Raw genomic sequence first — 139,769 nt, 5'->3', positions numbered from 1 at the left:
TCACGGAGACCTGCATGTGGAGAGCATAATGTTGACTCAAAGCTTCTTCATTTGTTTCTGAATCCAAACAGTCTTTGGGGGAGGAGGGTTTCAGACAGCAGAGCTGGAGACAAAGCGAATCCTCTGGGAGTAAACGAGGTCTACGAAATATAGGATCATGTTGACGTTGGTGAACACTGCCACCACCAGCTTACTGTCCCAGGGACAGTCTCCCCGTGGGCAGTCCTCGGGACGAGTAGTGGTGCCGTACTTTTTGTCGAAGCTGAAGATGGGCCAGATCAGTGCAGTGCTGAGGTAGAGGATCACAGCGAAGAAGGTGTAGACGACCACAAAGCGATCAAAGGGGAACCGCAGGGCAGAGGTCCGACCAGAAACGGTCAGTATGACCACGACGACAGTGACAGAGAAGCACAGGCTGTACACCACCACGCAGTACTGGGTGGCAATGTGGAGGGTGTACTCGCTGTCGTTGGCCAGGGCTCCGAAAATAATGCAGGCCACAAAGGCCTGGACCACCTTGAGTAGCCCGGACACGGTGGCCATGTAACCCACCACAGCCCCCGGCTTGGCTCGAGTTAGGACCACCTCAGCACCGTAGGGGAAGCAGCAGAGACTGGAGCAGACGGTGACGGCAATGCGGTAGATTTGGGCCTCGCAGTCCTCATCGGGGCACTCCATTTGGAGGAAGTAAACAGGGTAGACCACAGAGGCCGTGATGTACATGAGCGTTGCCAGCATGGCAAACGCCACGGTGAAGTTATCCCAGGAGATGGGCATGCACGAGTGGAGCCGCGTGATGTCCATGGCGAACACGACCAGTGTGACAGCAAAGCAGAAGCACCACACAAACATGCAGAAGGTTCCGTAGGTGGCGCTGTAGTCCGCGCCGTGGGACACAAGGGACATTATGGTGCAGCCGAATAGCAGCTGGCACATTCGGGCTGCACCTAGAGGTGACAGCACAGCTTCCTTGTTGAGGTAGTGTCCTCCATTAGAATCCATGGTGTGTGTGTTGTCTCGCAGAGGCAGCTGTTTTTTTCCTTGACGTCCTGTTCTCTGTCCTGGTGTCCTTGTGGCTGACTCTTTTTTCTTTCTTTTTTTTCGTCACAGACCTCACCCTTTCCTTGGGTGCCTTTTTATAGATGGTCCTTAATTATAAATGTCTGTAGTTCTTCCCCGAGTTTGCTTTGTAATTACAGTAGTGTGCGTAAGATCAAGTCACAGTTGTACACTCTTATGTAGAAGTTAGAACAGTAGCTTGCTTTAGTAAAGGATATTTAATTAGAGCTTGAAATAAGATATATTGTGTATTTTTTTTGTTTGTTTCTAAAGTAACATCTACTCGGCTGCACAAGTCTATAAACTATGAACACAGAGTATAATTTCTGTAAATCACATTGGTACACACACACTGGTATCAGTCCTTCTTATAGTGTTTTAAAAATGTTTTAGAGAGGAAGTATTTGATCCTGGTCTTACTCAAAGCTGTCGTGTTCGTCCTCATAAATCTTGGTTTCCCTTGCTTGCTCTCTTCAATCATCAAGTTGTCCAGTGTATCAAAAGTTCAAAGTGGAGTAAGGTCCTCTAAAAGTCATATCCAGTGATTAATCTTCCAACAATAGCCCCCAGTGCCGAACAGGTGGACTAGTTTGTTGTCCTGTCAGTCAAGTTCCATTACTCAGTGATTCGGTCCTAGTAATCTCTTCACCGTAGGCCCTGAACTGCTCATCAGAATCACTCAAACTGTTGGCTGTGTCTCTTGCTCTTTGTCTTGCTGTCTCTGTCTCCTTTTGCCTCTTGGATTGAGTCTCCCACTCTTTCTTGCTCTCACAAACACACACCCTCTCCCTCCTGTGTGTGTCAGTGTGCACTCGGTGGACTGCAAAGGGGTGGTTGTTTAAATGAAAGTTTGAGCCGAGCCCAGGATACAGGCCTCGCCAGCTCTATAAATAGGGGGTCTATATTCAACAGAGGGGTGGGAGGCTACATGTGGCAGGCAGTGTGGGAGTCGTATTTCTAGGGAGCACCCAGAGAGGCTGAGTCAGAGCACCCTCGGTAAGAAACTGGCATTTATACCGCTGTAATGACAGGGAGGGAGGCTTAGACTCCCATTAGAGGCAGCAATTACATACAGGTCCAGAGGGATGATTATGATTATGTGATTGCAGATTTGAGCGATGCATTTAGGCGAGAAGTGGAAATAAATTAGTAGTTACTTAAAATACTTTAACCTGTGGTATTAGTATGCTGTGATGTTTTTTGTTACAGTGTGTAAGGTGAACATATTCATTTGACAGCATGTGAAGTCTGGTATATTTCAGCCAAATCCTACTTTCTCTGTGTCCTATATTACCTGTTTTTTTGTGGCCTGCCCGAACTACAAAATCCATTAACAAGCCCCCAATGGGCAGTGCGTACAGTATGTCCCCTCCTATGCTTTGAGAAAATGATGCTAATTATGCTTCTTATGCTGAGAAATTCATTCTTAACTCACTCCAAAGCACATTATAGTTCAAGATCGCTTTGTAGAAATGATACATGGAGGATATTATGGTCGTATGGAGAGGTCTAGAGCTGATTGATTTCATGAAATATATGAATTATACAGCTAATTATCTCTCGTTCACTATGGAACAGCGTGTCATAGTTGCTTCCTAAACTTTTGCAAGGGAAACAGACTATTGAGACTACAATCTATCGCAAACCCTTAAGCAGAAACACACTTCCAATAGCTGAGAGTAATCACCAAAAACAGCTGCAATATTCCTATTGGCCAGTTCCTGAGACTGCAAATAAGCTGTTTTGTACTTTTTGATATATCTGTGTTCTTTTTTCTGATGTGATTATAGTCCAGTAAGTGTAGCTGCAAACAGTCAGCGGGCTCTAGACCTCTTGTTTCTCTTGGAAGTTATATTTTAGCACTGTGTTTGGCACATCAAAGTGGCCCAAACTAGGAATGTGACACACTTGATGTGTAAAGCTGGCTGTAGCTCAGCAGGTAGAGCGGGGCGAGCATTAATCGCAGGGTTAGCGGCTCCCCCTCCACATGTCGAGCTGTCCTTGAGCAAGAAACCGAACCCAACTGCTCCCGATGGTTAGCCCAGTGCCTTGCATTGACTTGTGTATGTGTAATGTTAGAAGATGTATTGTAGACTGGTTATACAAAGTGTGATGTTATCAGTTCATCAGGTAATTTCCTATTAGTTTTGGGTCATTTGTCAATCAAAATAAAAAACGCCAACATTTTCTCACTTTCACTTCACCTGCTCGGAAATATTTCCCTGTTTTTGGAGATCGACCACAGTTCTTGAGATTTACGGAAAGCTGCAAAAATATAAGGTGCTGAAAAAAAAAACTTCAACCCGACAGATTGTACACTAAGCCTCATATCTATTATCAGATATGTCAAAATGGTGACAGACTGTGTCGGGAGCCTGAGGGAGCTGTTGACCTTACCACCTGCTGAAGGTTTTTGTGCGGCGAGTGTAAAATGGGAATGAGAATTGTACAAATACTACTACTACTACTCCTCTTAATAATAACAACAAGACTGCACAGCAATATTTACCTTGTAGTATATGTAATGTGTCTTTTCTTTTAGGTCTGATACAAAGACATGCAATCAACACGAAGAGAAAAAACAATGTATTTACAATTTACAAAGAATCACTTCTCTGTGAAAATAGCACTTATAAATATGATTTACATAACAAAATAAATATGTAAATTACCAATGCAGCTTGAGTTTTTTGTTTTTCTGTTAAAAAATATGTTACAGAATAAAATTACAAGTAGTAATACGTTTCCTTCTCTGGTGTGATGCGAAATAGAGGTCCTTTAAAAACATCATTACGTACAACACTGTCATTATATTAAAAAGTGATCTCTATTATGAAATATAAGAAGGGAGTTACAATAGTGAACACTTGAAAGAACCTATACAAATACTCAAAAAAAATATACAATACACGTAATTTGTCTCCCTTTAAATGTTCGTTGCATCGATCTGAGGATTGCTGCGATACTGACCTATAGCATGAATGTCTGGGGTTTGAACAGTCCTCTTGAGATGATGCGGCCTGTGAGTAAGAGGTATAGACTAGATGTAATGGCACTGTGGTGTATGTATCGCTACTGATAGACCTTTAAAGTGTTTCTCGGGTCCACTTCAGCTTCAGCAGACGACTAACCCGACCATTCAGGCGTCTTCACAGCGGTCCAAACTGAAACTACGCCACTCAGATGTCAACACTATCATGTATGAGTTACCTTAATCTTTTCTCTTAACCCACATAATCACAACAATAATATATATTTTTGGAGCATTGTCTGTCTTTTGTTATTTTTTTGGCTACTTTCTTCAGCAAGGAATAACATTTGATATTTGTCTGCTTGCTGCTTTCATTTCAGAAGCCTATTGTTTTCTGCAATATTCATGAAAATGTCATTATTACTTGGTGCTTTTGGCAATAGTGTCTTTGTTACACTCGGGCCAATAAAACACAATGAATTGAAAAAAAAAACATCCATGTCAATCCAACTTGTTCTTATAACATGAGCGGATTAGAGGAGTATTTGTGTCTCGCTACCGTTCTTTCAATTATTTTAAAAGTAAATACAAGCTTTCCTTTCTGATCCAGTGCCTTTCTCATCTTATCCTATCTGTTATCTGTTACTGCCTCGATGAAGGCTTTTGTGGTTTCAGTCTCAGGTTTCAGTTATTATTTTAAATTAGACCCTTATATACTCTATACTGACAACTGAACAAAGACAGCATCCTTACGTCATTGTGTTTTCTTTCTTTTTTTAAAACAATGACTAAATATAATCTATGGAAGGATGAAAATAATATTCAAATGAATAAAACAACGAGCATCCTTAAAACTGGATTACATCTGTGATAATTATTTTCTTTTACAAAGCAAAAGATAATTTAAATGGAGAGTAGCAGAGAGTTGTGCCTTGTCGTGGTGGCGTGTTGCCCCCGTACTTGTCACCAGTTGTCAGGAAAAAGGGATTGTCGGACAAATAAAAGCCACTGTGTTTGGCTGAGGCTCGAAAACTAAAGTAAACAAGAGGTCAGAGGGGAGTTGACTATAGGTAGAACGGGTTGTGAAGGTGGAGTTGGAGGTATCAGCCATGGGAGACTGGCCAGAGAGACCAGCCAGCCCTGCATTGGGCTTAGCTTGGAGATGCTGCTTGTATGTGTGTCCCTTTAGCTGCCGCTGCTGAGCATGCCCAGTAGCTTGCTGGGGTCCATGCCCTGCTGCTGGGCCATCTTCTGCACGTCGAAGCCCATGTGCATGAGGAACTGAATGACGTTCATCTCTTGTCCGGTGAACTGGTCTCGGATGGTGGGGCAGGTGGGGTTGCAGTGTGGCCACGGGCAGCTGTCGATCAGATGTACGGGGCAGCCTTTGGGTGGGGCCTTGTTGTTCCTGTTGTCGTTGAGGCTGCGGTCCCAGCAGTGCAGGGCCCGGGGCAAGGAGGTGCCTTTAACCTGCACGTCAATCCAGTAACTAGAACACAACACAAGAGGGCGCTGTCAGCTCACAAGTAGAGAGTCTCGGACACAAAGTTTCGTGTCCGCTGGTGATGATGCACTGGGATGACGGGGGCTTGTAAATTAAATCATACTCACTTTCTGGTGATAACTTCATGTGATAGACATGCTGGAGCAAACATAGCCCTGCGAATAGAAAGCAACAACACATAAACCAATGGGAATCCGTGCAATAATCCTATTTAAATTCTCCTCCTGAAAGAGACGAAGCCTTACGGGACATCTTTGAGCGTGTTCCTCAGCTCAATGCCCAAGTTTTGGATGTAGCGCCACTGGCTTTCCTGCACAGGCTGGCCTGTCAGCTGGATGTTGTCCACTGTCAACTGGGCCTCATCAAACAGCCACTGGACAACAAACACAGGGCCTGCACAGGCAGAATGGACAAAGATGAATGTAAGATTATTGTGCATATATACATACAGGATAGTATATGTCTACTCTGTGCCAAACAGGTACAGAATGAGACCCCAAACTCACTTTTTATTGATGGGAAGACTCTATATCCAAAGAAACAGTTCCACTCCTCTCCTTCATGGGTTTGCCTGCACCTCTCTGGTACCACTCCTCCCCAGTACCTGATGGGACAGGTGAAAAGATAGGATACACGGTGTCAAGGTTAGCCACCCGATGATCTCGTCACCGTACTCAAATAAGTCCATCTCACAAATCCTTTTGTCTCTTTATGATAATATTCGCTGGCTCCCGTACTTGATGCCTCTCTTGATGGTCTCCGTGGGGGCACAGCTGACAGCGTCCACGCAGTCCGTGCAGTGGTACTGCTTGTTGTCCAGGAACCAGCCAGAATCAGACAGGCCTCGCACCTGTATCCCGGTGTGTCCCAGGCCCTCCAGCAGCTCTGCCACATGGTCCACGTTCAGAAGGACCCCAGTACCACCCGCACTGCACGCATTAAATATGACATATTCTTAACAAACACCTGTACAGGAATTGAGTGAAATGTCTACGATTTTTTATTTGAAATCACAAGCAAAATGTTCACACGTGAACACACCTGCTCCCTGCTAGGAGGAGAACTTTTGCGTTGTCCAGACCTTTGTTCAGCAGGTCCTTCACAACCTCCTGAATAATCAGTGAGCCCATGAAGGCATAACCACCTACACGCAACACAGAGAGAGTAGAACTTTAGAATAACTTGGTTTTTTTTAAAAGAGGGTTACACGTTAGGTTTGTTTTGATGAGTCAGTGATGTCTTACTCTGCTCTGTTTTGGCTGTAGCGCCGCTCCACACGTCGCTGGAGCAGTACGGGATGAACCTGCACCACCAACATACAGTTAAAGTTCCCAGCTGTGATTCAAAATTGAGCTTCAATAAACACACAAACATTAGCCAACTTACACCATGTTGGCGTTCCACCAGTGAGGGTTTTCCTCAGGCAGCGGAGACAGGATCCCTGTGCCTGCAGAGACGGATCAACATGTATCATTAGCCATCCTGGCACTCCCAGACACATCCTCTTCCTCCTCATCATCATTACCACGTGGATTACAGTTATTAAACTGCAATGAGAGAGGGAAGCGTCTCTGTTCCTACAGCAGCGGGCGCCAGGTAGCCCTACACCGCAGCTACATTATGACGGGGATTTGCTTCTTCAGGTCACAGGTGGAGCAACAGGGGTGCTTATGGGAGCGTATAGTGAAGTACACAAAATAGCTGAAGCTGACCTGTTTTAGTTTGGGGCCACTTGGATGAGCTCATCAGTCTCCTCATCGTCTCGTATCGGCTGTCACAGTTCTCCTTGTTGAAGCAGTACCAGCCGCCTGGACATAGATACACACAACAACAACAACACACAGGGAGTGTATCACACACATTGTCTAGAATTATTCATCAAAGAGAAACATAATGACATGAGTTATATTAATACTGACCCTCTAAGAATATCAACCAGCGTCTGCTGCCCCGGGATTCTTTCAGGTAGTACCTATGGGAGACCAAAGAATATCAAATCAACACATCATAGCAGACGTGTCGATAATGCTTTAATATATGCGAATGTGATACTAAATACCCTTAAGGCTTATTTTACACCGCCTGAATAACAATGTATCTAAACAACAAATAGATAAAAACCACATTCCACAATTGTGAAACATGAGATAAACACTGAAAAAGAATATCTGCGCTGTTTCTACCATCAGTGACGGTATCCAAGTATGAAATATAAACACATAGGACACCATCACTGTAAGCCAAACAAAGATATCTTGTTATGCTGTTGTTGATTCCTATCTCTGCAAGGTGACCGACAACAGCAACAAATGCCATTTCGCCAATATATATCCAAGGAGTACACAGGAGAGAACAACGAGGTTATGTGTACGGTTTAGCACTCAGGAAATTGATCAAACAGGAGATACACTCTCCATTATCCTGTTTGTAGTTTACAGACGGTGTTCCTCATGTTTAATGTAATCCATCGTAGACATCATCGCTCTGATCAGCATTCATCAACACACACGTCATGGATAAAATCAAGGCTCCGGCCCGCAGTGATGATAAAGAGATATGGTAAAATGAAACAGCTCAATCGACGTGTTTAGATGTCAACACACGCAGACTGTCTTTTTCATTTTGGGATCCATATATGTCCAAGATAATGCCCATCTGCTGCACCCAAATGTTTTTGTGCCAGGTTAAAATCGTAACAAGAAGTTAATGCACGCTATAGAATATATATGTATAGAAGACGTGTGCTGTATGTTGTCAGTCCAGAAGAGGGCATGCGCATTCTGCAGGACCTTCTCAAGTCAGACGCTTCATCATCCTCTTTTCAACAGGATTTTTATATGTGCGACTGTGATGCTGAAAGATTTTTTTATTTTTATTTTTTCATATATTATTCAATCAGTATCCACCCGACTTTACCAATGACTAAACCGGAGGGATTGCCAAAAAAAACTTCAGTGACTTAAAAGAAAACAGACTTGGCTGAAGCTCTGAGCTGTTTCCTCAGACTCTGAATCACACTTTGGCTGCCGTTAATGCCGTGTGCTATTATTGCGAGGCACAGTCAATGATGTAGGCTGAAGACAGTTGCACTCTACTCACTACTTCCAAACAACAAAGTGAAGGCGGGCTTGGCAAAGCTGAACAAGCCAAGAGGGTGCATCATCACTCTCACTCTAACAAGTGTGACTCCAGAAAGTGAATCACACACTGTCCCGTGAATGATTTTACTTGTTGCATCCTTGTTTATCTGTTACTGTAACAATACCTCTGTGAAAAAAAACCCCACTGTTGGTAGATGACGGATTAGCATCTCAACTGACAACAGCCACGGTGGTGAATGAAACGGCCATCTGCCAGTAACTGTCCCTTGCGTCTCTAAAGAGCTGAGAGCTTTACCGCACCAACAGACAGCTCTCTCCACCAGGCACTTCGGGGTTTTACAGGAATTAGACAGGATAGTAAATCCATAAAGAGACGTATAAAAAACAAAGTCTGCCCTTCACTGAACTGGTCCCAGATAAGGTATTATGCACAGATACGTCATCAAAGCCTCCTGATATGGAACAGACATCCTTGACAGTAAAGCATTTATATAATACTCTCAAATAATAATGACTGCACAACATTGTTGTGGTTGTGCTTTTCAATAGTTTTGCTATATTAAGCCTATTAGGGGCATACCATTTTAAATACTGTTCTTTCATTGTGGTACAGTTTGTGCAGAATGATATGTTAACAGTTTGAGACATGAGAGATCCACCGTCTTTGGACCGTGCATGTAAAAAATAACAACTTTTACAACTAACTCTTACTTGATTCATCTCCACCTCCCTTAATTATCAGTATTATTTGTACAGGAATCAGTTTAACTTACAGTATTCAACTTGACTTGAAGAGTCCATATGACTGAGGATTGTTTGTGTACTATACAATATAAGAGGCAGTGGATCTGTCTGATGTTAATGTGCTTTTAGTGCCATGGCTTATCGCTTTAAATCATTCAGCCTTTCTTGCTGCCAAATGGGTTTTTGCTTTACAACAATGTCAACAGTGGATATCATGGCAAACAAATGAAGTGATCTATTGTTTACCTCATTGACCATAGACTAAAATATATATATTTTTACCAGACACTACCAGGAGCCATTAAGAGCAAATAGTACACGTTTTAAAGTAGCCAAGTAAATAACACATACTGTTAAACGGCTGTAAAATCATAATCCAGCAGTGTGCGTATACACTCTGCAATCAAAGAGAGATAGAGAGATGGACTGGGGTCTGAAAACTTAAATCTAAACTTTCTGCAGAGCAAACCCTGCATTCTAATTTGAAGCAAAGGAAATGAAGCATAGGCCATGTGGCTATCCTGCAAATTTCACGCTTAGCTGACGCAAAGCAGCTGTTTATCTCATCCCGTTATTCTGTCCTGGGGGCATAGCTCTCTTTTGAAAATCCCTCCCATTTATTTTGGTTATTTATCATTTATAGAGGAAAAACATTTTTGAAAAAACCAGTCCCAATAAGAGGAATCTCCGCTCAGACGACCATTGTTGTCCTCAGGCCAGATGCGCGTTACTTTGGGTAGCAGGATGACCAGCAGCGAGGGCTGAGCCCTGCTGAAGCTAAACAACAATTGCTCCTATAGCTCCAGGTCGCACTGCTGCACAGCTGACCCTGGCGCTCGACTCATACGATAGATCACGCTGTACACGTGTATTCTAAATTGGTACATACCCCGCAGGACTTCCATCGTTGCAGGTGACCGATGTGTTCCCCAAAAGGTTCAGCTTCATGTCGTAGTCGAGCTTCTGCGCCGAGCACGGGTAGAGGGACTGCGCGAGGTTCTTCACCTGTGTCATGAAGTTATCCATGTTCTCCTCCACGGCGGTGAAATCCAGAGGGAAGCTCTCCGTGGTGTCACCCCGATCCGCCCGGTATGTGGGAGGAGGTGGTGGTGTGCGTCGTGGTTGTGGGTTGCGGCCACCCCGAAACCTCCGTGCGCAAAGAGCTCCGGACTGCATCAGCACCAGCACCAGCACTGATGAAAGCATTCTGATCGCTGTCATCTTATCCCGGAGATGTGAGATGTTCTGTCTTCAAAAAGCAACGTCTCGTCAGGGGAAACACAAACTGTTACCGATGCAGCTGAGAAAGAAACGACAATTACGCACTGTTTTAAAAGACGTCACAACTCGTGGCACCCGCTCCTAGAAACGCTTCAATTGAATGTCAACTAAATTTAAAAAGTCCTTTTAAATTAATTACAGTCCGCTGAGTTGTCTGGATATATTATAATCTTTCAAAGAGTGCGACTACAACCGTTTGCCCATCTACCAAGCTCAACTCAAGCGCTGCTGGACCAAGCACACAAGCTTGAACGACAACACTGGTGCCATGCTCTTGTATTTTATTCAAACTTTCCCCCCATGAGTGTCCGTCCAGCCAATCGCAGGAGCGGGGCAGGACTCAGGGCATAATCAAGCGTGGAAGACTACCCCCCTTTTTAGAATGTATATAGGGAAAAAATGTCCATGCGTTGGTTCTTTTGATCCGCGATGTTTCATTTGATGTGGTGGCTTTTATTGGCCTTGAAATGCTTGAAATTTCCCATTCCACCACACATTTATGAAGTGAGAATACGCATTTTGTTACACACTTGCTTGAAAATCAAGTGCGGGGGGGGGGAAACAAAACACGATCAAAACTTGGGAAGAGTTCCAACAATATTTGGTCAGGAAAATCAGTCAGACTTAGCCTTGTTAAATAAGCGAAAATGATTATTGTTATTATTAGTTCACGTATTTTAAGGCTTTACTTTAAGGCAAATAAAAACACAACATTGTTTAGAGAGTATCATCCACCACCCCACAAAAAAAAAAAAAAAACTCCACACAGCCTACCTCTTTTTAGGAATCACTTCCAGTTCTGACTAGTTGAGCTGCTCATGTTTTCTTAAGGTTTAGAAAAGGACTTGGACACTTGTTTTTATTTTAATCCAGACGGGGCCTCCAAAGATCAAAGCACCCATCACTCTTTCTCCCCCCCTGGCCTCGCTTCCTCACTCCCACTTCAGTCTCTTCCAAACTTTCCTGGTCTACTGTATATTTTAAGTCGAGCATGAGCATTGTGATGGGAAGCCAGCTTTTTAACACAGGAATGCCTCGTTACGGTTGAGGTATGGCTTCCCTCCAACAATCTCTCATTTTAAGGACACATTTATGTTACAGTGCAGCTCGCAGTGATTACACAAGAATAACGTTGATTATTCATCGAGGGGACACTTCATGGCGACTTTTGTCTTTGATTGAGCTCATTATTCCCATGTGAAGCAGAGATTGTACTTCAGTTTAGCTTCAAAGGGACTGCAGTCTACCTGTACACACGTAGTTTATTGATGATTTCTTATTTGATGCAGTATATCAGCTTTGGCTGTGAGATCGGAGAGAATTCATGGGCCTCATGTTGGGGCACTGAGAGCTGAGTTTCTTCAGATATCAGATGTTGTTTTTGTGAGAACCAATGAATGACACCTTCATTATAATAGAAATGATCAGTCTGAGCTGAGCTTGACACCTTCGTCTTCGGGGACTGAAAATGTTACGACAGAAACTCAGCCAGAAAGAACACATTTGGGCACGTTAGAAACTGCTTACGTGCGTCGTGAGCCCAACAACATGTTAAAAGTGCTTCACAGCCTCTCAGAAAAAGAACCTCTATCCCTGTGGTTAATCAGTGTGCCTAAAGGGTGTCGAAGTCCTCTGAGCCAGGTAAGATGGATATGAAGTCACCAGCCGGACTGATGGTATTCATCGGGAACTTCAAACAGATGCTTGTATAGATTAAAACATGTGGCAGGGCCCAGGAGGAGAGGCTCTGTCACAGATTGAGTCTAGTCACTTTGACCCATACCTCCCTGTTTTATCACACGTCATCGCGAAAAATGTAACCCTTAAATCACTCGCAGATGGACGCTGGCCTCTGACACACACGCTACCATGAAGAGATGCCCCGGCGGTGTGTGTGTCGAAAAGTCCTCTGACCCGAGCGTGAGCCGCGGACACTCGTGCTTTGAGTGATCTAAATGTGTAGATTCTGTGTTAAATTTACCGAACAGTGTGAGGCTGGAGACAGACACACTGGTTAGCTTTGCTACTGTTGGTGCACAGTGGTTCTCTACCCTGCACCTTGTTTGAACTCCAAGTGCTAAGCCTTTCATGGCTTTCACTGGTAATTCTCTCTCTCTCTCCCATTTGCTTTGCCTCCCATCGTCTGCGTGTGGCTTAGACACAAATTTAACCATGCAAGTCCGAATGGATTAATCCTAGAATTAGGTCATTTGAAAATGACCCAGCTGTTCTGATGGCAGTCCTTCAGAAGTGCCCCCGTAGAGCCCCCTCCCCGACTCTAGGCCTCCTGTGAAAGTCAAAGCCTGTCTTTCATCTCCGATCAGTTGCATGTGCCCTCACAGATCCACAGGTTTTACTGCTTAAGTCTGGGCTGGCAGCATTGATCATGTGACCGTTGCCTGCCTGGTGTTTGAACACATCATAGCTCCGTGAGCGCTCTCTCCGTCTGCGCAGCCTGCCAGTTCTGCTCACACATCCCCACCGTCCGTCTCCTCGTGCCTGTTAGTTTTGATTTGCACATGCTGTTGTCGAGGGTCCATCCGAGATCATCAAATCCTAGTTGAAACTGTTAGGTCAGGTTACATCAAAGAGATCAGGAGGGATCAGCCTCTTGAAAGGGACAGACTCTGGCTCACATCATCAGAAACAGGTGGAGGTCCTCATTGGAAGAACAAAGGAGAGATCACCATCCATAAAACCTTTATGTTTCATGGAGGAGTTTCTTTAAATTCCCTTAAATTGCCACCCTCTCCCATACAGAGCGCTAGCACGAGTCAGCACCAGCATAAAACACATGATATTGGGTTAGGGATTGTGCAACTCAACCGCAGCACTGAATCCCACTGAATCCTCACAACAGCAAAGCCTGAGACTTAGTGGTATTATGCCACAAAGTGTTTAAGTGTGGAAATCTGCTAAAAGCCGGGACGATAAGGGAACTGGAACTGTATGGAATACTACTCAGGTGTTACAAATTAGTTGAAAAGTTGTTGAAACCTTCAGAGGTTTTGTGTAAATTGTAGTAATTTCTTCATTTCTCTGCTGTTTTTTTTTAAAAGACTTTAACATTTTGTTTGTTGCTTATCATAGCGAATACAGTCACTATGCTGCACTTAGAAACGGAAAAAAACAATATATATACAGTATATATTCTAGATATTATTCATGCATTATTTTGATGACGGCTTTATTTACAAGTCGATGTGACTGTAATGTTAGAGAGCTTTGACGTTTTAGGCTATCCCTCCGAAAACACTTCAGCTTCTGTGCTGTGTCACCTTGAGGCAAACCTCCCGTAAGCAGGTCCCCTTAATATCGTGTTGCAACTATTGTTTAAAACCCCCAAACAAACATGTACAGAGGTTTTTGGGTGTTAACACACTGTAGATTCCCTTTCATGTGCCCCCCCCCACCACATGTTCCTGATATTATCCAGAGAATCGGTAAACAACCTTGATCCTGACTCAAGTCAAGAGGTGCCATCTAAGATGTGGATGTAAATGGGGAGTAAGAGAGAGTAAGAGAAGCAGGAGACATCTGTCGAGCAGGCTCTCATTTTGTAAGAGGAGGCCGTCTATTGGTTACAGATGATGCCCTATTTGATAAAAATGAAGTCTTTCAAGATAGGACAGCTTGCATTAAAGGTCTCTCCGGCACCAAGGGGTAATCAAATAGTTCAGGTCAGCTGTTTGTTGTTGATCCTTCATCTGAATGACGGTCACAAAATCGCTGCGGTCGCCTGTAAACAGTTCTGTCACGTCATCCATGCTAAACACGATGGATGGGTTGTTTGTGTGTGTGTGTGTGTGTGTTAGCACGGACGCACATGCATGCTTGTAGGAATGTGTTGTCGAAGAGGAAGATGAGTGAGGTGGAACTGGCTGTTTGGATGTACCGGTGCGTGAGCGTGCGGCCTTCCTCCAGGAGGAGTTTTCCATTCATGCCTCGAGCCTGAATCACCCCTCGCAATGCCCTGCTGTGCCAGGTAGCGACAGAGGAGGGAGCCGAGACCACTTACCATTCGAAGCCTGCTATTATTATCATCAGAGAGGCGGCAGCCCTTCCCCTGCGCTTATTCTCATCTCCACCGAGACACAAGGAGAATCAGGCCCTTTTGTCCCGGAAATGTTTATTTACGCCAGAGATTTGCCAAAGGACATGGAAAAGCCCTTATTATAGGTCATGACAGTAGAGCCACAACACGCGATTCGTTTTCTGTCCTTTAACCTGGTCTCTACGGGGAAATTCTTTTGAAGTCCACACCCTGCTGTAAAACATGGTCATTATTCAATTATGTGAGAGCTGTATTTGAAACTGTTTTGAGACTGTAGACCTTAAAGAATTGCTGTAGAAAGGAGTTAATTAAGGGTTAGCATAATTCTTTTTGTTTAAAGATTTTTATTTCATGGAGAACACAAAGAAGAAAGAGTTGTTGACATGCAACGTATGGTCGGTCATAACTCTTGGTGCCGGTTCTTCAGACAGAGATTAAGATCTAGTCCCAGACTAACGGCAAAAGTCACTGGAAATGTCCACTGAGAAGCACGCAGTCTTGGACTAGACCTAATCCCTGTCCGGGAACTCTGCCCACAATGTTGTATGTACACGGTACGCGCTTCCATCCACCGAGCCACTGGGACACTATTAGCGCATTGGTATGCGCCTCATTATTTTTGACACTCTCTTAACACCAAGCAGCCGTTTTCTTTTATCCTCCCAGCAAGAAGATGAGGCTACTGTAATCAAAGAAGACAATGATCAGTGCCAGCCTCTTGGCCTGGCCTGGTACCTGCTTTGATGTCATATTTTGGTGTACAGCGGGGCTGTGGCCCATGCCAAAGAGCACCCATAGTCGCCAACTGTCTGACAGGCTGCCTTTCATCAGAATGACATCACTCTGCTACTTGATTAATTTCCACAGGCTCTTCCAGGCCTGGGAATTTTCTCCCAGGAATCTGAAATCATCGTCCCACGCCTTTACACCCTTGGTCTCAAAATAAAAGAAACACACATCTGAGACACACAGACGTTTGTGTGGCACACACACAGTATTCAAATTCAGAACTAACAGTACTCGATCTGTTAGCGCTGTGAGGTATTTGCCTGAAGATTTACTTCGGCCTTGTTTTGCAAGAGTTTTTTTCCTTCTTTTTTTTAACTAATGAATCCAGATGGAGCTCAATAAATATGAATAGGCAACATGAAGAGACAAAATGAAATATGGAAAATAAATATACATAATATATTATAACTGTACACACTGCAATCTTTCAACTCAACATTTCCCTTCTCTTGATTTTTCTCTCCATGGGGAAGGGAGAAGTGATAAATTACAAGGTAGAATCTGAAGTGTTTGTTTTTGGAGGAAACCGCCATGCGAGGTTGGATATTTATATCCAACTTCTCTGGCTGGCAGCGTTGCCTCTCGGCCCAGCGTCGGCTTCACAGGACCGCTTTCTGTCTTCACCTGTAGGTCAAGAGCAGACTAGCGCTCCTCCCCACATCATACAGACTCTCCTGTAGATGCCCCGAGGATCAAGAGGTGCCTGCGGGGCCCCTGACCGTCCGCTGACTGGAAACTAGAGTTGAGGATTTAAAAAAAAAAAAAAAAAAAAAAAAAAAGCGTTTCAAAGGATTAGAGAGAGTGTTTGTTTATTCTCAGCAGAAAGGATGTAGAGAATGACGGTACATAACTCATGTGGCTGCGCTGCTCTTTGATGTATTCTGATGCATACAGCACATATCCTCTTACAAACACCATTAGCTATAATCATCATTGTGTGATCTAATTAGAAACACTGACTGAGACGCATTGAAGTCAATTTAACAGAGGTAGAATACAACTTATGCACCGACTACGCCTCTGAAATCTGGGTTTCTTCCCATCTCATCTTTGCTCATGAGGTCACCTGTGGTTGGCCAGTGGAAATATTTATTCAAAACACGGTAACGTATCTGTTTGGGAATATTCGGCACCCGTTTCCCTTTCTCCTGCGGCAGGAAGAAGGTGGTCATTTGTGGGAAGAAGAAAGTGTTGCTCAGGCTTTACTCACAAAGGGAAGAGCCGTCACCAGGACTCATCATCTTGTTTTTGTGATGACTAATGAGCAGATTGCTACCAGCACCTTTCGCTATGTCTCTCTGGTTTTGATCTGTTTATAGTTAACATCCCTGCAATCACGGGAATCTGGGTACCTTTTGCACACCGCCTGAAAAAAAGAGCCGGATAAGGCAATAAATGTGAACTGCATATAGTTTATTAGTCATTCTATGAGTAATTCCACACATTTCTCTTCACTGTAGGTCTGTAAACTGAGAAAAGGATGGATGTAAATTAAGAGAAGGTCGAACTAAATACTCGGTGCTACTACCATCAAGTAATATTCCTAAAGTGCGGTCTACAAAAGCAATTAAGCCGAGAGAATAAAATGAAATTCCATTAAAGCGAATGACCTCACATCTGGATGACAGGTGTAGGCCTGATCCACATGTGTCAGAACTTTCTCCTTAATTTACTTATTTAAGAGTCCACAAAAGCAAGAGTGAAGCGGTTTGTGTGCTTCTGGATTTGACACGGGACGGCGTTTCAAACCAAAAGGCATGGTCATCCCTCTAAAATGAAAGCACGGCGGGCAGGTAGAGGAGAGGACAACTGTAACGTGTCTGAAGCGTAACCTGTTCTCCGGCCTTCGCTTCGCTTTGAAACCAGATGAAGATCGGCTGCGGCCCTGAAGTCATTACACCTTCAAAGGTAATTAACACATGGCTTTTGTTTGGGCCCGATGAGCCCTAGATTATGTAGGTACAGATGGTCAGGGGGGGCGGACGACAGATACCAAGAGCAAGGTGTGCTTGGATGTGCTTTCATGTCAGCAGGAAGTGCTTGACCCCTGGCCCCCTCCTGACCTCGAACCTAGGCTGTCAACGCCACTTCCTTGAGTGCCCTGTAAAGATTAACATGTGGACGGAGACAGGGGGCCTTCGGACCCCTGCGCGATGAGCAAGAGGACCCAGCTGGCATCTCTGCCCTGCAACACCTTTTGCCAGTTATGCTAATACAAGGTTATATAAGATCAAAGGCTTGTATTTGAATCTATTTTTACTGATGTCTTTCTGGGTGATACGCGGGAGCTGGAGATCTGAAAGGTGGGGCAGGTTTGTTCCTGCTCTGCTTTAATGTTTAGAGCCTCTGTTACAGTTTGCGCTAAAAAGCTGTCACCTGGTGTATTTCTCGAGGTGGTAAATAGCAGCACTTAAAGATATCTTGCCTTGACCATGGAGCCACTTTACCCCCGAACCACTCTGACCTCTCTTCCAGCAGGCTTACAGATACTACAGGGAAGTAGCATCAAGGCTTTTTGAGTTATCAATCTGATACCACCATAGTGATCAATATTGTTGCCCCATAGTGAGCAGGTTCTGGGTGGTGAATTTCAATAGAGACAGACTAGCTGTTTTAAATTACTTTGATTCATTTATCTTCATATTTACCGAACAGTCAAGGTTCATTTGTCTCATCTCACTCAACAGAAAATATGTCCCAAAATGCAAAACTGTTCCTTTCATTTCCCTTTTTCCTTTATTTCCCTTCACTCAAGGTGATGGAATACAAAGTCTACGCTATAAAGCAGGATACTGGGCTCTTGCCAAGAGTTGAGTTATGGCAGACAAATGGATACTTTGATGCAGAAAGGACATTGTAGTAGCGCGTGTGTCAACAAACATGCATTAGAAGGCGGGCCTGATTCAGGTTCAGACAGCAGCAGTAAACTCTACTCCACGTGCTGTCAGTCAGGAGCGTCGGAAAGCTCCAGATCTGCATGATCTGTGCCCCTGCAAGCATCAAACGCACATGCAGAGGCACACATACACAGAGTGAGCCCTACAGTTTAATATGAATTATGTCGAGCAGCCACTTGGATCTGTGGGTCAGCGGTCTGTCTCGGGAGAGTGTTTGATGATTGCGTTTTATTGTTCCAGAAGGTCAAGATCTTCAAAGCTCTCCTTCTGTTCTCCACAGGGCACCCGGGCAGCAGCTGTCGGAATACACTCGGCTTTGTGTTTTTATACGAGAGAAGAGGTAGGTCAAGCCCACTCTCACAGAAATGTTTTCACTGGGGGGCAGGCACTCAGTGGACGCCATAATATTGTTGTTCTGCCCTTTTGTGCTGGAGAGCGGGGAGCGTGTGAATCCTGTCGGATGGGACATCACCTCTTCCCAGGTCTAACGCTGATCAAATAGCCTTTTTGGCAGGATTCAGCGGTATCCCTATATGTGTGTGAATGACTGTGTATGTGTGTGAATTGTTACAGACAAAACAGACCACCACTTGGGCTTTAGATCAAATGTCTTCCCCCTTAGTGCCCCTATAATGCAATGCATAAGAGCTTGTACACTAAGGCAACACCAAAGTCTCGTACAACCAATGCCATGTTGACAGGTTTACACGGCGGATGATCAGACCTGACAAAATACATATGGATTTTTCTTGCCAAGTTTATTATTTAGGCTACGTTATTAAATTTGCTATTAGCAATACCACAGATACCTTCACACATTGATAATTGTGGGTATGTTTAGCACTTTTAGCGGACAATTAAGGGATCTCAACAGAATGACCCTGATAAAAAAAGAAAAGGCTTGAGCATCTGTAAATGGAGATAAGGTGTAGTAGAACTACAAACGGCCCATGTTGCACCATTTTGGTCACTTGGAGCCCTTTGAAAAGACGCGATACCACATATGTTACTCTTGACATCTGGCGTCTGTAAGTTGAGGAAAAGATATTGGGTTAGAGCTTTCATATAGCTCCAATGCAGCGTTGAGGAAGAGCTAAGACTGACTGAGTGCCAGTGGTTTAGATCTGTCACCGAGTCTAAACTCAAAGCCGACAAGGATGCAGTGGTGAGACCAGGATGCTGTGGCCTGGTGTTGAATAGTTCACACACTGCTTCTCTGACCTCCTGTACCCTCCAGCTGACCATCCTGAAACGCTGACTTTTCTTACGCCCGCTGTGATGCTGCTCCACCCGTGCGCCCTTCCCTCTTGACAGGATGTCAGTGAAATACTCCCCCCCCCCTCCTCCTCCACCTGTTTTCACACCCAGCAAGCTGCAGAGGCTCCTTTTCATGCCGCTGCTACGCATTTGAAGTGTCCAGTTGCCGAGCACGTATACACTCATATGACGGTCTGTGGTTTTGCTTTAGAGACGTGTAGAAAAAGATTTGTATAGCTTTGCATCACATCCAATTTGTTTCCACTTAACCTGCTGTAATTCACGCAGATTTGCCGAAGTGCAACTCAAATTTAGGTGATGAAAGTCGCCGCCTACCTACTGTACTCCACAGTACATCAGTAGTTTGTGACAACTGGTGTGAATAATTCCTACTGTACAATAGCAGAGCTGTTTTATGTTCCCCCTGAGAGCCACTAACATTGAAGACTTCTGCAATCCTCGATTCCCAACACTCCTCTCAGGCATTTTATTTTATACAATGCCTAGAAATAACAAAACGCAGATCACATGCAAATGTGACAGGGTGTTTGAGTCAATTTATTGATTTATCTTCTTTTGCAGGATCAACACAAAACAGTGGAGTACACGCTGCGGCAAAGCAGCTTGCTCGACGTCCGTAATTCCGTCTGGTCTCTGGTGAAGCAGTGAACTTGCTGAAGAGCGGGACACAGTAGCAGGGAAGGGGTTAGTGCTCAAACAAAATGCTGTCACTTTGATCATTTCCTACTGGTCTTTGAACTCGGGACTCTTGAAAGGGCCGATAATGATGTTTAATTGATTATGTAGAATGAACAGGCATGGTTTGCTCTCATATCATCCCCCCCCCCCACCACACCCCTTTTGTGTGCTCTCACCAAAAGAAGATCGCTCGCATGCCATATTGCCCCCTCTCTTTCTTCTTCTAAAACAAATAAAGACGTCAAACATCAAAGCAGTTTTTGGTTAATAAAAGAAGACCTCAAACATTTTCCATTATGTTCGACATGGTTTTGGGTTTCAGCAACCAGAGGAATAACAAAAGAACAGAATAAAATGACTTTTTTTGTTGTTGTTGCTGTGTGTCTGTGTTACAGAGGTTTAAGCAGACCAAACTTGAGCCGGTTCTTTGATCTCGTTGGCTCTAATTATTCAAAGGTAGTTCTCTCTTCTGAGACACAAGTCCCCCCCCCCCACCCCGCCCATCTCTACAACACACTCCGCCGCTCTTACTGTCCCTTTCCACCCTCCTGATTATGATATCCAGAGAGTTGCCGGCTAAAACAACAGTCTGTCAGAGTATCGCTTTCCTTTGAAGTCGATGTCAGTCCGTTGTGTTTCAGTCTTGGGCCAGAGCGCCGACCCTTGACCTGCAGTGATTACTTCCGTGGCGCAGCCAAGCAGAGATAACTGTAAATGCAGGCCTTTGATATCCGCCTGAGAGCGGGAGGTTGAGCCTGAAGGGAAACACAATGATGGTCCGGCATTTTTTGCATGTGCGTGCACACACGCTCACACACACACAGATAGACAGACGAGGCACCACATGGCAGAGGTCAAGGAAACATGGGCATGACTTCCTGATCAAAGCCGCGACGCAATGATACTTGAAGATTTGTGGAGGGCTGCTAATGAAATCTCCATCCTAAATCTTCTGGTGGCAAACTTTTGCTGTGATCCAAGAAGACATATTAGCAACCAAACTGATATTAATGTGACCACAAACAGTTAAAGGAACAGTTCAACAGTTTAGGAAATACACCCAGTGGCTTTCTGAGAGGAGAGAGTTAGATGAATATGTTGATACCACTCTCATATCTGTCCAATAAAATAAAAAGGACGAGAAACAAGCTGGCTCTGTCGTAACAAAAGATTGACTAGCTTGTAATTTACCGTTCACTGTCACTGTCCCTGGATAAAGAGATGGTTTTTGCATTTGCTTTTTTTTTAATCAACTTCTTCTTTAAATCTCACACCAATAGCAGCATCTGTTTGCATCTGGATACATTAGTATCTGCTTTCACTCACTCAAAGGTTTTTGCCCCAATGAAGGCTGTAAAACAGTTCATGTCCAATAATGTCTGAATGATGAGAGACAGAGAAACAAAAAGGGCTGTTGAGAATACAACCTTTCTAGCAGGAGCCTTTCCAGTCTATGGTCGAGGTCTCTGAGAAAACGTGTGGGATGAATCAAGGAAGAGTAGAAATGGAGATTGTTAACACTTCATTCAACACATGCATCAGTGATGGGACAGCACAAAGGGTCTGTTCCGTTTTTATCTTTGAAATAAGTATTTAGTCAACGTGACAGTCCATTTTCATCCGTGGCCAGATGGCAGACTTAAAAATCACATCCAACAGAAATGTACAGATAATATCCATTCTGCATGAAAATGTAAACAATTGTAAATATTGAAGCTGCATTTGGCTCACAAGCCGAAACCCCGCTGTCATAGCTGATTAACTCTATGAGAACGGTGATACAAAGATATCATAATCATGTTTTGTTTAAATCAGCCTGAGCGAGTGGGTTGAAGTCTTCAGAGAACACCATCGAGGGCCCAACACTCTGACGTAGGCATATATAGTCATTACTGGAATGACTGTTGACATGTTCTGCTAAACAAGACCAGAGTCGACCGCGCTCTCACGTGAGGGACAAATGAAGATGAGCAGATGAGAGTTCCTGATGGGGACTCACTCTCTCTCTCTTCATCCTCCGCTGTAATTATGGCCTTTCTTTTTTCACTCTGTACTTCCAGTCGGCTGTGGTATATTCTTGTTGTGTTTTTTTTTGTGTGTTTTTTTTTTTTTTTTGCAAAGAAAGAGCCAAACGACTAGTGTGCTGCTGGGCTGAATGTCATGTTCATGAGCTCAGAATAGAAAACACAAAGCCTTGTAATTTGCAGAATGCTTTTGTCATCTTTACCTCTAATTTCTCCTTCGGCACAGGGTTGACCGCCACATGTGAAGAGCGGGAATCAAAGGAAGCTGTGGAATGCGTCAGGGTAAAAATGAACACAAGAATGAATGACGGTTGCTCAGACTGCTGGTCTTACTATATGTGTCACTGCTCTTCGTTTCACACCCAAAAGATTTTCAGTTCACATCATTTCGTAAGGAATAGGTTGATTTGCGGCGAGCGGTACAAGATATAGAAGATGTAGAACGCAAAGATGTTTGCGTTTCCTCTGGTTTGGGCATTGTTGATCATACCAGGAGACAAGTTAAATCACCCGGTGCATAGCTTTTGTCTGCATGCGCAGTAGTCGGCACTCCATGGCACAAATGTATTTTAAACCTTTGAAGCCAAAGTCCTGATGATATGGTGTCAAGTAAATGTAGATCTGGTTAAACCATGCTGGTTATCAGCCCTCCACATCATAACACAGACATAATAGTGTGTTAATAAGCACTTCTGCACGTTCCAATCAACAGCCCACGGTAGGTTCCTGAAGCTGAATTTGAAATGAAATAGAAAATATGGGATGTGTCCCTCGGCTTAATATGCTGTTTCAAACAGCTGCCTCAGGAGGGAGCTGCAACCGCTCAGGATTCTGCTCGAATTTCAGTCACAGCTATCGAACTGCAGGCTCTGTCACCTGTCACACCTCCTCGACCCGCTCCTTGTTTTTCCCGTACCATCCTTTTTTTCCCTTGTGAGCACTCCTGACAACAGCTTTAGTTGTAAATTAAGAGACGGAGTAAAATGCCAGCAGTCTGCCAGCATCTCCTTGTCTCTCTTTTGTCCTGTCAGAGCCCTTCCTGTCATCTGCTGTGTCCTTTCATGACAGTATAGAGTCAGACTTTGACAACCTGGTAACAGGATAAAAGACATCAAAAGGCTAGCCCTTCATTCATAGAAATCATATAAAGTATAATGTAAATAATAGGACCGCACCCATGGTAACACCTCCCATGTAAACACCCTCAGCGCCAACCCTCCACTGATATGAACTTTGTTTAGGGCTAGAGTGAGACAGGGAACCACTCGAGGAGACATAACTTTGAAAATCCCTTTCATGTCGTGGAAAAGCGATGAACTTCAGTTGTAGTTTATTGCCGGTGTGATTTTTAAAAGCATCCCCTCGGCTCTTTGAAGTGAGAACAGGTCTGTTTTTCCTCTGCAGTGGTGTCACTAAGTCACTGCTCATCTGTTTCTTGTCTCTGATTGGATCCTTTTTCAATATCTATATCTATATACATATATATATTTGGTGCATCAACATGAAGGAGTGAAATTTAAGTTTTTACCCTTTGATTTTTGTTCAGAAAATACAAATTTGTGAGCTAAAGTGCTGCTGGTAGGCAGATTTTTTGTCATATTTGGATGAAGCCAGGCTAACCTTTCCCCCATTTACAGTCTTTATGCTAAGCTAAGCTAACCAGCTGCTGTTTACCTATTAATAATCACACAGACATGAGAGTGGTATCAATCGTATCATCTAACTTTAAGCAAGGAAGTAAATAAGTGTACTTCCCAAAATGTTGAATTAATCCTTTTAATATGACTGTTTACACAGTTCTGTTAAAATGCCCCCTCTTCAAAGTTAGCTGACCAGACCATAATCGTAATATCTTTCCTCACTTTTTACAGATTTTGTCATGCATGCCTTCATGCTGCTGAAGCCAGTGCTTCATTATACTTTTACGGCCTATTCCGGTCAAACTCGCGCTGCGGTCACACACATCGAATTGTTCTCGACAGCTGTCTGTGCCTTTTTATAATAGCTACTTGAAACAGAGGAAGGTTGTTGTTTTTTCTTCCTTTTGAGCATTATTTTTACTGATTCATGTGTCTTTTTATGATGTTATTTTAGCTCAGAGCGGGTTTCGAAATAGTCTCAAAGTGCTATTCCCAAGCATTTATGTACCTAACATATAAACAATTTTTATTGCTTGAATGTAATTTTGTGGGCAGAAGTAAGAAGGAAAGACGAAAAAGACACGCATTTTCTGATTTCCTTCCAATAAATGTTTGGAATGGTAATAACCCCTGGGACCGACAGCATGTTACTGTCTCATGTGGCTTAGAGGATCGGGGTTGCTCTCTCTCTCTCTCTCTCTGTGGTATGCGTGTCCAAGGGCTTGTTACTCCTTGAGATCTTGGTTTGTTTAATGAAGTGGTAATCTGTCTACACAGAGGATCACCCTTAATTCTTAAGTTCACTATGTCAAGTGGCTCTGATTATGAACTTCTTAGTGTCTCTAATAAAAATGGCTGTTACCCCCCAATGCTGGAGAATGGTATGTCCGATATATAATGATGTATTCCGGTGGCATCGACTGTCCCTTCTCCTCTGTGATGCCACCACCTCTGGGTTTGTATATGTTCAACCCTGACATTGAAACCTATGCTTGTGGCTCTGCTGTGCTGAGGGCAAATTGTATCCTAGCGGGCAGCTGGCAGGGAAGTCCACGCAGGCCAAAGGAGGGTGTGTTCTGCAGCCATTTTTTAAGGGAGCTGAGGACTTCCCAGCTGCGGGCCTGCAGTTTGCCTCAGGATCATCAGAAAAACAACATCAACATTTGCGTTACAGAGAGGGGACTGAAAACACGATCCATTCCGCAGTGTGTTTGAAATGTTAACTAAAGAAAACAGGCTGGCTAATGGTTTTTATTTATATATTTTCTTAGGAGGCTTTGAAGTCAGAGCTCACGTTGCATGTCAGCCCCAGGCCACACTGGAAAGTAGCCAAACTGTGAATGTAAGGACAGCCCCCCCCCCAAACAAAAAAGCTTGATTTCACCTCTGCTGTGAGGACTTTCACTAAAACATTTTCCTACATTTGAGCCATTAAAAAAAGCAAAATTTTGCACAGGGCAACAGGTGCGTATAAGAGAATGCCTACGGTTGACAATGAAGAACAAAATAACTCCCGCACACTGGCTTCTCCACTTGCATTCAGAGATATTTAGTGACAACGTTTCGGTACATAGACCTTCATCAGGTTACTTCGCACATTACATTTCAGCCAGAAATTTGCCCCATAAACCACATTAATTGGTCTGGTTTTGCTTGCAGCCAATCGCCGCAAGTGTTCTACGATTAAATGCCTCCGGACAGGAGGGTTATGCTTTCTCGACAACGTGTTCGCCACTGTGGGTCGGGGGACAACATTATCAGCAGTAAACGCTGTCTGAGCGAGTGCTGTGCAGTGAGGCGGAGATAAGCTTCCATTCACATGATGGGTACCGAAAGACGTTTTCCATTACTTTAAGGGTACTGGTAGTACTGGCATTGTCATTTTTTTTAAACCATAACCAGCAGTGCTCTTGTTTCTGTACTACGTCATTAGTTTACAAGTTTATTACAATACCCTTTAATTTAAGAGAAGTAATTCAGTTTTTACTTCTTTGTTTTCAGGCTTCCTCTTTGGTTTCCCGTAACCATTATATTGCACCCCATATTCATTGTGAAATTACCTCATAATTACTCAATAACTACACTGTAATTTGCATTGGCCTGTCTTTGTATGCCTGAAGTCTAAACGAAATAGCTAAACATTATTTTTCGACCAGACAATCGATTATTCTCTCCTTTATATTTAAGCCAAATTAATGACTTCAACATTTACCAGTGAGTTTGGAACGAGATCTTATGAAAACAACGAATTGGATCTGGTGTAAAAGGGGCACTGTGACTGGAAAAAGAAAGATTGTACGTACATCTGAAAACCCAAATTATCTGCATGGCGAGTCCCATGAGAAAATGTGTGTTTTGACAAAGTTTGGAGCCACATTTAATGTTCTGAAGAAGATTCAGTGCAGTCTACTAGATCCTCTGTGTCAGTGTATGTGTTCGTTTTCTTTGCTTGTGTGTGTGTGTGTGTGTGTGTGTGTGTGTGTGTGTGTGTGTGTGTGTGTGTGTGTGTGTGTGTGTGCAATGGTGTGTGGGCTGGGGGCTTATTACTGCTTCTTGTTGGTTGCGGCGCAGTCCTGTCTGTACTGTGGGACATCTGTGGGTTGCGTGATGGGCTTTGTGGAACGGTACTCTGTTAGTAGAGTTAAACAGGCACAGTCACGAGCTCTACCAGACGCCATGGGCACAAGTGGCCTTCTCTCTTTGAGGCTGCGTACACATGCACATATGCCGACATACTACAACATGAAAACACAAGATGACACTGATACACAAACATGGAGCACATTCAGTTATGACAACAGGCATATATCCTGACAAGTGTTTAGGAATACTTAATGTCACGGAAAATGTTTCAATAGCGAATCTGTAACATCGAAGTTCCCTCTCTCCTGCCAAAGCTGGCCAAATCTCAAAAAGCTGTGAATGAGTTGTCCTGCAGCTGCCAGAATGTTTTTGGTCTTTATTGGCTTACCAGCACATGTTTGATACATCCCAACCACACCGGCACCCAACATCCATTTATCAGTGATGTGTGCGGCCTGCACAGTCTTTGAAAGCCTTTACACATAAGCCAAAATCCTAGTTTTATTCCTAATGTGTTGCTATCCAATGCTTTAATAGCTGCCTTTTTATGGTTATTGATTTATGTTATTTTGAGGAGCGACTGGGTGTCTGTGTGTGTTAGCGTTTTATGTCCCCCTTGCCCATTTGTCAAAAAGCGAGCCATAAACCTCCCTGGAGGTTGAGAACAGAACATCCATTACAACTACCGACCGTTTCGTTCAAAGCGACACAAGATCCTACATGAGATGTGTAATTTGGTAGAAGATGAGGTGATGTTGGCTGGTAAATGTTGTGCATCGGAGTGGTCACTGCACAGCTCGCTCTTATTCTAGCTGAAACGTTCTCCCTTCTCATGTCAGACCCTGATAGATTTTAAATGATTTTAAGGGCAGAGGAGGATAATGAAGACCAGAGTGTAAACGGGCCAGTGATGTTAAAAAGAGAGGAAAAACTTGGGGAGATCAAACAGCCAGTATATTGACTTTGATGTTTGTCTCTTTCGTTCTGAGTCGCGGTGGTTTCAGACGTTTTATTAGTCTTCCACCGAGACGCTTCATCTCTTCCCTCCACCTATTTTTCACACGCAAATTTTAAGTTTTACATGGGACAAAATGGCGGTGACTTTCTATAAGTTTTGCCCAGTGCAAAACTCTCAGATGAAAGCATAAAGCGTCCTTTTTCCACAACTCATGTACGTTTTGGTAAATATTTTGTTATAGCATCAATAACATTACCTCAAAAGAATCCTCATATATCCACCTAATATTGTGTTGTAGCCTTTTTGTCCCCCCCCCCCCCCCCCCCTTTGTGCATAACGAGAAAAGGAAGTGACCCTAATGTGGTGTACTTTCAATGCATCCTCATCGGGATGCTGCTGTTGTTCAGCCTTGTTGTTTTCCTCCCAGCTCTGATTTTTTATTTAACAGATCAACAGAGCCACACACACTGAGATGCCAGCATGGGAGGCCCGGCTGGCTTGGCAGGCAGGCTCAACTCCATCAGAGCGGTCGGCCTTTTTATGAGATTACATGAAAGCGCGGGAAATAACGACAAGCGTTTGATCATCGGAAAGCAAGCGGATTTACTGCCAAACCCAACACCGTAGCTTAGACCTGGCAGAGCTTCACCTACGCCCGCCTGAGAGGAGGACGAGTGAAACAACACACCTCTCTCCCTTTTCCCGTGGTTTACTGTGATGGCTTCAGGTAGAGGTTTGGTGCCAGGCCTCCTGGTCCCGTTCAACCGCAAAGCTTCGCCTCTACTGGGTTGAACAAATGAGCTAATGTAGAGGAAATCTTAATCTTGTATCAGACCGCCCCGCTCAATATAAAGGAATTAAGAGAATGGAAACGTCTGGTTTTCATTTCTGGGCATTATGTCATGGGATCACACTCCGCTTTTGAAGTTGTTTCACCTGAGTGTGGTGGTTTTATTTACCACATGTTTGTGTTGATGAAATAGTTGATTGCGTTGCTTGTGTTGGCAGTTAGAAACTTGGAGCGGTTTGTAAAGAATCCCCTGGCTAATTCTCAACGCCAGTTGTAGCTGCTTGAGAGCACAGACTTTTTACAAATGGACCAAAAGGAGTAAACATGGAGTTATACTGACAGGTAACTAGTCGATTGAACAGTTTTGGCGATTCGCATCTTGCGTTAGGACACACATTGGGGAAATGAAATTCCTGTGAGGTTTATGCTGCAATTCATTTCTGCGGTTTTACTGTTGGTCCGCACCAGGGTTCGATTGACAGCTATCACACCAAGCGTAAAGGAACCGGACTATCTGACGAACCACTGACGAAGGATCAAACAGGTTAGGTGTGAAAGCGACCCGAGTCAACAAAAGAAATCAAATCAGTAAAATCTTCATTCACACCAAAATGCTGTTTCTGAATACGTCCTCTCTGAGTACAGAGACTATACTATTAATGGCTGAGTCAATGTCAAGGCCACGAGGAAAGGCAACTAAACTGTGTTGGCATACTGGGATGCTAGATTTGACCATTTAGGATGAACGTATTTGTTTCACAGTGGGTTACTTTAATGCCTAATATGCTACAAAAGCAAAAGCTGTGAGTTTGTTTGATTATTTTATCCAACATTCTTAAATCTGAATGTGGATTGGTGATTGACTCTGTAAAAATATGCCTAAAATCAACACACTAACCGGGGTTTTAAATACTGTATGTCTGCTCCCATGCTCGTCCAAAAGATAGGCCTTTGATGAGCGAATGCCTGACAGAGATGAAGACAGACGAGGAAAGACAGAGACCCGCGAGAAACCACAGTAGTCAATGGCATGCTTTACAAGAGACAAAACATTGAACAAAAGAAAAAATAGGATAAAGGAAGTATTTGCTTCAAAGGTCTTACTGTAAGTGTAATTTTCAAAAGGGCTGGGTTGCCCCCGTTCTGTAATTAAGTTCTTCACATTGGGTTTGTCTGGAATTAAAAGGACTATTGCCACTTTTCAACATGGATGTTTTTATATGTCTATGTTTGTCTGTGGTGAAGGATGAAAGGGAGATGCCTTCCTCGGTCTCCTGAAAAGTCTTTACACCAGTGGAAAGTAGACGAGGAAGACACTCTCCAGTGTTTGAACTTGTGTCTCGTGCCTTCCTCGTCTTCACCCTGTCAACAGAGGTGGTTTCGTTTTTTATTGTGTGCCTGACAACTAAGATGCTTTTGTTTTCTGTCCATAAACTCTGCCCAGATGACTGTAGATGATCCCAACAGCAGGACAGTGTCAGTAGTGTCTCCTCTTGATGAGAGAGGGGTTCATTTATCTCGTCAGACACTTACGGACCCTTACAAAGTCCTATCTGATCCATTTCAGTTTCTTTGATTTATTCTATAATCATCAGCAACTTTCTACACGTCTCCTCCGCGGGCTCTTCTACTGTCTCAAGTTTGACATTGGTGCAATGCAAACTGGACCGACAATATTTTTCTAGTGTCCTAAAAAGTGAAAATCTGATGACAGTAGTTGAGACCAGTGGACTGCAAAGCATTATCTGTGGTTCCGTGGTTTCTTCCTCAAAGTAAAGCTCCGGGGCAGCTCTCAGAGTTCAATCACAACCCCGGCTCTGCTTCCAAGACTATACTCTCGAAATGACAATGACACACTGACATCAGATGCGGGTGTTTTGCTAAAATTAAATTAAAAAACGAGACAGAAAAATAACAATGATACAATAAGATGCTGCTGATTTTCCTGGAAGCTCTGATTCATCGGAGCCTATGAATTGAAGCTGCTTTGCTTTCTTAAGTTTTTTTTTGGTGCGCCAGACATTATGTCTTCCTGATGAAGGATAGCATTCTTCAAAGGAAATCAGTAGTTTGAAATTACAGCAGAGGACACCCAGTTCTCTTTGAACCCATGACATCTCTATGGATGACTTGTGGTCCTTTAATTAGCCAGGATTGAAGAAATTGGGTGGGGTCTGTCTACCATGTACCCACCACCTACCACAGGCACCTCCACCCAACACCCCAGACTAAGAAGAAAATGTATTCTTGATGCACAAACATTTTCTTCTCATCTGACCCCAAAACATAAGCTTGAAGTCATCCCTTTTTTTTCCCCTCTTGGAAAATATCTCCTCATTCAGACATATTGGTCGGCCTCTGATGAAAAACCTCACCAACAATCCCCACCAGCATCCCGAAGGCTATCGACCGAGCCTCCCCCCTGTCTTTCGCATGACTTTTCTGTCAGTCAAAGCCCCGAGATGAACCACAAGCCTCAACCAGAGTCTGTGGTGGTGGTGTCTGTAAACTTCATGTGGTGCAGCCATTCACGTATCCCTCCACCCCTCTCTGTCTCCGGACCCAACGGCCCAGGCGGCGCAGTGCAGCCATCACATGCTTGTCTAAGCTCTGCCAGCTTTGTTTACGGCTCTCCCTGCTACGGCAGTCGAGAGGTCTGTCAGAGAGAGACAAGAGCTAAATATAGACCGGGCCTGTCATTATCAGGATCATTTGAGAGTAAAGCTGTTCTCATTATGCGATAAGCTAGTAACCTAAACAATGACATACAGTACATTGTGGGAGCATGACCTAACTATAGCGTAGAATTAAATATCTCTGGTGTGCTTTGAAATAAAAAGTGCCGACGTTTGTTCTTGAGATGTTTCCATCCGTCAACCAATGCAAGTCGATGCCATTCACAAGGAAGGGCCACATCTTTCAAAAGTGTTGGGACAAAAACAAAAACCTCTGCCCTTCTTCTTGCTGCTTCCTGTATTGGCTGAGCTATGGAGGTCTTGGTGAAAAACAGAGCATGTGGCCAGTCTCATGTTTCTCTCTACTCTCTGTGGGTGGTCCCATGGGGGGCTGTTTGATTATTCTGGTATAATCTTTTGATTACAATTCAATATATCCCTCTTAAGAGAGCGACAACCAATGGAATTTCCTTTTTTTCTCTCTCCTGTGTGAACGTGAACTGATTACATGAGCAAAAGCAGGCACCTTCTCTCTGTCCTATACCTTGAAGTCAAAGAAGAGTTTGGCATTCGATTTGTTAATTTACAAGTTTTGGTTTCACGTCTCCAGTGGATCTATCGGCAAATCGGTTGTATTTTATAATGCTTTTCAAATGTCTGGGAATAGAAATATGAAAATAAAGAAAAAATTGTTTCCATGTAAGCATACTTGGCAAGATTTTGTCTTTCAACATTTCGTTTGACGTGTGCGTCAGAGAACAGTTTGGACATTTAAAGAAGAAGTGATTTAGAAAAGAAACACGACAACGGAGCTTTGGAAATAGATTTATGAAACGTCACGATATACGCAAGTGTTTGGTGTGGATGACGCAATTATGGACTGATTCAGCCAAGTCGCTGCACCCTAGATCAGTAGCGGAGAGGACTTTTACAACTTGGAGTGCTGCCCTTGGTGTTACCTATGAGACGTATCTGAAAGTTTCCTGTCTCTATACCGTCTATGTTCCTCTCGATGTGTTGTGGTTGAAAAGGTGCACCTGTCTGTGCAAAGCCTGATAGGAATTTTGTTTTTCAACTCGAGGATAGGGCTGCAATTCCTCGGGGATATCAACATGCAAGGGTGCAATTGAGAAAGTATCTGCATGCCCCCCCCCCCCTGTTTTCAAACCATTTCCATTCTTTCCTCCACCCTCCTCACTGTCCCTTTTGCTTTCTGTGCCCATAAAGGGACAATGGATTAGCCTCCCCCTTTCCATGTGACCTCATCTGTGTTTGATTTTTCTGCCTACTTGTAATTGGCCATGGGGTTAACATTGAGTCCTTTGATCAGTCCTGCCAGGAATTGGACTTGTTTATCTTGTTTATCTGATGATGGCCCCTTAATCGGGGGCATACATTTGGCGGGGGCATGCCTTGATGTGGGCCTTGATAGCTGCAGGACACAGAGAGAAGAGAGGACCAGGACCCTGTAATGGTCGGAGGTGAAGGAAAGACGATTACAGATGTGGCTCCAGGGATTCTGAACCTTGTCTCTCTGTCTGCCTCTTTTCTCCAAAACCTATCTGACCCCATACAGATGGCTCCTCATCATCATCATAATCATCATCATCAATAAGCTCAGATATTAAGCATTTTCTCTATTTTCAACCTAAGCGGGTCCTCTCTGATATTGACAGTTATTAATCCACACGCCTTTTCTAGGCAGCCTAAGTGCAGGAAGTAGCACGTAATCAGCAAGCGTCTCAAATGAGATGTTGCCCCGCTGACGGAGATGCAAGGAAACGGTGCGCGTAGACAGCCAGGCCCCATCCCATCACTCGCCTGGCTCGACCTCATACCCCACGAAATGAAAGCTTTCCTCTCCTGCACCACAGCTGGACTCCAGGGAGCCTGCAAAGGGCCTGTTTATTTGTGCAACAATGTAATCAGGGGGTCTGTCGTTACAAGACCTAGCCTTTGCACCTTCTCTCTCCTCACAAGGCCCATCTTTTCTTCTGTTCCCATCAGCTCCCCTCCCCTCCTTTTACCGTCTCTCTTTCACCACCCTCAATCTTTTTCTTTGAGCCTCATCATTATCCAAATCCTTTCGCTGACCCTTGTTGACCTCAGGATTTGTTTGATGTGGCACTGGCAAGGACGGGAGATGAAATAAAGTAGAAAGTTTATTATTTAAAGGGGAGATTTCCATGATTAGGGCTTTAGAAACAAACCGTCCATCTCTTTACCTCAGAGATTGCCGAGTCTTGTGTGTTTCTGTGTGTGTGTGTGTGTGTGTGTGTGTGTGTGTGTGTGTGTGTGTGACAGCAGGAGAGAGACGTCTTGAGACGTCCGTGTGTTAATCTACCAGCACGCCCATTGATGTTGGTCGACACATGCACACTCTCTCCTGTTCCAGTCAAAGGGGGAAAAAGTGTGTAGAGCGGTAACATGCTAATAATTTAGTCTGTTATGTTGTGGTTTGAATCATGACATTCCTGCAGTTAAAAGCCAAGCGTAAGTAAACAAGCTCACACATGTGGCCACAATATTGCTGTTCTTCTGTCCAGAGAAGTTCTCTCTGTGGGAAAAGGGGGTGTTATCCATCCTTTTCATTCAGCGTTTCCCGCTGACACATGACAGAACCCCCGAGAGGCTTGAGAGGTTTTGTCCAAATGTATAGAAAAGCTACGCCAAACAAATGACTGAAGAACATCTCTATTAAAATGTCACATTCACATTCATATTGCGTGCAAAATAGTGTCATTTTATCATTTTCTAGTAGCATTACAAAAGCCTTTATAAAATCAACAGCAAGTGTCTGATGATTGAACTTCATGGGTTTCATTCTCCATTCTCCAATAGTTTATAGTCGTACATCTGACATAAATTACGTGGCCCATTTGTTATAACGTTTACCGTTTATGGAGAGTAAATTATAGTTTAACAGTGAACTCTGAGAAAGTAGATGTAATCCTTCAAATTCCCTGCATGTTTGCTTCTTCACGACCTGAATTAAAGTCTGCAGCTCATCCTGCTCTCTTACTCATAAGGACTTCAAAGTTCCTTTGCGAATCTATGATGTCTCTCGTTTCCCGGTTAGTCTCAAGAGACAGACAGGCGGGTGAGTTTGGGCTGGTCTGCCTTCTGAACAACAGCATCTCCAGTCTGCATCGCTCCGCACAGAAGAAGTATCTTGTTTTTCAACTGGTGGTTTTCTTAAGCCACAATGTTTGATGTGGCTTTTCCTTAATCACACAACATGCTCTCTAAACATGAACTACATTCATCTTTGCTCCACGACTTCTGGACTCTCTCACCCCCCCCCCCCCCCCCTGGTTCGTTGCTGCTTTTGTTGAGTTATTGTGCCAGTAGAGAGACAAGAGGAAGACAGTGGCCTTGATGTCAATGAAGTGATTTTGATCTGGCCAATCCAGCAATTAGGCTACTGAGGGAAGAGTGAACCTCTAATCCTGGATGGGACACATGTGTTCTTTGTAGTCCTAATGTCTCTCTTCCTCGTCCACATCACTATCTGATGGGACACAGAGTGAGTATTAAACCGATGCCTCAGATGGAAGCCTACCATTAAGATGGAGATGCTGTGCTCTTTGAGGCTGAGGACTTTTAATTACAAGCTGTGGGCCCGATGTAGCTGTGTTTCCTCCGTTCATGCTGAATAGAGGGTTTGCTCTGTGCTGGCTGGAGACCTGGTGCCAGGCTCTGGAGTCAGCGTGTCACTGGCGGATACTTTGTGGGTACGAGACAAGGCATGCCGCCACGCCAAGCGTGACTCTGCAGGAGTCCCACATGCGGGCAGAGATTTAAAAAAAAAAGGCTTTTATCTCCCCTTCCCACCGACCCCTTCCTCTCGTGCCTCTGGCTGGCAGGGCAGTAGGTTGAGGATAGAACTAGAATAACCAGACCGGTTGTTAACACATCAGCCGTTGTTGAAGCTTTCAAGGGCATCCAGGGAGATCAAAGTAAAGCATTCAGTCCAAAAGCATGTCATTGTCTCGCACAACAATCCATCAAGCGTGCAATTCAGCTGTCAGTGAATGAGGAAGTGGTCATGAGCGGCAATGGAAGGCCTTTCACTGTCCCCTAATGGGCTTTGATGATCCAGCACAAAGAACGTGTCATAATGGTCTCATACAAAGTCTTTTTTTTCATTTGTTTATTGTTGTCATTAAACCGAGTATGACCCAACCCACACCTTTGTGTATTCAGTAAATGATGATTAATGTCTTACAAATGACTGCTACTGAGAAAGTTACGGTGTGTTTTTTTCTCTTATTTCTTATTTCTTTATTTCCTCCTGTACGAAGCAGCTCCTTTTCCTTCCCTCTCTGGGAGGGCTGTCGTGGATATCTCTCATCCCCTGTGGGACTTCTTTATTTTTCAGTTTTGTTTTTCAGGCACTCTGCATTTACACCCAGCAGCCCTTTGATGTTGTTGCCTGGGTGCTGGTGGACAAAAGAGCCTCCATCAGCTGGATTTAAGGATGAGGTGGTGGGGGGTCAGAGGGGGGGGGGGGGGGGGGTAGCGGGATGAATAAAGAATCAAAGTAACTGGAATGGGTTTTGGAGGCGGAGGACTCCATGTGAGACTGTGAACCATGTACCCCCTCTTAAAAATGAAGCCAGGAGTTCACAGTTGTCATTGCGTTTCTTTTTTGGCTCCGTTCCCCTTTGTGCTCGTCTCCACATGTCTATTTGTGGCCATGCTTGTTCAGCGCCTTTGTTGGCACTGTATGTTCTCAGTGTTTGAGTCAACCAATGGGTTAAAAAAAAGGCCCATATTTGACTCTTCGCAGTCAGGTGATGTGAACAACCACCAGCTGCTGTTGCACCTAGTAAAAGCTTCTTCGTATCACCGGCACTGCCGGGCGTTTTCAGCGATCTGCAGCACCTTGCTCTGTGGCACTGTGGTTATAACCTCTTCCACTCGGTGCTTTCTGCCCGCCTAGCCATGCACAGCGAGGGCTACTGATGCAACTGCAGCCCATCACACCCCAACAGTGGGGGAGAGACAGTCTGTGCTCCCTCAGCCCATCAAATCCCCGCAGGACCACTCTGGTCCACTGGAGGTGAATTCAGCCAGCAGCCTTTGGTGGAGCCGACACAGCAGCCCTCTTTCACCGAGGGCCTCGTTAAACCTGACAACATCCCCTCAGCCTGGGCTTTATTGTTCAGCCAGCTCAATGCTAAATGGCAATTAAAGGCATCACCAAGGTGTAGGTATTAATGCCTTTGAGGAGCACAAAGGCTTTGTAAGATAAGAATAACAGCTAAACAGTAATTGAAAGTTTTCTTTGCCATTGGAGGAAAGATACACTTTGTGTAAGCCGTCACCCTGTGTCACCCTGCGTAACCTTTTTATTCAGCCTTTCAACATGCAAAATAACAGCGTGTCTGTAATCAATCTTATTGTTATCTGAAAACAATGCAGCAAGAGCTGAAAGGTTGTGATGAAATCACAGAGATTTATCGCCTGAATCTGCAGCTTGGCTTCGTGGAGCTTTACATACTTACATATTTAGCTGTTTGGCTGTTGTTTTACTGTTTTTGTTTTCACCGCTCAACGGACACGTCTTGCTCAACACCAAACATTAGACAGACACAGTGAGCAAGTAGCTGGAGCACCAAGCAGCTGAAGAGCCAGATATTTTTTACTCTCTGGAATTGGTAGAGAGCAAAAGCAGAGCGAAATAAGAGTGAATATTGGATCGTTTTAAAGTCTTGAGATTATCAAGGGATGTTCTCAGGAATCACAGTAGACTTGTTTGTGATCCTATAAACGCTTTAATTGAGAAATCCAACGAGAACAAAGAGCTTCACCTGCTGGACCTCCACGTTCATGTCTTGGACAGTTTTAGTTGTTTGCAAGGTGGAAAATTCAGGTAATGCAGTCAAACTGATCCGAGCAGTTGTGTTTGCCAGGTTGTTTCCCACTATAATTAGCAGATCAAAGCACAACGTTCTGAACGTCATCAGAGTCTGTTTAGATGCCGAATCCGCCAGGCCCGCTGCTCTATGGATCACTCGTGGACATACATCTTCACTTTCTATTTATTTGCTTGTGTGCAGTCACGAAACAAGCAGAGGGTAAGGAGCATGGGCTCCACATGCCGGAGGGGCTCTGCTATGTAAACCGCCAGACCCGTGTTGGCAAACGGATCCAATTGGGAATAGTCATAGCACAGATGAATGAAGACAGTGTAAACAGTCTGTGAACCATCAATATGTATACTTCATCGCGGTGGAGGGATGCAACTGTAACATCTGTCCCGCCAGCTCCACTGGAGAGCGATTAGGCCTTATTTACAGGCAGCACAAGAAACAGACCCACGGCTTGTCCTATTGCGGACAGGTTTGACACAGCTGGTTTGAGAGGACAATGAGAGATTTCTAGGAAAGACAAGGCACCGGCTGCCTGTACAGTATTTGGTAGTCGCATAGTGTGCTGTCAAAGCGTACTCCTCTGTGAATCCTGTCCAGCAGATTTTATCGCCAGTTTTTGATTCAGAGAAAGTGCAGAAACCGAAGAGAGTTCGCTAAGATTTCACTCACTCTCTGAAGACTTCAAACACACAGTGAAATAACAGAAGGAAGTCTGCCAATCCAACATGGCTATGTTTGTCTATCTCTATCATTACCACATTTTGAGGTTTTTGCATTTCAAAAATCATGTCTGCAGCCATATAAGATAGACTTAAATAGTTTACTCAGCTGTGGATGAACAAGCTCTGCTTCCCCTCCCAGCGTCTGAGGTGTAATGAAGAATCAAGTTGCTGCTGATGGCCGTGTGTTCTTACGTCGTTGCTGAGCATCTGACCTTCCCTTTCATACTGTGACAATATTTCTTCAACAAAGAAAGATGAAAGAAGGAGATAGGGCCGCGGTCAGCAAATACAAGGTTTCTTAACCTCAAAAGCACAGTGCATGTTACCTTCTGTCCTTTCTGCGCTTTCTCCACCTGGGTCAGCAGCTCGACACCCTGGGATACCCATTCATAAAATTGCCTGTGTGTGTAAACTTTTCCCATGACCTCAGCGTGACGGAAATGTATCTCCCACTGGGCCTGAAACACCTCTCTTTGACACGAAATTGGTATTTGATTCATCGGTTCCTCACAAGAGCGTTTTTAACACACAATGCACACTTTGAATATTGCTAATAATTAGAAAAAATAACATTATCAGAGAATTCATTTATATGTGTTCATTTTTATACATTCTGGTTTTGAGTCACAGGGTTTAAATTATGTTTTTGACGGGTGATTAAGATCGCTCAATCAGTCAATAATAACTAGCAGCCCTATTGTTTTTGGACAAACATGCGTTCCACAGATGATTGAGTAAAAGCATATCTTCATATCTCAGTTTTTGCTCAGTGAATCGTTTCTTTTGTAGTTGGTACATTTCATATCATCGCTCTGAACCATGTCTCTGTTGGATGTTTTTTTTTTTTTCCTTTTGGACAGGTCTTCATCCAGACCAGAAAATAGAAACCAGCAGCTCACTTTAGAGACCTTAATCGAAAGCACATTTCAGTAGAATTGTCACTCCTGCCGCTGCTACGCATTTCAGTTCGGTTTTTTTATTCAGCTGCCAAACGGGAGGGACTGTGGATTATACGGTGTAGTTATGTGGTTAGATCAGTGATGATATAATCTGGAACACCTCATACACTGAAATCGCTTGTTTTGGTCTTTGTAAATGTATGTCTGAGTTGGTCAGGCGACAATTGTAAGACAACTAAAAGTCCCCACTCCCACCTATAGCTCCACAGCTCAGTGATCCTGGTTTCGGTGCCAGGGGTGGCAGCTCCCTGGTGCTATTAGTTAGCAGGATCAGTGCTGGATGGGAGGAAATGGAAGAGGAACCGGGGGACACCTGGCCTTTTCTCTTTGGGCGCTCAGACATGTCTCCTGACAGGATGCAGGATATTGCCCTCCCACTGATGAAGCTCCTCAGCCAGTGTAGTGTATCGATGTAACATCTAACTGCACCACTGGGATATCTGGTGGCGGTAGATGGTCCTGCTTCCACCCTGTGAGTCATTCTGATGCTCTTATATGTGACAGAAAGTCAGCCCAAAATTAGGCACCCACCCTGCTGAAATGTAGCACCCTAAAAAGACTGATCTGTTGAAAACTTTTCTCTTTTGTTGGATAATATCACCATATTAAGACTTACTGAAAACCTTTCGATGGAGTGCGAGACGATGGAAAAAAAATTTGAAAAGGTGAGATAAAGGAGATTAACTGTTTAGCCAACAGTCCTTCAGCCAGACAGCATAAAAGCCTCTGCACATTAAGTCAAAGGAGTATCTCTCTTTTCTCTGCCTGCTACATCTCTCTCAGTCTCTGTCTCGGTGTGTTTCATCGCAGGGTGAGTGATTGAGTGGTTTAAGAAAATACCAGTGTTTTGTTTTATGTACAGAAAAGTAAGAGTGCCAAGCGGGCCCTTTGAAGCCGTTTCAAATTTATTGTTGTTTTTCTAGGAGAGGCGTTTTTTAAATTACAGCTCATTGTGTGGATCTGCTCCTTTGCTGTTTTTGGAAAAGGGGGTTACATTTTACGTCTGGAAACAAGTATCGCCCTCTCCTCTCCGTCGGGAAAAAAAGGTAGAACATTTAAGGGAGAGTTTGTGCAATGTGTTGTGTCTTCAAAGGTCAGCGATCATCTTGTGTTGGCACCCGCTTCTTCTGTATTTGATGATTAGAAATTCTCACAAAGAGCAAAAATCAAACCATGTGATTCTCGGACGTATTTCGGAGTCAACTGTCCCCTACAGCAGTAGCCATACATCATCCAAGCTCCACTTGTGTGATGTGAAACTGCATTAACTCTGTCCCCTTCTTGTTCCTCCAGGCCAGCGTGTTTCCAGCAGCTCTGGTTTATTTCCAGTTTGATGTCGAGACAAGCTGGTAAATCACCTCCAATGGTCGCCCTGTTTTCATGCCAGAGAAACAAAAAGAGCCCGAATTGGCTCTTCCAGAAAAAGAGACACCTTGCAGCGGAGCACCCTGCTGTGTCTCCCATTGACCCTGACGTTTCACCTTCCCTCCAGCAATACATGTGCAAAAACAGGTGCACCTTCAAAGTCTGAGGGTAAGCAGGAGCATTGGAGCAACTTGTTTTATATTTTGAAATGAAACATTCATGTCAAAGATCAAATCATTTTTTTAAGTGCAGACCTTGAAATCTGAAAGGTTGTGGTTCAGGATTTGTTTGAAGAAACCGATGCCAAATAAATTGTGATAGTGAACTGCTACAGATCTTACACATTTCAAGCAGATTTTCTGAGATTAGAGGGCCAGAAAGACTATATCTGATTTGATCAATAATGTTTACTATCCTCCTGCATTACATTATCAAAGCCACTAGATCAGGTTTGGGGTAGTCTGTGGGTTAGGGTTATGTTTACCAATGTTTACCAGGCTCAACATCTGAGATTAGTATGTCAACATGCTAAATAGCTGAGGCTGAGGGGATTGTCATTAGTTTTGCAGGTTTCTAGTCATAAACCAAAGTATTGGACACATTTTTGATCTGGTGAAAGTGTGAGATGAAAAGTGAAGAGATCACTGAAGTTCAAGAATTAATTCCAACATGAAAGTTCTCAAAACCACAGGAGAAATCGGGGGATCAACCAAAATTGGTTGGAATCATCCACTCAAAAACATGAATATTTGCACCAAATGTCATGTCAATCCATCCGTTAGTTGGTAAAATATTTCATCCTGGATCAAAGTGGTGGACCGACCAAGTGGAGTGATGAGTCCCATACCTGTACCAAAGGGTGAGGCAATCCTTTTGCTTTGAACCTGTATCACAAGGGATTACCGTTCAAGTTTGCACAACACAGCAGACAGGAAGCTGTTAAAGACGAGGACCAACACTGCATCCTGACCTCTGACCCTAACATCCTGACCTCTCCTGCAATCTGACATGATCCCTTGTCTACATGAAAGCTGTCCCGTTGACTCACCAGGGCTAATTTCGAGTTCCGGTGCCCCCCGACCACTGTGAGGACAGACAGTCAACATGCTGGCCTCTGGACTTGTGGAGGGAATTTGGAAGCCAGACTTGTTTTGAGCCAGTACCCTTAACTCTTGTTTACACAAGCCTCCTTCAGGCTTGAGATTTGTTTTATCCACATACGCTGAGAGAGACAATCTGATGCAAAGCCGTGCTGATGCTTAAAAACTCTAACTGATGGTCGCACATCGCCCCAAACTTTACATCAAAGTCAAGCAACAGTTTGCCCCGTTCACCACTTTTGTCCAAACAATATGCGCGGTGTTATTGCAGTTAATATTAGCCCGTTGCAGAGGGTTTCACGTGTCATCTGATTAAGTCCTTTAACAAGTCTAACAAAGGCCAACCTCACACTGTGCCACCTGCCACCAGCTGAAGAGATTTCGGTCATTACTTGCTCCCTTTTTAAATATCATCAAACGTCGGCCCTTTCATCATTGCGAGTGAGTGACCTTCAAGTTCACGGCTTCTCTAAGCGTGACTGACAGATCTTGCGAGGGTCAGAGCTTGACTAATTTTATACCACTGCTTTTGATGGGACCTAAAAATAGAGTGCTCCGCTGACCTCCGGTCCAGTTGGGTCTCTGCGGCTTATTTGAGGTCCACCCCCCCCCCCGCCCCCTACACACACACGGCGCTTTTGACGTCACCTCAACCGAATCGCTTCTTTATTTTTAGACGCTCCCAAAAATAATTGAATGGCCTTGTTTCGTTGAGTTTGTGCAGTGTTATGTAAGGGGATTACTCTGTTGTTATTGCCTATGCCCTGACCATGTGGGCCACCACACAGAGCATGGAGGTGGAGACAGAGAGTAGAGGGGACTTGGGGTGGAAGAGGAGGGTAATGCAGTTAAGGTAGTACAGGGCTCCAGAAATAACCCAGCTGCGGGCCTAATTGTACATCTCTCTTGCTCCCTTTTCCCTCTTCAGCTGCATGCGAAGGTCTTTGACCTTATCATCCACCTCAATGGTTCCGGAAGAATCCCTTCCGCCCCCTGCGGCTACCAAAGCCCCGGCCGATACACAGAGCACAGCAGCAGACCATCTCCAACCTAAGACTAACAGCCAAGCGCCACAATCAGTTAAGAGTGATCCCAGCAGAGCACCCAAGTGGCTCAAACTTCCAGGTATGTTCTAATCATCCCCGGCGTGGGCCCCGTGGCTCCTTAACAAAGCTTAGCTCAGGACCCCAGGACCCTCAGAGAGGCCCGGGGCCTCCAGGAAACCTGCATGTCACAGCCGTATACACAGTCAACAGAGATGCCGCCTCTGTATTTGCATTCTCTCAACACACGCAAACTTTCTGTAAAAAGCATGTGCGCACCAAACGGCCGCCGATGTTTTGTTTGTGTTTTCCTTTTTTGACAGCGATGTAAATGTTTGTAACTTTTCATGTGTGCGTGAGTTGCGTGTGGAGCATCTAAGAGGAATGCACTCGCTCTGTGTCCCCTGCAGCATTCCTCCATGGTTAGACAGCTCCATGCCCATAAGGGGGCCACAAGGGCCTCTTGTCTCCTCGGCACTAATGCATCACAGCCCCAGATCAAGCACAACATGCATGCAAGCACATACATGCACACAAACATCTGAGAGCAGATGCATGCCATCACATATTTATTACATAAGAACTCACAAACATGTGTAGTTGAAATGTTGGGGGTAAAAAAATGGCACGAATGGCAGATGACACCTGTAGCTTTTTGTCGGTTAAGATTTCCCATCGTCTGCGGCCTTTGATAGAATTAAAATTTTTGTCTTTTTGTCTTTCCCAGACTTCATACCGTCAACCAAATGTTTTAACCAGATTCAAAAGAGTACAAGGTCCGTCAGATAAAAAGAGCAAGGACTTAGTAGTAGCATTACTGATGAAAATGATGAATATACAGTACATGTTTTATGTACACATTCACTGTAAGAGCGAATGTTTAATGTGCTATATGAGCCCACAAACTTTGATGTAGCTCATACACTTCAGACTCTGCCTGCTTGAATGTTGTTACTGCCATCTCAGAAAATCCAGCCGTCGGGGAAATGGGTGTATTATGATCACTTGTCCTAGAAGGGACTCTAGTTTGGGCCCGAGAACAAAGGAGCTTCGAGATGACAGAAAGTTGGAAAGAGTCAATCAGCTGTGTCATTCTAAAAACAACCACAGACCAGTGAGTCGGGAATTAAGGAGTGAAATCTGACATAATCGTAACAGACCTTCACAGGGACTCTTAAGACCGATGCGGGCGACTCCACCCCTGACGATCATCACCCTAAACCAGGATTACAGCTTCCTTTTGTATTTGTATTAAAAAATGGATAGTAAAACCTACAGAGGACAGGTCATCCCAGAATGTATACATGAAGGATACCTTATCCTAAAGAATCCTCCTGACATTTACAAGTGCATCTATATAAAATCAGTATGGATGTTGATGGCTACAATCAAGGCAGATATCTTCAAGCGATGAGGGCCTATAGTGCAACGCTGTCCAAAGACCAGCCAAAAGGCTGGAGACGGATCAGTCTGTTTCTCCTGGGAAAAGCTTCTCACTCCAGAGCTTCTCCAAAGCGTCTGGACTGGCTGCCTTTAATGTATGATCAAGAAAAGCTTTAACTCATTACTCTCTTCAACGCCCCTCCCCATTCTTGTCCTAACTGCTTTCGCATGTTTAATAATACTGCCTTCAGATGTAATTTGTTCCACTAAGATGCATAAGGAGAAAGATTGTACAGTAGTGCGCCACTTCACCAGGACGGAGACCTTCCCAACCACTCAGATTGTGGAAAAGAAGAGAAAGACGGGGGATCCAACAGAATAATTGTTTTTATTTCATCTGCAAGGATTGAAAGCTGGAGATCCATTTCATCTCTAATAAATCCCCAGAAAGCCTATATACAGTACATGTAATACACCTTTTCTTTCATTTGTTTTTTACAGTGGTAATAAATAAAGATGTATTGTACTTTTTCAGCAAGATTATTTGCCGTCACAATGAAATAATTTCATTTGAGTGAGCAGGCGTCAAAGCGGCAGATCTGCAGTTTGCTGTACTTCTCAAAACAAGAGGGCAAGACTTGTTGCTGTGAATAAGTGTAATCATTAACCTGCTCCTCATGGCATCATTAAAAAAAAAAAAAACACTTCACTCAACCAAACACGCCATCTCCTGAAGGCCTGCTGTGGAAGTTTCTCCTGTGAAACACAAATCCAGTCTGGGCCCGATACTAAAAGGGTGCCGGGTCAAACTCCAGGTGCTGGTGTCCTTGAGCACCTCTGTGAGCCTGGACGCTTGAATTTAGCCCCCAAGTTGCTTCCAGCTGTATGTGAGCAGCATTTGTAAGCGCATAGTGAGTCACTCACAAGCCACACAAATAAATAGTGTGAGGTGTTGTACAGCTATGCTGACTCATATTGAAGACATGTTGGTCAAATACACCAATGAGTGGAAAAACCATCTGAGGCACTCGGGTTAGAAAACCCCACATTACTCTCTCTCTCTCTCTCGCTCCCTTGTAGGCCCAACTTCCCCTCTCTGCTGTGGTGAGAGGAGAGAAAGCACGTCGACTATACTCGCCTCCTTTTGTTTATTTACCTTCAGAATTACACCCTGCTCTTCTTGGACCGTGTTCCAATGTGTTTTGTTATGTTTCCTTTCAAACAGAATCTCTATGCGTGTGGTCCCCGGCCATGTTTGGCCAACACGTGCACACGTTCGCGCACGCACACTCCCATTCAACTTTCCCCCCGTGCCAGAGGTCCCCTTTGCCCTTCCCCCCCACCTCTAACTAAACATCGCAGGACAGCAAAAGGGAACTTCAAAGTGGCCGGAGGGGGTACTCCTTTTTTTTCCTGGCACTTGTCATCATCTAAGGGACTGGCTGCTCCCCTTATTACTCTAATTGCTTCCAACTGCTCCAGGAGGCTTTGATGAAGGGCACTATGCATGCTGGAAGCACCTGTTGTTGCACAGAGGAGCACAGGTGGGCCTTATCGGTGGTGGGGTGGCGGCGTGCGGACAGCGCAGTCCCTTTCTATTTAAAAAAATAATAATAATCACACAACTCGAATACATACGGGATGATCTTTTTAATGTTATCGCAGATTTCAGTGACATTGCAGCTAAACAGAGAAAAATAAACATGTTGGAATTGAAAATGTGGGATTTGAGCAGCGACACGCCGGCAACACTCTGGCTCCATCTTGTGGCATCACTTGAGCTAGAAGTCCAGCAGCTGCATCGGAAGAGAGAGATGAAAGGCAGCGAGATTAACAATGGAAGCTTGTTGTGCATTGATGTCTTATATTCACGCTCCAGGATGGGATTTCAGGAAGAATGGATTTAACTTCACTTATTTATGTAAAGCTACACCTGTAGGCACTGAATATATCATATGCCTGAGTCATGTCAACAATATATAGTAAATATCAACAATATGAAGAACTAAAATACTAGAATAACAGGGTCAGGGATCAAATGGAAGGACCTATACTTGTTCTTGTGATTAGCTGTAATACAGGCAGCAGGTACAATAACGTATGTTATGCAGAATTCAGGAGCCAAATAAGAAAAATGGCATATCCTGAAATGCCCTGCTGGTCTGAGGAACAGATATAGATTACACGGGACACTGGAGCAGCCTCATGGTCCCTATTGATGGCTCTTGAATGACGTGTTAAAACCTGCTGAGCTAAACGCACCAGCTGAGGCAGAATCTTTTCAAAGTGCTCGATGTCCACTTGGTCGCAGTCCTCCGACTCGGCTTGTTTCTGTGATCTCACAGCGGCTTCTGGAAATGAGAAAACACATTTAAAAAAAAAGGTTAAAGGCATCTGTGTGCAACTGTCAAAAAATAAATTAAAAAAAATGACAACTCCTTACCTTGGACAAATATTTTCAGCAACTCTGTCATGAGGAGCACAGCATCACCGCTTACTGTGACAGAATGAGCCAAATGAAGCAGTTTGGAGACTTATATCAACAAATAAATACATATTTATCCAACTCACGTCTGGTTCTGTCCTCCTTGAAGAAACCTGACAACAGTTTGCTCACTGTTTCCTGTGAATGAGGAGAATAGAGACTCTCAATAGGCTTCTCTCGCGTGAATAACATAATCAGTGCATCTCGTAATTTGGTGACGCGTACCAAACTGCCGTCGGAAAAACGTTAATTTAACGGGTGAACGTAACTAACGCTGGTGTTATCCCGGAATAATGAATACAAAGCACTCCTTTTTTTACCATTATGAACCGTTCTTCCATTCGGCGCACAGATATATGTCAGTTTACTGAATAATATCTTCGTGTGCCAGATAATTAAGGAACAATTCATGTACTCCATGAACACGGTTTGGCGTGTATGCTTAATGTAAACGAATAAAATGCAATTCCGCGACAATAGAAGAGGCCATCTTCGTCTTTATTCAACCACACGGGGGAAACCGAGTAAGTATGAACAACCATAACCAAAGCAGCGATGTCTCCTTCTACCTTTTTGAATCCAACTTCCTCGTCTCTCTCCGCCATGTTTTCAACGCTGTGAGGCGCTCTGCGTAGCGATTGGTCAATGGTCTCTGACGTCATTCGACCCGCCCCTCAGTATACGGAAAAACAATATTAAGATGTAGCCTAATTTGTTTAGATTTTTTGATTGTTTTATCCCTTTAGCCAGTTATAAATGTCTTATACATTTGTTTTTTGATAAGTATTTTTATTTTTACGTTATATTCACTAATCATGACATTTGTGATAATACCTCATTTGGTAGTTTATATAGGCTACACACTATTTTTTTAAATATTTTCCATTGACCTGTATAGTTGATGTTTATGTCAAAATAAGAAAAGACAAAATTGAGGCTGTCAAAACCATTAGCAGCAATAACGTGAGGCATTTTCAACAATTTTCAAACTACAAACCACATTGCATTCACCAACAGTGGCTGCACTAAGAGAGTGAACATTAAAACTATATATTTTTGTATCGCCACTATGTCCTTGACAAACATTAAACAACACATAGAATATAGTTTAACTTTTTATTATAATAACACACAACATAGCATCAGCAGAATAATGTGTATCACAGCAACTCACTTAAGGCTAAACAGATAAACAAACAGGATATGTGTTCTTATATAGCCGAGGACTATTTATATTCTTGTGTTTTTAGTCCTCGGGGTTCCAGAATATTTCACAGCAGCCTCGCAGATTTTTATGAGCCACGTTAGTTGACAACCCCAACATTTTTTACACATACATTTAGGATTTTTAAACTTCTAAAGATAAAGTTGCCGACTCATTATCTAACCACTGAGCATCTTCCAGTATGTAGCCCAAGCCCATCGAACGCCGAGGTCAAGGCACATCAATGTCTGGGGAGCGGTCCTCAGCAGAATTCTCCTCCATCTGGGAGACAGATTTTTTTTTGTCAGCCATTGGAGAAGGAAGAAAGCAAATGTACACTTTTAAAATCAAATGCTGTTTTCTATTTTATGTCCGGCAAACAGGCATAAAACAAACCTTTGGACTAACAACTCGTTTTACTTTCACATCGCCTCCGATGTAGTGAGGACCGGCCCATTCTGCTCGGTCAGCTTCATCCTCTGAAGAAAACCTCACATAGGCCACTGCCTTATTGTCCCCTGAGTTGGGGCTCTTCTTAACCTGGGACGGAATTCAACAGATAACGGTCATTTGTATAATTCACTGACAAAATCTCCTATAACTTCATAGTTTTTTTTTAAGAATATGCTAACAAAAGGCATGAAAAAAAAGCAGTGTTTTGGTCAGTGTTTACCTTACACGCTGTGATGACTCCCCATTCTTTAAAGTAAGCTTGTACATATCCTGCATTTACATAGGGGTTCAGCTCTGTTATGATCAACCCATGGTCCTGTTAAATGATAGAAAATCATGAGCCATATTGTAGCTTAGGTCAACAAGATGAAACAAGTGCCTGTAAGAATGAGAGAAATTGTTTACCAGATCATAGTTTTTAGCCAAAGCAGCCATGTATGTCTTTGGAAGACTGATGCACACTCTTTTTTTAGACTTCACTTCCATGTTATCTGAAAGGAAGATGAGATTTGCAGTGGGGAAGGTAAACAAATAATGACATAAGATATGAGAATGTTCCAACAATGATCTGCAAAAAAAAAAAAAAAGTATAATTGCTGTACAATTGAAGTTACATGTATATTAGGAACATGATCATTTACAAAGTGATTTTCTCAGCAGATAAAATCAAGAAAGCAAGAAAACGTACCCGAGATCTTTACTGAGATGCACTCTTCCAAAAAGACCAACTCAAAGTTCAGAGTAACCAGAAGGGTTTATATAGTGTCACAGCAACTACGTCTTTCACTGGTATTTTTCTTGTGGTATTGACTGAAACTGACTGGCTAGTTAAGGAGTTACCAAACCTGTTCAACAACCAAGTGTACAAAAACATGCTTTTTGGGAATTGTTGACATGGATTAATTGGAAATGGAGCTGAAGACGTGTGACATCACATCGTGGTAGTTGGCTACAAGTCAATTATGTGTTCAGCTGCAGTTTAACATGTTTAACCGCTCTGTTATGTGAACCCCGTGTGATTTTGATAAAACAAACGCACTGTACATAAAGCAATCCACCAGACGTTGCCAAAATAAGCAATAGGATCCCTCTACCCTCTCCATTTTAACTATATATATATTATTATTTTTTAAATAACACCAGCTAAATAGTTATGTCACTAAAGCATTTGCTGTATGATGTTGATGTATTACTGTACAGTTTTTTTATTCTCAGCATATATTTGACATAACTTCATGTTGGACGTGTTTATAGAAAATGTTCTGGAAAGCGTGCTTGGGGGACATTTAGGACACAGCTGCAAGAAGCAGGTTGCATTTGTCAGGTTGATAGCTACATCACGTGGGGGCGTTATTTCCCATTCTGCTGGATGAACCCAAAGGTCTGGTGCTATATGAATGCTTTGAATCCCCTATATTGCACTTTTAACATACAATGTGCAACATGTATACTGTGACAGCCCATTGTTTACAGGAAGCATCATGACAAAGTGCAAAATCTGAATTTAAAAAACTAGCAAAAGTGCTGATTAATTGTATGTGTTCAGGTGAATGGCATGAAGGAATACTTGTAGTGTTTGAACCAATCAGATACAATGTTTTCAACATGTGCTATCTGCCAAAAACACATGAAGAGGGTTCCTTATAACACAGATGCTTATGTGTTCAAACTCGTTTATTTTCATACAACACGTTCAAGATCATTTTTATGTAGTTATATTTACATGTAGTTATTTTTCAGATGAACAGAATCTAAAAAATAACTACACGTACAAAAAAATACATCCTGACATATAGGAGCTTTATGTATAAATAAATATAATACAATGCAAACAGTCAGGATTAGTTTGTTCCTCCACTACATTTAAATTAAAACTTTATGGAATATTTTTGACAATAACACATTACTGTTGCTTGTTTCGGTTTGACTGTTGTTCTCATTGTAGCTGACATTCCTGATTTCATAATAATGCTGCCAACTATCTATCACAGCATAGATGTCACCGATGACATCTATGCTGTCACCGATGTCACCGATTTCCATTGCAACAGCCTTTGTTGTGAATGTTGTTCAGCCACAGACTTGGGGGGGGGGGGGGAGGAAATAAAGACAAAAACGTTTCATATGACAGTGTCCACACAGAAATGCCTTTTCAGATTATAAATGAGGTAATTTAAAAAGTGAGCAAACAAAGAAGTTGTGTTCCAAACACAAAGAGGTTACAGTATGGAGACTACCCACCTTATCTGTGAGGGGAAACCAGACTACTCCGCTCATAAATGGCTTGCAGATTGGTGATGAGGAACTTTTTGTCTTTGCCCTCCTGTACACAAGAGGAGATAAACACCAGACACATTAAGATCAATATCAGCATACGTTTTAGACATTCTAGCAAATGTCAAAACAACTATTTGATGGATTTCCATGACATTTGGTACAGACATTCATGGTACCCAGATGCTGAATCCTACCGACTTTGGTGATGCCCTGACTTTGTTGACATTTTTTTATGACTGTCTTGACAACTATTGGATGGATGGCTGTGGAATTTGGTACGCGTGGCGCCCAAAAAATGACTATTTTTCCTCTAGCGCCACCAGAAAGTCATTGATATGCCTATAGCATCAATCTACAATTTGGATTAACATTTGTGTCTCTCTCAGGATGAATTGTAATTATTATGGTATCCCTTAATTGTTCCTCTGGCGCCATCATCGGGTCAAGATTTGAATGTGTCCAACGTAGTTTTTACCAAATACTTGTAAAACTAATGACATTCCCATCAGCCTCAGTTGTAAATCCACTGGATGAGCTACTCTGCGATGGTGAACATTTCAAACACTACAGATGCTAAACATCAGCATTGTCATTGTGACCATGTTAGCATTTGGACGTAACATTAGCATTGGGGTCAAAGCCTATAAGTGCAGCCTCACAGGGCCGCCAGCATGGCTGCGTAGACTCTTGTTTGATTACGCGTACATTTTCAATTTGCTTTTCCAACCGAATGATGATTCTCCTTTGGCCATCAACAACTTGAGTGTGAAAATATATCACCAATCTGAAAAAATAGAAAGCATAAGAGGGAAACAAATGTAAAGACCATAAACATTCAGACACAGTTACAATGAATATGTCTGGAAGGCAGACACTTTGTTAACAGAATAACCAGAACAATACACAACATTTGATAATAAGATCAGATAATAGAAATAAACAAACCATATGAATGATAACGTCATCATGTCACCACTTACAGAAAGACTCCAGAGGCGAGGAATAAGAACAGCGGGTTCTCCAGCAGAGCGTTGTAGGCCCAGCTGAGCCGAGACAGGATCGGGTGTGCGTTCTCCAGCTCCTGGGCCCACAGCTGCCCCGACTGAAACATCGTGGTGAGATTCCTGAACGGGCCGCACCTGGACGAGGGTTTAATCCTGAGGACATCAGACAGATGGACTTTGAAGAGGTGCGCAGGTTGTCAGTTTTTGGGCAATAGCACTTTTTTTTCACTGGCTTTAAAGCTGAGGTTAGCCAGGTTTATCCATCATGCGATACTTTCCCAAGCCCATTCATTTCTACTGAAGACATGCTTTTTTTTTTTTTAAAGGAATACTTTGACGTTACCATAGATGAGTGGTATCAATCCTCTCACCAAAAATGTCAAACGAATCCTTTAAAAAATGGGTCAGAAATATTCATTCATTTTTAGAAATTAAAGTAAAGTCTTTATTATTATCATTATAACAGCTTTGCACTGTAGTTTTAAGCAAATATTATTCTAACAAGAATAAATTCTGCATTTGTTGGGGACTACTTTCAGCTGTGGATTAATACACATTATTGAACGAACATGTCACCCAGTGCGACCGTGAGGCCAATTGATGAGTTTAGGGATGGCTATGGCAAAAAGTAACAAACACTCGTTAAAAATAATTGTTGGTTCTGGTTTTTGTAACAATAACAGCACACAGTATATATCCCCAGACATATAGTATAATACCTGGTGAAACGTGTGGGACTCGGATGTAAACACCCTGAAATTATAACTGGAACATACAGTACGAGTAAGGTATGGTGCACTTACGTCCAAATGATGTAAGTGATAGACACAGCAGCTCCAAGAAACGAGGGGAAGCACAAAAGCGAGATGAACAGTGTTGTCATCTGACTGGCCCTCCAGGGCTTTCTGGATGCCTGACAGTTGAGCATTAGACTGCTCTGGGAAAAAAAAAAGGAAGCATTTGAAGTTCACGCAACTGAGTGTGTGTACGACGATGAAACAAGACCTCGTGTACCAACCTTCTTCATGTAAAACAACACAAAGAGTTTTATGATCTGGACCGCAGGAAGCAGTGGCGCAAACAGCACCCCGAGCCTGGGAAGAACCATTAATGTGTTCACTTTTTGTTTTTGTTAAATATGTGGAGGGTTTTGAGGATGTGGTGTAATTACCAAGTAAGGGTTTGTCCATATATGAGTTCCAGCACATTACGAGCAATGTCAAACACTGGCTTCCTCTTCCTTTTCAGAATTCTCTTAGAAAAGAGCCTACAGGGGGGAGATGCTCAGCGTTCAGTGAATGGTTTTATCAACAGCAAACAAGAGTTTAATCAAGTTACACGATTTGTGGGTAAAGCGCCAACTTGCCTCCACAGGAACTCTCCCAAAAACGTGTAAAGCACTGTGAAGACAAAGTCCATCAAGAGCAAGCGATACAGTTCTTGCCCCACAAAGCTCTCCCAACACTGAGGACGACAGAAGCATTGATCATATTAGGGATAGTTAGGTCACCACCAAACACTTAGTGTGTCCTAATCAGGGCCGCCCGTAAGGGGGTAAAATGGGTAAAGCTGCAATCAAAATATGCATCCTAAATATTAGTAATGGTAACCAAATTGAATTTTGAACCAAAATATTTAATATTATAATATTTATAAACAAAACGCACAACATTGTATTTATTGTTGCTTTAGTCAAATGTAGCCGATATCATAATGAGAACCGTCTTTCCTGAAAAATGCAGAGAAGTGTTTTTTGTTTTGTAAAACCTGAGAAATGTGCTTTAGGAATGCAGAACATTGCACAAATCAGCGTCACTTCAAGGGAACTTTAAATACAGTACAAGGAAGTTTGTTTACCTGTAAACCACGACTTTCTGGTTCCACAGCAATCCTCCCCAGCCAGCGGAAACACAGCACTCCAACAATGCTGACCTTCAACAACAGATTCCTAAAAGAAAAAAAAGACAACAACAATGTCCATTTGATAAAAATGCCACACAGCGTCACTATAATTAAAGTCCATGTTACATGAATATTCTCCCGCTACAATAAGACTTCATAGAGTGAAACCAATGCGGCTGCAATTGAAGCTTCCATATTTAATATAAAGCGTTGGACGCTCCAGATTCAAATTATATGGTAGAGATAAGATTGTTGTGATTTATGTTTTTTACTTCATCTGATTGTTGATGAAATGGTTTCACACTTTTGTCTGTGCTCCTTATTTTCTTTCTAACTTAAATGCCAGAAAAGAGAAGACAAGAGTGTTTATTGAAGAGAAAATGTATATAGTATGTACCGAAACATAGTGTAACTATTAAAGTTATATTTATCAGTAAGAAATAACGTTGTATGCTTAGTTATGCTCGACAAGTCTAGCTTTGCTTTGCATGGTTCTGCGTGACTTCTCTCTGTGGTGGTTGATTGTGCATTTTGTTTTGTGCTTACAGTTCTTCTTCTTCTTCTTCTTACCTGCAGATGGAGACATAGACGCGAACACTGGGTGAGTCATGGTCCTCTATCCAAGCACACAGGTTGAAGAGGCCGGGGAGTAAAAGGTTAAAGCCGGACACCACTGCAGACAAGAGCAGCAGCTCATCGTCTTTGAAGAGACTCTGCTTAATGGCAGCCTGTGAAGGAATGGAATGGAATTTAATTGAAATAGAACTATTACGAGTTTCCTCAGTATTTTCACCAGTTGATTCAAGTTGGCATGTGAGAATGGGTCGCAGGATTTCTCCGAAGATGGAAAAAGTTTGGGAGCCACGATGTTAAACATACTCAATCAGGATACGTTTTTTGGCGGTTCTCATGCATGGGAGTTTTGTAAAGCATGCAGCAGGCTGACAAAAAAAAAAAAGTAAAAGGAGAAGTAAATAAACAGCAGTGGGAAAGTGCTTCTTTATCAGAGCTTTATCTGCATAAAGTCTGTCATGTCTGACTGCACAGCCGTTGTTGCGCAGTTCCCTCTAACCTCTGACAGATAGTGGACCGCCATGGCACCCAGACAGATGCTGGCCAGACATGTAGCCCACGCCATCAGGTGCACCATCAGGCGGCAGAGTCGGTGCATGCAGCTCTTTTTATCTTCTCCGGGTATCACCTCAGACAGCAGCTCCTGTTGGGGAAAAAGCAGCAGTTTGTAAGGGTCGAGCCAGCATCGTTAAAGATGTTCAAAATGTTGTTGAAAGTGTGATCAGCCCTGCTATTGATTATGTTCAGAACTGGATATTTGAAAATCCCTCCTTCGTAAGAAAATGGCATTCTTTAGCCTCTTTGCGAATGCCAAGGGGCCCACGGTTAAAACAGTCACATCGGGTTGTGAAAATGCATCATCAAAAGCTTCCTGTGTGTAAACCAGTTCTGCAAAAGCTGAGATCGTGTGACCAAACATGTCGCATTGAACTTAATGATGAAATTTGCTGAGAAGCAAGAAGTAAGCGTTTGACATGACTCACCCCGATGCTTCTGTTTGGAAAGGAAATGTGGAATCATCGTCTTGGTTTCTAACATCAGTTTATTATATTAAAAATGAGTTTCACACTTTAGTGAGTACAACGGAATATTCAACAGATTGCGTACTTTGAGCTGAGTGCTGATTTTCTCAGACTGCAGTTTGACAGACGTCTCCCTGGTGACTCTAAAGTCCCAGGAGCAGAGAACTTTGACGGCCAGGTTTCCATTCGACTTGAGGACTTGAAAACTTCTCCCGAAGGACTTGGACATGCTGCAGGAGAACAACATAGCCGTGAAATACACAACGCAGATGGATTAAAGCAAGTGTTCACGTGTAAGGAGTTGACTTATTGTCGAACCTGTACACGAGGATGATGCAGATAATGAAGAAGGCGATGGCGATGGTAAAGAAGTAGGCTGCAGGTATGCTGTATGGCACAGTCTGGGGCCCGTCGGTATCACAGACTGGCATATCCGGTGATTCAGCGGTGGAGTTAGCAGCCCGGCAAGTTTTGAGGATGGTGTTGGTGTAGTAGCCGTAAAACATCACACTCTGAGAGATGTAACCCTGCAAGACGTAACAGAGACTTGATTCAAGAGAGCGCCACGCAGACACTCTCATGCATGTGCTGCCGTGATGCATCGTATACCGTTCCGGCGAGAAGCTCAAGGCCTGTGAAATTGTCGAGATTAGAGCCGCGAGGGAGAGGAGGAGGGTTGACGGCTTGAGGGAAGACCAGGAACAGGCCGAAGATGACGAAGAGGAGGAGGTTAAAGAGCAGGAGGGTTCGGAGGAACAGGAAGTAGGAAAGCACGCCGGTCCCGAAACGCCCGCTCAGTCTCTTCATGGGTGAATGCCACAGCTGGAGGGAGGTGAGGACGGGGAGGCAGCTGAACAGGCAATGACGCCAAGTCTGAGGGGAGAAAAACCTCAACGAGTGAAGGACTCATACACACAAACAAGAGTGGTTTCTACCTCGTGTAGCACACAGTGTGTACTCACCCTAGATATGCACACGCTTAGACGACTGTAGCATGCTATATTTCCGATGAGTGAAGTCTCTGCTAGGTCACTGAAAGCAAGTCGCCTGATAACAGATGGGCCGGACAGTCACCACCACAGTGCTTAATGTCGCAGGACATTAAGTGTCGTCAGTGCCACACGTACCTGACGTCCATCTTATCGGCCAGGCTGAGCGGCGTGGCTCGCAGCTTGCGCATGCCCTCGCTCACCGAGAGGCCTCGGAGGTCGAGCATCAGCTGCCGCTTCTTGTTTCCTGTGAACCACAAGTTAGAAAACAAACCAATTTATTGAGACGTTCAGAGGCGAGTTCGGAGAGGCATTTCCTGTTCACCTTCAGTGCCGACTTCCTCCATATCTGCCTGTTCAACGTCCTCTGGGATTGTTCTGGAGGGGTGAGAAGAATCACAGGAGGAGGTCTGCTGTCGGTGGAGCTGAGATGATTCTCTGCCGCGCCGTGGAATTACTGCAGGGCTTCTCATCACTGTGTGGACAGAACAACAGTCAGTTTACATGTCTACATGAACAGCGTCGACATATAATTAGAGGAAGGGTTCATCTCACCAGCAGTGCGACTGGGCATTGCGGAGAGGACCTTTAAGGTAGCAGCCGACCAGCGATGCCTCTGCAGAGGATTCATCTGCTCCCTGTCGAGCCTCTCGCCGCTCACGTGACCACTTGCGGGAAATGGCAGATGTTCTGTATTGGTGCCAGTACATTCCCTAAAAACCTCCATCTGTAGGGTTTCAGGACACCTCTGGGTGCTGGCAGCTGGCTCTCCAAAGAGCGGGAAGGAGCTCTGACCTGGTTCGCTTTCTCCCATGTTCCTAAGGGAGAGTAGCCATAATGACCCAGAGACCCAAAGGATTTGGCCCGAGCACCATCACCAGTGGCATGTATGTAAAAATAACAGTAAACACAGACAAAAGATGCTTTGATCTAAAATCATTGAAAGCTATGGCTAGGAAAGCACTGGAAATGTTTGGACTCAAAACCAAAATCAATATGGCTTGTGTAAAGACGGAACAGAAAATAAAACTACAATTTCGTTTATTAGTAACATAATTTGATAAAAGTAACTTAGTTCGACATCAATGTTGATTCAAGGTAACAGCTACAAGACAAGACAAAATGAAAGTGCATTAGCCCACCCGAGCAGAAAGATGCAGAGGAAATGGCAATCAGGTACAAAGTTCACGAAACAACAAAAAAGTAAAGCAACGCTCAAATAAAGTCTTGAAAGAGGACTCACTCAAAGTCAGACTCCGACTCAGAACCAGAATCTATTTCACAAATGTTGACACTGTATGCCATGGTCCTTGATGATCTCTGTACGGCAAACACACAGCTCCCAGCGGCTCAAGTCTTCACCACTGACATTGTAACAGTCTATGCTTGTCTATACACATCATACTTACTTACTTACTTCCTTCCTCTCTCTCTCTCTCTCGCTCTCTGGCAGCACACAGCTGTGCCTAATTTGCCTTTGGTGCCAAGATGTGGTGGCAGCTGATGAGGTCCAATCAGTTAAACATAGCTGACATGCGTTGTACGGTGGGTCATGGGGACGTAGCAAATAAACAAATATAAATTATACAGGTATTTAATATTTAATACTAATTGGAAGTATAAATATGGTATTGTGTCTCTTTTGATGAAAAGTGGAGGTGATGACCTGCGTGAATTTAGAACAATGAGTGTTCACTGCCCTCCAGTGGTCACATTGAAGAACTGCAACACTACATTACATTTGTCAAACTATCTTAAATTAACAAAATTGGAAAAACTACTAGTAGGCCTACAGTTAGAAGTGAGCACTCGTTTTCAATCTGTATGTTTTTATTGTTAGGTTCTTGTGTTGAATCTCATAGCTGTGCTGTTCCTACGACGTTTATAATCAAACGATATGAACCTTTGCTCCTTGTAAAACTAACAGCCCTGCAATGTGTCACTACTGCCTCCTAGAGTTACAAAAAAACAACAACACAGGCCATTTACATTTTTCTTTTTAGGTTATAGGTTATAGTCGCATTTTCCGAGGAGCACTTGAACACACCAGAGCAGGGGCGGTCTTTGAAAAAGTTTTCAGGAAGCTGTTTTTTTTTTTTGACAAAACGAAACTGTCCCAAACTTTGACAGGGAGAGACTTCTCCAGCTCGTCTTTAAGTCGTTTCAGAGGCATTTTTGGGGGTGACAAAAAAAAAAAATGCAGGGCAGTGCTTACGGGGCCTCGCTGGCTGGCGGGTCTTTTGATTTGGTCAATTTTTCAAAACAGCCTCAAACCATTTTGCGGTGCCTGAGCTGGGTGAGTGACTCCACGGAAACGTTAGCATGAAAAGTTAGCCGACTGTCACGTCGAGTTTGTGGTAACATATGTGAGCTGCCAGCAGCGACACACGTCGGTCAGCGATGCCGCTTCTTAGCTCCATGAGCGGCCGACACCGGACACGTGATGCGCGTTAGGTTGAAAAATTAAAGAAAGTTACAAAAAAGTGTAAATTTGATGTGTTTTCTGGAGCACTTGTTGATATTAGCTCATGTTAGCTTAGCATGTCCAGTGCCGTGTCACCTTACCAACTGACAGATTACCAACTGATGACGGACGGTTTGTTTGGCAACAGTGTTGCACACGGCTCTGATTAGTGGTCAGAAGATCTCGTCGATAAAGAGGAATTTAAACGTGTGCAGACGTCACCTGTTGGCATCACACTTTACTGCACGGGTGTTTTAAAATGCGGAACAATGTAGGCCAATTATATTAAGTTGTTGTGGTGAAAACGTACTCTTGCAAAGGTGATAATAATACTATATGTCTATGTAGCCTATATCACATTTACAGAGTGCAAAACAAAAACAGATAAAGCAATAGAAATGATAAATAATTTACCCTAAAAGGTTATTTTTAAAAGGTGTGGTTTGAAAGCTCTTATCTCTTCAAGTCTTTTCATATTCAAGAGCCCTGACAGTGAAGGCTTTGTCTTCATTGTGTTAAGTCAACAAGAAGTAAAGCAGCTCAGTATCCCAGGGTGTGAGGAGGGACCCTGAACTGCACCAACGGCTTGAAACGGCCTTGACAGATGTTTTAATTAGATGTTCTTTTATGGCTAAAGCGTTCTCGTAATGTGAACCATGTGATGAGAATCACGCGGCTGCTCCACCTGAAACATGCATTTTCTTCCCCACTTTAAACCCGTGTGTCCCTCCTCTCTCTCTCTGCAGGTATTCTCCATCGTGGTCTTTGCGACCATCACGGCAGAAGGCTACGTCAACCCGTCGAAGGAACGAGACACCAAATGCATGTTCAACAGCAATGACAGCGCCTGCAGCTACGGGGTCGGGATCGGAATCCTGGCCTTCCTGGCTTGTGTCGTCTTCCTCATACTGGACGCCTACTTCCCACAGATCAGCAACGCCAAAGAGAGAAAATATATTGTCATAGGAGATTTGGTGTTCTCAGGTGAGAGTCGTGTTTACCTGCACACAGCAGCTCCTTCTAGAATGCAGGAACCGTGCCCCCAAAACAGGAAGTGCAGCCTAGTTGAGGTTAAATCTGTCACCATATTTCATCTGGATCCTGACTGTCTATCTTCACAGGGGCTTGGACGTTCCTGTGGTTCATCTGCTTCTGCGTCCTGACCAACCAGTGGTCCAAAACCACCAACGCGCCCATGGTCGCCGGGGATGCTGCCCGAGCCGTTGTGGCCTTCTCCTTCTTCTCCATCGTCACTTGGGTGAGCCAGCTTTTGACTTAACAAAACCAGAGGATGACACACACACACACACAACTCTCACGAAGCTCCACTTTCTAACTCTTTAACGTCTCTCAACAGGGTCTGTTGTGCTACTTTGCGTTCGGAAGGTACCGCGAAGGCGTCAACGACTTTGACCAGGAGTACAGAGACCCGGCCAACGACCACGGTACTCCGTATCCGCCCGCTCCGTACGCCGGCAGCAGCAGCAGCAGCGGCCCGACGGGCTACCAGCAGTCGCCTTACTCTCCCAACCAGGAGCAGCCGGGAGAGTACCAGCCTCCAGCTTATTGAAGTCCGAACCGGGGGGGGAGTTCGCCTTTTTTTTACATAAACGTGTGCCAACGATTTGATTTACAACTCTGCACTCCCATTTACTTCCTGCAGAAATGCGTTTGCATATATTTTGGCTGCACTGATGTGCTCTTAGTTGTGTGGTGGCTGTTTTGCTGTGTTGTGCCACACCGAGCAGGTGAACTCTGGAAATATGTATATTTGTTTTGTGGTTAAGAAGGAGATTGTCATGGTAAGAGAAAGGATGAACGTGCCTTTGTACCGAACCAACTAAAGTTATTTTTACGCCCTTTTTTTGTTTATCTTCTGAGTGCCAGCTGTTAATATCAAAGCACAAATCAACAACATGTATTTGAATATGTTACTGTTAAGTACATAAGTGTTTTTTTATTACTGTCAGATTCATATACGGCAGTTCAACAACAATAATTTAGTGATACAGTTCGGTAAATTCATATTTCTTTGACAAACCCATGTTATTTAACCAACGGGTGCAATGACAATGTGCTCTCGATAACTACTGTAATGTTCCTCTCCTCATAATCAACCACTGAAAATGGCTTTTATGCACTTAATTTCTTTACATATCTGATCTAAGATTGTTAATTTAATTTTTTTTAAATCAATTCTGCCAGAGTTATTATTTAGTATTGGTATTTAAGGGTGTTTTGTTTTTATTTGAAGGTAGCCAAACCCATTGATTTGTATCAGCTACCTCTGTAGAAGTTGAATGTGCCTTCCTTGAGTTCACTCACAGTTCTTTTTAAAGATCTAAATCAGCCATCATTTGGTTTCAGGACTTCAGGGATGTTGTGGTAAATTGATATATTTATTATCTTTCTTAGTCCTCTAGTCCAGGTGCATGACAATCAACCCATGTGTTCTACTTTACTTCATGCTCTTGCTTCTCTCACACTGTAGTTGTACCTTTTTGCACGTGTCGCAGTTTCACTGCTCGACGGCTTCACAATGATTTCCCCCCGTTTGCCTTTGTACAGTATTCTGTATCACACGGGGTTTGCCAAATAAAAACAGTTTGAACAAATTTTGAACCCTCTCGAGTCGGCTCGTAAATTTGTGTCCTCTCATGAGGGAACCGGAGTCTGTGCAGAGCTCTGCTCCCTTGGCAAATATTTGAGTAGTGATTGTGTAAAGACGATGTGTATTTTACAGAAACGCATTCAAATACCGAACGACCAGTATCCTGTTGTGGCAATTTGGTAATCCCACGCTGACATCGAGGAACAAGACAAAAATCTCTTCCGTCATTGTCACACTTTTAATGCTCACGCCACGGTACACAGGACGAGGGTGTGGTTGGTCACCCCTCTCTGGTCGCTTCTTGTATTTAGTATCTTTAATGTCTTTGTTCAAAAGACAAAGGGTTCATTCGCCTTCTTATCATCTTCTGATGACTTCCAGGTCGGCAACTATTCTTTAGTTTAGGCAATCGGGCCAGGTAGGTCAAAGTATACATGATCAGATTAAGCATGATCAAGCATAGGAGGAGTTAACATGATTACACTGTGATTGATCGGAGGAATGTCCCTTACACACCCCTCCACATGTGAAAAAAACTTGTCCTCATATATGAAAGATTTCAAAATATAAAGAAGACATTTCCTTCCATCATGACAAAGTATATTTGTTTGCTAAAGTAATACATCATAATTAGTAACTATACCATGCATGGATTACTATTAAACTCGGTATCTATTTGGTGAAAGCATTCATATTTTCCAGTTTATGGTGCATAAATGTTCCTTCTTTGCTTTTGCATCTAGGGCAGATTTAGGGATAATCTTTTAAAAATCGTATGCATCCTCACTGTGGTAATATGAAATGTATGAATACATTTCAAGTTATCCTCCTTGATTTAGTTTCAGGTAAATACATATTATGTTGTATATACATGACCATGTAAAGCCACATTTTATAATATCAACAATAAATTAAAAAAAAGAAGTTGTGCGGTAAAGTTTTAAAGTTATTTAGTGTTTTTTATTATTTATTTATTTCATTTATTATTATATGTATATACTTTTTTCTGTTCAGCATGTCTACTTCAGACAAACACATCACAGCCACTTCAAAATAGAGATAACTCGGTTACTATAATTACATTTCCACATGTTTATAATGTAATCCATGCAGGACGAGTATGTTCTCTATCGCAATGGAGTGGAGTAGTTCTCAAATTCCCGACAGCAACTGAACGCAGCAGCTCGGCAAACCCTCTTCCATCCACCGCGCGCAAGCGGTGCACGCTGCTGCCGTCGTCATCAGCAGATACAGGAAGTAATGAGCGGCTGTCTGGTGAACGGGGAGCGGAGGAAAAGGAGCCGAAGTAGGAAGCGATAAAACGATGACATCTGAGCTCCAACCGCCGGCGGACTGTGAGCGGAACATCTAACGTCTGCGGTGAGTGGGAAGGTTTCACGTCGCTCCTGAACGCAGCCATTTGTGATGGCATCTGCGTTAACCTCTGCGCTGCCGGCAGGACGAGCTAACACACACACACACACATGCAGACGAGACGTGTTGGTGTGTGTGTGTGAAAGAGGAGAGGGAGACCTACAGTCTCTGTCATGCTTAATAACATAACCCTCCCTGTATTCAGTTACTTTGCTCTCAGTGGTTTATGAATTAAAGGCCTGCAGACAGTAAAGTGTCCCAGGTCCACTTGGGGACTCTGAGATGGTCCCAGCTGGTCTGCAAACTAAATAATAAATACTCAAATGTCACTGTAGTAGATCTATGTGTCATACGGTGTCTTTTCATTGGTTGAAACCACCTAAAATCAAGACCGTAGGCCAGTGCACATCTGTTTGTGTGCGCCCTGACATGCAGAGGTCTTGGGAGTCTGTCAATAAGTGAACTAGTTATGGGCTGAACGCACACCCTCTGGGTCCTTGATCTGGTTCCTTGATCTGGTTCCTTTGAAGCCCACCTCCCCAGATGTCGTCCTTTATGGCGGCACAGAGCAGAGATACTCACTCTTTTACATCAGGGAACCAGCAGCTTTACGTTTGAGAGGGGCTTAGGTCCAGGACAGGATAGGACCAGGTCAGGACAGGATAGGACCAGGATAGATCAGGACCAGGTCCAGGACAGGACAGGACCAGGTCAGGTCAGGACCAGGACAACAGCTAATGCTGCCACGCTGTTGTGCAAAATGACCTTAAAAACCACTCTGAGACGCTCCGAAGTTACATGTTCACTAATTCACACTAGAGCTGGAACAATTAGTGGAGTAATTGATAAGTTGGTCAACTGAAAAATAACAGTTTTGATAATCTATTACTCATTAATATAAGACTATTAATATATTACTTACTGTGTTATGTATCGGTGTATCTGCTGGTTGAACAAAACAAATATTTTGAGGATGTCACCTTGGACCTTGGTCATTTTTCACTATTTTATTGACCATTTGATAGATTGAGTAAACGACCGGTTAGTGATATGGATAACATGGTGAGAGCATATATCATTTTTGGTAGCAGTGTTTATATTAAATATAATCATATAACAAACCTTTTGAAAACTAAATCGAGAGACAAAAATAACCAGATGTGGCTCATCTGGTGAATTAGAAGAATTTGTATCAAATTGATGCAATAATCCTGTGAATCAAACATTGAAGCATATTGCCCACTGACTTTTAATATTGCCCACAATGGTGCAATGCAACCAGGGGTATTAAAGAGACAGCGACCTCATACGAACTGTATAGTTTGAGTCCGTATGCCCGTTATGCATATTGTCATATGTCCCATACCCTTCATTTGTGAATGATGTCCTTTCAGGAATTTGAACTCTTCAAAAACCTTTTGAGAGTTACTTCGAGACGCTCAGGAGTTGCTTGTCGATTTAATAATTAACTTCTCGGACTCCTAACATGTTTCTGGACCAAAGCTCAGAAGGGTCGTAGCGTCCATGTTGAACGAGTACTGCTGGTGTTATCACGCTGATCTCTGGCCTCATTCCAGTCCCAGTACTCCGAGTACTGATCACATCACAGAAAAACCTCCATTGTGTATCAAATACTATTCTTTTTAAATTCTAAAGGTATACAGGATTCTCGTCTTCCCACCTTTTTTTTCTTCCCTATGGCCTGGCTCTTAGTTGCTATTATGAATGAACACTTGATGAATGGTGTTGCTTTGCCCCTTTGGACTCGAACATAATCCTCAGAGTCTAGTTAAAGTTCACGAGCGTCGTAATAATCCTTAGTCACGGTTGCACTGCAAATAATCTGCGAGCGGCGAGCGCTCCGCACAGATTGCGGGAGCTCTCGTTTGAGGATGGTGAGGACGGTCTGATGGCTCAGGGTCAGCATTCTGGCCGGAGGAAACGAAGGGGTAAGGAAAGGAAAGGAAAGGAAAGGAAAGGAAAGGAAAGGGGATTTTTTTAGGGGGGCAAAATGAGAATCCAAAAACATCCCGTAAAGTTAACGAACATCAGCCACTTGTCGGTGTGCTCCAGAGAGGATCTAGTTTGCTCTCCTCAGAGTGCGGGCCCTGATGTTTCTGCCATAATGGACTGCTGTTCGGCTCGGGGGGAGGGGGGCCCTCTCATGAAAGAGTCTTTCAGCTCCTGCGCCATATTTAGCCCGCAGGAGTGTCGAGGTCTAGAGGTCCCTGGAGCTGGTTTGGGAGTAAACGTTTACTGCTCTACAGAGCCTGGTGGACGGACACGGTCTCATTAGTTTGTTGGGTGTTTTATCAATAATCAAATATCAGTATTAGGAAATACAGTTTCCTGTGTTTTGAAATATGACTTTTGAGACCTTCTCAACTTTCCCTTTTATCACTTATGTACATTTAAATGAGGATGAACTGGTTTAACTGAACTGGGGCTGCAACTAATGATTATTCTCCTTATTGATTCCTCTTCAGATTATTAAAATCCAGTATCTGTGACTGTCGCAGGACAGCAGTAAGCCTGTCCAATCATTTCAGTCTTAATGATTGGACGGGCTGCCTGTCTGCCTGTCTGCTCGTATTCTGCCCGTGCATTCATTGCTCGTCACTGGAGTCTTCCACAAGCTGCTGGCTTGACAGCTGTGAGTAACAATAGCCATGTTCTTTGTTTACGTTCTTTCTGCTCGTTTTGGGGTCGAGGCCTGAAGGGGACGGTGCTGTCACTGTTGCCTTCTTGGCGACTTTCTCTCTTACTTAGTGCTGCTTGCTACTTTCCTTTGAGAAGCGTCGGCATAGTTTGGCTGGGTTTGTCACGTGTAATGTCCAAAACTTAAAGATAACCATTATACTGTAATGTAAGACAAAGAAAACCTGCAAGTTTGTGCATTTAAAAAGCTAGAAACATCAAATATTGGACTCTGTACTGGACTCTTACCCGTAAGTTGACTTATAATTTGAGCTTTCAACAGCCCACAAAGGGAAAAAGCGAGATTTCATATTATTTAGGGCTGCAACTAACTATTGTTTTCATTATCGATTCATCTGTTTAGCTTTTAAATGACCTGTTTGGTCTGTAAAGTGTCGAAATTACATGAGAGAATATAGCTTGATAGATTACTCGAATGAAGAATTGATGATCGGAATGATTGATGTTGATTTCCCGTCGTTTAGTCACTCATGTGTGACTTTGGCATGTGCTGCAGGAGCCGGCTGCGTGTTTCCTGATTTACCTGTTCACAGAGGCCTTCCCCCGTCTGTCACGTACTGGGCTCCTCCCGACTTCCACGTTGACATGGTGGCCACTCGATAGCCACCCAACCCACAACCCGGGGCCACTTCCTGCTTCTTGTTGATTAATGTTTAACGTTGAATCCAGTCACTCGTGGGAGCTGTACCACCATTTACACTAACAGGCTTTTAATGAATGATCTGCCTGCCAGCGGGACTACAGAGTTGATCAGCCAACAGAGTCTGTTTATGGAGAGTATGTGAGTCGTGTGAGATTAACTTTAATCAAATGACTATGATATGCCGACGTTTGGCTCATTTTGTGTGTGTTACAGGATTAAGGAACATTTAAAAAAAAAAAGCTAAAGTTAGGATTTTATTGTCATATATACGAAATTTGACTTCTGCATTTAACCCATCCGTGGCTTATTGGGAGCAGTGGGCAGCTGAGAAGCGCCCGGGGAGCAGTTAGGGGCTCAGTGTCTTGCTCGGGGACACTTCAGGACACGTAGCAGCCAAGGATCGAACCGCCGACCTTGCGGTTACCGGACAACCCTCTCTGCCCATTGGGTCTTTAGTTTTGGTACTTTCTCACAGGGCAAAGCAGGTGTTACTACTTTTTCCTGCCAGCTGTATCGATACAGTTTAATTGTTGGCCTGTTACTGGTAAAAATTATCTTGTATAACCTGAATGGTGACTTGTATACGAGTACACATTACCATATTAAGCCAAGACTATGTCACTTTTGAAAGAACAAATCATATTCTTTCTTCTGCAAATGAAATTCTTTGAATTCATAGGAGATATAACACACCTCTGCTCAAGGTAATACACTCCTTAGTCTGGTATAACCAGTAGTTTGGGTAGCTAAATGTTAGCTAATGTTAGCTATGGTAGGTATTGCTCTACAACAGACGTCACTGTGCCGGTTTGCTGACTTTATGACTCTTCTACACTGTTGCCATTGTTTAAGGATTTCCTGTCTCCTCCATGGAGACCTGGAAAGAGAACAAAACACACACGAGACAAAGCTCAATCATTCACACAGATAAGAGAAAATAAATAAACACACACAGAGGGAGAGAAGAGAGACACAGCGGGGAGAGAAGAGAGAGAATGTTTTCATGTTTCAGGAAGATAAGTGGAGACATAACACAATATATCTAAAAGCAGCATGATGAAGTGGGTCAGGTAAATCTGTTGACGGTATCGCTGTAGTCCAGCTGACTTTTATATCTATGTTGCGACCTTAGATATAATCTAGAACACAAGAAGAAGCTGTAATCCATCAATCGTTTAACCCTCGTTCTGCCCTGTTTTTTGTTTTTAAGTGGACAAACCGTCTCTTTCTTTTTGTTTAGGTCACCCCAGGCCTCCGTCCTCCATGCCTGCTCCCCCAGGCTACACTCCGCTGAAGCACAATGACCCTATGAACAGTCTGCGCATTTCCGTCGGAGGCCTCCCCATGTTGGCATCCATGGCCAACACCACTGACCCTCGTTTTCGCCTCAAATTGAAGCCCATCGTGGTGGTGGTCTTCTTCCTGTCGCTGTTTCTGCTGCTCTTCATGCACCTGACCTCGGGCTTGCGCTCCCGCTCCTACGACTCGCACGGTGGGAGGGCCAGTCGCGGCGACACCCAGCAGTCCGATTCCCGCTACAACGACACCTACCCTCTCAGCGCGCCCGAGCGCACGCCGCAGGGCACCCGCTACCGCATCGGAGTCATCGCCGACCTGGACACCAGGTCTCGTAGCGACAAGGAGCTGACGTGGTTCAGCTACATGCGGCGGGGCCACCTGTTGGTGTCCCAGAGTGGGGACACGGTGGCAGTGGAGTGGGACGCCGACAGGGTGGTGCTGGAAAGCCACCTGTCGGAGAAGGGAAGGGGCATGGAGCTGTCTGAGCTGGTGGTGTTCAATGGGAAGCTCTACAGCGTCGACGACAGGACGGGCGTGGTCTACCACATCGATGGGGACAAGATCGTGCCCTGGGTCATCTTACCCGACGGCGACGGCAGCGTCGCCAAAGGTCAGCATCACTCGCCTCTCACACATGCTAATATTCTACTGGAGTATTTCCATTGGTGTATTTGTACGTGGTTAAATTGCTATTCTCCCGACAGGGTTCAAAGCCGAGTGGCTGGCGGTGAAGGACAAGCACCTGTACGTCGGCGGTCTGGGGAAGGAGTGGACCACCATCGCGGGCGATTTCGTCAACAACAACCCCGAGTGGGTGAAAGTAGTGGGCTTCAGAGGGGACGTACGACATGAGAACTGGGTTCCCACGTACGACTCTCTCAAGGCTGCTGCAGGGATAGAGCCTCCAGGTGAGGGGGTCTAAATCTGCTCTCGCTCGCTTGTTGCTTCCTTTTTTTTTCGTTCTCTTTTGTTTATCTGTATTCTCCGAAATCTCCGCAGGGTATCTCATCCACGAGTCGGCGGCGTGGAGCGACGCCCTGCAGCGCTGGTTTTTCCTCCCTCGCCGCGCCAGCAAGGAGCGCTACGAGGAGAAGGCGGACGAGAGCCGCGGCGCGAACCTCGCCCTCAGCTGCACGTCGGATTTCAGGGATATCGTTGTGAGTCGAGTGGGTCCGCTTAACCCCACACACGGATTCTCCTCCTTCAAGTTTGTCCCGAATACAGGCGACCAGATCATTCTGGCTCTCAAGTCCGAGGAAGACGGCGAAAAGATTGCGACGTACATCATGGCCTTCACGCTAGACGGACGCATCCTGTTGCCCGAAACCAAGATCGGGGATGTGAAATACGAGGGCCTGGAGTTCATATAAACTGAGGGACTCGCTCTCGAGGCCACTGCACTGTTCTATTTTGTTTACAATCCAGTCACTGTTGAAGTTACTGCACTCGCTGCTTCCTCGTTGAGACACAAATCCAACCTTTTTTTTTAAAGGATCGTCTTCAGTACAAGTAGAAGAACAACAGGCTGAGACTGTAAAGTAGGGTTCCTGTTGCCAGTGAACACAAACAATGCCAGCAGGTGCGCGGATCGTCTCCTTCCCGGGACAAATGTGGCCCTCGAACAGTCTTATGATGAATGTACAAACGTTTGATTTATCAGACTGTGATTTATTTTCCTAAAGCATACATGTTCATGCACATAGTGTACACTCTCAACCGGTTTCTTCTGCTCCATGTTAAACATCATTCTGTACACACCAAACATGCTATTTTCATTGAAATAACAAAAAAAAAAGGTTTTTATTCTTCATCGACATTATTTGAAGGACTTTTTGGGGGAAAATGAATTATATGATTGTTTTGGGGTGGGATGACTGAGTAAAATAACTTGATTCCTATCATCTGACTCCTGTCGTTTAAGTCATGTGGCTTTGTTCTAGTTCAACAAACGTTAGACGTTGTCCTCAAACAAGTCGGGACGGGTCAAGGTACAGAAAACCTGTTGTGCAAGAACACCCTGATTGTCTGGTTCAGTGTGAAACGAAACTTGCGGCAAAGCAGTGGGAATGGAGAAGTGAACCCTGTTTTTAGCAGGACTTTAAAAAGGAGATTTGTTGTCGCAGACTTCAGAAGAGAGAAGGACATTTTTGGACAACACCACTTTGCAACCAGAAGGGAAGAAGGTAATGTGCTTTCATTATATGCGAGGACTTGGCACACTTTGTCTTTTAGGTTTGACCTTTTGACTTTTATTGCACACATTTAGTATAGTCGGTTAAAATGAATTGCATTCCATCTTGATGAATAAATTGATTTATACGCAATAAGACCAAAATTACAGTTCTACTCATCGCAGCCATCGTTTTGAATTGTAAAGTGAAGTCGTGCATATTGCTCACGTTGCCTCTTCTTTGTCAGACTCCTTCACTTGTGGTTGAAAATGCATCGAAACCTATTCACTCTGTGGCTTCTGCTACTTCTCCATGTCTCTGGGAGTGCATTCAAATTCAACCTGTTTGGTGAGTCAGCCGAAGCATATCTCATTTGTGTGGAAACAAATACAACGCTTACACCCTGAAATTCATTCTACGGACAGGATACAGTCTTGATAATAAACTAGTTTTCATTGTAGAACTGTAATCCAGGCAATGCCTGTTACAGTTTGTGCTTTTACAAATACGTCTGTAGCCTGTAGATTATATACAAATGTGTATGTGACCTCTCTGCTGTCACGGCCTCGGTTAAATATCCCGAGCCTGTGTTGTCATACAGATAGAAAAAGGAACCCTGTGCTGCAGGAAGGTGACGTGAGGCTGTTTGGCAGCGGTGTTGCCGACGGCCGTGTGGAAATCTACCACGAGGGGAAATGGGGAACGGTGTGTGACGACGACTGGGACGTGGCTGAGGCCCAGGTGGTTTGTCGCCAGCTCGGCTTCCCCGGAGCCAAATCTGTTGTCATTGGGAAAGACTACGGAAAAGGTGCCTTCTACTTCCGCTCATCCCCCACCAGAGGGCAGTGACATTATTGTAAATGAGTGAGGAGCTGTGATTTGATACCAAAGCCACAAAGCTCAGCTGTCAGAAAGGTCACCGTTTAATGTGTTTCTGCCATAACAAACGTGTTTCCTTTTTAAAAAAAAAAAATGTCATCATAGCGTCCGGACCTATTTGGCTGGATGATCTGAGATGTAAAGGCACAGAGAATTATCTTTCTACGTGTGCTTTCACAAGCTGGGGAACGACCGACTGCAGCCACAAAGAGGACGTCGGAGTTATTTGTGAACAGGGCGGTACGTAATCGAAAAAACCCTCTTCGGGCTCTTTCGTGCTCTTATCAAATGTTCATCCCGATGATTTGTGCTTCCAGGCTCAAATATGACCATCGGTGATTCTCCATACTCGCTGGACCACAGCATCAGTCTGTCCGATGAGCGCGGCCTGCTCTTCGACAGCGCGATCGGCTGCGACTTCTCCATCTCAGTCCAGAGTGCGACTGGAAACACGGAGGAAGGCGGGACGCCGGAGGTCTCTGGTTTGACGATTTGCGCGCACAAATTGATCCTCTCACAGTTCCCGCTCTTCAACGCCTCGGAGGGGACCACCGGCATCACGGTCGACGTCGGCCACGCTTGCCAACCGCATTTCTCCTCCTTCATCAGGTATGATGACGCCGCTATGATGACGAGAATTGATTTAAGATGCAGAGTTCCTATTACTGTCACCCGGGTGTTTTGTGAGCTCGTAAATAGAAAGCACAATCGCTTGAATCCAACAAATGCTCTTTCTCATTAGGTACATTTACACCCGCAAGGTGGATGTGACCTTCTCCTCCGTGCAGTGCCTCCACTGGATGGCTTATACGTTTGGGGTGAAGCAGCTGATGGAGGAAGCAGGCCGGCTGTTCACTAAAATCCTCCCAGAGGACACCTCGTTCCACACGCAGGTGTCCCTTTACGAATATGCATCGGAGACTGGGGACTTTGTCCTCCAAGAGAACTGTATTCAGTATCTAGCCTGGAACTACCAAAATCTGACCACGTCCCCTGCTTGGACCCGAGTCTCCGTTGGACTCTTCGGATCCCTTCTGCTGCGCTCAGACCTGGTGGTGCCGGATGAATATTTTCTGCTTCAGACTGTGGAGAGCTGGATCACAGAGAAGGGCAACTCGACCAGTTGGAAAACCCAGGCCGACCTGTTGAGCCTCGTTCGTTTCCCCATGATCCCCGCTGAGGCACTGTATGACCTGGAGTCCAACTCCTCTCTCTACAGCACTCATAGGAATATGTATCGGGAAATGGTGTTGAAAGCCTTCCAGTTTAATGTTCTGCTCTTCAGCAATCTGATGTCCAACCCCAAGTTCAACAGAGAAGATGAGGATTACCATCCGAGGATCTACACCGCTGAGCCATGGAGCATCGATCTGACTCTCCTCCAAAACCGCTACATGTATCACAATCAACGCGATTCTCCCACCACCACGTGGCTCAACACACCCGTCCACAACAGCCTGATCTTCAAGAGCAACAGGATTCGCTGGGAGGCAAATGTCTTCAAGAGCCAACACGAATGTTCAAACCGAGGCGTGAGATGCGAGTCGTTCCCTTCAGCGAGGCTGGCGCCTCAAAACCGCCTCACTGAATGGAGCAACATCCTGTTTCGTAATCGTCTCCTGCTGATGTGCCAAGGCAAGTACATCTGTCAGGTTCAGGACTTCAAGAACAACATGGCGACCCTGAATGGGACCCCGGTTCTTACCTATCCCTGTCCTGATGACCAGTACACCTTCCGCTTTGTAGTCAGGCCGGAGTATTTCTGATCCAAAAGCAGCGCCAGGCTCAATATATTCTGATCAATTTGTCTGCGTATTATTCAATAGGTTGCAATGATGATACAATAGTATGTGATTTTTTTCTTACATCTTCATTGATGAGCTACAAATGTGTCACCTGGCTGTGATTTATTTCATATCAAGAATCATTTACTGCTTTTTTTTTTTTTTTAAACTGCAAATAAATGAAGTCATATCTAAATCCTTTTCTGCGTGTGTCTGTTCTTCACAAAACCAACAGCAATATATAAATCCTAACTTCAGGTTCATCCAGATGTGTGAGACACACAAAATGAAAAATGTGAATAGGACCAAGTTAAATAATCCTCAGACTGGTTTATGGCTTCACTCTACTGGACATAAGCAGAACATGTCTGCTCTTGGGGTGTGATCTCTCTTGAGCTTCATCTATATCGGCTGTCATGATATAGAGTTTATATGCATACATCAATACTTCATTTCACTATGAGCAGCGACATGGAGGTCTGTCAGGGAACAATATTGGATATTTGTGCAGGAGAAAAAAGGAAATAAACTTACAGGATTTCTGCGAAATGTCATTGAAATACAAGTTTAAAGGAATAAGTTGAACATTTTAGGAAATATGCTTTCATATCTGCCGGAGAGATAGATGGTAAGATCAATATCACTTTAGTGTTTGTCTGTTTAATATAAGGCTAATCAGCAGTCAGTTAGCTAGCACAAAGACTGAAAACAGGGGGGGGGGGGGGGGGGGGGGAACCGGTCTGTTAACAATTGTTATAGAATCCCCTTTAACAACACCTCAAAATAAAGCACTAATAAAGTGTTATGTTCCAAATCATTTCTTCTCTGTGATCAGACCGACTTCCTGGTGAATCTGCTGGTTCCCTGGCAAGACAAAATGTGGCACACAATCCACCGTAAAACGTTGACTTGTCATTTTTACATACTGTGTTTTGTAAATATTAAACAATAAGATAATGATGAATAATATAATGTAATATAATCTTTTTACCTTCAGACACAACCAGGCCAGCTATTTCACCCTGTTTACATTCTCTGTGCTAAGATGAGCAAACATATTTAAAAAGTATTGATCCTCATCTGACTCTCCTGACGAGAGCGAGTTACGTATCCCCCAAAATGTTGAACTAATCCTTGAACTAACAAGGTGTATCTGCCCTGACCTCTTCAGCGTTGTGTTCTTGCTGAAATAGTTCCAGTTTGGTTATCCTCCGTGTGAAAACACTTCAAAGTCACGTTCGTTCATCGTCACACTTTTCCCCAACAGAATGAAAACAACAAACTTCAAACAGGTCGGCTTCAATCACCGTCGTGCGAAAAAGGGTTTTGTGATTACAGGGGTCTGATTCAGCGTGATATCAGTTTCCTCTTCATGAATCATGGAATCTTCCCCAAGCAATTGTGTTTTCAGACTGTCTTCAAGTCCCCCCCCCCACAAACAATTAACTGACAGTCACACTTTGACAACATGGGTGCGTGTACATGCCTGGACAGGTGGGTTAGACAGCCGCACATAACAGGCTAACACACGGTGACTCGCGGGGTTTCTGAGAAGTGTGACTGACGCAAGTTTGCGCACTAAAAACATGACATGATGACATAAGATGACTGATCAGATGCTTGGGTTGTTCATTACATTATCACCGTGTATATTCAATTAAAGAAGACTCCTCCACGTGCACTCGTGGTTCAGGAAATTCACAGCAATGGTTTAGTCGGACGCAGGAGAGAGTGCTGCATAGCACGGGTGAATTACAAGTAATCTCATGCCAGGTTGTGTTCACAATGTAATGTGTTCATCCGGAGGGTAAGAGGGAAAGTTCAGCTGTGTCTCATTATCACTTGTTTTGCTGCGAGTATAACATCTGGCTGTATTTTCACTATTGTGTCTTTTTAGCCCACAAATAATTGCCCCCACAAGTCATGACATGCTCTGTTTGTTTGGTTGGCCCCACTTTTCTTTGGGATTTAGTGAAAAATCTAACAGCTTGAACTCCAATACCCTCCCAAAATCCCCCCTTTATGTTTGAAAACATGAAGTGTGTTGTGGTCACACACACAATGAAATGGAGAATACTTGTGTCAGTGGAATTCAGCATTATGTACTTCAACTTAAATCCGCACTGAAAATGATTTTCATATCTTAAAAGGCCTGCAAATTTACTCTCATCCGCCTCTTCCAGCAGCAGCAGGCAGCTGTTTTCGGCAACAAAAAAGCACCGATAAGCTAATTACACGCTGCCTTTCCAGCACTAAATCACAGACACACACAGTTAGAAACTATAGCTGGTGTACGTAGTGAATCGTTTAGCATCTAAGGAGCCTGGTGTTTCCCTCTGGAGCTGGTGGAGAGCCAAGCGGAGCTTAAAGTCCCAGTGAAGCGGACGTTAGGGCCTATTTAGCTCCTGTACTGTGAGGTGTTGCTCAGTGGAACTCAATATTTCAGAAAGGGATAAATAATGAATAAATAACAGGGATATATTAGAATATCCGACTCCACACACACACACACACACACACACACCTGTCGCTAAAAGTTGAACATTGATTGATGGATGGATGTCATGATTTTATTGAAATTGGTAGCTTCCGTTAACAAGTTTCATATTTAGTTTTACAGGAAAAAAAGGATAATTGGATTTTGATATAAAAGTACGAGGAAATTGATTTTTTTTTGTCATTGTGTAGATATATTCCTCAAACAGCCCCCACAAAAAAAATCAATTCCTGCTGCTTTAACTACGATCAGTAATAAAGACCTTCCGGCTTGATCAGCTACAGTCTTTGTGTTTGCTCTTTTTGTTTGATCTGCAGTTTAAATTGTTCATCAGCATCCTGTGTAATAATGTCCACATTCGTTTACCAGAAGGCTCTGTTACGTAAAAGTGACAATTCGCTTTTTCAGGGTGCAGCAACATTTCCACTGAAACCACTGACGATGCTTTGTGGACGTTACCAGCAGACTCACCGAGGTGACTCAGTGACTCAGTGACGCTGTGACGCCGTACTTGAGGACAGTCCAGACCATTTGTCCTCAGAGTCTGTTGTGGTGGGATTGTGTTGTTCTTTTTTTTTTTTCAAGCAGATATTTTCCTCCTAACCCTGAGATGCTGAAGCTGATTCATTGTCTCACATTGTCACCAAATAAAATACGAATAGCTGTGCACCGATGAATGGAAAATTATGGGAATTACCCCTGAGCCGTGAGATCACAACAGAGGTGGACATGCAGCAGAGAATGGATGGTCAACAAGCTACGTGTTGGTCAGGTCATGTGGGATGGGTGCAGGCACCAGGGCAGAGGAGATGGGAGTCAGAGGATGTGGGCCACTGCCACAGCACCCACCAGTTCCCGCAATGAGACCCTCTTTTTACCATCTTGCTGGGCACTTCCTTTTGAGAGTATTCCTGGCCTTGCAAGTCTGTAATTTCCGGGGCTGTATGGCCATTCCTGAGCCCCTTTTGGAGTTTGTAGTGGGTAAAGTACACAGGGGGGCTGCTTACATTGCACTTCTCTGACAAATCTGCCCTCTCTCAACAAATTAAAACCAAATGTTGATACAATAATGCCGATCTTAGCTGGCGAGTAAAACCCCGTCCTAAAGGGAGAGTTGCAGGGTGGGAAATAGCTCAGAATGGTCATGCTGTGAGGTCATTTGAAATATGCTCAGGAGCCGGGGACACGGCTGCGATCTGAGCAGAGCCCACCACATTAGTCAGCATCTCGGTGCGAAGGAAGCCGACTGTTTTGACAGGGGGCGGCGGGCTTAGCCAAGAAGAAGGCGTCTGCTGTTCCTCTGATGCTTTTGGTAAAACTGTGGAAAGAGACAGGGGCATATTTCTACTCATTTGGTCTTGGATGTGTCACTTCCTTTCATGTGTCCTTATTCCTCTCCAACGCCCAACATCTGTGTTACTGTCATTGGTACGTCTTTTGTGTCTGGTAACTTCCACTCTGCGAACGAGTCATACTGGGTTGCAAAACTTTGGGAATTTTCCTTATCTGACTGAAACCATTCTTACTCCAAACGTGAATGAATGCCTAGAAGGCGCACGGGACGTTGGTCAATACAAAGATGACTCTAAATTGGTTGTTTCATTTTCCTTTCTGCTCTCACTCTCTCACTCTCTCGGCCTGTTTTTTTACACAGACATCAAGTGGGCTCACAGAGACCTGTGGAAAAGCAACCAGGCAAAAATGCTCATCTATGGAAAAGAGTGGAAATATTTGCCAGAGCGGCCAGAAGACCGACTTTCGATGGCCAAATATGATGTCAGGGAGTCGAGGAAGCCGCGGAAGATACAGTCCTCTCTCATTCCCTCATCGGTCCTCTTCATTATTCATCATCAGCTCTAATCATCAAACACGCCATGCCCTCGCTGTGATCTCTCGTTTCTAAGCCAGAATCAACACTGGAGGCCACAAAACCCCTAAACCCTTGAGACCCTCCGTTTCCTGAGGTGCTTTTGCATGCGGTGAACTTTCCAACTGAGGAGCCATCTATTTTCGTGCATGAGTAAGGGATGAGGAACAACTAAAGTATTTGACTACAACATAATGTTTCTTTCACATAAGAGCGGAGGGGCTTGGGTAGCGTACGCTTAGGGGAATCGCCGCCAGATTGAATCTATTAAATTTAGGGGGATGATGTCACTTCTCTCCACTCCTCCACTCCTCCTCCACTCCTACTCCCATCATCTGTTACAAACAGTGTTTAATAGTTACTGAAACTGACTGTGCATGCATAAACACACTCACTGACTAGAAACCGCAGATAACTGTGCGGCGTGGGCTGACGATTAGCCTACTCTCGTCAGTATTTTCTCGTTTATACCTGTTAAAATAAATGTCAACATACATGTTTAAAGCCGCTTCAATTCATTTTAAATTAACAATGTGAGAATGTGAAAGGGGTCTTTCGTAATACATTTACAGAGTATTATCACCTGAATCTGCAGCTCCACTCTGCCTCACAGAGCTTTATAAAGTTTTCGGCTCATTGTTTAGCTGCTTGGCTCACAACTTTACTGTTTTCTTCACTGTCACCGCTCTCATAGAGAGATTTTCGGCAGCTATTTTCAATGAATAAGCTCTAAATTCCCAAAGCTCACCACCTGCTCAGCACCAAACAGGAGACGGACATAGTTAGTGACAACCCTGCGGAACAATACAGTGAACATATAACAGCTAATGAGCCAGATATTTCCGTAAACAGTTGACCAAATTGACCAAGTATTGAATTTAAATTCACCGGTGGCAAGACACATGACTCCAGGTGAACGATTATGTTGCTCCATAACTGCTGAATGTAGATGCCTTAAACTGCTGTTTGCTAACGAGTTTACCAAGTTCATCAACTTAAACTTGGAGATGTCAGTGTTGCGTTAGCAGCTTGTTTCTGCTGTTGCCAAGTGGTCAAAACAACCAGGTTTAATGCATTGCATTGCAAAACAATTGAGGTAATACAAAAAAGGGAAGAGCAACCAATTATGGCCAAAGTGCTTAAACATTGTCCAACTTGTATGGTGTCACCACAAGTGTTGTAAGATAGTGTAAGGCCACTGTTACCACAGACAGTGGGGCTTAAGATTGAAGATCAGACGGAGGTCAGTCCAGATATCTACTTCCATTAGACGAATACTGAGAGAGAATTGAGGAGCTTGGTAGGCTACTCTCATGTCTGTGTGTGCTAAGGAAAAGCAGCCGGTTATCCTCGTATACTTTGGAGTCTTTCCTTATCCGAATCAAGGGTCCTGACAACAGAGGATGTTGTATGTTGTACAGATCGTAAAGCCCCCCGAGGCAAATGTGTGAGTAATGACGTTGGGCTGTATGACTGAAATTGAATTGAAATTAATTAGAATTTGTCTGAGCACCCTTTCTCCTCAGATGACTCATCTCCAGTATAACATGGAGATTTCCATTTTGTTGGAATGGCAAAACCACAAAATAGTTGTCTGCTGATTTTTTCCCCCTAAACGTAGCCTATACTCACAAAGACTGAGAGATAAGGAATTCCTCAGACATAATGACATAATGACCCCAATTTTTCCGACCCGATTTCAGGTTATTTTTTCCTTGCTGATAGGTTTTGATGTGAGGTTATAATTCAAGTTAATGTTATCGATTTAAATGTTATAAGTCAATTGGGAAAAGTTCACGGTTGAATGATAAATCACAAATGAAAGAAAAACAGAAGTTGCGCACGTGTGCGTGCGTGCGTGTGTGTGTGTGTGTGTGTGTGTGTGTGTGTGTGTGTGTGTGTGTGTGTGTGTGTGGCTGAGGTTGCGTTAACAGATGCTGTGTCACACACTACCATCTGACCTCTTCGTGAGACGGTATTGCGACAGAAGGTGAGACAACTTTGGGACCCCCTGACCTCCGCAGGGCCGCCGCAGCTCACTGGCTGAGCCCCCTCGCAGGGGAGGAGTCTTCCGCCAGCCTGCGCTCATAAAACGCGGCTGCTGCTCACGGTGGAGGAAAACAGATTTGGAGGAGGCAGTCTCACAGCGTTTGAGTCTTCTACAGGAGTGATAAGCCTCTCACGCCTTGTGCGTCTCACACTCTTGACAAGTGGGGCCGTCTCTTATTCGCTCGAAGCCGGGGACGTTTCTGATTCATCTCCTTTTTTTTGACTGCTCAATTGGTCCCTCTCGTTTATTTTTTCCCACCACCACCTCTTTAATTCAATTGAACTCGTTTTCCAAGATGACCTGGACGGCGAACAGTTGTTTAGTCACTCTGGCCATCCTGTTTCTATGGCGAGTGGACGAAATCGCAGAAGCCTGCAGCTGCTCCCCAGCGCATCCTCAGCAGGCGTTTTGCAACTCAGACGTCGGTAAGTTAACGCACTGAGTACCATGAATCGACATAACGCAGCAGTCCGTCTTAATCCGTTTGAATGCAGAGTGTCGAGGATCATGTCGTTTGTTTCCTGACAAAGAAACTGTAAATGCTGAGAGGGGGGGGAACTTCCCCTACTCTTGTGTTTACAATTACAGGGTGGAATCTGTCTTTCCACTGCCCTCCTCCTCTTTTTCCTCCTTCTCTCTCTAATCATCTGGTGATAGTCTTGAGTCATGATAGCGACAGAAATGTAACTGTTACTTTATTTAATGCGCCTACTTTTTGATCTGCAGTAGAATCAGTGGTAGAATGTAACTATAAGCACATTTACTCAAGAACTGTACTCAAGTTTAATTAAGTATTTACTTGTTGTGCTATACTTTATACTTCTACTCCACTACATCTCAGAGGGAAATATACATTTGTCTGAGAGCTTATGTGTTGGTTTTGAATGTTTGTGGTCAACTAAAGGTGATCCTGCATGTGGTGAGAAAATTCTCCTACTTCTTTAAAAAAAAAAAAAAAACGTCTTGGATCAGCTGGAAAATGCATCGTCACAAAGCTGAGAACAGGGCTGTTTTTCTACGCTCATGAAAAGTTAACTTTTAAGTAAGACGTTGTTCTGATGCTACACACATATGATGGTCTGATAGAATATGATGCATTGCTGTAGATTAAACTACCCAACAGTGTATAGAAGTGTTCAGATTAGCACAACCTTCAACACCCACAGCCGTAAAATGCAACATACTAATTCATCTATCGGCATTATTAATCCAAAAAACATCATAGATAACAGTCAAACAAGTACAACACTGACATTTTACTTTTCATAGAGTTTCTGTTATGATTTGGCGCTATATATATATATATATATATATAGATAGATAGATAGATAGATAAAACTGGACTTGACTTAGTACAATGTGCTGATAATACAAACTTTTTTTACATCAGTAATCTTTTGAATGCTTTATAAAGGATCTGAACACCTCTTCCACCACCGAGTACAATAGAAACACAACATGTCAAATATTTCAAACAGTTTTTACACGATTGCTTGCAAAAGCATTTTTTTTATTTTTTTTCCACATTGTTGCCTGCTATTGAGGCTGATCAGAGTTTTTGTCGCCTCTCTAACTATCATTCGTGGAGTGTTCGTGTGACAATAGAAACAGCTCAGACATGGAAGTCTGTATTTCATCCTGGTGAGGAAACTGTGGATCAAGTACTGCTCAACAGGATCATGCACACACTATATATATTACCATCCTCAACTCAGCGGTGGAGCGGTTTATGGTGCACTTCCTTAATGACTACTAAATGGCAGTTTGATTTGCTCTTTCTCAAAGGTCATGTGGGTCCTTCCCCTCTTATTTTTGACTTATTACAAAACCCTGCTTGTCGCTGCCTTCGACACAGGCCTTAAGCGAACGAGAGTCTCGGCAGTGACCAGCCTGTGTAGCTATTCAAATTGGTGGTTTGCAGAGGGTCTTTTTTCTTGGTTGTGCGCTGGCTGCGTGTGTGGTATGTGTACAGACGCTGACTTGTTCAAAGGTTTCTCTTTACCATTGGATTCCATGGCTTTGGAAGGGTGAAGAAACCACATTATCCTTCCTGCTGGAGCGTTTACTGTAAAGGAAAGTGCTGATTTATCAGAAGGTCCTTTTACCTTTTTACCTTGAGATAAATTAAGTACTCAAAGGCAGCTCATGAAAGACACTTGGAAAGAGTGAAAGAAGTTCGCTAAGGAGGACATTTAACTTGAGTTGAACCATTTGTTGTTACAAAATACTACAGTGTTAAAGCGTAAAGCTACTACTAATAATGGCAATAGTATTAGTTATGATAATTATAATAATACAAAAAGTGCATTTTTACCTCGGTCTTACTTTTTTTTAATGAAACAGAGACAAAAAATAACTACAGCAAATAGCAAATACACCAAACATTAAATATTACTCTTATTTTAACAGAAGGGAACAAGGCTTTCCATCATTTGGACTTGTAGAGCGTACGGGGCCTATATGGATTGTTTTAAACCTAAACTAAACATCAAGATGGATTAATTTCATCACTGTGGTCGGGTCCGAACATGACCTCAACCCCCCCCCCCCCCAAAAAAAACCCCGAACTAACCCAAAACATATTAATCTGTGACGTCGTTAGCTTGTAAAGTCACAGGCTGCTACACAGCAAATTGATGGTTGGCTGACTTTATGAAATGATGAGATGTTCGATGAGATGGCACATTCAAAATGAAGGTCAAAACAACCACAGCTAGCTCCGCCTTCACTCTGCAGGCTTTCCAATTCCATTTTTATTTTAGTTTCTGGTCTACTGTTCTCTGGACTCTAGGCGACTGGATTTGTGTTGCGATAAATCAAAGTTCTTGGCTTACATACAGTATAACGGAGGGTATATCTACAATTTGGCTATTTACAACCTGCCAAGTTGAATATTCTACTTAATTTAGCAATAGATGGCAAGCCAAAAGGCTTTCTGCCAGGAAGCCCCTTCTGCCAGAAAGATTTATCAGTAGTAGTATTCGTAGTAGTAGTAGTAGTAGTATAGGAGGAGCGACAGAGTATGTGTAGGGAGTAGGTTGTGGTGGATGACAAGTATTTTCAGGTATTTTCACCTGACACCTACTTGGTTAGGTTCAGGAAAAATATATACATACTATAGAGTGCCCGAGTCGGGTGCAAATTGCATTTTTGGTTTCTGACACCTGGGTGCTGATGGCATCTGCCATGAAATAATGTGTATGGTATTCCCATGCCGTTACTGCACAGTAAGACATTGCCTTGAGGAACTCTTACTCACTATCAGACAGTTTACTGAAGTGAAAGTGTTACTGAAGTTGCACCGATTTGTGGTCGGAGTGTCTGCGGAAAATTACTCAAGAACATGAGTAGCTTACAGACTTGGCTACGGTGTCTCTTTAAAAATGGGGAAGAACAGTCAAAGTTTGCTGAAACTATGCATTTATGTGAAATCATTGCATCATTAGGGCCCTTGCGACGTCCGTTTTGAACATCTGCTGTACTTCCTAAAGTATTCTTGTTGTGGGAGGCAACGTCAAGATACAGTGCAGAATGGAGGTAAAGGTACAAATCCATAATGAAAGAGTCTGATCGAAGAAAAATGTGGTTTCAACTGGTCAGTTTCCACCTCTGCCCCTAGTTGACCTGAGCTTTCTGTATTTTGCTAGAGCCTAACGTATTTCTCTCTCCCTATACTGGAGTAAACAAAAACAAGATCAGCGATTGTTGTAAACAAGTAGTTCCATTTGTGTTGTCAAAACAGCCAGAGCAGAAACCGAAAATATAAAATCTCCCCTCATAAATCGAAATCCATCCCTTGGGTCCTTGGCTGAGGCAGAGGAATGCCGGGCGGTCATATGCTGCGCTCGTTATGTGTTTCCACTTTATTTCACAATCCTCTGCGACTGTCGACTATACCTGTGCCACATTTGTGAAAAAGCAAAGTGAAAAGTGTGAGATCTTGACAGGAAGCCAGTTTTCTAACGTGACCCCCCCCCCCCCCCCACCAGATTGAATGTGTGCGGCTGCTTTGAACTCCAGCATCACCGGTGATAATGCACTGATCGATCTGTCCATTGTGTAAAGTAATCAAATGGATGATGGTGGATTAAACTCATGTATTCCCTCTTAAAAGAAGGTTCAGCAAAGGGGTCAATTTGAAGCTGTAGTCTCTTGTCTGACCACTTTGTGGCTTCTCAGAGAGGTACATGGATGTACAGGCCCTGCAATTACATGACATGCGTTTGCTTTCTTCTCTTTTCCTCTATGTTTTTCAAAGCGCTCCAAAGACCACAATACCAAATACAAAGTGACGTGTTTATTGTTTGAGTAACTGGAAAATTAGATGCTTCTCTTAGTACCCAGTTTTCTGAAACTTGTGATTATTTTAGGGCTTGGTCAGCCTGTTCCAGAAAACCTTATCATATTTTGTTAGAATTAGATCAGTACAGGCATTTAGGTCTGAATGACTTGAGAACGCACTCTACCACCTCGAGGAGAAACTAATGTGTTGGTGCTTCAGTGCAATGGGCATCGGAGCTTGTTTTGGATTTGATTGATTATTGTTTATGATGTGGATGTTCGCCAAATAACGAATGGAAGAAAGTGTCTATTTTTAGCATGTTGAATAGAATTTAAAGAGATGACCCGCACCCTCACAAAGCTGTTTTCAAAGCCCAAGTGCTTAAATGATGATACAGTATATCATTCACATAAGTGTGTTTTTTTTTAAATACTGTGCATATTTTCCCCTGCCCTGCTTTACACCATTAGACGGAGAAGTGATCTGTGTGTGTTTGTGTGATCCTGTGCACTCGGGTGAAGGCGATTACCACTAATCCTCTTTGTAGCCAGAGAAGTTGGAGCGTTTCTCAGCGCGACTCGCTCTAAGTGTAGTGTTTTTGAGATTTGTAAAGCATCTCCCCTGGTGTAGATGATCACACGGTGCAGTTAGTCATTCTAAACCATGCCTGTAGTTAGAACACCTTGTTTGTCAGAATATCTGCTGCTTCACAGCAGCTCTGCGGCACACAGAGCAGCACACAGCATGCACAAGTCAGTATTTTGCACATTTTTCCGATAGCTACAAACTAAACCCTCCCTCTCTCCCAGTATTGCTAAGTCTTCTCCCTGTATACACACTGTTAGGCCACCTCTGCGATGCGAATGCTATCCCTGTCTGTTCTCTGTTCCCTTGCTTGGAGAATTAAACCATCACTCCATCACTTTCTCCATCTGTGCGCACACTCTCTCCTTTTTTCCCCGTTTCTCTTCTTTCTCTCTCTCGCTCTTTAGACCCTTAAAAGGAGGTGTTCTCTAAGCCTCTATTGTCATCAAATTAGGGCACATATGGCTCGCAGCTTCATACCTCCGTCATATAAAAAGCAAATGGGCGTGATCTTATTCGGTAAGGAAGCGGGCTGGTGGTGGTCTTAGCAGTCGGTAGCTGCCACCTTGAGAAAGCGAGGACTTAAACTGGGACTTCAGGGAGAACATCTGGTTAACATTAACTCTGTCGCTAGTCTCCTTCGCTTGATTTTGAACATGATTTCGTAAGTGTAGTAGTCCTGTGAACGTGCATGATACAAGTAGTCCATAGGTATTTAGCTATGACTGGCTTATGAGCAATGCTATACTGTACTTCAACACTTGGATTCACGTAACAGAAGCGCTGATTGTGAGACACACGAGTCATATTTTCGTGTTGAATACTCTGTTTTTGAGCTCAAAGGCTCATCGGTATGGCTCTGATGATATTTTTCCACTTGAACTGTTATATTTTTTTCCCCGTCCAAACCTCTCTGAATCTGGAAGCTGCAACCTCAGAGTGCGAGAGAGAGAGAGAGAGAGAGAGAGAGAGAGAGAGAGAGAAGGGGAAAAAGGCTAAACAGGCTAAACACGAAAGGGAGAGAGGTTGATCTGCATGTCAGCACCTCTAACCAGACAGAGAGGCAGGCCGGCAGAGAGGCCTGGGGGTGAAGGGGAGCATTCTAGTTCAGCTTTTTTCAAAGATTGCTGACTGGCTTCCTCCTGCGTCGGCCCAGGAGCCTGGGAACAGGCAGCACACATTCCTCCCTCTGATTGCAGCTGATGAAACACTCATGTTGCCTCTGTCTTCCCAGTACCTGGCACATGCCAAACTCCTCAGATCCAAGCCGCAGCAATGTGTTGTTGCCGAGTCCGGCATGCCAAACCTGGGCAGGGCCCAGATCAGATACAGACGGACGCAGATCCTGTTTGCTTTTTACATGACACTGGTGTTTGACGAAGGAGCTTTGTCTTCAAATACAATGAACTTAATGTGGGTTTGTTTTTGTCTCTTTCCAGTTATCAGGGCAAAGATGGTCGGGAGGCAGGAGGTTGATGTTGGCAATGACGTCTATGGAAACCCCATCAAGCGGATCAAGTATGACATCAAACAAATCAAGGTATGTTGGATTAAGCTCACGCTTTTTTTGTGTCATAAACTTATTTGCAATATGAATCTAAATGCTCTGTTCTCTGCGTGAATTGTCAGATGTTCAAAGGTCCCACCCAGGATATTGACGCCATCTACACAGCTCCCAGCTCTGCAGTGTGTGGCGTGAGTCTGGAAAATAATGACAAGGAGTATCTCATCACAGGTAAAACTTCTACCACATTTCAAAGCACACGTTATAAAATATAAAATACGTCTTCACATTAGCTTTGATGTCGCCTAATGCACTTTTCTTCCTCTTCAGGCAAACTGGAGGCCGATGGGACGATGCATATCACACTGTGTGACTTCCTCGAGCCCTGGGAGGACCTGACTGCCATCCAGAAGAAGAGCCTGACTCAGCGCTATGAAATGGGCTGTGATTGCAAGGTATAAAACGACTGCAAACTAGAATAATCTTGAAAGGGCGCATTGTTTGTTTTTTAATTTAAACCCCTGATGTTTGTCTCTTCTCCGATCCTCAGATCACCCGCTGCACCGTCATCCCCTGCATGATCAGCAGCCCGGCGGAGTGCCTGTGGACGGACTGGGTGATTGAGAGGACAGTGAACGGAGGGCAGGCCAAACACTTTGCTTGTATCAAGAGGAGCGATGACTCTTGTGCTTGGTACAGAGGGGCAGCAACGCCCAAAAGGGATTTCCTGGACATCGAAGACCCTTAACTCCACCGCTGTCCAATAGTCCAAAGATGTCTAAGATAAAAATACAAATAAATACTTTTTTTTTTTGTTTTTTGTTAAGACAACCATAGGGCAAGTGCTCCGGGCTGAGGTTGTTTTTATTTACAGGCCTCATTATGTTTTTAATCAACAGTCTTATGAATGCAGCACTTTCAGGCACTTCTACCCCTAAATCCAAAGCACTTCCTCATAAACCACTTCTCTGTCAGCTGAAAAAAAAAAAGGGGATAATCATCACAATTCAGTATTCCTGTTCGTAGCGTTTTTGTTCTTGAGCTGTTTTACCTTTTTTAACCAAAGGTATTTTTTTTTTTTTTAAATCGAACTATAATTCTACAATGCAACACGTGCATACCTATAATTTAAAGTGTATTGTTTGTTCATGAATAACATTAAGTGGCAATTGGCGCCCTGATTTGTGACAGCAGGGCTATCACAAGGAACGATCACATCTTGCCTGTCCTGCTTCAGATTACTTCTTATTTTATTTTTTAAAGATGTGACAAACCTGTTTCGACTAAGCACAATCAGTGCTCACGCTAATGTTTTCTCTAAATAATCCTGAATAGACAAGAATGCACTTTGAACACAATTGCCACAGCAGTCATATTGTCTCTAATGAAACATTTCTGAAGAGGAGGATTGAATCCTCCATTTTGTACTTTTTTTATTATTACAGCTCTTCTCTTTGTAATGCTTTAGCGTATAAGAGCCTATTTTATTTAAGGAGGTTATATGATTCATCATATTCTATTGAGAAAAAAAAAAAAGCCAACATTGTGATACTTTTTGTGACATCATTGGTAGTAAGTAGAAGACCAAGTATTTTAACAGTATTAGCAAAATACACATTTTATGTGCCTTCGAGGTCAAATTGTAATCGTCCACTGCAGAGCCTTTGACATGACCATAAAAAATGTTGAGCAAATGCCATGTGACTTTATTAATTATGAGAGTGTAAAAAAGTTAATTTGAAGCTGTACTCAAGTATGACGTCTCGTGCTGGTTTCACACGAGACATTTGAGATGATTTTTTTTGCATGCATGTCTGGCTGAAACAATACTGTACATTATGACTATTACATTAAATGTCAAACCCTGTTTAGATGCTTTGCACGGTTATTTTCACACCAATGCTCATTGTGTGCAGATCCACAAGACTCCACTTCATTAAAAGAATCAGCACGGCTTTGTTTGCTAGTGGTGTACATACAATAATACACAGACGGGCACACACGTGGTGCAGAAAGAACCGCATTTCACACTTGATAAAAGGAGGCACAGGTCGTACAGCAGGCGAAGAGAAACAAATAAAGATCAGTGTCATGTTTAATTTTCAGTTTCTTAAATCCGTATTTTAAAAAACCGTAATAAAGGCTGGGACAGTAACTGCTTTGTGACACCAAAACAGCAATCTGCTGCCGCTTAGTGGAGACAACAACATGGGACATTTCACAGACATTCCTTCACGAGCCTATCCATGCGCACAAAGACGTAATTTTTGAAATGACACTCTGGATTTCAAGATTATATATTTATATAGTATATAGCACGGATAGATATAGCGTTTATTTAAATATGTTCGAGGATGAAATGCAACCGCAATGTTTTCTCTGAGGCTACTGTGACTATTCTGCGCTACTAGTTTGTTTGTTCACTCCAGCAGCATTATTATCAAAGATGATTATGAATAGTAGGCTAATCAAATTAAATCAGCATAGGCTGCCTAAAATATGAATGAAATCTGCAGACATAATCATTTATTTGTTGGTAAAATCAGTAGCAATAAGGGAATTTGACACGAGGGAAGCCATTTCATTTTCATGTGAGCGAATGGCTACGCTTCTTCAAGACCGACATAACTGCAGCATATTGGGGATTTATCGGCGCTCTTTGTTGTTACATTAAAAACTGTTAACATACATCCCAGCGACAGCATCGATGGTAAACAGCGGTGTCTTGAAGTCACTTGGTGTCTTTCTCCCGACAAGCGCTGCGTCAGTCTGAGCGCTGATTGGCTGAGCCGTTCGGCTAAGGCGTGACCTGTTCTCCGATTGGCCGTTCATCGCTGTCAATCACCGTTGTCGCCGCCCTTTGATAATGCAGCATGGGCGAAAATACCAGACCCAAGAGCTACAGCTGAGGAAGCAGACCCCTGTACTGTCAACGTTTTCACGCGTTTGAACAGAAAGGTGAGCGAACTAAACGCCTTTCGGACGTACGTAATATATGTTAGCATATATATCCGAGATTATGTAGTCTAACAAGCAGGCGGGATGCGGCTGCTGGGGGTTTGTTAGCCACCCGGACGCTGAGATGCTAACCCACATTGCAAGGCTATCGGCTCGCCACGTTAAGTTAGCTCGATGGCTAATTTGCTGCTGCTACTGTCAAGCGTGAAAAAAGACCGCAAACGACACAACGAGCAGCATCGCCATTGCTTCGCTACACACATACCCATTAAACACAGAGGGATACACACGTGTACGTTGTTGACGATGTTTTGTCTCCAAACTTGACACCGTCCAAGTTGACATTACCGTTAGCTGTGGTCGATGTTAGCAACCTAGCATTTGAGCTATGATGAGTGGCCCTAAGAGTTGACTTCGGCTGGTGTGCAGAGGCTGCCCGGCTAGTGGAGTGGAGATAACGAGAACTGCGACCCGGGGAAACTGTAACTCCTCGGCGTGGGACAGTAAAGTAACGATAGTTGTCTAATAAAGCAACAACAATCGAAGGATTTTTTTAGAAGTGACAGCAATAGCTGTGCTGCCTTCAGGTGCTTCCTATAAAATCCATCGTTTGCCGTTTTTTAGTCCACGAGTGGGTACAGCTCAAATCACTGCTCCTTGGTTATTACTGTATATAAATACATTTTTTTGCATGCTGGTCGTTGTCATTTCAACACGACCGTGTCCAGCAGCTTTATCTGTGTCAGCAACACAATTACGTTGATTACATATTTTGCCAAAAGAACAATTTTCTAAAAGATGACATCTTCTAATTGTATTTTCTGTGCAGCAGTCCGAAAAAAACCCAAACTATTTAGTTCACTAGCATAAGACAACAAATGACAATGGTTCAAAATAGAGAAAAGCAACACATCCTCACATTTGTGAAGCTGGAACTAGTTTTCATTTTCACCGGTTAGCTAAATGGTTCATGATTTAGTTTTCAGTTGATCAACTAATCAAGGAACTGACTAATCGTTTCAGCCCTATTCACTTTGTTGTTGTTCTGCCCACGTGGCTCTTTTATTGATAAATGTTGGCTCTATTAGAGACGTTGATCTGAAGCGTTTTAAAGACAGATGATAAATTGTTAATGTTGCTCTACCACTGTGGTTGCTGCAACACAGCATTCCGTTAACAAGATGACGTCTAATTAAGGAGTGTTTTTAAGTCTTTTTCTGGTCTATAAGTTTAGTCACAGTCGGACATGTTGACTCCACTTTGTTTCTATGTATTGGTCCTAATATGCGGCGCTATTAACCGCAGAATAATGGCAGTTTGGCCTGTGATTGCATTATCAGATTAAAGAAAAAATTGACAACTCCACTGATGTAAATAAGCATGCCAGTGTGAGGAGTACTTCCAAAATATGAGATAAGCAGAACAGGCCTGTAGTCATTAGAGGACATAAAAGAGACTTATTGTCGTGTTCATATTGAGAGGTCATTACATATTTAACACACAGCTATTGCTTGAAATAGTTTAACTAGAGAGCATGGATGTACCTGAATGCAACACTCTTAATTAAAATGACTATTTTATGGAGTTATGATCATTTGAGGTCCCCCAAAAAATGTTTAAACCATCCACGTCTGAAGGTGACATCTTTTGGGATTCCTTATGCAAAGTATCTGCTCTCAGATCTCCCTCCAGACATCAGCAGCACACCTCAACTAATATTCACGCACAGCTATCACTGCTGATGAATGGCTCATATCACCTCTCAACACAAAAATGTCCCTTTCATGACGAGATCACAAATGCAAACATAAACATTACAAAGTTTCTGTGTGCTACATACGAATGAAACGGCTAAATGCCATAATAATCTAAGCAAACACCTGTGTTGTGGTTAACGTATTGATGTTGCTGCCTGGTCTTGCGGTTGCATCGCTGCAGTTGCCCGTGTCCCCGTGGGGCTCCGGCGTTTTTTTTATAGCTGTATCAGGATCAGCAGCACATGGAGGTCAGTGTGCCCTTGTGCCCATACAATACATGTTCAGCCCTCCTTCCCTCCTCATGACGTCACCGCCCACTCTGATGAGCACCGCTCTCCTGGCGCTCCGTGCCTTTCGGTGTTTTTTTTTAGTGTCGTACTACTGTAACATCTTCGTGATGTAATGCTTTCACCTTTTTAGGGTGGTTTGTTGTGTTTGGGAAGCGTCTCGGAGGCTGAGTGATTCATTCGCTCGGTCAGCGTGGAGCACATCGTGCTGGCCCGCTGCCTTTTTTTTTTGTAGAAAGTAGCGCATCAGAAGTCCTTCAATGGGCTGACTCTGGCAGATGGTTGTTGTTGTTATCTACGCGGACATGGTCCTTCTGGTTCACCCAGCTGCCCTGTATTTAAAGAGACGGCAGACAACCAATGCAAATGTTTAACCCTTTTTCTTTTTTTTTTTAAATCTCTCATATCACCGATATTCCAGATGACAACATTTGATGATACACCGCTTTACTGAAGAGACACATGGTGGAAGATAACAATAAAAACATCGATGCAATCAAGATAAAGGATAAGAATTAGTTCTGCCGTTTGACAGCAACTGTTGGCGCCTCATGTGCTCTAATGCTTGTCCTCTCATCTCATACACTCGCAGGCGCCCTGTGTTACCAGCGCCTGCTGTCATTCATAACTGTGGGAACAGCTGCCAAGACCCAGTTGGCACCTCGAATGCACACAATCCTTATCTCTCTCTCTCTCTCTCGTGGAGCCACGTCAGGATGTGTGGCCTTGAGAGGGCCTCATTGAGCACTTATGTGATTATCTGAGAGATAAATTCAACGTTTTTTGTTGATTAACTGCCATGGTGACAGATTGAAGTCACAGCACTCACCCTGTAATAGATAAAAGGCAGTGTACCTAATAGGTTGTACCTAATAAGATGATGATTGGTCTCTTTGGGGTAATGAGCGTGAGTTTTGTGTAGCTTCCTGTGGGCCTAGTGAAGCGGCCCCGTTAAACAATTTACGACACTGACGCTCAATCCAACTTTCCCTGCAGTGATGTTCCAACAATGCCGATTGTGGATAAACTCAAAGAGGCGTTAAAACCTGGCCGAAAGGACACGGGTGATGAGGGGGACCTCAACAAGCTGTTGGCTTCCTCTGCCAAGAAGGTCCTCCTGCAGAAGATAGAGTTCGAGCCGGCCAGTAAGGGTTTCTCCTACCAACTGGACAGCCTGAAGAATAAGTATGTGATCCTCAATCCCAGGAACGAGGGCGCTACGGGCCAGAGGGCCACTGAGCCGGCCCAGATAAAGAGGCATGGTAAGCCCTCACAGTGGAAGAGAAAATGTAGTTTTTGACCGTTTTCCCCCCATATTCACCTTTCGTCCTCCGCTGCGAGCCATAAAAGCTCATTTTCTGTGTTACTGTCCCGATAAATCACAAAAGTGACCGCACTCCTCCTCCTCCTTCTGCAGTTTCAGAGAACACAGTCAGCGGCCAGTGCGATGGGGTCCCCGCGCCGCAGAAGTTGCTCTTTCCAGGGAGCAAGCTCGCGCTTAAATGGGACCGCGTGTACAGGGTGGGAGCCGGTCTCCACAACCTCGGGAACACCTGCTTCCTCAACTCCACCGTGCAGTGTCTCACCTACACCCCGCCCCTCGCCAACTACTTGCTGTCAAAGGAGCACAGCCGTGCCTGTGAGTATTTGAAATGCTGCCGCACATTTAGAGCAGTTACACTCTCATTCGCTTCTCAAACATTACGCACACCCACGTAGTTTTAAAATGACTCGGACCCTCGCTGCTGTCGCCCTATCAGCGGACACATGTGGCTGAATGTCAGTGTGGATTGCAAGCCAAAGCAGCTGGATCATTTCTTACCTTCAAACACAAATAAAATACTGATTATTTGTTTAAAAAATAGAAAATAATTAGCATTTTCCTTGTTGCTGTCATGGTTTTACATTAAATTATGTTTTTATAATGCCCAATAATGTTTTTCTGAATCTCAATACTGTCACAATAACACATTCCTGCACTTTAATTGTCTGAGTGACTCTGATATGTCTGCCTTTGTCTGTGTTCCAGGTCACCAGTCGGGCTTCTGTATGATCTGTATAATGCAGAACCATATCATCCAAGCCTTTGCCAACACGGGCAACGCCATCAAGCCTGTCTCCTTCATCAGAGACCTGAAAAGTAAGACCGCCGGCTTCCTTCAGCGCTGCGCAATTGTGGCCGAGCAGTTTGTGCTCAATGCAAGTTGTGACGGGAATCACAGACGCCAGTTTAATACTGCCAGAGTCACGATGACGCAACGCTGGCCACAGTGTCCCGAGTGACAACAGCCAGTAGCTGCAGTGAGGCTGTGAATGAACACCGAGTAGAGAGGAAGTGTGAGTTGCACCTTGACACGGTGAGGTGCTGTGCCGTAGTCTCACAGGAGCCCTCCCTCCCTTCCTTCCTACCTTCCTGCTTCTTCCTTATGTGCTGCTGCAATCATGTCTCCACCTCCTGCGCCTCTTTTTTTCCTCTCTCCCTCTCTCTCTCTCTCCCTCCCCCCTTCACCCCTCCCCGATGCCCTCTCTGTCTCCTTGTGACTGCGGGCTGAGACGAGCAGCTTTAGCACAAAAACTGTACAGTCCAGCTTTTCCCCTCCTTGGAACCAGGACTGAGAGATGCACTGTATTGTGTTGTTACGGTTTCTATATACATTCAGCGAGCCGGTGGCCACCACAGCAGTCAGAACTGCCTCTCCACGGCGAGAACAACGTAAATACGTATAATGAAAATACAGCATCTGTGCCTCTCGCTCAGCACGCCTCCTCCAGAATTACAAATACAGTGCAGTGTCGTCACAGTAAAATCAAAAGAGCTTACGGTAAATTATCTCTCAAATCGCCCCAGGCTCTCACAAACAAAACAACACCACAACCACCCAGTCGTATGCCAGCCGAGTTGATGCCTTCAAGATGTTGTTTCCCCCGTCTCTGAGAAGAGACCTGAACAGGTCATCAGAGGACGGTGTGTTATTTCTCTTTCCCAGTCACGGGTGACTCATCGTCGTAAATGCGCAGGGATGCAATGCCGGGAATGTGGGGATGACCACATTATTCTTCCAGCTTACACTTTCCCCATCTTCCCATTAGGAAATAACAGCAGAGGCAGAAAGGGTTTAGATGCTACAGTATCTCTAACGCGAGGCTTTTAGATGAAGTCACTAAGTGACTGCACGCTGCTCATGAGCTGCACGAGTGCCAAGTGAAGCACACTCTTTTAAACTTCACAAACGTATTACTTAAATTGTCTTCCCTGATTATTGCTTTACAACATGTGCGTGCGCCTCATTGCCAGGCGTAAACATCTTGAATAATCCAAATCACAATGTAAACAATCACAGTGTTTGTATAATACTACGAATGGTTTTAGAAATACAGACTAGTTATTGAGCAGCAGGGTACGTTAGAAAGGCTACTGAAGGTATACACATGCTGCTTTTGCTTGTTCATGAATAAAGCCCTATCTAGCATAATTTAGGTTGATGTTGGTGCAGTCAGGGTTGGAAATTAGCACAAAGCTAACATCGACTCTTTTGTCTCCCACAGAAATTGCCAGACATTTTCGCTTTGGAAGCCAAGAGGACGCCCATGAATTTTTGCGGTACACCATCGATGCCATGCAGAAAGCCTGTCTCAATGGCTACCCTAAGTAAGGCTTTGTTATTGTTTCTTAATAGTGTTGAAAGTATGAGTATGTCTTTTTCTCTTTGTCCACTAGTGTGAAGTTGGACATCTGGCCCCCGGATAAGCACAGAAAATGGATCGATGTCTCTGTTTTTCTGATTTTCTTTTTCCTTCCCGTCTGTAGGCTCGACAGGCAGACCCAGGCCACAACGCTGGTTCACCAGATCTTTGGAGGCTACCTCAGGTCCAGAGGTATTGACTGTTTTTACACAGAGAGAAAGCAGGAAAAATGTTGCCTCCAGAACTGTGCTCGTTTTTTGTTGAATGTCCACATTGGTTGCTTTTGGTATTGCATGTTGATCCATTACCCATCAGACTACACTGACAGTGTCAACAAACATTAACACAGCTTGATGTAGGTCAATACTGCGTCCACACATGCAGAGCCAAAGTAGTAGTCTGTTACTGATGCTAAGAGGTTATTTGAGAGCAAAAGGAGATTTCATTAATCCTTAAAAAGGACAAGTTAAATGCCTTGTTTTTCTCATTTTGATTCAAATTGAAAAGTATTAGGAAAGCTACTCGACATCCATAGACATTTCAGCTATTGAATAGAATTTACTAATGTTCCTTACAGTGCTTAGTGACCTTAAGTTTAATCAGAAAACGGTTTGTAAGATGCAGTTTGGTATAAAGCGTATTGTCATCTGGTTGAGTAACTTGTAACCATCACATCTGAAATGAGCAGAGAGCTAAATGAAAAGGTGTTTCCCCTGAATGTTTGATCTGAGAGCAAGAGGCCGTTGGTTTGAGGTTCTTGATAGTCTTCTGTTTACAGGAAGTGGAACGGAGGCGGGTGAAACGTTCCTGTGATCGCTGATCACCCGGTGACATTGACGTTGTATTTCTTCAGGATTAGAGAATCACATTTGTTTGTTATTGTGTCTTTCAGTGAAGTGCTCTATTTGTAAAAGTGTGTCAGACACATATGACCCTTACCTGGACATCGCTTTGGAGATTCGAGTACGTTACTCAAGACCTCAATATAACTTTATATAATATATAAATATATATATATTTTTTAAACGTGCCTCAGCAACACCTTGTATCTCGCTGTTTTTGTCTGTCAGCAAGCAGCAAACATTGTGCGAGCCCTGGAACTGTTTGTTAAACCAGACGTGCTTTGTGGAGAGAATGCCTACATGTGTGCCAAGTAAGTTCCTTTCATCTATTCTGACAGCATCCTATGTTTTTAAGTAAATCTACAGGGCATTAAAACGCATGTTTTATCCTCTTTTTTTTTTTTCCGCCAGGTGCAAAAAGAAAGTGCCAGCGACCAAGCGCTTCACAGTCCATCGAACGTCTAACGTACTGACTCTTTCGCTCAAGAGGTTCGCCAACTTCAGCGGAGGAAAGATAACAAAGGTGAACACAGAGTTCTCACAGTATCGACTGTTTTTTTTTTTTTTTGAAAGAGCGGTGGGATTTTTCAGCGAGCTCATATTTCTGTCTTCTCTTTTTTTCAGGATGTCGGTTACCCAGAGTTCCTGAACATCCGCCCCTACATGTCGCAGAGCTCAGGCGATCCCGTTATGTACGGCCTCTACGCTGTTCTGGTCCACTCTGGCTACAGCTGTCATGCTGGCCACTACTACTGCTACGTCAAGGTAAGACGAGCAGATGCACATCCGTTGTTTTTATTATTGTGCATGTCGAAATCTGAGGGAGAACACCTTGAGACGAGATGAGGTCAGAAACATGAGATTAACGGACAAGAAAGTCAAATAAAAACAAAGACGTGAACATATTATAGGCAAATATAACACAGAGGAGGCTCGATAATCGTCAGAGTAAATGTATTTAACGATAAATTACTTTAAACTTCCTTCCATTCTACCTGGTGGATTATAATTACAGGAATGAAGCAAAAAACATTTTCACAGCCGGCTCCATTTTAAAGTTGTATCTCTTCCTTGTTTCTTCTCAGGCGAGCAACGGCCAGTGGTACCAAATGAACGACTCGATGGTGCACTCCAGTAACATCAAAGTGGTCTTGAACCAGCAGGCGTACGTGCTTTTCTACCTGAGGTAAGACACCGTGGATGGCTGCCAGAGATCAAACCAGGTGTTGTCTGGATTTATAATTAAATAAAGCAGAGTCTGTATTTGTGTATTAAAGGATCCCCGAGAGCAGGAAGAACGCAGACGGACAGACCACCAAGCAGGCCATGTTGCATCCTGGGAAGAACAGTGTGTCGTCTGAGCAGATAAGGAGGGCCAACCTGAACGGGCCTCTGTCCTCCCCGCAGATCACGAAGGTATTACACAAGATGGCGTCCGGCTCACTGGTGGACACGTGTACTAGAATATGGGCATGTTCTGATTACAATACGACTCTTTTTCAGAAACTGGAGCCTGCACAGCTGCGTAAGATCCAGTCCATGGACAGTGGTTTGGGTCTGCCCATTTCCAGGAACGGTGTGAGCTCTCAGCCACAGCCCAGACTGTCCAACTGGATGTCGTCCTCCAACGGGCCCCCAAAGCAGCCGGGTGGGCCCACGGTTATCGAGGAGCCTTTCAAGAAGCTGAAGAAGCCGTCTCCCCAGAGCCAAGTGCAGTCCCGCAGCATCACCCCGACCCCTTCCAACAACGGGCTCAGCCGGGCGGAGGGAGATAAAAAGCAAGGCGGCGAGGGCAGGGGCATGTCGGCGTCTACCTCATTTAAGTCTTTGTCTGACTCCTCCTCTGCCGACAACTCCGACTCAAAGGTAACATTACAAATACCAATCTTGGTTCAAAGGCGGGATCATCTAAGAATAGAATAGCATGTGTTGAATGTGTCATTACAGCAGATTTATTTACCGGAGTTTAAGAAGATGCATAGCGGCTGATCGGGCCAGGTGTAGCTGACCCAGAAGCGTAACCGCAGCATGCTTGTCTTTGTGTCTCGGCCAGGACTCCGTGGGTACCAGAAGCGCGCCGGTCGGAGAGACTCCCTCCACCCCGCGGAAAGGCTCGCATGGCCCGGCGTCTCCAGCCAAGAGCGTGGAGCGCTCTCAGAGCACGGAGGAGCAGAGGACGGCGAAAATCAAAACCCCGGCTCTCAACAACATCGCGTCGGAAGCCACCAGCACCATGTCGCCGCCGCCTGCCAAGAAGCTGGCCCTGTCAGCCAAGAAGGTGAACTTCATTCCCATCCACAGCAGCAGCAGCACCTCCTGTCTTAGTGAAAGCTCATGATACCTTGGTTTCCTGTTGACACTCTACACTGCTATCCCAAATTTGACCCTTGATTTCAATAAGTAGTTTTATTAAGGCAAGTAAACTCTCCTTTTCTAGTAGATTTACTGCTGTATGTAACGTGTAATTTATCCAGTGTTGCTGTCTAATCGACCACATGGTAGCACTTGTTTAGAGTTTGTCGTCTTTTCCTTCAGTTTGTTCTTTTTTTCTAACCATTTCTAATTCTTCTCTTGCCATACCCTTTCCTTTTTGTTTTCCTCCCTCCATCTTTTCCTGCCATCCCCCCTTTTTTTTTAATCTTCCTCATTTGATTCTCTTCCTTATTTTTGTCACATTCATGGCTATTTTTTTTAGACCACCAAGTTTTTATTTATGTCGATAACTGCAGGCTCGCAGCCGGAGACCGAGCAGCATTGATGCTCCGCCCTCTTCGCCACGCCAGCTGTCCAGTGACCCCACGCATCAAAATCAACTTAACCCCTTCACCTTCGCCTCACCTTCTCACACTCACAGGTATGAGCATCACATAGGAAAATGCACAAGAGATCCAGGTTTGTCTTCCTCAAAGGCAAATCCAAATGTTTTTCTTCTGTTCTCTTCTCAGAGCTGGTCCATTCCATTCACCTAAAGTCCAGTCATCGCCTTTTGCCCACTTAAGTGGATCCTTCAAACAGCAGAGCCCTCAGAAACAGTCCCTTCCCTCCACACTGCAGAAACCAAACGCCAGCCTTTCTCTTAAAACCAACGGGCTTCACAGCCCAAAGAGCCCCAAGTCTTCCAACGGCCTCGGCTCCTTGGCCCAAGAACCAGACCTCAACGGCACTCCGGCTCAAAAGGTCAACCAAAAGAAGAAGAAGAAGAAGAAGAAGCGGCGGCATTCTGAGGTGGAGGGCGACGCAGAGCCAGTGGCCTCCCCGGCTACAGTGCCGCAGACCGACCCTGTGGAGTCAGCCGGCGAGAAGAAGCGCAAGAAGAAGAAGAAAAAGCGAAAGAAGGAGCACGAAGACGGAGAGGCGGTTAAGGAAAGGGAGTGCGTGCAGTCTCACCTGGACACGTCGAACCAGGAAGAGGATTGGTGTCAGGGCGGCATGTGGAGTCTCACGTCCCATCCGGATACAGAACAGTCGAAGCAAAAGCCTCAGCCAGCTGCCACGACCCCGACGCAGTGCGAGTCGAATCACAAAGAGCAGGGAAGGAAAGCTGTGAAGAAGAAGAAAAAGCAGATGGTGGAGGCTCTGCGGGTGACGTCGGCATGCTCTGCACCAGAGAGGTGGGTTGAAGTGTAGCATTCTTGTAGTGATGCAGGTCTGTTTTTGTTTCCCAATATTCATTTATTTTTGTCCAAAAAGTGCTGCCGCATAATGAATTTTGAGCTCATAATCTGGAAGAGGAGACGTATAACTGTGTTTGTGTAACAGCCAGTTGACGTCTAGAAACTCTTGACGGTGCAATAAATTAACTGAGCTTTCTCCCAATAGCACTTCTGAGCTGAAGGTTGCGGTCGTTCAGAATGATACGGGGGATTTGGTAACATTGAAAAAGAAATTAAAGGTGAAGAAGAGGAAGAAGAGGCTAAAAGAAGAGGTTGGACTGTGGGAGGAGAGCCGGCGATGCTCGGACGGGCAGAACGACGAGCCCGACGCAGCGGAGCCCCCTTCCAAAAAGAACGCCACGGAGAACGGCGAAACAAGTAAACGTATGTCAACGTGCACACACTGTACAGATAAGAACATACTGCCGATAAGTGCTGCACCACTTCAGCCTCATTAATGTGACCATTCATTTCACAACTACACCAAGAGAGCATGACATACTGCATTTATACTGGCAGATTTCATCACTCTTTATATGTTTTTTTTTTTTTAAATTGTTTTCTCAATCCAGCCACGGTGATAGTTTGGGACAGGCACGTGAAGGACGGCTACAAACGCAGCCAGGTCCCGGCGGCTGATGGGAGTGAAGTAGGAGACACCCCGACCCGAGCTGCTCCGGTAGCCTGGGACGGGAAAAAGACGAGCGGGGTGGTGGAGGAGCTGCTCAAGAACGCCACAGATAAGGCCTACGGCGCCAACGGTGAGACAGAGTGTGAATCTGATCTGTTGTACAGCAATGCTTTGACAATTTGTAGCCAAAAAGATGCATTTGATGGGTTTTGTTTGTCTTATCTAGTCCTCAGTTGGGATGGAGAGGTCTCTGCTATCAGTAGGGATGCGGCTGAAGACGTCCGCCACGCCAAGTGCGACACTGTGATCGACGAGTGGGATGAAGACTTTGACAGGGGAAAGGTGAGGCGGGGAAATATAGATAAGAATGTCATCTTAAATCAGTTGTTCTTTAGGTCTGCTGAACTTTAGGCCCATTGTCGCCGGCCCCTCGTCTTCAACTTCTGTTTTTGTACAAATGAACAGGTAAAGAAAATGAAAAACTATAAGAAGGAGAAGTGGAGAAGTGGCGGCAGCATCTTCCAGAAGGTCCAGGACCGGCGGAGCAAGTGGTCTGTAACACCTGGAGGAAAGAGGGGCTTCGGAGTCCGCCGATGAGAATCCAGATTGCTGTTGAGGTTGTGCTGATTTGGAAATAGAGACAACAATACTGTATACCAAATGTTTGTACCTTTTTTTTTTTTTTTTTCCTCTCTCTTTTTAGTTTTATTTCTCCGTCTTGTCGAGTCCCAAATTCCTGAATACGATACGAGTTCAAAAGCAGCACGTTGACAGTCGGACAGCCCCTTTTATCTCAATTTGAAACAAACATGAAACGTTTTCCTCCGGCTTCAGTGTTCCCCTTTTAATCCGAACACCAGAGGAGACGGCTCGAGCTTCTCTACGCATGCAATATTTAACTGAAACCCCCATGTCAAATGAATATACGTTGGCAGCCTTGGTTATTGCCCCAACGATCTTGAGCTATGAAATGATATACAGTGAACCATTTATGGGTGGACTAATAATGAGAAAGTATATCTGCAATACTTCGACTGTCTTGTATTTGAAACTGTACACAATCTCGGAGCAGACTTCTGCAGACGTAAGGGCTCAGTTAATTTGACAAAACTTTTTTTTTTTAACCTTCTCCTGAAATGATTCTACACCAAATTACAAAGAAAAAAATAATTTAATCATTGGAACATATGTTATTTTAGATTACTGATTTTCCTATTTCATACCTTTATCGGCTATGTTTTTATTTTGCTGCAGTGTCTGTGCCACGTGGCTTGTTTTTAAATTTTACCTTCATATTGTTGGTAGAATTAAGCTTTAAAATGCCACTTTTCTTTCTAAAGATGCATGTCTAAATTGGTTAAAAAAATATGACTTTGGTGAGTTTTGTTTTTATTTTTGCTTTCTTTTAGTTACGACCCTTTTTGCGCCTGAACAAATTCAGTTAATTTCACATTTTAGACCACAAAAGAATGCTCTGCCGAATTGTATTGTCTGTGCAAGTGTTGACATCGAACACAATGGACGTTTCTCTCCGTCTACCTGGATGTTAATGTTCGTAGTGCATCGTGCACCGCTGGGGTTGTTGGGAGAAACTCTCGACGGGAGCGCTTGTTTTCTACTGTGCAGCTATTTGATAATGTAGCTCGCCTCCTCGGTCCAGCGTTCAGAAGCTCTGTGTGGAGATTTGACCGTTCACAAACTGTTCCTCGCCGATGTACTGAAATAGAGGGGTTACATTTTATACTTCAGGGCACTGTGTTGGGATGGGACTGCCACAATGCCAATCATTTCTCCCCCCCCCCCCCCCCCATGTATCTTATATCTCTATGCAATTTTCTGATGCTCATGCTGGTCACCTAGAAACTGGGCTAAGACTCAGGAACCCAGGCATCCTGTATCCCATCTTCATCAACGATCAGACCCCCCCCACCCCCTGTTTCATATCAGAAAGTAGTCCCTTCTCCCGGGACCGACATTTTGCATCCTGTACATCCTGTAGAAACTTTTTTATACAAAAGCATTTCGGGTGCGGACACCATGGGATCATCCTGCACCAGTCCGGGCACAGATGCGTAGAGAAACTAATGTTATGACAAAATGCTTTGCCAGCGTAGAAGCCTGTACAGTCCATCTTGTGCTACCGTTCCCCCCCTCCAGCGCTGTAAAGATGTGCCCACGCATTTCTTTTCATTCTAGAGATGTTGCCTTGAATTGGCTATTAAACAAAAACAAGTCTAGGATTTAATGTTATAAATATATAATTTAAAGAACTGATCTTTAATGTGCTACTAATACTCTGATCAGTTGGTGGATGTTAACTTGAGAATTAATCTGCAAATGTGTTCGATCACTTGTTTGTAAGAGAGTGTTCTGTCTCCGTGCAGGAGCTTCCCTATGTCACCGTAGTGTGTACAGTACCGGAGGGACTGGGGCCGTCTAATTTCCATAGAACGTGTTTTGTGAGGCTGTGAAATCTGACGTATAGGGTGTGACTCTCAAAACCTGACGACGTAGAGGAACATTTATCGGTGTGAATGGACGGTTCACATGTTTGCATTGATGGCTCTACATTTTTTTGCACCACCTTTTCTGACCAGGGAAGAGATCTTTCATAATGAAAGTGGCTCTCACCACTCTATAGTTGACTATAAAGGTGCAATAAAGTTGTGACTTTTGTGAGCTGAGTGTGTTATTCTGTCCTCTACTGCTGTGTGTTTTTCAACACCCGATGAGAATGATCAGCTAACTCACGTGTGTTCACTCGCACTGTGATTTAGCGGGGAGGCCAATCATACATGCATTTATTATTGAGACTGTAACAGACTTATGTCGCATTTAAACAACAAAAGCTGATTCATAAAAAGGCTAAAATCTCGCTGCACTGCTGTCTATGGGTTCAGTGATGTCATAAACACTCGCTGTGATGTCACAGATTAGTCAGAGACCAAGAGACACAAACACTTTAAAGCAGCTGCAATCAATATTTTTCTTATCACAATTCTAATGTGAAAGGGGGTCGATTGAAGTAGTGATGAACCGACAGAAGTATCGGCAGAATCTGCTGCTCCCCTCTCGGCTGTACGGACCTTTGTTGTGAGTTTCAGCTCATTGCTTATAGCCGTCTGTCCCACAACTCAAATAGCGTTTTCGAACACAGCAGACAGCTGTTATACCATCTACTCGGCATCGAACAGCAGACTGATGCAGTTGGTGATTAGCCGGTGAACATAGTGGAGCGTTGAGCAGTTTAATAGCCGGATATTTCCCTCGGCTGATGGTGGAGACCACAAGCGGCGCTAATGGAGTGAATATTGGACTTTAATTTCACCAGTGGTCAGAACCTTGACTCCAAATGAAAGATAATGTTGCTACACAGCTGCTAAACTTGTTTGCTTACAAGCTGGCAACAACGACTGTAAAAGGTGATGGAATGTGGTGTTCACAGCTTGCTTCTGCTTCCCCCAAGTGGCCAGAAGAATGTTATTGCAGGTTTAAAGAAAAGCAGCACCAATTTTTGGGGGCTTTTTTAAATTTAAAGTGGACTTTGAGGGCTAAAAATAATGTTTTTTTAATGTTTAAAATTGTCTTAAAACGAAAATTTCTTTTTTCACACCTTATAAATTCATTTTTTTTTTTTATTGTAATTCTAATGAGCAATGTCTCTCTATAGTAAATTACATAATACCAGTGTTCTACAAAGTTAGTTTATTTTTACCAGGATATTATACCAAAAATATTCCGGTAAACAATATCAGCACATATACAAACATAAATGAGAAGTGTATCTAAGTTGTTGGGTCAGAGAAGTTAGACAGTGACGTCACACCTGGGGTGGGCGGGGCTAACATGTGCACCGGGCTTCTCCGGATGCGTATCACGCAGCCAGCCAACACCGAAAACATTTTTTTTTTTTAAAAGGCAGCTTAGGGGACGAGCGGAGCCTGCAACAAGGTGAAAAGTAGCACCTCTGGAGTGCGCCAGGGTATCCAGAGAGCCCGCAGTCAAGTGGAGATCTTGGAAGTTGAGCGAAGAAGAGAGCGGAACGGAAGAGAAGATCGCTGCGGGCGGCTTGGCGAGAGACCTCCCCGGGCTGCGACGCCTGCAGCAGCAGCAGCATCAGGACCACCAGGATGGAGGGGGAGACTCACGGTACGTCTGCAACCCGCCCTTGCATGGACTGTTGGGCATCTTGTGAGCCCGGTGAGTCGTGCCCCTCGCTGTGGGCTACCATTGAGTGCACTGCTGTCTACAGTGTTCGTGCTCTGCTGTGCCAAGTGTACAGAAATGAGAGACAGTCTGATGCTTTAGATGTTCATACTGCTGCCAGTCTGACTGTCTGACTGTCTAATGTCATGTTGATTCACTTGAGAAGCTTTCACAGGAAAGGAAGTGTTGGGTCTTTATAAGCCATCTTAAGAACAGGTGCCCCCCACTAGTGTTTGCTGCCAAAAATGATACGTATGATGAATTATTAAGCATCACGCTGCAGCTTTGACAGCATGAGGGACACTGTAGAAATCCACATATATATATATATATATATAGTAGAATGGAGATTGTTCCTGTTCTTATGGTAATCAAGAAACAAAACCGATTTATTTATACCATGCTGGCATCTGGCGCAGAGGCTCCTCCAATGACACAGTTTCACAAAATGCCTTCTTGTCAAACTCTCCCCACCGTGAAGCTATAAAACCTTGACAGGAAGTTCAGTGTCCTGACATCATGCACAGGGTGACACCCCCCCCTGATGATCTCAGGCCATGATGAGCTATGGATGGCTCAGTTTAGGCTATGATCGAGGCTTCATCTCAATTATTTAGCAGTTTAGTTTTTCTGTGAGCGTAATGCATCTCAAAATAGAACCTCCAGCAACGGCCTCATTGCAAAACTGATGCTCTTCTAAAAGAAGGGAGGGGTCGGTAATCCCATACACATTACATACAAGAGATTTAAAAACTAAAAAGTTAAATTCTAATCTAAATAAAATATGTATCCTGTACTCATTTTTTCCTTACCAATCTATAGTGTTTTTCTTTTGATCGTTTCTTTTTATATCTGGGGCGCACAGGGTTCAGTAGTGACTTCTGGCATACAGCATGTTTGTTCCCAGGAAGCATATTTCTTTTGGTATTTGTTTTCCCTTGTCAGTACTTTACTGTTTGCTATTCAGCCTGAACAATCGGTCCACGCTGATGTAATCATCTGCTAAAGTGTGAGGCAAAAGAGAGGGCACAAGTGCATTGAAATAACACTCTCACTGTCCCTGACACCTCCTTAGTCAAATCAGCGGCTCGTGGGTCTGAATGTGTAAAGTATAAATCACATCATCTCTTCTGTCCCTGAGCACCGGGACTGTTTTCGGCATAATCGAGGTCTACAAAGGAGAGAGAGAGGATAGAAATAATCCATCCGCTGTCAAGACTCGACTCTAACAGACTTTTTTTATTTTTATTTTGAGCTCTGTTTCCTCTTATCTTTCTAATAATGTAGACTTAAGCGTTGGCAGTGAGTATAATCTGTGTATTTTACAGCCTTGCAGTGTCATACGTAGCGTTTTTGCCCTCTCCTCCTGTGATGTTGTAGGTGCTGCAGCCCCTAAACCAGCTATCTTAGGATTCATTGGGTGCTGGCTCTGTTTCAAGACTCACTTCAAAAGGCTTTGAGCTGCACGTTGTCAAAGTGACTTTCTTTTTTTCTTTTCTTTTCGTGCTATTTTGCCATCTATCTGCACCTGTCAGTGCAGCTCAGTTCCCCTCTTGCATAATTACATTTGTGCACACAAAGGAAGCCGTGTGCCGGTTTCTAGGCGCGGTGCATTGTAGCGGCAGGTGCGTGTGGTCGCTTTGGTCGTGGGTGTCGTTGCTCCTCTCAGTTTGTGATATAGTTGCTTCTACTGGCTTGTGATATTTACTTGTGGTTTACTCCAGCACCAAGCTCTTCTCTCGTTGAAAGCACACTCTGTGGAAAAAAAATATTGCCAAAGCAGCAGCGGCAAAAAAAAATCTGTGGACTTATGCAGACATATCATATTCCTGTAAAAAAAAAATAAAAAATAAAAAGAAGTGTGACATGAAAATCGAAAGAAGAAGTTGAAATCTGTCACCTCTAAGTCAGTTCAAATCTGCACTAGTGCTGCAGTTTTTTGCTGTCTTTTTACTTATCCGTGTAAGATATATCAGTCTAAAAATAATCATTGTCATGGAAAAAAAGCTGATAAAAACATCCTCAAGCACACAAAGGGAGGCTACTGAAGCTTTGAGACAGCTGAAGAGAATAACGGGCTGCTATGGGACGATGTTACTTCGTGCATTCACCCCATATTTAGCCTGCTAAGCTCCGTGCCGGAGAGTATTCAGTTGAGTTGTGACCAGGTGCTTGTTCTGCTCCCACCCAGCCAGTTAGTCACTGGAGGTGATGCTAACACTTTGCTGCTATACGTAGGAGTTCCACCAACACACACACACACATCAGCGAGCTCTCTGTAGGTTTTATACCCACGTGTGGGAACTCTTTCATCACACGGAAGACTTGTCTTCCCACCTGACTGTTTGAAGACAAACATGCGAGTGATTTCCATCAGAAACTCCTAGTAGGCTCTCTGCCGAAGCAGCTGACGGTTTTCTGCTCACAGTGTTTGAACACGAGTACATTTCACCGAGGAATTCAATCTGCTGTACGATGAACTTCACTTGATGTGTGACTGGAGCGTAAACGTGTTTTTCCATGCTCTGTCCGCCTGGTGGCATGTCTGCATAACAGCACAAGTAACGTGTTCTTGTTGGGACTAGGCAGCCACTGTGCAGAGGCAGTCACCTCCCAGCAGCCACTGTTTGTGCTAAATGGAGATGTTTGCCTTCTAATGTGAAAATGCATTGTTTGCTATATAGGAACTTCGTTTTTTTTTTGTTTTGTTTTTTTCAATTAATAGCCGCCATCCTGGAGGTAGAGATCGCAGGATCAGCTACAGAACGTGGCAATGAATTTATGCTCTATTAGTCAGCAGACAGCAACCTGGTTCCCCTACAGTTCGCCTGCAGACTATTCAGAGTGAAACTGCTCCGCTGTGCTACTGGAGGTCAACAACTGTTTAACTGTGTGTTGCACTAACCCGCAAGACCTTGTGGGGCAATATTAAGCACAATGAATTGAAATGGACTGTTATTGCTTATAGTTTGCCTTTATGGCTTTCATTAGGGTATAGTTTGCTATGTGGACTCACATTGACAGTTCAACCTCTCTCTCTCTCTCTCTCTCTCTCTCTCTCTGGCTCTGTCTCTCTCTCTCTCTCTCTCTGTCTCTGTCTCTCTCTCTCTCTGGCTCTGTCTCTCTCTCTCTCTGTCTCTGTCTCTCTCTCTCTCTCTCTCTCTCTGTCTTTCTCTCTGTCTTTCTCTCTCTCTCTCTGTCTCTCTCTCTGTCTCTCTCTGTCTCTCTCTCTCTCTCTCTCTCTCTCTCTGTCTCTCTCTCTCTCTCTCGCTCTCTCTCTCTCGTGTGTCCGTCCATCTTCCCACCTGTTTACTTATCTATTCTCTGCAGGTGCTCAGTGAGGCGTCGATATCCCACACTTATTCATAGAGGTAACATGGAGCCGAGCGAAAGGTTGAGGAATATGCAAACGAAAAAAAGAGAAGACAGACATTTGTGCTGACTTCACCGTGTGACGAGGCTGCTGTTCCTCTGGGTGATGTGCAGCTGCAGCAGAATAAAAATGGTCAGGACTGACTTTAGAGTTCATGCAGGAGTTACCGCCGAGGTACACTCGGCCAATGAACTGGACGATGATTGGTACATCAGCGGTGATGTCATAGCCATGCAGACCGTATGAAATGCAGTTTGTGTCGGATCTAGTGCCTGAGTCAGCGACATGCATGACCCTGATGGCAAAGAGAGAGAGAGAGAGAGAGAGAGCCGACTTTGGACATGAATGAATGAATGAATGAATGACACAGTGAGAGAGGAGGGTGTTAAAGAGACACTTGTGTGATTGACAGATAGTCTAATTCAGAGTGGCAGTGGTTCAAGAGTGGAGGTAAACATTTCTGCTTTGCTTCACGGGAGTTGTGAAAATCCCAAATTATATCAATTGCCGTTGATTATGACCGCATGTGTGGCAGAACCAGACCTGTGTGTGTGTGTGTGTGTTTCCATGTGCGTTTTTCTATCCTGGTGGGGTCCATCACCTGACCCCAAAAATGTGACTCTGTCGTGGTGAATGACATCAATAGGTGGGAAGATTATAATCTAATCAAAACAAATGGCTCACAGTGTTTTGCCCGGGAACAAATCATTTTCTTCCACCCCGTTGCCAAGCAACCATGAAATCTTGATTTCATGTACAAGGCTTTTGAAGCCAAAAAACCGACGAGTGTCTAGAAACTAAAAAGCAACAGAGCAGAGAGCTGCTGCAACTCGTCCTCCATTCTAATGCACAGGGAAACTTTCTCCTTAATTGTGTCTTTAATTGATTTCCCCCTTTGTTTCTACATTTCATCATAAAAGCATAAAAGTAGTGTCCTTAAGGTACACTACAGTAATATACACTTTAGAATAAAACCCGACTTTTCAATTTGAGTGTGCATTTTGTTATGCCTAAGAATATCTAGCTTGAATTAGTATGGAAAGTAGCAAGAGAGTGGGAGAGGGAGAGAGAGAGGGAGAGAGGAAGAGGGAGAGAGGAAGAGAGCAGAGGACGATAGAGGGTGGCTGAGACACCAGCTCAAAAGGGGAACTGGGAGAAAGCAGAAGTGATTTCAGCATCCTGGCAAGTTGCACATTCTAATCGAGGGGGAAGAGAAAGTAGGTGATTCTGAGAGATCGGCTGGGCAGCGGAGGATTCGTCCAGCTTGGGTGGAGGAGGGCGGCGGGGGGGGTGGATAATGTGAAGCAGAGTGACGGGACCTTACAGTTGGAGTATCTGCGTGAACTGAATAGCAGGGAGCACCGGCGTGACTCTCAGCAGCCACAGCGGGGAAGCCGGGGGCCTCCGCAACATCCCTCTTTTCCCTCTCTATGTCAACCTGAACCGTCAGGAGGGAGCATTCACACACAGCCACTAACGGAGACAAGCCTTCACACACACACACACACACACACACACACACACACACACACACACAGATACATTGATCACACGCCGCAGATATGGGGTCGGTGAGTGAACTTTGCGTGTCCAGCCTTCAGACGTTCTTGTGTCCAGCCGTGAAGCCGCTCCAGCCACCTCCAGGTAAAGCATGCTGTTTTTGTAGCAGTTTTCTGCTTTGCTTTGTCGGCATGCGTTTGTATAGCATATAACATTGAACCCTCTGGCTAGATCATTTGAAGAAGTCGTGACAATTAGTTGGTGAAAGACTTCCCACACTGTCAATATAAACCTGCCAGTGTCATGTGTGCTCAGCAGGGATGAAAAAAAAACAGTTGGACGGAAATAGAGGGAGCTTCTTGTAGCTAAGGAGGCTCTCTCATTAAGCACAACTTAAACCTCTGAGAGAGAGAGAGAGCTAATGTTATTACTCACTGAGCAGATCTAATCTCCAGCAGCTCTTACACACTTTCCACCGGCAAACTGTTTTGAAACTGCTCATGGTGACTTCTTCACACATCCAACAGCACTGAAACCTCAGGTGACGACACAGCCACGCAGAGCGACATGCTCCTACAGTATCGCGCTCCGCTGTGCATGAAAATGTCTCTTCTTGTCCCCGTTACTAGCTGCTGCGTCCTCTGATAACCGGGGACGGCAGGGTTGTGTTTACTGGAGATCACCTCTTAAACTCTCAGTCCTTCCCGGTTTAATCACAGACGGAGGAGAAGTGGAGCTGGCTAAGACGGTGGCCTCCTTTCAGGATTTTTTTTTTTTTTGTCATACTCACCATCTGTTCTCAGATTCGTCCCTTCACACTGTAGTAATAACAGGATCTGGATTGCGATGGAGCAAACGTGTGTGTGTCCTGTGTTTGTTTAGGGCTGGTAGTTTAAAGTCTTGCAACTGCATTACACGACACTGCGGGGTGGTGCACAGGGTTCCCACTGGGAGTGTTTGAAACCGTGTGTTGTTGGCAGACCGTGTTGACAAGACTGAAGCGGCTTTGTTGGGTCGCGGTGAATCAGCTGACTGAGTGCGTAGCAAGGTGGAAACGGTGCTGTCTCAGTGATTTCAAAACACATGAATCAGCACCACGGACGAGCATGAAAAGAGAACACTTTTTTTTTTTTATTTTTTTTTTTTGGGATATTCAAGGGGGGAGTAATCTGGATTGTTCTGCTATCACGAATGTGGAGACAGCAGAGTTTCACAGATATTTGTCAAGCTAACCAAAATAACTTTGACATATTGGGAAGAGCTGAGGAAAGAGTTCCAGTTAGAGATGGCACTCGCTTGTCATTTGGATATTCAGCCCCCAGTCTGAAAGCAGTACATTCCCAAAGGCTTAATTTCAGCTGTCATCCGCCTGCAAGTGTCAGTTTTTTTTTACTCGGACTGTAATAAAAAAAACAAAAAAACACTTACGTCGTGACGGCAGCCATTGCGTTTTGGACCCCTTGTGCCGGGAAGAGACTGAGCAGTGTTCTGTTAGTGTTGGTGTTTCTGTTTTTAATCGTGAATCATGCAAAGTGATTCACGTGTGACTCATCGAATGGTTGTCCAGCTAGTTCGGCAGCATCATTAGATCACTCCTGAAATATAGAAATATAGACAACTGCTGTCTCATATGAAAAAAAACAAGTGCAAAACACGAGTGAGAAGTTGAGAAACTCACTTAGCTGCCTCACCGGCTGCCTGACCTCGTGTACATTTTATTTCCCAAAGTCTTTCTGTTTCTCAGGGGATGCAAAAAATGATTGTTTCAGTCCTCTCAGGCGCTCTCCCTTTGCATCTAAATGAATTAAGCAAGTAAGTACAGCGTTATCTCAGTGCTCTTCCAGACTGTACATCTTATAAGATTTACAGTCTGGAACTCACAGAACTCACAGTAATTACTGTGAGTTCTTACTTTCACAGTCACTGTGAGAGGGACTCAGCATGTCTTCTTCACAGGGCACCGTTTGAGACTGATAGTGGACAGTGCATCTCCCGAAGCAAACCTGATAGTAATTTAGCTGATTAATATCACAGCGCTTACGAGGGCCTCCTGCGCTGTGAGGCAGGTGTGCTCGAGCTTTGTCTTGATTTTCTGTCATGGAAATGACTCCATGTGGACTCCAGGAGCCGCTGAGGACAAAGTGATCTCGTTTGGGAGCACAAACAAGCCCGTCAGCAGCAGACAGTGTCCAGAATATTTCCCAAATCCGCTTGTTGTAAAGGAGGGTACGATGCAGTAGTGACAGTGTTAACGCTAACGGGATTATGTTAGTGGTTCCCAAACTGTTTGGCTTGTGACCCTTATAACCCTTGTAAACATGATTTTGAACTGTTAACTTGCTTCATTACCTCCGTAGAACATGGCATCGGTTTTCATACCCTCTGTATCTGTGATTTATGTGGAAAATACTTTTTGCGCAGCAACACCTCTCCAAAATCTTAAATATTTTAATTTGGATTTGTGTTATTGGAGTTTTATAGCAGTTGTAGAGGTCTCACAGAGTTTCACCTTTCAGGGGTCTAATTGGCGTCACTGTGTGGCATCACATGCTGTGTGTTTCTTTGTCTGTGAATGATCAAACACAGGCTGAAGACAGCGGGTTGCCTTTGAGATTTTTACTGGAAGTAATTGTGAAACTGTGAAAACAGAACTGGACAGCAATGATAGGGATTACAAATCAGAAAACCACAAGCTTCCACAGAAAAGAGCAACGCCCTGTTCGCACAAAATGGTACCAGGAGACATCATGATTAACAAATGACCACCCTCCTCTGTGTCTGACATTATCCCTTGGATATGATGTCAAGCCTCTGCGTAATACAAATATATTACTACATGATATTTATATTTACTATTATAAGTGTTATTTTATTATAAAGACCTATTTATGTCTATATTATACTCACAAAGACGTAAGAATGTATCCAGTGCTTTAAAGTACAAGATTAGAGAAACAAATATACCTCATTTAAATATCAGAAAATGCTTTTTCTTCTTCTTCTTTGCAACCCCAAATTTGGGAGCTACTGGATGATGGGATTAAAACCTCTAACTTTGAATGTTGATAAAGTAATGCACGCTGAGAATAAGGCCTAGTTGATCAGTAAGCTCCTGTGTACATTTACATGAAGTCATAATGTTGATTTATTAGATTTCATGTGAACTGTATTCCACTGGCAAGACACAGTTTGGCGTGTTTTTTCGGAGGCGGGCCGTGAAGCGACTCTGCCAGCGAGCAGCTTCAAAGAGGCGTGTGTGGGAATCAAGACAGAGGCAGATGAAATCCGCACTCCTCTGTAAACCAAATAAGATGCTTCTGGTTGCGTGGCAGGATTTGTTCTTGCTTTTTATCTTGATGGAATGCCATGAAATGAACGGGCGTGGTAGCACGTTCACTGGTGAACTAGAAAACAATGTTTTTTTGATTGTGTTTCTCTTCTACCTCGGGCATTTATGACATACTGTAACTCCTATTCTTGTACTGTAAATGCGTAGACACGCTGGCATCCAAACCCATGAAGCTCTCCATGCCTGGGGGGGACACAATCCATCTGAACAGAAGGGGTTCTATTCTGCCATTCCCTTAGACCCGCTTGTTCGTCAGGCTAATGCATTATGAATTACAGATGAACAATGCTTTGTCAGCCTGTAGTTTACCACGGCTTGTTTGGGGGTGATGTCAACTGCAGAAATGTTTGCAGTGCAGAATGCTGCCAGTCTAGCCTGAGGAAGAGTGACTTCTAGACAGGCTGTTGTACTTCAGCAGGAGCTCTCTCTACGTTTCACACTCTCGTCCTAAAAGTGATTTGCGTACAGTCACATCTTCTGATTGCAGTATTTCTGCATGTATGTTGTGTAAGTGTAGCTGAGTTCCTGCTGTAGGCTGCTACAAAAGGAACTATTGGAAAGTAAATTGTCTTGCTGTCGAGGATACGTGAAGAGCATGTTGTATATTAAAATAGAGCTTTGTGTTTGTAATTGCAAGACAGACTGTTTTACTCTCGCAACCACGTAAGAAAAGTGACATAAGAGCTAGCTATATCCTATGACTCATGGCAGTAATCATTCGTTCAGGTCGGCGCACCCTCCCACTTGGAAAATTATAGGATGGATTGATCCAAAAGGTCTCATTACCTCCGACTGCACCTGTAGAGAAAGAAGTGGTTTCAGAGTCAGCTTGTGCAGTGAGTCGTTATGCATGGAGCGATAAACCTCCAGCCACAGCCTATGCCCCGGAATGTCTGCCATGCATGTAGTAATCTATCTAGCATGTAGTAATCTATGTAGCATGTAGTAATCTATGTAGCATGTAGTAACAGAGGCATTCTTCAGGCCGGCTGGTAACGTGTGTCAAGCAGGTGTGCGGAAACTAACCTCCTATTTCTCAATAACTTCTTTTCTGGGGATTCATTTGGTTTGCAAGTCAAAGGCTATATGTTACGATTTGAGGTAAATATGAGGCATTTGTGTGGGTAATTATGTAATAATGTCTGGTCGTTAGGGATGATTTATCATTTAGGCATTGTTTCTGCAATGTGTGCGTCTAGATTTCATTTCTGGAACTTCGTTATATTAAGTTTCCTTCATGCAGTTTTAGTTGTAATTACAGCAGACGATCAGCAGGGGTCACTCTTGGCATTTCTTCTCATTTGATGGTTAAAAGCCTATTTTCTCACTTTTTTTCCATCTATTTCAGGCTATTTAAACACATAGATTTACTATTATAACTACAGGAGCTGTCACTGCATCATTATAGCCGCATGGGTAATTATAAAGCCTTATGGTTTCAGGAATAACTCCGTTGCACAGTTGCAGTTCTAGAGAGTCGATCACATCTCCCCAGGCACACACAGCTTGAACCCGTCACAAGTCCTAACCCTTACCCAGGCAAGATTCCCATTACACGGTCGTTACACCAATTTTACACATCAAGATCACCTTATCTGTATTATGTCTTCTCTGCCTTTGGATGTTATCTTCTAAAGCTTTAGAAAGTAACCCTATAATGATGCACACGTTTTCAATAGAAAGCCAGCGTTATAAACTGGGGGCCTGGAGTTTGAAAGACATGGGCGCTTATTAAACACGGGGGATCTAACAGAGACATCAAGTTGCGTTTTGCAAAGTGTGGGATCCAGTGTTTTTGGAGCTTTGCTCACACTAAGGACTAAAAGTCAGGCTATCTCGGCCTCTGCTGCATCAATTTTGACCATTATTTTTCCACCAAGTCCCTCAACTTTAAGAAAGTGACACAAAACAACTACAAAGAGACACAAAACAACTACAAAGCGACTCAAAATTACCAAAAAGTGGGCAAAACAATCACACATACAAAAAAAGAACTACAAAAAGACCAAAACATTTCCAAAGAGACACACAATGACCACAAAGAGACATAAAACACAGAGAGATGCCTAACAACTACAAAGAGACACAAAACAACAACAACAACAAGAGTCTAAGCAATGATTAAGTATTGTATCCATGGAGGAGAGGTGGGCCTTTAGCGTGCCTGTGCTCAGGGGCCCATTGTGTCATAATGCGCCCATGATCCATGCCCTGAAGATTGTGGACTAAACCCTCATAAACAACAGAGAAGAAGAAAGAAGAAAACATTGTCCTTTTGAGGAATTCCTCCGTCCCATTGAGTCTAATAATCAGCTGCATCTTTCAACATGCAAGAACAAAACCCTCTTTACACGTCATAGTCTAGTATGATAACCGCTTCGACTTGAACTCTCCATTGACGTCTCATGTATCCGAGGAGCAGTTCTACTTTGTACTACTTTTGTGTCTTTGTGTGGAGCAGAAAGTTGCAGACGACAATGTGTTGGTATCAACTGATGATCTTTTCATTTAAAAGTCAAACGGCTCTCTGGTTTCATTAGCACAGATTTATAGCAGTGCTCGGGGGGGGGGGATGGATTAACTGTTAACAATGAATTGAAACTTTGTGTGAACGGGGTTCACTTCACACAGACTGCATTGTGGTGTTGTTGAGTTTGGGCAGCACAACTGAGGCATTCATGAGCCACAGCTTGAAGCCCCTCAGATGAAGTGGCCATGCAGACTATAGGGGCCTTTCAAGGGTTTGTGCGTCTATGCTTTATAGGTCTTGTGATTGCCAGTTGCCAGTATGGTCTTCATAAAAGGGATGAATCTGCAGTATTTTGTCTTGATTCCCGCGTTGGTGGTTTCTCAACACAATAATAATGCAGCCAGACATCCAGCCACATTGTTTTCTCCTGGTGCATCAGTGCAGAGGTGAAAAGAAAAACAGAGAGGCGGTGTTATCTCCGGGCCTCTTTCATTGGCTGCAGAGCGCAGCATTCCTCCTGGCTCTCCGGTGTTCATCAACAGGCAGGGACAGGCTCGGCCCTTTCCTATCTGACAGCAGCACAGCCGAGCAGGTGTTATACAAACAGCAGGCTGATTGATTCACTTTTAACAAGGGGGTGAAAAGCTGGGTAGCTCTGCTGTCTGCCCTTACAGTTTTCCCGAAAATATGCAGTCAAGAAATGTCTCCCTAGAACAACCACCAGATGCACCTTTGTTCACAGGCAGCATAAAATGTGAATATACTGAGTGTTGGCGGGCCAGGATGAAACATGACGGCAATAAATCCAAAAGAAGATGAGGCTTTTATTTCTGAGCAGCTGCTGCGACCTGGCGAGTTAAATCAGACATTTACACATGCTGCTCAGTCTCACCGGGATTACCAGTTCCACCCTTAATGACACATCCACATGTACTTGGTTGTAGTCTTGTTGGAGTGATTCCAACACTTTCAGTTGTGTAGTAATGACAGAGTGTAACTAGCAAATATTAAACAATATGAAAATGTATTTTGGCCCCAAAAAAGTTTCTGTGTTGATGTCAGATTTATCTAGAAAACACTGTGATTGTATTTGAATATTCAGCAGGTGTTTGGGAGAGTTTGTTATGTCTTCTTTGCAGCCGGTGCAGGTGTTGTTGCTGTTTTCTAAAGAATAGTATTTGTGAGAAACTCTCAGCGGATGTGGTGAATCTAACGCAGCAACAAGCGCAAGATCAGCAGCAGTGAATTGCAGTGCCTGTGTGTCAATCACAATCTCTCCCTGCCCCCACTCAACCCTGTCCCGTGTGTGTGTGCGTGTGTGTGCGTGCGTGCGTGTGCGTGCGTGCGTGTGCGTGTGTGTGTGTGCGTGTGTGTGTGTGCGTGTGTGTGTGTGCGTGTGTGTGTGTGTGTGTGTGTGTGTGCGTGCGTGCGTGCGTGTGTGAAAGAGAGAGAGGGCAGTGCCCAAGGCAACAGGGTGCAGACGCAAGCGGCGGGCGCGTCATCTGGCTCATTTGCTGCACCTTCTTTCTTACAGTTTAACAGACTGTTACCGGATAGGGAGCAGCCCTTCCTTAATAAATAAGAGCCTACAATTATAATCACAAACATGCAAACAAATCAAATAAACTCTTCTTGTTGTAAAACCAGAGGGTTTGTATTCATTTTCTATCTCCAATTTGCTGTGGAGACAAATGTATTTGCTGAATGCAATACAATGAAAGAGGACTTCTGGGCAATTTGAGTATTTTATTTGAATCCGTATTTTAATATATATTATTTATAATACACACAGGGTAACGTTGAGCATAACACTCACCGTAACGCCATTATTAACAGGTGCCATCCTCTGTGCCTGTGTGACACAATTCAATGTAACGCTGGCATAATGTAATTTTTTTTAAACCCATCTTTTTAAAATATATATATATATATACATTCTGGGGGTGCAAGTACAATTTGAGTATTTGTGCTTCATACGTCTTGATGCAAATTAACAACTTCCTGTTTGCCCAGTCAGAAATGTTTAAAACAAAAATGATGTTAATATTCAATAATGACTCAAATTTGATGAGAGCACCCGTCTTTTCCACTCCTCACTGCTATCAGGAGAAACCCCTGTATCTGCCTTTTAAAGCGTTCAATCTTATGATCCGTACAGGAGGGTGTTTTATTGTGAAAGGCTTAACCGGAAGGTCGTTGATTTTACTCAGTCTTGACAGAGGATCGCGCGCAGGAAACGTTGGTTGGTTAAAGTCCTTCGTGTCTTCTAACCACTCCCTTGAGCTGTCGACAGAGTCACCGTTCAACTGCCGAACGAAACCAAAGTGTGTTTGTTAACTCGGCGTTAAAACTTAATAATATAACTCAATATATTCATCGATACTAGTATCAGGTCAAAGTTTCGACGCTCGGAAAACACTTGAAACTTTTCTTTTTTAACTCTGAGCTACCGGGCGGAGACAGCATGGTGTTAAAATCGGAAGACGGCGTAGGTGAGTGAAACCGTCAAAAGAACTACACGTTTCTACAAATATCGTGTTGAATGTCTTTTACTTTATGAGAAGTATGAACTGTGTTGAAATGATGTTTGAAGGTAAATCTCAGGAGTGAGGAGTCAGAGCTGCTGGCTCGTCTGGCCTTGTTTACAGTGTTTATTAATCTGCCATTTTAAGCGTTCACTGACTCCACTTTGTGCATATTTGATCATCTAAAAAATACTTAAGTTGCATACCCTCCATAAAAACACAAAAGGAAGTAGCCCACAAGTACGTTATATATTGTCTTTTATAGGGTCAGTCTGCAATAGTAGATAAAGAAAATATACAGATTCATTTAAAAAAACTCACTATATCGAGTTTAATGAAGGACCCTATAGGTCAGCTATGCCTCTTTAAGTTTAATTCCTATTAAATAGTTGCCCCAGTTCAGTATTTGTCAGTTTGCTATAAGTAATATCTCTGTGGATTTGAAGTTGATCACTGTGGGTGTTATACCACATGTATAAACACTTTAGCAACACTTGTTATTTCTTAGCAACACTTGTTATTTCTTGATGCTTTTGCCAGAGAGAGATCATCCTCAGTGTCATCTTTCACTGACTGCTGAGCAATCAGCAACAGGTGTGAGAGCAGACGGCCACTCCTCCAGTGTGTCAGCATGGCATTATCACACTTGTCACTCATGTTAAAGTTGTATTTATTATCCCGGCCTTCTGCATATGTTATATGTTATTAATTGTATAAAAGGATGTAATTCCTTTTACATGCGGTTATTATACAGAAATAAATGAGTGTGCAGCCTTTTTGAAGTCAGACATAAATCCGTTGTTTTCCTCTCCTTTTGGCTCGGTTTTAGCCTGCCAGCCATTAATGAGCCCCCTGAACTTGCGTCAGCATTAATCCCGTTGGAGAACAGTGAACATCTGACTGACTGATCCTGTTATGTGCTGCCGCTCTTCTTGTTCTGAATGAGAACTTCTACACACTCTTTGCCTCGGAGGATCCCGGCTGGCACACGGCTGCATTGTGTTGACGGGGATGAACAGTCGATTCTCTTCCGGTCCATTTGTCTCTGCCACTTTAGGTCTGGGAAGTTTAAGCAGTTGTCACTAATGGTTCCCTAATGAGGGGCGCTGAGAGCTCTAATGGGCTCCTCCACAACAATGTGCATTGATGCCCCGGTGGTTTGATAATCGTCTCCCCCTATAATCGTATTTTCGTCGTCTTTCTGCGTTGGTTTGCAGCCCATCTTTCCTCTCAGGCTGGTGATAGCTCCGCACACTAAGCTGCTATAATGCAATTGGACGACATGTTGTGTATTTATTACGTGTTGATGTGAGTCTCGTGTTTGGTAGCTCAGTAACACGCAGTACGCTGCATAGCTGAAATGTTTTAGGGCGGTGATGCCAGTCAGTGAAGGAGGCAGAGAAACAAGATGACAGAGTGATGTTTGGCTCGATGTGGGACTGTACATTCATTATTTATTGTTTTTAAAATGTGTGAAATAATCACCTAGATTACAAGATGTTGTAGTTTCATTAGCAGCTAAAAAAATAATAATGTCATAATAAAGAAAATCAGGAACGCAAAGTGTAATCAGAAAATGTATGTTTTAGTCGACAAGACATTTAAAAAGATCGTTGAATTATTATTCAAGATCTGAGCTTTTTCTGTGACATCAAACTAAATACGTTTTGATTTCTTGGCCACAAGTGTTACTCGGACAAAATCTATTTCCCTACTTCACGTTGGCCTCTGGAGCTTGTGTGTTATTCTTTCTGTCTTGCACAGTTTAGCCTGCGGTGAACTGATTTGCGTGACATGCTGGTTTCTTCGCAGCAGGTGTAGACACGCCTGGAGTCATTTTCTTCATGCAGGACAAAACTCTGATCAGTCCTGTTGATAAGACCCAGAAATTCAAAATGGCGCAGGAAAGTGATGCAAAACTGACGACACACGTTGCTCCTGTGGAACACGATGTGGAAAAGCAGGTTTTTCGTGTTGTTTATCGCATCTTGTGTTGATTTTACAAATATCATGTCATAGGTACTCCTTTGTGTTTTCTCTCTTTCTGAAAACGCAAAGAATGCATTGAGAAATATTTGGCGCCATAGAAAGTTTGTCAAAGAGGTGAACAATAGAGTTGTATTGTCATTTGTTTTTTTATTGTGCACGTCTCAGTCGAACATGCATGTCATCACGTTGTGATTGAGCTTAATGACTAAAGTTATGAAGAAGGAAGAGTTGTTATTTTATCACACTTCCCACAGGATGGGTGGGTTTAGCCACAGCTTTCACTCCTCTGAACCATAAGAACAGCTCACAAACAGGAAGCCCACAGTCTGACAACATGCTCGACAGGAAATGACATCCCACGGTATGTGTGTGGGCTAAAATGTCTTCATCGCTCGGTCTCTCTGTCTTCAACACAGACACAGAAATACAGAGAAAAACAAGACTTTTCCCATCATGTGTTTTCTGGTGTGTGTGTGTGTGTGTGTTTTAGTGGCGAGAGAGGATGTTGATATTAGGATAGCCCCGATAAGAATCAAGGCCAGCAATGTTGGAGGACAAAGGCGTGCATTGTGGGTAGAAATAGCACTTCCGCTTTTGAGGAACAACATTGAGAAGCCTCCACATCGGCCTATTAAAACAATTAACGTTGATAAACGCCAATAAAACAGAACGGAGATTATTTAAGAAAGCTGCTCTATTGTGTTCATAGTGATGGATTGTGTGTGTGTGTGCAGCTGCAGGATGTTTATGCTGTATGTGTTCTTTACAATGAAGCTGTGTGTGTATACGGTCACATCGCTATAAGTTCTCCAGCTCGTTCTCTGGTCCCAGCATTCCTGAACACAGCTAGCAGGCTCACCTGGGAACTGTTTATGAGATGTTGATGCTCTCTCTCACTTGAATCCCATGACTGGATAGTGTGGCATACACCTGACCCGGCTCGTGTTAATAACACAATACAAGGTTGTTTTTGTGGGACAGACTAAATATGGGATGTTTTTTAACTGTGTAGTGCAGCGGTTCCCAACCTGAGAGTTAAAAAGATAAATCTACAGGGTCACAAGATGAGATAAGAGACGAGAAGGAAAACATATCTGTTAGGTTTATTTATTTTTATTTTGTTTTTCTAATACTGTTTAGCTCTTAACTCTGAATTAGTTTAATTAACCAGTGTGAGAAAGAGAAATCCCCCTTTGGTTGTACTGCTCACAACTCATGTTCACACTGATGCTGTAACCTATATAGAGGGGTAATGAGAACACATCGCTTCATTTTATCAGCCCAAAAGTGTGGGAGCCACTGGTGAAGTGAATATGTGCTCCATCCATGTTTATTTACATTTTCTACTTGTACTTCACTCTGTGATTTCAAACATTTCCCATTAAAACCTTTAAGAAAGCCAGAGACAACGTGCCTGATTTGGATCTGCAGGGGTTTTAATGTATTTAATTAGATAAATATTGATAATAATGGTGACATCATGACCAAGTGAACACGTTTTCCTGTTTCATTGCATTATGGCCCTTTTTAGAAGTCTAATGCAGGATATAAATCCTCACCGTATTGACTCAGAGGTGCAGAGTGCAGCCGGCACAGCAGAGGGCTCCAGGTTGACTCATACAGACAGACAGACATGAGGCAAGCGCTCACATCTGCTCTGTGATGCAGACGCAGACACACCCGGGGCAAAAGTGTGTGTGTGTGTACACACACTCAACAAGCCACTCGGCCCACGATGAGTTTGGAATACTGCGATGTTTTGGCACGCATCATTAGCATCGGGATGATGCTCACGATTGTCACGATGATGCACACGATTGTCTTCAGGACAGACGGCATTGTTAAACTGGATTTCGGAGGTGATGATTATGACTGGTCGCATGACTGGTTGGGAGAGAGAAGACCTGGCTCAAAGTGCTGACTCATACCAACAGCTCATGACCTCGTCACTGTGGTGACCAGATGAAGAAGAATGAATGAATGATGTATATGAGTTACCTGTTTTTAACAACGTTTTCTCTGTTGGGCCTCTGGGTCTTATGATATACCGTATTACCCTCTGAAAACACTGTTTGTTTGTGTACGTTTCTTTTGAGCAGGTTGTTAATCTTGTAATCCTGCAGGAATGAGTCCTAAAACCCGGGACTGAGTCAGCATTTTTGCACCTCTGGTTCCCTCGTCTCAAAGTTCATTTGTGTTTTTTGGATGGATAAATTGATTAAATGCCTGAAATATGGTCTGTGGTTAAAGCAAGTGGCTAAATGAGACTACAAAACGTCATCAGTCCGACTAGTCCGCCTTCACAGCCTCTTTGTGTTTACACTCATGAGACCGTGGTGTAGTTCTAGTCTAACGTTAGCTTTAGAAGATTGTCTTGCTGAACAAAACGTGTGTCATAAAGTTGTGTTTCTGTGATAACCCAGAATCCAATGGAAAACTCCTGTTGGCTTGTTGTCGAAGGAACAAGTGCGATGCTAACTTCCGGGGTCGGCGTACAAAACGTCGTCATCCCTGCAGCTGCTCTATTAAGGTTGTGTGTAAAACAGCAATATGTTTTGATCAACAAACACAACTCAACATATGTAATCATATACATCGGTTTTGAAAGAAAGTTGTGGTAGTTGTGGTATAGACCTTTTATATTGCCCTCTGTGTGTGTGTGTGTGTGTGTGTGTGTGGAGGCAGAGAAAGGAATGACCACTGGGTGGAGCCTCCATGTTAATGGCAGTGACAGCAACATTGAAAGAGTGAGTAGAGAGGAGGGAGGGAGAGGAGGGAGGAAGGGAGGTAGTGAGTAAGGCTCCTTCCCCAGACGGGCTGTCAGTGTGCTGGGAGCATGCTGGGAGCTGATAGCTGAGCTGTATCTGTCTCCCTGACCGGAGGAGCCGGCTCCTTCTCTCTGCCGCTGGTCATGTGGACGTCCAGCTCGCCTGCGTTAAGCCACAGGAGCTGACAGAAAAACAGACTGCTGGGTCTTTTATTTTTAATTTTTTATATATATATATATATATATATATATATATATATATATATATATATATATAACAAGGAAGAGTAAGAGAGAAGAGGAGCTCCCTGGAAGGACACACAATTGACATTTTGGAGGATTTCTCTCACAGGTTAGCACTTAGATTTGCTGACGATCGTGTGTTTTTATTTGTTGAATTGATCTGGCGTTGTTTTCCACAGGTCTGTTTGTGTTAGCTTGTCATCTCTGGTACTTTGCTGTCATGCGGGACTCTGTGTTCCCCCCCCCCCCCCCCCCCCCAGCCACACTTTGACAGTATTGAAGATTAAATCAGCGAGGATGAAAAGCAACTAGGATGAGAATCATTTGAAGTGCTGGTGGTCTGACTTGTCGTCTGCTGGGCCGTCCTGTCATTCGGCAGCCTGGTTTGTTGTGTTGTGGTTAAGATGATTGAGTGCTGGTGCAGCAGGCTAACGACTGGGCAGTGTTGTGCTGTCAGTGGGGGTGAGGTGTGTCCGTATGGAGGCATATATTTGTTTGACTCTTCAGGATCGTATGTAAAAGTGCAAACGGAGGTAAACGCTTCACGAGCGGGGCTGCAGAAGTCGGACTGCAATTTTACTCGGTGGCACAAAAGCCAGCTGGGACGACCAACGAGTAATGTAACAAGTACAAGCCAAGGATGCTTCAGCCATCACTCCCCCTGCCTGGGCCCTGTTGAGGAATGTCCTGAGAGGCCAATGCAGACACAAAGGGAAAGCTGTGATCGTCCCACTGTCTCTGTGTTCTCCTGCCACTCGCCGTCCCACGCCGCCCCGGCCAAACACAAGGCTCCTTCTCCCGTTATCTCTCCTCCTACCTCCTACCTCCTACCTCCTACCCTCAGGCCAGGTCAGGTTGGACGCTTTGTGGCTCTTTGATGCATGTTTTGGGTTTCTGTTTTTGTGTTTGGCAGCAGTGGATCTGAAGGTCAGAGGTGAAGAAGTTCTTAGGCCGGTGCCCTTATTAAAGAAGGCATTCCTTCACAACCCCGTGTTCCACTTTGTTACAAGCTTTCTGGTTCAGAAGATGTGTGTGTGTGTGTGTGTGTGTGCTTTCAAATATATATGAGGGAGAGTCCCCATGGGGTTTACTGTAGTAATGAGATTCAGTCTCAGATCAGAGATCAGCGGATGAGATGTTCACGTTTTAAATCACCCTTTGTTGTTCAAGCAGCAGGAAAGATCAGAAAGCTTAGGGCCATTTTAATAGACTTTAGTGTGTGTGTGTGTGTGTGTGTGTGTGTGTGTGTGTGTGTGTGTGTGTGTGTGTGTGTGTGTGCCCCCATACCAGCTCACATAATCGTTTGTATGTGTATTGTGCTGAATGCATTAAAATTCATCATGAAGTAGACTGTGTCTTGTTACAGTTAGCGCTCTCATTGGTTTAGGCTCGGGGTCGATTGATCGGAGCCTACAGAGACCTTCAGGGTGCATTCTGCAGTTTAAAAAAGGGAACTATCCATGAAACCGTAACAACAAAAGCTGCACAGCAGCAACAAAAGCCTTAAGGAACAGGAGGAGGGGAGGAGGGCTGGACGAAGCTGCTAAGATTGGCTAGAAACTGGAAGAGAGGCGAGTATAAAGGAGAAGATCGGGGAGAGATGATAGAAGATGAAGAGTAAGGGTAATCAGGCCGAATGTTAAGTGTGAGGAACAGATCAAAATATACTTATGTACAGACACACAGACACGTGGCTGCAGAAATGGATGTGCGTCTTTTTGCATATTCCCTCAGTCAGCAGATCATAGGCAGCGTTGTAGCATAATAGATGCATTGATGTCTCCATCTGGTCCAGTAGATGTAGAGATAATAGACCCAGCGTCACATTAAACGGTGTCATTTCCCCATTCTGACCTGTCTTTAAGTCCACCTAAATGTGTGTCTTGGGACCCTGTCCAGCAGTTGTGTCAGCGGCAGCTGACACAACTGGTGAGGAGCTTATTTAGTTAATGCATATTTTTTGGAGGAGCTCCCTAAATTGGGTCACATCTGCAGGGAGGGGGGAGGGGGGGGGGGGGGGGGCTGAGAGATCCTAAGCACTCAAGAATTCTAATTTCCTTATTTTCCAAGGAGAGTTCCTCAGTGATCTGGGTGGAAATGAGAAGTCTGTCCCTTCTGCCAGGACGGCAATCAGGATGTGTATTAGTGGGCTGTGCCGCTGTGGGAGAGGGAGCTATAATTGGTATCTCCCTCGATGTCTCCTCCCCTGTGCTCTCCGCTGACCCAGCCCTCACTAGAAACTACTTCATCTAGGAACTCTGCAGACTCTCTGAAAAGCAAAAGATAAGGACACATGGTGTCAAAATGTAAAACAATTGTAGGATAAAAGGTGTAAAATGTTAAATGCACAAATGTTTTGTAAGAAGGGAAAGGGATGTGCCAATTCAAGAGCTGTACTGGCTATACTCAAAGGGAAATTATCGAGTGTTTCGAGTCATAAATTTAGGTAAAACAGCACTTGGTAGTAATGAGGTCCAGGCCAGAGATCAGGTTACACTGTCCCGGATTTGGCACTTGTCCTGCCTTGCTCCCCGATACTTACTTCGGTTGATCCTCTCTCTATATTTCAAACATTTTTGCAAGAATGTAATGGATTCAGTCTGAATATCACAATCTGGACAGTTCCAGTCAGACAGTGTTAGCGTTTGAAAGCTGAAACAAAAAGCAAGTTGCTGAGCGCTGACACAGCACCAGGCACGATGGGAGACGCACTGTGTCGGCCCCGGGCGTCAGTGTGTGTGTGTGTGGGTGTTAAGCATGTGTGCGTGCACGTCGCGTGGAGGTCTATGTGCACGACTGCACGCCTCCGTCTGCTTTCCAGGCATAGCGAGTCCCTGAAGGAGTGAAGATGTGGGCGCCCGGTGTTTCTCTTGTCAGCCTGTGGAAATCACTACATTCATCGCTGTAGGGCCCCTCTGCTTCTGAGAGGCCCCTAAAGTCAGATATCGACAGGGCAGAAGAGGAGTGGTACATGTTGTGAAAAACAACACTTCCTCTCATATAATTTGCTCTTCAAACTCGTATCACTGCATCAGCAAGAGATGGGTGTTGTTATTTGGATGGATTCTATTATTACGGTGTCAGTACATCTGACAAGTCTTTAATTAGGATAATTAGCTTTCACCACAGAAACAGATTCTCTCCATCTCTCTTTCTCGACCTTATTTACCCTGTCCGTCTCGTGTCTTTGTCATTTCCTGTCAGTTTTCTGATGACGGCCTCTTTTCGCCGGCCTTACCGGTGCAGACGTTTGCCGAATGACGGCCAAGCAGCTCTGCCAGACGGAAGGGAAACGAGCAGCGCTCAGCATTTATTTAAGCGGATGGGTTCTCCCCTCATCTGCTGTGTTCTGGGAAATGACACCCACTTGGTGCCCACCTCTGGCACGTGCGTTGGCGGGGCCTCTCCCTTCCCTGATGTAGTCTTGATTATTTCGGGTGGAATCGGGAAGGCAGTGGTGTGTGTGTGTGTGTGTGTGTGTGTGTGTGTACCTGACCGGCTTCTCGAATAGATCTGATCGTGTGGGTAACAACAGATGACGTGTGCGGTGGCCGGGTAGTAAATCTGGCCCTTTAATCCCGGGACCGGTGGTGTCATCATGCATCTGCAAGATACTGGTTTCCTAAGGTCCTTGTTTGTGCTCTTGAAGGATGCATAGGGAACATATGATTTACATGCTCAAATGATAAGTTTCTATATAATTACAGTCCTGTTCTGCAGCTCTTCTCTGCTGTCAGTCCTTCACTTTGTGGTCCTCTTTTATTAAGACTGAAACGCTGTGGGTTGTGTCTCCGGCTGTCTTCTTCTGGCTCCTTTCAGCATCCGTTAGCCGCCCGACCTGACATCACATTTCCAGAAAGAGGAGTGAACTTCCTGCGTTAAGCTCATCCTCCCCGTTGCTCTGGTTTGTGCCGTTGAACTCGCAGCCCGCTCTGGGTTCACTCAGCGTGACATTAACTCGCCCAGTCGATCTGGAGACGGGCTCATTAAATGCTAGCAGAACACATATTCTCAAACCTGTCTGCACTGTGTTTTGTGTGTGTGCATCTCGGTCTTTATGTAGTCTGGAAAACAACATGGCTCTGTATTGCAGCTCCCTAACGGCCTGCTGTAAGGCTCTTGTGTCGCTCTTCTATTGTCCGTTATCCCCGTGGTAAATATTAGCCGACATTGCAGTGACTGTCGTGGGTATTTGCCTCACGATGTTGAGGTTGGCATACCTTATTTTATTACAATAAGCGCTCCCCGTTATGCAGCACATGTTTTATTTTTCAAGGATATCATTTATTTAGGATTTTACACTTGGATAAAATCTTTACGGTCAAATGAAATGAGCTGATCTTGCGTTTCGCTAATTGTGAAATTATGAATGTTCGTGTGTGTTTGAAGGCGCAATGAAGCTCTTACTCTCCGGGTGGCTGGCTTCCCTTTGCTTTATTGATTGCTGTGTTAGATTTAGTTTAGTTTTTGTAACCTTCATTCCGCTGACCTCTTACTGCAGGTACACTGCGCCACATTTAGTCTGGAATTTTTTGCTGTTTTGTTAGGATTATGTCGGACCAATATTTAATTAATGTTTTTATTCAGGAGAGTAAAGAAAAAGTCTGAGGGAGAGGTTTTTTTCCGGGTCATTGTTGGTATCATAGAGTTGTGAAATGAGTAATATAATACCTTGTGTTCCATCTCTCTATAACCATTACCCAGCTAACCGTTGGCAGAGTCAACCCTCGTCTCCTTTAACCCTTTGAACCCTGCTGCTGAGACAATGAGGGGAGGAGAGGAGGTGGCTTGTGATTGGCCACTGGGGGAATCAGAGAAAGAGTCACTGAGTGATTTTACCTACATGACCGCTGGGACTCGAGCAGCTCATGGCGCTGTCGGGGTTCGCTGGGTTTAATTGCGACTCATGCTAAATATCTCTAGTTTTGTGATGCTGCAACAGTTTTTCAATGCGAGTGTCCTCCAAACAACGCTTTGCAGCAGTTATTTTGCTGCAGAAAGGCCAAATGGTTGGATTGTCACACCTCAGAGGACGCAGGCTTTCACTTTATTTCACAGGAGAATTAATCATTCACTAAAACAGATCATTGTTGTTGCACATTGGATCATGCACGTTTTTGGAAACGCTAAGAGAATGAAATCCCTTCCCTCCAATCATTTCAAACGTTTTTATAGAAGCATAGAAAGTTGTATTTTAGCTGTATCCTCTCAAAGATTTTGACTCAAGCAAGCAATTATTGCCTTATTTAAAGGGTAATTACAAGTAATTCTGATGCAAGAATAACTATGTTTTAAAATAGAGACTGATTCAGAAATAAGATGCCGAAAGAGTAAAGGCAAACTGCCTCCAGAGCAGATTGTGCTGCTTGTGTTAATACTAGTGGTGTCCCGCCATGCTTGTAGTGCAGGTAAGGCTTGCACACACACAAACTAATTGTCCATCAAGCAGGACACGTTGCGCTGCCCCTCAGTCCTCGGCACAGAGCTAATTATAGCGGCCTATAGTGTGAGCGACGGGAGGACTTTTGTCACATTTGTGCTACTCGGGCGTCGATGCTCAGCGCCGACGCCCTGGAAATGAGTCAGCATTTTTTCACTTGTGGTTCCTTTTGTCTTAAAGTCACATGTCACATAGATGTCACATAGATAGATAGATAGATAGATAGATAGATAGATAGATAGATAGATAGATAGATAGATAGATAGATCGATCGATCGATCGATCGATCTGCTGAGCCCCTTGCCGTGGGCATTCAATCCCTTTCTGATATCAAGGGGGAATTATGATGTTATTTCTGTGCACTGAGATGGCCGGAGGGACACGCCTCAGGGGATAGATATGCATAGAGAAGGATTAAGGTGCATTATGTATTTTGGGCGACTAACCCTTCATCCTCTCTCTCTCTCTCTCATCTCTCTCCCCCCCCAGTGCCGGACGACCTCACCCCAGAGGAGAAGCAGGAGCTGGAGAATATCCGCCGGCGCAAGCAGGAGCTGATGGAGGACATTCAGGTAATAATGGAACAGGATGCGGGGGCTGTTTGTATGTACATAGCTTATGACACAGAAGAAAAAAAGACCTCCATGTGTTGACTTCTTAAGCTTTCTTACTGCAACCCATTTCAGTTACTTTGACTGGCTGTAAAAGCTTGTATATTTCATGGAAACTATGCTAATTGACACTTTATAGGCTCAAGGGGCAAAATAATCTTCATTTTTATTATTATTATTTGGCTCACTTCCAGTAACTTCAGCTAAAACTACAACTTGTTAAATATATGAATACCTCTTATCCATCTGTACAAATGTCTCTTTTACAAGAAGCACTTAAAATATTTCACCCCGAGTGGAATGTGAGGTATTTCCTGCCAAAAAGCTCGCGTTTAGCAAACCATTGCTGGTAACTGTTGAGCCATTTGTGTTGTTGTAGATGTTCTGTGTCTCTTACGGGTGTTTTTATTGAAATGTGGTGTTTGAATATAACTCGAGTCTAAAATGAATACGATAAGCATACAGCTAAAATAGGATTAAGCTCTTTATGAGGAACGTGCTCACGCAGCCAGCTGAATATCCCTCGTGTACTCTCTGATTTCCAAAGAAAGCCAGGATTCAAATCAGCTTGGCTGAATTTCCCTAAAGTGGTTTGTTTGATTCCTGTCCGTGGCTCGTGGTAATTTTTTTTTGGGCTGTTGCCTTGACCCGAGAGCAGAGCTGATTATTGAAGCGAGCTGCTCAGGTTCAGTTCTGTCACTCAATAACCAGCTCGGTAAGCAAACGACACACAACTGTCCTGCCCCAGAAGAGAGTTGGCTTCCAGATGTCCCAGCAGACTGACAGACAAACATCAGAGGCATAATCACCTTCTCTTTTATGAGCCTGACCCACCATCGCTGCCCTTCCCCCCCACCTCTTCGGCCACCACCGCTGCCCCCGGTCCATGGTCCCCCCCCCCCACCTCAGCCACCCACTCCCCTGCATGAACACGGCCTTTTGTTTGCGGAGGCAAGCATCTGAGGAATGTGTTGTGATTGCGCAGGGCCTTCTTGAAAACACAGATGTTCACTTTGTGGTTTGGCCCAAAGTGAGTTGGTATTATGCGTGAGGAATTATAAACTAACACTGCAGCTAGATATGAATGGAGACACGCGATGATTGTAGCCTTTTTACTTGAAGAGCTGCCGCCTCACATGACCAATAATAAGCTCCGTCTGTACACAGGACTTCTTTTGTGCCGTTATTCCTCACTGTCATCACGCTGGCGTCAGCCTCTCGATCCTCTAGCCGCCGTAATGCCCCGACTGCGCCAGTCTGGCACCAGCGGTCCCGGCTCGATCAGCTAAATCTGCCTCTAAGGCCATTAATCACTAAAACGCTTCACAAAAATATAATCCACTTTTACGCTTTCTTCTTACTCCATTTGTATTGAGGTTATCCATGAATGTTCTCTGCCTAATCGAATTCAGGATGAGAGGGTTGTTTGAGAGAACATGCATACGGAAACACGTTGATGTAGATAAAGACAGCTGCTGTCTGTTTTTAGTTGTGCAGCGGTGTGTGTGTGTGTGTGTGAAGTTTCAGCCCATCGGAACTGACTCTGCTCCCCGTGTTGAGCCGACGGTTCCGTTGTGAGTGTTTCCTGGACGTGATAAAAGGCCACCTGGCTTATAGACAAATAAAGGTGATTCAGAGATGATGGCCTCTCCCTCGGCACGCTTTAATAGAGCAACGCAAAATGCTTTGCATGTTGTTTTGTGTCGGGTCACGCACGCCTCCTGGTGACAGGGAAATTAGCAGGCCGATGATGAATTTATTCTCTTGACATTTTAACACCAACGTCTGTGTCTTTTCTGCAGCGGCTGAAGGATGAGATCGCAGAAGTGACGAGTGAGATCGAGAACTTGGGATCCACTGAGGAGAGGTAAGGAAAAAGGGATCTGACGCCGCCCCCCCCCCCCCCCCCCTCCCTAAAGACACACATGTCCCTCTCTGTTTTGCCTAAATTGGCTTCCTAAGTTTGCCTTCTATTAACTTAGCAAATTAAACTGTCAATTATTCATGTTTGATGGGCAGGTCCGGCTCTCCCATCCCACTGAAAAACGCTTCCCAAATTGGCTCTGCTTTTAAGGCAGTTTTAAATGTTTCATCAGGCGCACCCACCATGATGGGAGGCCTCATTGAATAATGCAGTGGGTGTACGGGCAGAGGCAGACAATGCACGGTCCCCGGGGGGGGAGGGAGGGCTGATGTTTGGTCTACTCAAGTGGATAAGGGATCCCATCAGCTGCCGAAGAATCTTTCGTGGATCTAAAAAGCCCATTAAGAGGTCGCAGCACCTTCTTGTGATCAGAGCTCCATCTATTTCTTGAATAAAGTACACGCAGCTCGTGCTGCTGTCGAGTGTTGGTTTTGGCGGACGAGAGCCGAGAGGAATGTTTGCTGCGAGTGAATCAGCTGTGACCTCTCGCCATGGTGACGGCGGACTCTTTTGAGTGAACTTTGACCCCCTGAATAACTTGAGTCCTGAGAAATGAGACGTTCCCATATGCGTGATGTTAAAACGCTTAATCAACGCTTTGTCGTCAATGTGGAGGGGGGGGGGGGAGAAGCCGGCCTCTGCCCAACAAATGAAAAATGTTAATGGAAACTGTCAGGAAATTAATGAAATAAAATCTAAATATTCAGTTTGTCTGACTAAAGAAGCAATTTAAAGACATTACCTTGATTTCGGGTTGTTGAAATTGGTATTTATTGTACAGTTTTATAACATTTTATCGACCAAATGCTTAAAAAAAGTCTGATTAATCAATAAAGAAACAGCTCTTTTGTTCATGTACAACATTATTTTCACGTTAAGAACAACCAACAACCATCTACTCCCTTATGTTTCAGGAAAAACATGCAGAGAAATAAACAGGTGGCCATGGGGCGCAAGAAATTTAACATGGACCCCAAAAAGGTAGGTGGAAGACACTGTTGTGATTCTTCAGAAACGGTCATTTGTCCCACATGTTCTCTGAAGCAGGAAGTAACCCGGGGCCCCGTCTCTCTCTCTTTAGGGGATCCAGTTCCTGATCGAGAACGACTTGCTGAAGAATACCAGCGACGACATCGCTCAATTCCTCTACAAGGGCGAGGGCCTCAACAAAACGGCCATCGGGGATTACCTCGGAGAGAGGTCAGGATGAAGACTTTTCCCTCTTATCGAACCGTCATGACTCACCAGCACACATCCATGTGCTTGATAAAAGCACGGAGTAGCGAGTGCATATTTTCCGTATTGCCGTTTCCTCTCGGTTAGGCACACGCCCATCCTTTTCGGATTATTGGTCCCACGTTTAGAGCGTTCTCTCGTGACGATGTCCGTTACTCAACAGCCTCCATCTGGCTTTGATTATCTTACTCATTCTCATTCATAAGATCAAGAGACTCACGACTCGGGAATGCACGCGTTTGAGGGCAGTTACAGATTTCACTCGAGAGCTGAGACCGTCCTCGGCACGGCCAACGCATAACACAGGAAATGGTGTTAGGCCTGATGTACATTACGCACCGCTCAGGGACTACAGTCAGGGTGTGGTCTTTGAGGTCAAACCAGGAAATGGAGTTCAGGCCGTTGATGGATGCTCCTAGTTTCATTGTTATCTAGCTCTCCGAGTGTTCTTGATTCCGTAAGGAGGTGCCGGAGCAGCAGCGCGAGAGCCTTGAGACGCGATTGGTCACTCGTCCACTGGGAACGCTGGTGACTGGATACGACTCTGTCAGCGAGAGCCCCTCAGAGCCTCCACATGGTCCCACAGGGCAGATCATTTACTCTGCAGGCCGAGAATGATGTCATGATGGAGATTAGAGGGTAAATTAAAGGGAGGTGGTGGCTGTTTGATGGGAGTACGCAGCGTGTCACAGACCTCGGTCCTCAGACACGCTCCTGATGGGGACTACTTTTCAAATGAGGCAGTGATCAAACTTTTAGGAAGAGCTTCTAAATGAGCATGGTTTAGTTTTGGCCTTCCTCAGCATCTGCCAAATAAATCCTTAAAATCCACTTTTATAGATTTCATTGGAGGTTATGATCTTTTTTGAGCTTCAACACTTAGACGACTAATCCATCAACAAAAATGTATTTATTATTAACACTTTTTAATGGATTGAATAATGATTTTAAAGGGGAACGCGTTTTAGTGTGTTTACAGGTCTTGGGGAGTATAACTACATGTATTTTTTTAACTGTCCCTCGTGAGTGCAGTGCTAAATTGGTGATCCTGTCTTCTCATTGTGAGGATTCTGCTGCTTTTCTTTGTCTTGTATGATGAGGCAGTTGAGATTTTTTTGGTTTTGAACTGGGGTCGGACCAAACTAGAAATAAATTTTGGTCATTTTGTGCTTGTGATGGACATTATTGACAATTTTCTGACATTTTATAGAACAAACAATTGTTTGAAATGCTGACCAATAAGCCATGTTGCCATGTTTTGTCTCCTGCAGAGATGACTTCAATCTCGAAGTCCTTCACGCCTTTGTGGAGCTTCATGAGTTCACAGACCTCAACCTGGTTCAGGCCCTAAGGTAAGACAGCATCTCCCCAGGAGCTAGCATCTTCAGGTCTCACCAAGTCCTTGACTGGACCCTCTGAGCTTTGCCCCGCCCTCTTTTTATGTAAATCATGTGTGATACAGTCTCCTGAAGATGCAGCTGTCAGTTTCAGTCATTCAGCCTTTTCATCGTGGACGTGAGTCTGTTGCTGACTAATGACCGGTGTCCCCTGACAGACAGTTCCTGTGGAGTTTTCGGCTACCGGGAGAAGCTCAGAAGATCGACCGAATGATGGAGTCCTTCGCACAGCGCTACTGCCGGTGCAACCCTGGCGTTTTCCAGTCCACAGGTAGCGCCGTCACGCCATAAAAAGCCCAAAAGCTGTGAATGTGTGCGCAGTGAAACTAAGGACAAAATTACTTCCGTTTGTCTTCTGTCTCAATAGTTGGTTGATAAAGTCTGAAGTATAGCTAATAACTATTGTAACTCTCTGTTGGACTCCCTGGAGCACTTAGTTTTCCATATCGCACTGAGATCTAATGGCGCGCCTAAGGAAATGGCATCTCAACTGCTTTGTTTAGCAGACGGAAAGTCTGCTGATGTGAACCGTGCTCTGGAAGGGTGTCTGGCTTTTGGGAAACAATGCCCACAGCAGACAGCCGCCTGCCTCTAACATGGATGCAGATGGATGTGAATAATGCATGGGGTCTTCTCAACAGCCTAACGGGCCAGATAAAGTGCTGCTGCGTCAGCCGCGTGCTGGCCACGCCGTCTTTTAGCAAACACGCACACACAGATCAAAGTGCTTATCCAGAAACACACACGCATACTTAGCTGCCCACTCGCAGCCATTCACTCCCACCCACCCACTCTCCTCGCTAACGAAGCCTCGCCTATCTGTTCCTCTCTGTTTGACTGTGGTCCCCTAAGTGCAGTCCTTTCAGCTCGGCTCATTTACATTCATATTTAAACACTGAATTAAACACTGGCAGACGTTTTATGGTAAACGGCAACCTATTTCCTCATCCCTCTCGTGTGTGTGTGTGTGATCTCGTTTGTGTGTGTGTGTGTTACAGACACCTGTTACATCCTCTCGTTTGCCATCATCATGCTGAACACCAGCCTCCACAACCCGAATGTGAAGGACAAGCCTTCTGTGGAACGATTCATCTCCATGAACAGAGGAATCAACGATGGAGGAGACTTACCCGAGGACCTGCTCAGGGTCAGTACGGCTTTAGAACTCAAAAGTTATTCCTCTCCTCGTGAGGGATTTCTCCTCAAACCTGCTCTGGATTCACAGTCAACAATTTTTTATTTTTATTTTTTTTTGTAGAATCTGTACGACAGCATCAAGAATGAGCCTTTCAAAATCCCAGAGGACGACGGCAACGACCTCACACACACCTTCTTCAACCCAGACAGAGAGGGCTGGCTGCTAAAACTGGGTGAGTGGGGAGTGGGGGGGGGGGGGGATACATGAACACAGTTATTTGGGCTCATGGTGATCTTCCCAAAAATAATGGTGCTCTCATCAGTGCTGATAGATTACCTCGTGTTGTGTTTTCACAGCAGCACATATTGGTAAATGATCTCAAGGTGGCACAAAGTGAGGTCAATAACCTGTGTGTGTGTGTGTGTGTGTGTGTGTGTGTGTGTGTGTGTGTGTGTGTGTGTGTGTGTGTGTGTGTGTGTGTGTGTGTGTGTGTGTGTGTGTGTGTGTGTGTGTGTGTGTGTGTGTGTGTGTGTGTGTGTGTATAGGTTTGTACACACTCCACTCGAGACATCTGAAGACATCTCTGCCAGCTTTCATGTATTATGAATGTGGCCATGAGACATGTGGAGGCCTTTGAAATATTTATGACGGAGCATATTCATACGCTGACATGCAAGCACGCGCACAAATACTGACTTTAGTAGCTTTTGTAAATAAAGTGTATGCACACACACAAACACAATGCACATACACATCAGTTTGATCCTGATTTTAATGGAGATGTGAAACTCCCAGCAGGCCTTGGACTTTTTTTAACAACAAAGGAGTTGTCTTAGTGTTAAAAATAAATTTTTAGCAGTGTTTCTTGACGTTTTAAGGGCCTTTTTGTCCTGACCTCTTGCTAAATTCTGACTTTAACATATGTTCCGGCACACACACATACACACACACACGTACCTGTATCGTTAAAAGTGTTTCACAGGACGTCAGCTGTTACTCTCACTGGTCACGCAATCGCTCTACAAGCAGAAAAGCGCAACCCTGGTGCCCTGAACTCTTCATCCTCTTGTTTCCTCTGAGATCTCTCTCTGTTGTACAGATTCACAATGAATTTAATAAAAACGAAAAAGCAGTAGAAGCAGTGTAGAAGTACAATTGAGTCTTCCAATCACTGTGAATCTTTACAACAAACTACACCAAGAAAGGGAGGAATGACTCTCTCTCCAATGACTCCACGTTGGCAGATTTGAGTAACACAATCAGGGTGGAAGGTAAATTGCTGGATGCAACAGAAATGGACCGAAGTGGAGGCGATATTTCATGTAGTGCTTTACAGTGACAATGAGTAGAACTCCCCCATGTGGGCTGGTGTAATAACAGCAGGTGGAAAACCTGTTCACCCTCATTGCAAAAATCCAGAAAATGAAAGCTGTAAAGCAGTGCATCAAAGCCTCCCTGGAACCAGATTAACAGGACTGTGGTGCAATAATTCCTTATCATTTAATTTTAATTTTTTTTTTGTTTTCTTTTCCTCTTCGTTTGTTTGTTCCCATGATTTTGGCTGTTGTCTTTCCTCAGGAGGTATGTACACCTGCTCTTCCCAAACGCTAGTCCATCTCTCAGCTCTCGGGTGCTTTTGGTGGTCCGCCATGCTTTTGTTCTCTTCCTCATTTTTTTTTATACGTTCACGCAGGTTGTTTTGTCTGTAGATTTTTTTTATTTTGCGTCTCTCCATTGACTCATTTGAACTCCAGATGTTTGTCTGTTCAGTCTGTCATTGAGCTGGTGGTTCGTCCACTCTCTTTTATCTCTGTGGGCTCGGGGGAGCCGACGCTTTGTGACCGCTCCACTGAGCAGTTTGACCTTTTTTTTCCTCTCTATGCTGCGGTGGTCATTCTCTTTGATCTTGTTTTTTTTTTTTTTTGGAAGCTGCATTATACCTTTTTTTCCATACAGAGAACACAACAAAGGGACTGTTTGCTTGACTCTCCAAATTTATCATGAACCCATTTACCCATTGGCTACTTGTTGTTTGCTCTCTGGTCGCATGGAAAGGGAATACTGCACCTTTTCCACAGCGTGGCTCTGCTCTCCTTATCTGATGCTGTAAATGGATCTGAAGGGTAACGGTGTGGTGCTGGACCGGACTGTGGGAGAGAAGCGTGGGCAGAGGAGTGTGCCCAAAGGGATTCAGGGCTGGTTTAACAAACAAAAACAAAACAAAAAGAGAATCTGTTTATAATTCATCCTGTTGAGGTAAATCATTTACAAAAAGGACTCGTAAAACTATCAACAACTAGGTATGACTTGTTCCCTCTGAACCTCTACTTGCCCAGCCTCCCACACAGTCCCGTCTTGCATGGGCGACCCCCCCCCCCCTCCCGCTCAGCTCCACTCCGGCCCAGCACCGTCCCACACATCTCTGCAACAATCCGCTGGGACGTCCCGCCTCGTCCCAGACATTCTTGCACGGGGAGGAGGTCCCCCCCCTCTCTCTTTTTTTTTTTTTTTTTCTTGGGAGTGACGGGAACACACGTTGACCACGAAACCGCTCGCACAACCTCCAAAACAACCCAATCGACTCTCGAGCCAGTCAGCTGTGTGATTCTGCCATCGCGTCTCGTGTTTTCTGTTTGTCTGCTTCTCTGTTGCAACACACTGACGGGTGGAGATGGCGAGAGGGGCTTCTCCACCTCTGCCCGTCGAGTGAAGCGTGTGTCGATGGCGTCTGTAGATTATAACAAGCGTAGGCTGAAGTGTTTGACCTATCATGGCATCTTGTGATATGATGGCATATCATATACAGTGCTACCGCTGTTATATGATAATACACGTGTGTTCTACATGTCTGTATATAAACCTCCTCACAGCCTCCTCTATCCCGGTAGATGGGTTTCACGTAGCTTCTTTCTATCACTGGTGGTGGGATAGTCTAGACAAGGCTTAGGTCTGTGTGTCATGGTCTCACTGGACACTGCTCCTATATGAACGAGAAGTTACTTAACGAAGCCAAAACAGGAAATTCAAGTCTGAGATGCCTGTAGAGAATCCCAGCATAGCTCCAGGCGCTGGGCTTCTTGCCGCTCTTCATTTGGTTGGCATCCCATCTTCCCAGCGTGAGAGGGGCCATCTGCTACTGTGATCGGGTTTCCCCTCACAGGAAGTATGGGTGACAAAGGGGGGTCAGAGGTCAGCTACAGACCAGCGGGGTACAAAGTTAACTAGAGAGAGCCCCCCCCCCCCCCCCCCCCACTGGGCCTGAAAGAGAACTTTAATCCTTACTGACTGTTTACTTTCCACATTCACCCCTCTTATAGTCATCGGAGGGCTTAAACTAAACCAAAGAGAGTAACTAGAAGAGAGGTATACATGTGTATAATCCTCCTACATAGATATGTATACCATCTATCGATCCTTCTGAGTCAGCAACTAAAGGAAAGAGAATCATGGATCAAGTGAGCAGACATTCATAGACACACACAGCTGTATTGTACAGCATCACATTGACAAGAGTTAGCCTTAATATGGCGTCTATGAACTTGGCCTGGACCGGTCATTAAAATGTTGGTGTGAAAGTAGCTAAAAGGCGAATTGAATAAGTAGTTCTAAAGGCTATGCGGCTGTGGTGAAGGCGAGCGCATGGTGCGATGGTGGATCAGGGTGAATAGCGGGATGTTCTGGGTAAAAGGAGTCCTGTGGAGCCGTCATCTGTCTGTCTGCCCATACATCTGTCTGCCTGTCCGCTGCTCGACCCGGTGCTTCGGTGCTCGTTTCTCTCTCTCTTTTTCTTTTCTCTTGCTGAGCCTCTCTGACGCCGGCTGTTTGCTCCGCAGGGGGACGAGTTAAAACCTGGAAGAGGAGGTGGTTCATCCTCACAGACAACTGTCTGTACTACTTTGAGTACACCACAGTGAGTACAGCTCACTTTTCTCAGGCCCCCCCAGAGAATCATCTGCGCCCTCTGCACACCGTCTCTCACATATTTCAATATTTGTCCAGGACAAAGAGCCCAGAGGAATCATCCCACTGGAGAACCTGAGCATCAAGGAGGTGGAGGATAAGAAGCCTGTGAGTACAGCTCCCTCTACGGGTTCCTCCTGGGATTACACTCACAGTAATTGACTGCTTGATAGGCAGTTGCATTTACACACACAACCATATTAGCAGCCAGTAACTTACTCACCACATTATATGAAGCAGTATATGAACAGTGTGCCATAAAGAGGGATTTCATGAGCTAATAGTTTATTGCCTTTTTGATGAATACAGTTATTCTTGTCTTGGCATCACTTCTAACCTGCATCCTCTTCACTTCTGCAGAACTGCTTCGAGCTTTTCATTCCCGACAACAAGGACCAGGTGATAAAAGCGTGCAAGACCGAGGCTGACGGACGCGTGGTGGAGGGCAACCACACCTTCTACCGCATCTCGGCCCCCACTGCTGAGGAGAAAGAGGAATGGATGAACAGCATCAAGTAAATGGTTTTTCTCCTTCACTCAGCATAAGGGTTGGAAACTACACATTCAAATTGCAGTCATTAACTCTACACATAAGTATCTTTGCCTCACGGCTCTCCCAGCGTGCCTCCTCTTCATCTCTCCTCCATGGTTGTAGATTATCCAGAGCACTTCCTTCTAAGTACGTAAAAAAAAAAAAAAACCGTCGGGTATTGCAGATGCTATTTCTACAACCTAATTGGACTTAAATCACACACGTTCACACATAAATTACAATAAAAACTGAAAAAGTGATCCCTACTTTCATGCAAATGCACCACGTCTAACATCACAGTCCCGCATAAGTGCAGCAATTTGCACACTTGCGCCGTTCTGCTCGCTGACGTTGTCCTTTGCATCTGTTCCCACAGAGCCGCCATCAGCAGGGACCCCTTTTACGAAATGCTGGCAGCCAGGAAGAAGAAGGTGTCGTCCATGAAGAGGCACTAGAGCTGCTCAGCACTCCAGATGTTGCACTTGACAGAGCAGAAGGGGGTCCCGGCATCCGCAGACGCCGCGGCTGAGGTCTGCCTCAGACCTCTCCGGGGGATTTCTCCAGGATACATACTAGGACTGGCTTTGGGCCCCTACAGGCCAGAACAATGGGAAGCATGCTGGGGTTTCTAGATGAGAGTCATGGCCGAAGCACCTTCTTAACCTCCCGTCTCTCTTTCTCCGTCAGCTTCGTGTGCTCTCTGTCTATGAGGTCGTAAAGGAAAGCTCGCTGTGTATCTCGGCAAAATCCTCTTTGAAGATGCTTTAAAAAAAACGAACACAATTCCCATACACATTGTGCACACACACACACACACCATGCAAACGTTCATGCCGCTCCCGAGTAGCACACATCGTTTTAAACTCAGCAGGTCTGACCAAGTGTGGCACTTCAACCAAAATGTTCCTCGCTTTTCAAAAAGAAAAGACCTTTTCTGATGTGCTTTAATACGTTACGGTAATACGTGTCTATTTTTACAGCTTTAAATGTCAATTCATCTTAAAGTCTTGTTTGTTTGCTTTTGTAGAAAATGAAAGGTCTCTCGAGGGAGGGTGTGGGAGGGAGGGAGGGAGGGTTTGATTCGCCAACGTTTGTTATTTTATAGAAAAAAGAAAAGAAAAACTTGGAAAAAAAAAGTTGCCACTCAGGAGATTGTTATGATGTTCTGAAACTTTCCGTGTGTCGGCGTTGACGAGGATTCTGTTCACAACACGACGGCCATGTGAGGCACGAAAGCCGTGTGCCAGACTGAACTGCTTTTGTAAATGTGACGCGGCTGCAGACGGAGGTGTCTGCTGGTCTGGACGGGGTCTTCGTGTTTGATCTGGCTCTCACTGTTAATTTCCTGAAGGTCCTGGAGATGCATCCTGGGGATTAGAGTCCTTAAAGGGACGAGTGTTCATCACCCTGGGCTTCTTTTTGAGGCCTTAGGTTGTCTGGAAATTAGAACTAGTGGCCCCCTTTTTTATTTTCTCCTCCTATACATTTTCTCTTATTTTGTTTCTAAACACAAAACCGCTTCCTGTTACTTAATTTCGTTGTCACTGCTGCACGGTGCCTGGCACTCGAGATGAAATGTGATGAGAAAAGCTGCTGGTTAGCGACCGTAATTCACCGATTTCTTCTCCCGGTCAAACATTTAATATTTGGTTTCCTGCCTGTTTAATTAGTTTTCTTTGTAGAGGGTTACCTATTTAATGGTAAAACAAATCACATGTCATTTCCAGCCGTCGGCCCGGCCTCATTGATAGTTGTACTGTGTGCTTCAGGTTGTTTATGTATAAGACATAATATATGACATATTGTTGTAGAGGCTTTAAAGCGGTGTGGTTCATTGGAGCTATGCCTGGAGAAGAATGGGCTGTCCCCGTCTCAGGATCCAAAGTGTGATGTGAAACAATACAGAACTACTAGTCGTCTGAGGAACGCACTGTGGTCAACCATACGATGGAGGTCAGGGTGGATGGTTGGTCACACCGAGGCAGTGATGCGTCATTTTGTCAGATGGCAACTATAAAAAAAAAAAAAAAACTGCGTTGAGGTACAATTTTTGCAAACGCAGCCCTGAGTTGTTCATCTTTTCTACTCTGGTCTACAGTCTCTCATCTGTGGCTGCTGGTCTCTATCCTCACTCTGCTCCTCTCAGCGCACTGATCCTACAGAAACACGGAAGAATGCAAAACAATCATAATTCTAGACAGTATTGCTTTATTTATCAGAGTTGTACATACTTAAATGTATAGTGGGTATTTTGTCCTCATTTTGTTTCTTATTAGTTGTGCCATTTTCTTTTGGTATTCTGTTGAATGTTTGATTTGAGGTTTGTATCATTGCCATTTAATCAAGCTAAAATAAAGACAACTTTGTCCCAACGCTGGCTGTGAGTCTTTTAAACAACTGCACGTCCGCTCATGTTACATCCGTACAGTAACTCCAGCAGGTGGCAGTATGTGATCAGCACTGTCGAGGCATCCTGCTTAATGTTAACGACTGCAGCTAAGAAGGAAGTTGAACATGTTTTGTTTTTCTTGCTGCCTGTTAATTACAGCAGAATTAGTCATGTCCAATCAATCACAAATTAGATTATGGGTCAGGTGAGGCCAGCATGCTGTATGCCCATAAATACTGAAGACTACTTCCACTTGAAATTGAATCATTCCCGCTCTGTTTTGACAAAGTGCACAACTTTCCAGAGTTTGAATTATTTCAACCACATTTACCCTCTTTAAAAAAAAAAAAAAAAAAAAATCCAGCCTTTATTTACAGTTTCACAACATTTCATATCTTTTCACAAGCTTGCTTTTAAAGTATTTATGGCACAACTGTCGAGGCAGCAGGGAGAGGTCGATATTTACAAGTGAATGTGTATCATATTAAATGATGCCTGGAAAAGCAATCAATAGAAATGACTTCTTCTCAATGGAAGAAACCGACTGAAATGCAGTTGAAAATACACATTCACGGTTAGTGTCTACTGAGCCTCTCAGATATTGCGGGTTATATTGAATTACTTTATGAAAAATATTTTACCTTGATGTTTTCATTCATGCAGTCCGCACAAATTTGCTGACACAAACAAATCAGCTTTTCAGCATCTTAAATGTGTAACTGACAGACTGACATTGGAAGCAGTTTGGGGCAAAAGCACTTTGTAGTTGCACAAATCGGCTTCAGTCACCATTG

At 44.1% G+C, this 139,769-nt stretch overlaps 11 protein-coding genes and 1 long non-coding RNA gene across 21 annotated transcripts; 6 read left to right on the top strand and 6 right to left on the bottom strand.

The window, feature by feature from the left end:
• Positions 1-90: 90 nt before the first annotated feature.
• Positions 91-1,002, bottom strand: myadml2 (myeloid associated differentiation marker like 2). The gene has a single exon (XM_076080404.1). The coding sequence runs from the start codon at positions 1,000-1,002 to the stop codon at positions 91-93; it is 912 nt and encodes a 303-aa protein (XP_075936519.1).
• A 4,213-nt stretch (positions 1,003-5,215) lies between these two features.
• On the bottom strand, positions 5,216-10,600 carry notum1a (notum, palmitoleoyl-protein carboxylesterase a). Its single transcript, XM_076080394.1, has 11 exons — positions 10,269-10,600; positions 7,454-7,506; positions 7,247-7,342; positions 6,921-6,981; positions 6,779-6,837; positions 6,576-6,678; positions 6,272-6,463; positions 6,041-6,138; positions 5,780-5,927; positions 5,642-5,689; positions 5,216-5,519 (listed from the first exon to the last, which is right to left on the bottom strand). Exons 1-11 carry the CDS (start codon positions 10,598-10,600, stop codon positions 5,216-5,218), a joined length of 1,494 nt encoding a protein of 497 aa, XP_075936509.1.
• Positions 10,601-45,112: 34,512 nt separating this feature from the next.
• Positions 45,113-46,578, bottom strand: cenpx (centromere protein X). Its single transcript, XM_076080380.1, has 5 exons — positions 46,532-46,578; positions 46,049-46,100; positions 45,921-45,974; positions 45,740-45,828; positions 45,113-45,273 (listed from the first exon to the last, which is right to left on the bottom strand). The coding sequence occupies exons 1-5, from the start codon at positions 46,565-46,567 to the stop codon at positions 45,259-45,261; spliced, it is 246 nt and encodes an 81-aa protein (XP_075936495.1). The 5' UTR covers positions 46,568-46,578; the 3' UTR covers positions 45,113-45,258.
• Positions 46,579-47,070: 492 nt separating this feature from the next.
• On the bottom strand, positions 47,071-49,147 carry LOC142944798 (heterogeneous nuclear ribonucleoprotein A1-like 3). The gene is made up of 4 exons (XM_076085932.1): positions 48,025-49,147; positions 47,840-47,935; positions 47,563-47,706; positions 47,071-47,448 (listed from the first exon to the last, which is right to left on the bottom strand). The coding sequence occupies exons 1-4, from the start codon at positions 48,103-48,105 to the stop codon at positions 47,398-47,400; spliced, it is 372 nt and encodes a 123-aa protein (XP_075942047.1). The 5' UTR covers positions 48,106-49,147; the 3' UTR covers positions 47,071-47,397.
• A 128-nt stretch (positions 49,148-49,275) lies between these two features.
• On the bottom strand, positions 49,276-57,948 carry tmc6a (transmembrane channel-like 6a). Of its 2 annotated transcripts, none has more exons than XM_076085930.1 (19): positions 56,630-57,948; positions 55,942-56,204; positions 55,712-55,861; positions 55,525-55,633; positions 55,360-55,444; positions 55,007-55,270; positions 54,716-54,924; positions 54,483-54,627; positions 53,875-54,018; positions 53,373-53,530; positions 52,758-52,848; positions 52,267-52,364; positions 52,072-52,167; positions 51,919-51,994; positions 51,704-51,837; positions 50,877-51,053; positions 50,602-50,680; positions 49,861-49,942; positions 49,276-49,671 (listed from the first exon to the last, which is right to left on the bottom strand). In XM_076085930.1, exons 1-18 carry the CDS (start codon positions 56,689-56,691, stop codon positions 49,862-49,864), a joined length of 2,421 nt encoding a protein of 806 aa, XP_075942045.1. In that variant the 5' UTR covers positions 56,692-57,948; the 3' UTR covers positions 49,276-49,671; position 49,861. The 2 variants fall into 2 exon arrangements, with proteins under 2 accessions (XP_075942045.1, XP_075942044.1); XM_076085929.1 differs by having other exon boundaries at positions 49,276-49,700; positions 56,630-57,946.
• syngr2a (synaptogyrin 2a) lies at positions 57,470-60,465 on the top strand. The gene is made up of 4 exons (XM_076085931.1): positions 57,470-57,682; positions 58,597-58,834; positions 58,972-59,108; positions 59,208-60,465. The coding sequence occupies exons 1-4, from the start codon at positions 57,584-57,586 to the stop codon at positions 59,418-59,420; spliced, it is 687 nt and encodes a 228-aa protein (XP_075942046.1). The 5' UTR covers positions 57,470-57,583; the 3' UTR covers positions 59,421-60,465.
• Positions 60,466-61,680: 1,215 nt separating this feature from the next.
• cant1a (calcium activated nucleotidase 1a) lies at positions 61,681-68,394 on the top strand. 2 transcript variants are annotated; one of them, XM_076085925.1, is made up of 4 exons: positions 61,681-61,841; positions 66,437-67,105; positions 67,200-67,403; positions 67,495-68,394. In XM_076085925.1, exons 2-4 carry the CDS (start codon positions 66,460-66,462, stop codon positions 67,863-67,865), a joined length of 1,221 nt encoding a protein of 406 aa, XP_075942040.1. In that variant the 5' UTR covers positions 61,681-61,841; positions 66,437-66,459; the 3' UTR covers positions 67,866-68,394. The 2 variants fall into 2 exon arrangements, with proteins under 2 accessions (XP_075942040.1, XP_075942041.1); XM_076085926.1 differs by lacking the exon at positions 61,681-61,841 and adding an exon at positions 61,895-65,330.
• Positions 68,395-68,546: 152 nt separating this feature from the next.
• Positions 68,547-71,792, top strand: LOC142944791 (galectin-3-binding protein A-like). The gene is made up of 6 exons (XM_076085916.1): positions 68,547-68,678; positions 68,914-69,014; positions 69,268-69,474; positions 69,651-69,785; positions 69,863-70,154; positions 70,288-71,792. Exons 2-6 carry the CDS (start codon positions 68,936-68,938, stop codon positions 71,309-71,311), a joined length of 1,737 nt encoding a protein of 578 aa, XP_075942031.1. The 5' UTR covers positions 68,547-68,678; positions 68,914-68,935; the 3' UTR covers positions 71,312-71,792.
• Positions 71,793-77,828: 6,036 nt separating this feature from the next.
• On the top strand, positions 77,829-86,068 carry timp2b (TIMP metallopeptidase inhibitor 2b). Its single transcript, XM_076085927.1, has 5 exons — positions 77,829-78,168; positions 84,050-84,150; positions 84,240-84,345; positions 84,445-84,569; positions 84,665-86,068. The coding sequence occupies exons 1-5, from the start codon at positions 78,039-78,041 to the stop codon at positions 84,860-84,862; spliced, it is 660 nt and encodes a 219-aa protein (XP_075942042.1). The 5' UTR covers positions 77,829-78,038; the 3' UTR covers positions 84,863-86,068.
• Positions 82,026-87,597, bottom strand: LOC142944795 (uncharacterized). Its single transcript, XR_012952878.1, has 2 exons — positions 87,421-87,597; positions 82,026-84,892 (listed from the first exon to the last, which is right to left on the bottom strand). It is a non-coding gene; the product is annotated as an uncharacterized LOC142944795 (long non-coding RNA).
• On the top strand, positions 86,944-100,605 carry usp36 (ubiquitin specific peptidase 36). Of its 2 annotated transcripts, XM_076085914.1 has the most exons (20): positions 86,944-87,072; positions 90,113-90,378; positions 90,534-90,755; positions 91,146-91,256; positions 92,663-92,765; positions 92,925-92,992; positions 93,693-93,763; positions 93,871-93,953; positions 94,054-94,165; positions 94,267-94,407; positions 94,728-94,828; positions 94,920-95,058; positions 95,146-95,508; positions 95,696-95,920; positions 96,372-96,496; positions 96,588-97,253; positions 97,462-97,679; positions 97,868-98,056; positions 98,153-98,268; positions 98,392-100,605. In XM_076085914.1, exons 2-20 carry the CDS (start codon positions 90,126-90,128, stop codon positions 98,521-98,523), a joined length of 3,438 nt encoding a protein of 1,145 aa, XP_075942029.1. In that variant the 5' UTR covers positions 86,944-87,072; positions 90,113-90,125; the 3' UTR covers positions 98,524-100,605. The 2 variants fall into 2 exon arrangements, with proteins under 2 accessions (XP_075942029.1, XP_075942030.1); XM_076085915.1 differs by lacking the exons at positions 86,944-87,072; positions 90,113-90,378; positions 90,534-90,755; positions 91,146-91,256 and adding an exon at positions 91,437-91,453.
• A 1,230-nt stretch (positions 100,606-101,835) lies between these two features.
• cyth1a (cytohesin 1a) lies at positions 101,836-138,958 on the top strand. 7 transcript variants are annotated; one of them, XM_076085917.1, is made up of 14 exons: positions 107,131-107,149; positions 126,278-126,360; positions 128,202-128,266; positions 129,238-129,304; positions 129,405-129,523; positions 130,831-130,911; positions 131,115-131,227; positions 131,955-132,103; positions 132,215-132,326; positions 133,673-133,675; positions 135,928-136,004; positions 136,094-136,162; positions 136,415-136,569; positions 136,963-138,958. In XM_076085917.1, exons 2-14 carry the CDS (start codon positions 126,346-126,348, stop codon positions 137,039-137,041), a joined length of 1,104 nt encoding a protein of 367 aa, XP_075942032.1. In that variant the 5' UTR covers positions 107,131-107,149; positions 126,278-126,345; the 3' UTR covers positions 137,042-138,958. The 7 variants fall into 7 exon arrangements, with proteins under 7 accessions (XP_075942037.1, XP_075942035.1, XP_075942039.1 ...); XM_076085922.1 differs by lacking the exons at positions 107,131-107,149; positions 133,673-133,675 and adding an exon at positions 101,836-102,075 and having other exon boundaries at positions 132,215-132,327; positions 135,926-136,004; XM_076085920.1 differs by lacking the exons at positions 107,131-107,149; positions 133,673-133,675 and adding an exon at positions 102,108-102,126 and having other exon boundaries at positions 132,215-132,327; positions 135,926-136,004.
• Positions 138,959-139,769: the final 811 nt, after the last annotated feature.

Source organism: Anarhichas minor, unplaced genomic scaffold (assembly GCF_050575085.1).
Source record: "Anarhichas minor isolate MPS153535 unplaced genomic scaffold, ASM5057508v1 ptg000007l, whole genome shotgun sequence".
In the NCBI taxonomy this organism is placed as follows: domain Eukaryota; kingdom Metazoa; phylum Chordata; class Actinopteri; order Perciformes; family Anarhichadidae; genus Anarhichas; species Anarhichas minor.
This window is presented reverse-complemented; position numbering and strand designations above follow the sequence as displayed.

Bases quoted from the DNA above. Each gene is read 5' to 3' on its own strand.
- myadml2 (XM_076080404.1), bottom strand. From the start codon at position 1,002: ATGGATTCTAATGGAGGACACTACCTCAACAAGGAAGCTGTGCTGTCA.
- notum1a (XM_076080394.1), bottom strand. From the start codon at position 10,600: ATGACAGCGATCAGAATGCTTTCATCAGTGCTGGTGCTGGTGCTGATG. The intron at 5,928-6,040 runs GTGAGTTTGGGG...CTGCCTGTGCAG, and splicing joins AGTCTTCCCATCAATAAAAA to GCCCTGTGTTTGTTGTCCAG. The intron at 5,520-5,641 runs GTGAGTATGATT...GTTGTGTTCTAG, and splicing joins CATGAAGTTATCACCAGAAA to TTACTGGATTGACGTGCAGG.
- cenpx (XM_076080380.1), bottom strand. From the start codon at position 46,567: ATGGCGGAGAGAGACGAGGAAGTTGGATTCAAAAAG. The intron at 46,101-46,531 runs GTAGAAGGAGAC...CCTCATTCACAG, and splicing joins AGGAAGTTGGATTCAAAAAG to GAAACAGTGAGCAAACTGTT. The intron at 45,975-46,048 runs GTGAGTTGGATA...ATTCTGTCACAG, and splicing joins CAAGGAGGACAGAACCAGAC to TAAGCGGTGATGCTGTGCTC.
- LOC142944798 (XM_076085932.1), bottom strand. From the start codon at position 48,105: ATGGAAGTGAAGTCTAAAAAAAGAGTGTGCATCAGTCTTCCAAAGACA. The intron at 47,707-47,839 runs GTAAACACTGAC...ATTCCGTCCCAG, and splicing joins GAGTCATCACAGCGTGTAAG to GTTAAGAAGAGCCCCAACTC. The intron at 47,449-47,562 runs GTTTGTTTTATG...TCTGTCTCCCAG, and splicing joins AACGAGTTGTTAGTCCAAAG to ATGGAGGAGAATTCTGCTGA.
- tmc6a (XM_076085930.1), bottom strand. From the start codon at position 56,691: ATGGCATACAGTGTCAACATTTGTGAAATAGATTCTGGTTCTGAGTCG. The intron at 55,271-55,359 runs GTGAGTACACAC...TTCTCCCCTCAG, and splicing joins TAAGCGTGTGCATATCTAGG to ACTTGGCGTCATTGCCTGTT. The intron at 53,531-53,874 runs GTTAGAGGGAAC...ATTCCTTCACAG, and splicing joins CGGTCCACTATCTGTCAGAG to GCTGCCATTAAGCAGAGTCT.
- syngr2a (XM_076085931.1), top strand. From the start codon at position 57,584: ATGCAGGGCAGTGCTTACGGGGCCTCGCTGGCTGGCGGGTCTTTTGAT. The intron at 58,835-58,971 runs GTGAGAGTCGTG...CTATCTTCACAG, and splicing joins AGGAGATTTGGTGTTCTCAG to GGGCTTGGACGTTCCTGTGG. The intron at 59,109-59,207 runs GTGAGCCAGCTT...GTCTCTCAACAG, and splicing joins TCTTCTCCATCGTCACTTGG to GGTCTGTTGTGCTACTTTGC.
- cant1a (XM_076085926.1), top strand. From the start codon at position 65,267: ATGAATGATCTGCCTGCCAGCGGGACTACAGAGTTGATCAGCCAACAG. The intron at 65,331-66,436 runs GTATGTGAGTCG...CTTTTTGTTTAG, and splicing joins ACAGAGTCTGTTTATGGAGA to GTCACCCCAGGCCTCCGTCC. The intron at 67,404-67,494 runs GTGAGGGGGTCT...AAATCTCCGCAG, and splicing joins TGCAGGGATAGAGCCTCCAG to GGTATCTCATCCACGAGTCG.
- LOC142944791 (XM_076085916.1), top strand. From the start codon at position 68,936: ATGCATCGAAACCTATTCACTCTGTGGCTTCTGCTACTTCTCCATGTC. The intron at 69,015-69,267 runs GTGAGTCAGCCG...GTTGTCATACAG, and splicing joins ATTCAAATTCAACCTGTTTG to ATAGAAAAAGGAACCCTGTG. The intron at 69,786-69,862 runs GTACGTAATCGA...TTGTGCTTCCAG, and splicing joins AGTTATTTGTGAACAGGGCG to GCTCAAATATGACCATCGGT.
- timp2b (XM_076085927.1), top strand. From the start codon at position 78,039: ATGACCTGGACGGCGAACAGTTGTTTAGTCACTCTGGCCATCCTGTTT. The intron at 78,169-84,049 runs GTAAGTTAACGC...GTCTCTTTCCAG, and splicing joins GTTTTGCAACTCAGACGTCG to TTATCAGGGCAAAGATGGTC. The intron at 84,346-84,444 runs GTAAAACTTCTA...CTTCCTCTTCAG, and splicing joins CAAGGAGTATCTCATCACAG to GCAAACTGGAGGCCGATGGG.
- usp36 (XM_076085914.1), top strand. From the start codon at position 90,126: ATGCCGATTGTGGATAAACTCAAAGAGGCGTTAAAACCTGGCCGAAAG. The intron at 90,379-90,533 runs GTAAGCCCTCAC...CTCCTTCTGCAG, and splicing joins GGCCCAGATAAAGAGGCATG to TTTCAGAGAACACAGTCAGC. The intron at 95,509-95,695 runs GTAACATTACAA...TGTCTCGGCCAG, and splicing joins CCGACAACTCCGACTCAAAG to GACTCCGTGGGTACCAGAAG.
- cyth1a (XM_076085921.1), top strand. From the start codon at position 115,289: ATGGTGTTAAAATCGGAAGACGGCGTAG. The intron at 129,524-130,830 runs GTCAGGATGAAG...TGTCTCCTGCAG, and splicing joins GGGGATTACCTCGGAGAGAG to AGATGACTTCAATCTCGAAG. The intron at 136,163-136,414 runs GTGAGTACAGCT...TCACTTCTGCAG, and splicing joins AGGTGGAGGATAAGAAGCCT to AACTGCTTCGAGCTTTTCAT.